The sequence below is a fragment of the Lytechinus variegatus genome, chromosome 11, assembly GCF_018143015.1.
Source record: "Lytechinus variegatus isolate NC3 chromosome 11, Lvar_3.0, whole genome shotgun sequence".
In the NCBI taxonomy this organism is placed as follows: domain Eukaryota; kingdom Metazoa; phylum Echinodermata; class Echinoidea; order Temnopleuroida; family Toxopneustidae; genus Lytechinus; species Lytechinus variegatus.
In genome coordinates this window covers 25,873,025-26,011,976 of record NC_054750.1, presented here as the reverse complement: position 1 = coordinate 26,011,976, position 138,952 = coordinate 25,873,025, and the positions used below count along the sequence as shown (strand labels likewise).

Here is a 138,952-nt window from a genome sequence, read left to right as displayed (position 1 = left end):
ATTGAATTTATTACAAAATATTACTGTCAGGTACAATTACAAGGAATAGTACATCACATACAAACAAAACATTTGGTAATTGGAGCTAACATAATAGCAAGATGCTAATCGAGGTTAGCCCCAAATAATGTCATTATCATAGTTTAAACAATAAATTTAACTAAATCTCAATATTGTACAACAAATTCAATACTAATTCTACTTATTACTGTTGCAGAAAATTTCGATCATTTTCAGTGAACATATTTACACTATTTACAAGAAAAAAAAATCTTAATTATTCACAAAATCTTTACATAGAATTATTTGTTTTCAGGCAGTATTTTACCATATCAAATTAATTATAATCTTCCAGTAGCATTAATTTTAACGATTTGCTAAATGTCTTACGACTGGGGGTGTTTCTAATATTACTTGGCAGGAGATTCCATAAAGTAGGACCAGAAAATGAAATTGATTGTTTTCCCAAATTGGTATTATTTTTCTCAAGATTAACATTTCTCTTTTCTCTATTTCTTGTATTGTAAGGATGATCTATAAATGAAAAATAATAAAGTCAATAAAACTATGTGGCAACCGATTATTAATTAAATCGTGCATAAATACTCCTATCAAATATTGGTAGTGTTTGAAAATATCGAGAATATTTAGATCATAAAATAAAGGAGCAGAGTGGTAAGTATGATGGTTGAACGACATTATTCTAGCTATTCGTTTTTGTAGTAATAATGTAGGGTTCAGGGTTGTTTTGCACGTCCCATCCCATACTTCCAGACCATATGTTATATGTGGTAAAATAAATGAGTTGTATAACATAACTAAGATTCTCTTTGTTACATAATTCCTCAATCTATAAAGTATTCCAATTTTTTTGCTTAGCACATTGCAGACAATATCAACCTGTTTCTTCCATGTAAGGTTTTTGTCGATACATATTCCAAGAAATAATATTGATTCAACACACTCTAATAAAGTTCCTTTCAGTAACAATTGTCCTGATATCAAAATATTTTTTCGTCTATTTTTGAACAACATATATTTATTTAGTTTTCGTAACATTGATTGACAATTTGTTGGCATTGCACCATGCTATTATATTGTTTGAATTGAGACTAATTTCTGATAACTCAGTGTGTTGTTCATCACAATTGAAAGTGTGAAACAGATTTGAGTCATCCGCAAAAAGTCGAAAATTGAAATAATTTGATGAGTTTGCCAAATCGTTTACATACAACAAGAACAAAGTTGGACCCAAAACTGATCCTTGTGGAATACCGCATGAAATCGACCTGTATTCGGAATTTACACCATCATAATTAACAAATTGCTTTCTGTTTCGTAAATAATCATTAAACCATTCTACTGCCTTACCACGAATGCCATAGTGTTCTAGTTTCTTAATGAGAATAGAATGATTAATCGTATCAAAAGCTTTAGCAAAATCGATGAATATTCCTACTGTCACCTTTCCTTCATCAGTATATCTTGTAATTTGATTAATAAGATTTATCAGTGAAAGTTTCGTACTGTATCCATTTCTAAAACCATATTGGTGTTTATGCAATATTTCATGAATTTCATCAATCGTGCATTCACTAGTTTTTCAAATATTTTGCTAATCGCGGGTAAAATTGATATTGGTCTATAATTTCCAGGTAATTCTTTATCTCCCTTTTTGAAAACTGGTATAACTCTTGCAACTTTTAATTTATCTGGAAAAATGCCTGTGGTAAATGATAGATTGAATATATGCGAAAGAGGTTTGCAAATACAATTCATAGCGTATATCAACAGTCGAACTGATATATCATCATAGCCACTTGCTTTAGATTGATCAAGAGTGTATAACATTTCTTTAACTTCTGAACTTGTTATTGGTAGGAAGAAAAATGTTTGACTAATGTATGGACCCATGAACTCTCGGTAATTAACATTTGGCTCCTCAATTTTCTCAGCTAGATTTTTCCCAATAGTAGAGAAATAATTGTTGAGTGAATTTGCTATATCAACAGATGAAGTAATTTCGGAAGGTTCATTTTCTTGGTTAACAACTAATTTGTTAATTTTTGAATTCAGATTCAAACCACTATTTTTATTCAAAAGCTCATTGATATGACTCCAAGTTTTCTTTGAATCTTTTTTGTCTGCTTCAAACTTATGTTCATAATGCATTTGCTTTGCTTTCCTTAAGACGGTTGTTATATATAACAAAAATTCTTCAACAATTCTTTAAATTCTTCAAAGTTACTGTCTGGTTTTCTATAAATTACCCCAAATATGATACTCACATCCTGAATGAGAATTTTCAGCCATAATGATTCAGCATTAATTGTGCAATGACAAATTAGGCATTCGTTTGTAATTAAGTCCTGAATGAATATAGGCACCAACTCCTCCTCCTCTTGTAATATTTCTACATTGTAATTCAAGATTATACCCTGGCATTGAAAACTGATTTATGTCTTTAACATTCCAAACTTCTGATAATGCGACTATATAAAAAAAATGATTTAAATTCATCTTCATATACTTCTTTCAACATTTCAAAATTGCTATTCAAAGATCTCACATTCACGTGCGAAATGGAGAATGACTGAGAAAGAGCTTTTGTCGAGGAAAAATTTTCAGGAGAAAGTGATGCTGTTGTTATTTGAAATGGATCAAGTTCTTCGTTATCATTAAGCGAAATTCTGTTGATAATTGTAGTATCCATTACGTTCATAAGTATTACGTAAAAGATAAAATAAAGACATACAACTTATTTACAGTTATTTTAGCTTCGAAATATCTTCTTTCGAGAGTATGATGACAGGAGCTGATTTCTCGTCCTTCCTGACATATATTTTTCCATTGTAAGTCCACAAGAACTTGTACCCAGCATCTTTTCTAGCTCCATTGGCGAGTCCTAGCAGCTCTCTTGTAGCACCGACGAGGTTCTCGTTGACGAAGATCTTCAAAGTGCTGCGAAGGTTGATTCCAAGATCCGCAGAAGTTGTGCCCCGTAGATGTTTCCTACCGTCATAGACAGCATTCCTTGCTCTTCGATTATGTACACGGTTATATACCCCAGTGTTTTTGGTGTCCCCAAGATTTTGAAATTTCAGGTCATTTTCAGGTCACATTCACAACACACACACTTCCACAAAAAAAACATGAAAATGCATATCTAAATGGGTTCTTGTACCGTTTGTCTCATTCAGTAGATGCTGAATCAGCAATGTTCACAGCTGTGGAAAGAGCAGAACAGTAGAAGTAGGTTTTAGAATCCTCTAATATCAAAATAATGTCTACAACCTAGATGGCACAAAAATGATAAAAGAAGAAGCTTGGATACAAAATACCTTTATTGTTCATGACAAATACGAATTTTGCTTTCAAAGCAGTTTCTTGAAAATTATCTATATTTTTATTTACGGTCTCACCAATTATGTTCTGCCAAGAAAACGTTCTTCAAAATTTTAAGCCCGTCACTCTAGCAACTATTGTTTAAACTTTTTAAACAATAATTGTTTAAACCCCTTGATGTTAGAGTGGCAGGATTAATCAATGTGCTATTTGAAAAAAAAAATTTTACTGCGAAGAGAAGAAGGGGAAACAATGAATAGATATTATGGATAATGAAAGGAGAAAGCAACAGACAGGGATAGGTGTTTAAGGAGAAGAGGTGAAAAAGATCAGAGAAGATGGAGAGAGAGAGAGAAGGAACTAAATAAATAATGCAACAGTTATGTAAAACGCGTGGCCGTGAACTGTCCTGGGCCTTTATCACGAGATAAAAACGCAAAAAAGAAAATGATTAGATAATAATAATCCGCTTTTATATAACGCTTCTATAAGCGCTTTACAGATTATCATTACCCCGGTCATTGGATTCAATCAGATGGTGTGCACATCCTCCACTCCCTGGGGAGTATTCCAGTCAGTCGCCAGTTAGGCGACCCCATTTGACCCCATTATCTCTCTCAACTTATGAAAACATGAATTTCCTGGTTCAGAGTATCAATTATTCTGACAGTTAATGAAATCCCTGTTTAGAGTGTGCAAAATCTGGGATATCTGAACTGGGGGGGGGGGGGGGGGCGGGTGCACTTCCATTCACGAGTGGATACCATGCGCGACCATGGGGTCTCGAAGGCACCCTAAACACGTAATTTCCATATTCTGAAAATGCACCCATTAACAAGTATTGGCGTGTGAAACCCTACCCTTAACAAGTATTTGAAACAAAACGATATTCCCTGAAATGAACCCCTAAACAAGTACAGGAATGGCAAATATTCCCTGAAATGAACCCCAAACAAGTACAGGAATGTTTTATTGTTACGGGTCCTTCGGTCGTCGGCTTTACCTTATTTTGGTTTAGTACGACCCCAGCTTCTACAACTCGAGCAAATCGGACTCAAAACACGAAGTGTTGGGGCAAAAAGGACTTCCTTTATAATACATTTTAATTTTGTTTTATCATCCCCGCAAAGTCGACCCTCAAGTAATTTTCCTAGTGAAATAGATACCCTTTTTCATGATTTTAGTGTTTTTGACATCCTTATCACGTTACGTACGTAACGTGCCCTATCGTGAAAAAGACATCCTTTTTACGTGTTTTTTGGTCGCGCATGGTATCCACTCGTCAATGTAAGTGCCCCTCCCCCCGGGATCTGAACAAAACTCCCTGTTTAGAGTTTGCAATTCTAGGACATCTGCACAAACTCAGGGTTTTCATTAGTGTCAGGCTAGCTGCCTGCCTTGAATCCTTGTTTATAGGGTGCTTTTGTCAGGCTTATTTCGAAAGGGTGGGTGCTGTCGCGTTAGGGTGCGTCAACGCGAACGCGAAGATTCGTCCAAAGCCCCCCGGTTTGGCCGAAAGGGTGCGTTGGGAGCGCCACGTCGCGTCGCGTTCACTGGAACGCGCCCTTTCGTCCAAAGCCCCCCCGGTTTGGACGAAAGGGTGTGTTTAATAATATTGAATAAATAAATACAAATATATATAAGAAAGCTGAACAAACAAAAAAGACGAGTGATATGTGAAATTTGCATAGGAACATAAATCATCATATGGCACAAACATTCTTTTTAAGGTTAAAAAAAAAAACAATGACGGCATGCTGCATGAGGATTTTTCGGTGGAAATGTTTTATGGTGTAATATTGATACATGTAAAAATTATGACTGATTTCAAGGTTCTTTCAAATAAAAAAAAAGTAACTTACCTTCAATTTTATACTTTGCAGGTGTGTATTTATTACAAAGGAAAACATTCGTATACCTGGAGATATTTGGTGTCCCCCAAATTATAAAACTTACGGCAGATGTGTCCTGGAAGGGCAAGGCCAAAATTGATGTCGGGTCAGCATTCACAACGTTTAACTCTTCAGACCCTACCTTACTATATTTTACACTTGAGACCCTGCCTCAGTATATTTTGTGAGATGTATCTGTTGTGTATGTGTGCGTGTTGTGTGTATAATAATAATAATATGTGCGTGTTGTTTGTATAATAATAATAATACTTATAATAATAAAAATAATAACAATAATAATAATACTACTTATAATAATGATAATGATAATAATTTTCACCCCAAAGAGTGAATTTATGGAAATGAATTTGGAATGGAAAATTGGCGCCAAGTGGCTTATTGCAAGGGTGGGTATCTGATTTTATTATCATTATTATTATTATTATCATTATTATTCTTAGTTGAATTTTTCTTTCTTTTCCTCAAATTGTCAATGCTTTAAATGATTGAAAATCCACTATTTTACGTGCAAATTGGCAATGTTTGACAAAACACCTTATATTCAGCTTTCTTATAAATATTTGTATTTATTTATTCATTATTATTAAACACACCCTTTCGTCCAAACCGGGGGGGGGGGGGGGCTTTGGACGAAAGGGCGCGTTCCAGTGAACGCGACGCGACGTGGCGCTCCCAACGCACCCTTTCGGCCAAACCGGGGGGGGGGGGGGGCTTTGGACGAATCTTCGCGTTCGCATTGACGCACCCTAACGCGACAGCACCCACCCTTTCGACATAAGCCCTTTTGTCATGCCAATTTTCGCGCAAGTTTTCCACTCTTCGATTGGCAGTACAAGTGACCCCCCTCCCGGATTTAAAAATTAATAAAGGGGAATGAAACCTTTGGAACAAATAGGCTTGCGGTAGAAACAGATAGATCAAAGAATACGAATAAAGAAAGTTTGAGAAAAATCGGACAAATAATGAGAAAGTTATGAGCATTTAAATATTGCAATCACTAATGCCATGGAGATCCTCCCATTGGCAATGCGACAAGGATGTGTGATGTCACTGATGAACAACTTTCCCTTTGGTGGACTATAAAATACCCTCAAAATGTCTCTTTTTGCTTTTTCTTATGATGATACAAACTCTTTATCCATGATATATTCTTAAAAAATATGTATTACATGCCCTCATGTAGAAAGAACACATGATCTATGGATAGATGTGATAAAAGAGGCAATTCAATTGAAATATATATTAAAGTAATGGGGAGAGTTGTTCACAAGTGACATCACACACCTTTGTCGCATTGCCAATTTGCTATCTCCATAGCATTAGTGATCGCAATATTCAAATGCTCATAACTTTCTCATTATTTGTCCGATTTTTCTCAAACTTTTGTTGATCTGTTTCTTTGATTTTTCTGTTTTCACACAATCTTGTTCCAATGATTTCATTCTCCTTTAAATTATGGCTATAGGTTATACAAAGTATTGGAGGTGACAACCCTGAAAGCACATGCAGCTTGATGCCGCCGGGGCTTGATTTAAGAGAAAAGAACCAAAAATACTATTCAGCAATCTCGTAATGCCTGAAAATGGCACATCGCCCTCTTTCTTCCCGTTGTATGCTATGATGATAAAGAGGCTCCGCGCAGCAGGTGCATCGGCGATCGACTCGAATGATATGCGTTAAGCGAGACGACGAGTGCCCAGAACTGGACCCACACACGGCGCTGGTAGAAAACGTCATCAAATTCGCCCCAAAAGAAAGAATAAGAAGAGTAATTCTGCAGGACACTGGGGACAACATCACTGAATATGACACTGTAGATATCATGTAGACATCTGAATATCCTGAGGAGTAAATTCAACAGATTTTTCGTCAGGAGCGAGGAGGAGAGTGTATACCAGTAGTTACCACCATAGTACCAGCGGCGAGAGCCCACTCTTGACGGGGCGAACATGGCGTCTTTACTGCGCAAGCCTGTGGTATGCACAGCTGTGTTGATGCTGTGGCTGTGTTTGGCTCTCACTGTGTCCACGATCCACGCTGAAAAGGCAAACAAATCCGTCGATGAACAGGACGACGAAGTCGATAATGACGCCAAGGATGATCCTACAAACTCTAAGAAGAAGTTGCCGGAGTTTCCCAATGGAGTTATAAAATTTAACAACCCAGATTTGCTGAAAGGGATAGCTGGCTCTGGTCGCTCAGCGGCGGGGAGCAAACGGGGATATTCCGTAGTGGAGGCCGAGTTTCGTTCTGGAGTAACAACAAGTTTGGTAGATGAATCGAGAACGCTTGCTAAAAAATACAGTCAGATCATGGAAGAAGAGCTTGGATATACTGCTATGCAGGTAAGTCTTTCCCTCATGATGTTCTAAATTTTAATCTGGGTTTGTTTTAGTCTTGAGGACGCAATGATGATGATTTTTTTTTAGATGTCATATATACTTCATCATTGACGTCTTGACACTCTCTCCATAGACTCTTCAGCGAACGACCAAAACAAAGATGGATTCCCCCAAAAAATCCATCTTTTTAAACCGAAATCAAGAAAATTCATTTACTTTTATTAATTCTTACACCTTCCTACGCCTAATGCGTAGGAAGGTTTTAAATATTACTTTCAAAAATGTAAAAAAATGAAGATTTCTTACCTAACTGATGCCGCGTAGACCCCTCGTTCCACATGTAAACAACGGAAATACAATAGCGTCGACCCTTGAACCGCTTATGTATGACGTACTTCCGGAAAGCAATGCCGGCTTAACGAACAATTTAGAGATAAAAAATCTTATTTAACAAATATCAAAATTTATTTTGTGATCATAAATAATTCATATTAATATATATAAATTATTTATGATCACAAAATAAATTTTAATATTTGTTAAATAAGATTTTTATCTCTAAATTGTTCGTTAAGCCGGCATTGCTTTCCGGAAGTACGTCATACATAAGCGGTTCAAGGGTCGACGCTATTGTATTTCCGTTGTTTACATGTGGAACGAGGGGTCTACGCGGCATCAGTTAGGTAAGAAATCTTCATTTTTTTACATTTTTGAAAGTAATATTTAAAACCTTCCTACGCATTAGGCGTAGGAAGGTGTAAGAATTAATAAAAGTAAATGAATTTTCTTGATTTCGGTTTAAAAAGATGGATTTTTTGGGGGAATCCATCTTTGTTTTGGTCGTTCGCTGAAGAGTCTATGGAGAGAGTGTCAAGACGTCAATGATGAAGTATATATGACATCTAAAAAAAAATCATCATCATTGCGTCCTCAAGACTAGGTTTGTTTTGACAATTAGAAACAATTCCATCGACAATATTGGCCAAAAAGTGCGAAGTGGATCAAAGTTGAATTGAGCTGAGGCTCCTCAGCCTACTACATCGAAAGTAGTGGCAAAAATAGTCATTTTCTGACTGGATCCAAAATCAAGACAGAAGAAGCCAGGCCAGCGCCAGGTTACTTAGATCTACAAAACATATTGATGCAGAAAAAGGGTTGATTTTTTATTTAATCATACAGAATTTGTAATTAGACAAGATTTTGTAAGAAAAGCACAGAGAAGAGATGAGCTTATGCATTTATTGTCTTTTTTATTATACATTTATTGAATTGTTTTGTATTTTTGTTTTGTTCACTTATTTGTTTATTTACTGATGATATGGCAGAGAGAGAGAGAGAGAGATAGACGGAGCATGATTTATAAAGGTGTAATGTACTTTACGTGGGTCATCCCATCCCAATTCACCCAATAAAATTGTAATTTTGTATATTCTCAGAATTTATTGGAATTTGATACACATCACACTGGCCAAGTACAAAACAAAAAAATTAATGCGAATGGCCTGTCCATTCTCGTGCTACATCCAAAACTTTTCTCTTGGTACATGTAATTGACAAAAATGGGTGTGACCTTCATTCATTTTTATCACACTGCTTTAAAATTTCTATCAGAAATGATTCTAATTTGAATGAAAAAAAGAAGTTAGAACACACTAACATTTCCTTCTAAAAAGATGAAAGATCGCATTTTAATACACCATTGTGAGTATGTGGGGGGGGGGGGGGGGACAAAGCCACATGGTTAGGATGGTTTTACCTTCATCCTATCAAGAAAATATGGATACATTGAACTTCCCATCAATAATACAACTTTTTGTGATAGTTGATGAACATATAAGTTACCCACATAAAGGAAAAATCGGTCAAAACGCTACTTGAAACTATTTCATGGAACTTCTTTGGAAGTCTATCATGAAATTGGAGCATTATGGCCCAGTGGATTAGTCTCCGCACTCTCCGGACTTTGAATGAGAGGGTCATTGGTTCCAATCCCAGCCACGGCATAATTTCCTTCAGCAAGAAATTCATCCAATGTGTGCTGCACTCGACCCAGGTGATGTAAATGGCTACCGGCAGGAAGTAATTCCTCAAGAAGCTGTGTGCGCCTTAATCAGTTGTCCAGCTAACATGTAGTTCGGGTAATAATAATAGGCATAGCAGGGCCTTTTTATATGCACCATGAGCACTGAAAGGGGACCTGTGCGCTATATAAGTAGCCACCATTATTATTATTATTATTATTAATTTGACATCATGATCTAACCATGTATGTATCAAACTTCCCTTTTTAAAAATGAACAATTTTTTTTCTCTTTATATTAAAACAAAATATTTTGTATCCAAAAAATATCTATTTTTATAATTTAAATGGAAAACAATTCAAATGACATTTCAAAGTTTACTCTGAAAGAAAATTCTGGCACTTTCACAGTAGGTTCAATATATTGTAGGCTATATCTTGCTCCACAAAATATCTTTTGTGTATTCGTGTACAGTGTAACAATTGTTTGTTTATAAACAAAGAACTACAGAACATACACTACATTTACATGCTCTTCTCTTACTAACCAGAAATGCTAATCAAATTTGCAAAGTAAAACTATTCCCTGCACATATATGAGTGAACAAGTACTTTTCAATTAGTTTCATTCAATTAATAGTATTTTCCTTAAATCTACTGAAATGATACATCACGAACTGTCATTGTTTACATACAGTTCATGGTTGGTTTGTCATGGGATTTATTACAATCATTACAAGCTCATCAGATTTACCGCATGATTGGGGGTTAGGGGAGAAGCTATTCACACATTCTAAAATCTAGATTGCCCCCAAATACATGTAGTTGCAGACTACTTTGTACATACATGTGTACATATACATTACACATTGTCATGTTTAAATTTTGGACCAACATATTATACATGTACATGTAAATGAAAATAATGAATATACAGTGTATTAACAAAATAAAGAAAAAGCCTAAATACTACTACAAAGCTTATTGTATTTTTTTAACTTCCATTTTTTTTTTTTTGGGGGGGGGTTATGGTCATTCATGTACATACATGTACTGTACATGTGTTCATTGTGTTGGATATCTGGGGGTGTTTCACAAAGATTTAAGTATGACTTAGGTCGCACTTAAATGTCGGCGCGTACATGATATGCAACGCGCAATCTTATTGATCAATACGCAGTAGTGCGCGTCCTCTTGGCATGATCTGACCAATGCTGTCATGCCTTTTATACTGTGCGCAACTACATGTAGACATTTAAGTGCGACTCTAAGTCATACTTAAATCTTTGTGAAACATCCCCCAGGTTTACTTTAAGCATCACAATGTTAGATTTTGAGCATTGTATATTTTGCTTTTATCTTTGTGAAAGTCATTTCTAAGAGAACTTTTTTTGCACAGTCATATTACAGTACAATCGGGTTGAGTTCAGATCATACATGGATTATGCAGTCCAAGTGTTTGACTAGTCAGTTTGACTATACTTTTCAGCATATTTGCCTTCTTTAACTGCCTTTGTGTTATAGAGAGCTCTCATAAACAACCCCTGTGCTGTTTGCCATGTGGTGAGGTGACTGGGCATCTCTTTCAGTTATCAGGTTAAAGATTACATTGTAAATTATGAAGGAAGAAAATTGTCTTAGAAGTTGAGCCCTAGGGTTCCTGACTTTGTTCATTTTTTTCATCTTTTGGAATGAAGAATGGAGTACCCTTTCACATACATGTACATACATGTAGGTATTAAAGCCAGGTTTGAGATAGGCCTACATGTATAATATAATTTGATTTTTAATCATGATTATGTTTTAAAAGGACAAAGGTCTTTGTAAATCTACAAAATGCTTTGAAAAGGTGTGTTTTCTGACACTATTCAGTGTGGATGTTATGTTACCCAAGGATAATCAACAATACATGTACATGTACATGTAGATGTTCTTCCGATTGACTTCCATGCGGTATAGTGTGATTTGTGTTTTGTGCTACCTCTACATCTAGTTTAATTTCATGTGTTGTGATTCTAATACAGAATGACTATTATTAAAGGCTCCCCATCTTACTGCATAATAAGAGCAGCGTGCATTCACTATTCAGCCACACAACTGTAAATACACGATAAAGATAAAACTGTTTGCATTAAAGATCAGAGACCAAGATAGTCCAAACCTGAACTGATTCTTTCTTCTTTCATGCATCCATGCTGCTGTATTCACAATTTACAATGCTCGCTGCCTCGCATGTGTCATTCTAATGACCGCATTTGCCCAAGTACATGTAGGCCTAAGTTTTATTATGAAGCATACAGAAGCCTCAAGAATTTGGAAATCTTTGTGGTGTTGGGTGCCCATGATAGTCAAACATAAAGCCAGAATAAAGTTGTTATTCTAGTTCGAGTGATAATAGTCTTGTGTAAAGAGTTACTGAGTCATGTTTTTGTGCTGAAGTTGAACTGGTATAATACACTTGTATTTTCAAAGTTAACACAGATTTTAAAGGGCGTATGATCGGAAGTGCTCTGGTGCGACAGCGTTAAAATCTCGAGGCCTATTACAGATTAATGTACCCACATGTATGATGTAGCCTACGTAAGCAGGTTTCTGCATGTTGTAAACTTTTGAATTCTTCAAAATGAATTAAAGGTAAATGCTAGTTTTGGTAACGATATTGAAATGAGTTCGTACAGAATCTAATGAAATGACCACCAAAGTGTCTGTTTGTATAAATAAAATACATGTGCCAAAGGATTCTGGAAGAAATTGCTGAGAAATAAGCAAATAAGCACAGGATTCGGGTAGGGCATCGGGCCCGACGCTCTAAGCAATAATTATACATTGTCCCACGTGCGCTTATCTGTGTTGGAGATCTTCGGTATGAATATTTTAAGCGTAGATTTCAAGATTCACAAAGTTCAGTTAATGTAACTGTACCAGATCTAGATCCTCGATGATATACTGACAATTAAGCCTTGTTTTACAGACTTTCTCATGAAATCAGTGTTTACTGCAACTACTGGAATTTATCTTATATAATTTACCTAAGATGTGTATATCATAGTTTGATATAGTTTTTGGTATTAAAACTGAGTGAAATAAAAGCTTTGTACTGAATACATGTAGATCTGCGTAAAGATGATCAGCTGCGAAATTGATGGCTTCATTAATGTAGAAATTATCTTGTTTACAATATATAGTGTACAGTACACTAAACTTGTACAATGTTTCTGAACATGAAAAGTATACCATAATACATGATAATACATGTAGTATACATGTACAGATCAGGCCTACCACTGGATTTTCCCTTTATCATAAGAAACCATCTTGACCAACAGTACTGTACAGGTATCCACAAACAGGAGGACAATGGCGAGCTGGCAAGGACTGATTTAATGGGGTTAGATTCTCCACCAATGAACGCAAAAATATTCCAATAAAAACTGACAAGGTATTGCCTGCAATTTATTGACATGCCAGTACTAAAAGCAACACAAAATAAGAGAGGGAAAGGTCATTGATTTTATTTTGATAGAATAAGTGATGTTATGTCTGCCAGATCTACTCCCTTTTTGTTATAAATTTATTGAAAGAAGAGGCTTGTGATGTTTTGCTGATTTGACATTGTATTTTTTCTTCATGAAGTTGAAAGTATGACAAAGACATGATGTGAATTTGTATTTGAGGATCATCCTACAACATCTAAATCTTTCTAAAATTTTGTTGAATTTTACTAAATATTTAGCTTCCCCTCAGCTCTGAAATTATTTTGCTTTATTTTTTTGTTATCAAAAGTTAACTTTATATTCATATAGATTTAGTCATCAGAAAAGAAAATATTGTTTGTAAAACCAAGGTTGAGATCCAATCCAATACAATTGATTTAGGCGATTTAAGCTGAAATAAAAATGCATTCACCCCTAAAGTACTTTCTTTTCACTATTATATATTTTATAACTTGTGCATTGTAAGAGTTTAATGTGCTTTTCAGAGTACATTTTCTTCACCCCGGAGGCCCAGAATACCCTTTACCCTGGACTGTCTGTTTTAAACCTATATAGACTAATTAGGACCACTTTTTTTTTGAGGGGGGGGGGGGCTCAGTGTATTCTGTTTTTCTTAACCCCACACTATTTCTTAGCGTCCCATCCAAACAACTTTTCAAATTATTATCCAACATCTTTCTCACATTTATTTCAATATATTGCAAACATTATTTTTCGATGTAGGCCTACTGTGTAGGTCTATTTTGTGTCTGCTCCATGCCTTACCAAGAAATGAAAGCATTGTAAACGTTTGTTGGGGCATCAGTATAAGGCACGCGCTATCAATTTGGCTGTATGCATTGAGGGGATTCTGTAAAGGTAATTTGCAGTATTCCCTACACAAGACAAGAGATAGCCCACAGGATAGGGAGGAGGAGGAGGCTCCCCACTGTAGATGTGATTAGCATAGATGACATTTAGTCTTTTTGCCAGCCTGCTTGACTTAAAAAATCATTGTGTACAGTTTATAAACAATTTCGTTATTCTTCCTGAGAATCCTTTTGCAAATGGCCTTTCCTTTTTAGGATAGATAGTAAATAGTACCAAATTAATTATTCATTTTTTTTAAAAAGAGGGGTTATAACAATTCCCGCTATTCCAGTCTGCCATAAATGGCCCTAATTCAGTCTTTATTGTGGAAATGAGATATAAAAAAACATTTAAAGTAACAGTAACATATGAGTCAATACAAAATTCCTTGGGGGGGGGGTTTAAAGGCAGTGTTAAGAGATAATATTTGCAATCAATTGCAAATTTACAAGTAATAGGTCAATAAGAGTAAGTAAATTTCAGGGAATAATTTTCCTTGTATCACACCGCAATTTGCTCCACATTTTTATAAAGACTGCTACATGTAGATGTAAAGTCTTTTGTATAGCATATTTTTACATAGGACTGTACATAATAGTTAGAGCTTCTCTCTTATAATGAAAAATGCTATTCAAATTTGTAAAGAAAAATTAGCCCCTGCAATTTATACTTGCTGATGCAAGTTGGGAGAAAACATTTGTAATGTAGAGAGAGAGAAGGAAAAAAGTAGCGGGGGGGGGGGGGGGGGGAGGCTGGTCCCTGGGGCAATCAGAGGTAAGGTGAAGAAAATGATAATGTAACACTCTCTTCTCTCTTTTTCTATAAAGAATCATATTCATGTGAAATATATGTTCTTTTTGTAATTTGCTGATTAGGTCTACAATGTTCATTTTTTATTTTGAATATGAATATGGAAATATAACAATATGATCAGATGAGAGTCAGAAACACATTTGAGCTCACCCCCCCAAAAAAAAAACAGGTCGAACTGGTATTCTGATAATGAAGGAGAGGGTTAGAGTTAACAAAAATTTAAGGATTGAGGAAACTACATGTACAATGTAGCTTGAGTGAGAACCGAGAAGGCAGCCTTGTGATTATAACATCTTTAGAGAAAGGGATTTCAGCATAGGGTTGTCCTACAAAAGAATCTCTCAATGCTTTTAATACCGGAGCTCTTTTGCCAACACGGGGGCCAATTGTAGTTCAGTGCATGGAAGGGGACCCTTTGTATTGCGATGGTGGGGTATGTGAATTGGTCTGTGGGTTATTGTTGTGGGGTCTGTCAGTGTATTGTTGTGGGTTCTTTCTGTAATGAATGGTCTGCTTAAGGGCTAGAAATAATTACGGGATGAAAAGGAGTCAGGGACCCCAGAAGATATTGCCCTTTTTGTGTTGTGAGCCAACTATTACTGCATTGCATTCCCGGTGAATGTTTCAGTCAGTTTTAAAGGCCTGTATAATACTCAACTGGTTTTCCTCTTCATCATGCATTTAAACACAAATAGCATTTAATCTGAGTGGGAGGGGGCAGCAGGTAATACATTTGTATCTTTGCCGTAATAAGCTATATGCCTACATGTACATCTGATGTTGTTTTCTTTTTATTGACCAGGATGCGGTGCGGGTTTTTTTCGTATGAAAAACTGCCACCGGACATCCATCGACAAAAAGGAAACGACAAAAGTACGACGGGAGTGCATAGACGTAGTTTTCTGCATATTTCTGACGTTATATACATGGTCAGACTCATAAAGACAAAGGAAAAGGCTACAGCCTTGGCAGTTACACTTATAGGCTAAAGCCTAATTAATGGATTTAATGTTGGTCATAATGTTCTCATAACGATTACATACTGGAACGCTCATGTACCAGATATGCGTGAGACTCGCGCATTTACATGTAGGCCTACAGTAGATTGCTCAGTGCTCATTCCCTCAAATCTCTTTCTCAAGCATACATCACAGCCTATCCCAAATGCCTCAAGGCCTCAAATGCCTCTATCCCAAGGCTACAGCCTTGGCAGTTACACTTATAGGCTAAAGCCTAATTAATAGATTTAATGTTGGTCATAATGTTCTCATAACGATTACAGACTGGAACGTTCATGTACCAGATATGCGTGAGACTCGCGCTTTTACATGTAGGCCTACAGTAGATTGCTCAGTGCTCATTCCCTCAAATCTCTTTCTCAAGCATACATCACAGTCTATCCCAAATGCCTCTGATCTCATGCCAAATCACAGAAAACCTCATACATGTACATATAGCTGGTCTTTCAACTTGGCATCTCTGATGTACATGTACAGTCGTCCTCAAAATTATTCATACCCTTGTTGATATTTGTGATTTTTCATGTTTGTGATGAAATGAATGCATTTTATCAAGTTTCTCTATGATTTATGTGTGACCTACATGTACTAGTGAAAGAATAACAACAATGCACAATTCAAGAAATTTCTCTTTTCAGGGGTATTTTATTCATAGATATTCAAACAATGTCATGTTCAAAATTATTCATACCCTAGGTTTTCTGAGTCCAATGTCTTTCATTAATAGTCAATAGCATAGCCTTTGTTCTTTACGACTGCTTCTAGACGATTCCTGTAAGTGTCCACAAGCTTCCTGCACGTCTCCTGCGGGATGTTAGCCCATTCTTCCTTGGCGTAGGCCTCAAGCTGGGTCAGGTTGGTCGGGTTCCTAGCCATCACTCTGACTTTCAGGTCTCGCCACAAGTTCTCGATCGGATTCAGGTCAGGACTCTGACTTGGCCATTCTAGGACGTTGACATCATGGTCCTTGAACCATTTCTTCACCAGCTTGGCGGTATGCTTTGGGTCATTGTCTTGTTGGTACTTCCAGTTGGGGCCAAGTTGGAGTTTTTCGGCAGATTCCTTCAAGTTCTCATCAAGGATCTGGATGTAATCCTCCTTTTTCATGATTCCTTTGACTCTAACGAGGTTCCCTGTGCCACTGGAAGAGAAACATCCCCATAGCATTATGTGCCCACCACCATGCTTGACGGTTGGCACAGTGTTCTTTGGATTGTATGCTTCCCCTTTCTTCCTCCAGACGTATTCAACATCCATATGGCCAAATAACTCCAACTTCGTCTCATCAGACCACAGGATGGTTGACCAAAAGCTTGGATTTTGCTTCAGATGACCTCTAGCAAAGGCCAGTCGAGCCTTCAGGTGTTTCTTCCTGAGCAACGGTGTCTTCCGAGGCCTGCGTCCATGGAGACCTCCTTTGTGCAAGACTCGCTCGATGGTGGACCGGGACACCTTCGTCCCTGACCGGTCAAGCGTTTCAAGTAGGGCCTTGGTTGTGGTCCGGGGGTTGTTGTTGACCTCTCTGCAGATTTTCCTGGCAAGTTTAGGAGACACCTTGCACCTCCTGCCACGCCCACTAAGGTTCTTCACAGTGTTGTACCTCTTGTGCTTCTTGATTATGCTCTGGACTGTTGCCACAGGGACGTCATACTGCTTTGAAATGGCCTTGTAACCTTTTCCCTCAATGTGGGCATTCACAAGACGTTGCCGTAGGTCCTCACTGAGCTCCTTCTTGGCCATGATTATCAGAGACTGAGAATTACCAGAATGCTTTCCTCTATTTATACCCTTTTAGAAAGATGCTATTTTCCATCATTGTTTAATGGCTTGTTTAACAAAGAGGGTATTTAATTCATTGGAACATCTTGAAATAAATATAGAACAAAGAATAGCACATTCCCAGACAGTGAAAATAATGTGCATTGTCATAAAAGGACATTTTTGTTGAGGTATTGGCAAGGGTATGAATAATTCTGAACAAGTGCAAAAAATAACTTTCGACCCTATCTATTATTATGCTAATGAAGACTTGCCAGCTCATATGTCAAATCATGCATAGCAACAAGCAGACAAAAGATACAAAGAAAGTTACATCATAATAGCTTTTACAAGTAAAGAATCTACCAAAGAATGTTTTTCCACAAGGGGTATGAATAATTTTGAGGACAACTGTACATGTAGGCCCACATACTAGTACCCTTTTCATAAACCCATCCTCCAATTAGCCGCCTAAGAGTAATGCGGATAATAAAAAAAAATTGCGTTCACAAACTCGAAAATAATCCGCACTATTTTTATGAGCGCCCGTCCTGAAAAAGGCGGATAATCGTCATGACAACTGGACACGCCCCCTCCGATGCGATGGTTTTGGAAAAGGGTGACTTTGTGATCGCACCATGGCAATTATCCGCATTATTTGGAAATGCGTTCATAAAGTCACAATCTGGTCCCGAAACTGCTATTATGCAGATATAAATAGCAGCATCAAAATCATGCGGATAACTCTGGTCCTCCTCCGATTTTATGACCAAATTATGCTGCTATTAGCCGCATAATATTGGGTTTATGAAAGGGGTATAAGCCTTCATGTATTGTAGGCTGTAGGTTATGTACATGGAGATCTTGTGGACTGTTGGAAAGGACTATCTCTATAAATTTTATAGGCCAAAAATTGGTAGGGAAATGAGGACTTTTGCTGAAAGTGAAATATTTCACCCTTTCAATCTCCTTGAATCAAAACATTTTTTGAATATACAAGTAGACCTACATGAACATACATGTACATGTATGTAGGCCTAGGCATAAAGATGAAATTGTAGTGCAAGTGTATCGTAGGCCTACTTTCCATTTTCCTTTTAATAGGATCTTGATAAAGAATAAAATTCATTCTTTGAAGAATATAAAGCTGGAGTCCTCTGATACTCTGACAAAGGATGAGGCCCCTGGGTTTAGGATTTGTTCACTTGCATCAAAAGTCTTCTTGAAAATGGTTTGTAGCACCAACATATTGCTATTATCTTTGAACACAAGAAAAAAAAACTCTTTGAGTCTAAGTGTTTAAAATATTAAAATTCAAATTCGCATATACATAGTAGTACATGTAGGCCCATGGTACCACGGCTATTATCCTCCATGTATGCCTTGTGAATGCAGTTTTGGAGATACATGTACAGTACAGTGATTCTTTGTACGACCGACCGAGGCATAACTTTCATTTAATGTGAAACCTGGGATATTATTAGTGAGAAATATTTGTGGTGGTACTGGTAGATTTGTCACAGTTGAAAACCAGCATGCTGGATATATTCTGAAATAATAAATCACAGACCAGCTCTATCTCCCAGACTCCCAAGCTGCTCTGCATCGTCACGCTTGGAAACCAGCATGTGGTTACCAAAAGAGATCGGGCTGTGTTTATATTCCGAAATTTTGGCGCCTGTAATAACGTTTTGAAACGTAATGATAAAGGCTTACCAGGGAAGCTTTTGATACTCTACATTGAAGATGATTTAATGGCTAGCACAGTGTTAAGATTGCCCTTTCCATATGAAAATAAGTCAGAAAAATGTTTAGAAACAGTCATTTGAATGTGTTTAGTTTGGGCAGGGACGGGAGATAAAGGTTGATGTCCCTAATGCAGACACAGGTTCATGTCCCTAATGCAGACTGTATCAAAATGCACATGTATGTTTGCATTTTTAGTTTTGAATCAAATCGCAATAAAATTTTGGTGTCTGTAGTCATGCTTGCAGTTTGTTTATGTACATGTTTATACTACATTTCATTTGAAATATTGTATATGCCACCAGAGATGTCACGAATATGGCACATACAGTATGGGCGATAGACCAAGAGCTTCTCGATAGCATTGAGGACAGACAGCTCCTGTGATCTGCATTGCAATGTTTCTTATTTGAAATATTCTGTTATTCAAATTTGTAATTTAGGATTTTTTAGCTGAATGAAAGGGCTTTAATCGGAGAGAAAGTGTTGTGTGTGAGACGGGGGGGGGGGGGAGTGTGATACAGAGAGGGAGAGACAGACAGACACACAGATAAACTTTGATGTAGATCAGCGGTTCCACCATGGAGAGTTTGAGAGAGTAGCAAAAAACAGGAGAAAGATAGACAGAGAGAGGACGAGATATAAAAGAATAAAGAGGGATAGAGAGAATGATATCAGATACCGAAGTGGAATAAGAGACGAGAAAGTGTTGTGTGCGTGTGTGTCTGTGTGATACAGAGGGAGAGAGGGAGATACTATACAGACATAGATAGGCCTTCATGTTGATCAGTGGTTGGAGAGTTTGAGAGAGTAACATAAACAGAGGGAGAAAGATAGAGATTGAATGACAGAGAGAGGACGAGGTATGAAAGAAGAAAGATGGAACGAGAGAATGATAATAGATACCAGTACATTGTAAGTGGAAAAAGAGAAGAGAAAGTGTTGTGTGCGTGTGTGTGTGTGATACAGAGACGGAGAGAGGGAGATGCTGTACAGACACAGATAGGCCTTCATGTTGATCAGTGGTTCCACCATGGCGAGATTGAGAGAGTAACAAAAACAGAGGGAGAAAGATGAAGATTGAACGACAGAGAGAGGACGAGGTATGAAAGAAGAAAGGGGGATGGAGAGAACAATATTAGATACCGGTACATTGTAAGTGGAATCAGAGAAGTAGGTGCAATATCCTTGGTGCAATTCTTCTCCTTTCTGCATTCTGTCAAAACAGCAGGCATGACCTGCAACTTGAACTTGGAGGATTTAGGAAAGAGGCAGAAAATTAGAGTCCCACCTTAAGAAAACACTGTGCTTCCTGTTGCAGAGTTTTGTTTCAATACTAAAAGGTTCCCCGTCTTGCTTTGATTGAAATTGAACATCAAATTGGTTTCCCTTCACGAAATATTCATATTGAGAATGCATATTGACTTGTAGGTCCATTTGCTGTTTGTATTCGGAATCAATCCTATCTACTTAAGCAGTTGTTCTCTGGTAAAATATTGCTGTGGAGATTTTGTGCAGGAAGACGATATGAAATATGACCATTATTTGCCACATTCACACAGACCCGTAGCAAACTGTTCCGGGGTAAGTCCTTGAACTTACAAGCATGCACACGCATGCAGAACGGTTGTGTCCTCACGCTAAAACCAGTTTAACAAGGGAAAGGGATCTTGAAAACCATATCGTGAGGTGGTTTTCCCGAACTGGTTTGGACGGTCGCTTCCAAGACTGCTTCGACCGTTCTCATTACATGTCAAACTGGTTTCCAGTGAAGTAGTTTTAGGATGGTAATGAGAAGGGGTCATTATGAACCATGTATGCAAGTCAAGACCTTTGTGATGGTTGAGGCAGGAATGAAAGGCAGCAATTCAATAAACTGAGAATGAATGATGATATTGTACAGGAAACCAACGATCAAATGAACAATGCCTCATTCCCCATTCAAGCTGTGACCTGAGAGAACAAGGAATATCTTGCTTTTGACATAAAAGCTCCACCGCTGGGGTACCCCTCATATTCTCCACCAATACCCCCCCCAAAAAAAAAACTTGTTCCATACCAGATCATCAAAAATGTAATTCTTTTTAGGTACACATTGTATTTGTATGCTTGCTATCAAATATTCACTTAAAAATAAAGCCTATCAAAATATATTGAAACCTTTGGTAAAGGTTCAATAATTTGAAATTTGTTTTTTTAACAAATCCTATTAAAATTTGATGAAGACCAAGGAGTGGTTTCACATGTATGTTGGCATACACTGGCTTTAGGCGGCGTTAATGTGACCTCGAGCCAGAATCTTGATTTGAATCATGATTCAAAACACAAACATGAATCATACCACAGAAATTAGATGACCTTCAATTCCAGTACTGTTTCTCCTGGATTCGGGCCGATCCAGTGCGCATCATAATGCGCAGTTTGACAGAGGAAGTATAGGTCAACCTTTTTGCATGTGTTTCGGCTCTCGAAAAATCAGTCTTTTGCTTCCAGAATTCAGTGTATACTACCTAATTTTGTTATTCGTTTTGTCGTGTAGGTTTATCGCAAATGATGGTAGGAAGTGAATTTCAGCGTAGATCCGATTTGATTTTAGGCGGTTTCAGACCGCCTCGAAGTTCGCCAGTTCCAGGTATTCTCTGATCGGGAAATTTACCCCGATCAGAAAATACCAGGTATTTTGGTAATGTGAAAGCAAACTACGCGTAATTTCCCCGAAAGAAAATACCCGCTAAATAGTAGGTACTTGGCGAAATTACGAGAACTTTCGTGGGGATTTTTCCAAGGTCGCAGGTATTTTGGCGATGTGAAAGCAAATTACGGGAACTTTTATCCCAGCGTGTCGTTGGGCGCGGCGGCGTGGGTGGCTGCTGGGCTAGTGATTTTGAATCTCCCGCCTTGCCTGCTTATCAGACCACACTGCGCATGCTCGTAACTTCGGGAACTTATCCCGAAGGATGTGTTTCGGGGCGGTGTGAATGCAGGAATAATTAACGGGTATTTTTTAGCCTTAAAAAGTTCTCGTAATTTAACGGGGATTCTTGTGATCGAGGCAGTTTGAAACCGCCTATTGACACTGGTTAACTCAACTGCATGAGATCATTGTCTTTCCAGTAAGTGCATTTTAACTTGAAGTTGAAGACATGATAAAAAAAAATGAAAAGCAGTGGACGATGCTATGACCAACACAGAACTTGAAGTTAAATGCATGTGACAATAAATGCATAGCACATACATGTACATACACTGAGCATTGCGCGCGCCTTGAGCTTGGCAAGAGTCAACCGAAAGTAGCCCGGAAGTGTGACATCATAGAATCATGATTCAAATCACGATTGCGTTTATACGACCCTTTTCATTCGTGATTCTACAGAAACGTCTTTCCAAACGCCCTTTTTCCATGTTTCATGTTTGTGATTTGAAAGTCGTTTATTTTCACTTTTGACTATAAAACGCAATCATGATTCTGCAGAATCATGATTCAAATCGGTAAAAAAGTGGCGCATATAAAGCCACCCTACCATTCAGGTGTGACCGAGACGGCCCCTTTGCCAGCAAACATGTGTAGGCTTACCTGCATGTACTCAAGATGAGGATAGATTGTATTTCAGATAGGAGAAAGAAAGGGTAGATGTATCGATGATTGAGGGGCTTGTTGAGAAGGGGATCGTTTTCAGCCATAAATCTGCCAGGTCTCACCAATGGTTTTGAACTTTTGGGTTTGAGGTTGCTCTTTGTTTTATGGTTCAAATTTCACCGAAGTAGAAATCTGTTGGTTTTTGTTTTGTTTCATTTTTATGAAATAAAATAGATGAACATTACCATGCATCTTCAGGGATACTGCGGTAGGCCAAACAGTGGTTTAATAGTGGGACTGCCTAATACTAATAGTGGTTATGTAGCACTCCAGTGGCACATGACCGATAATACTAATTATCATACTTGCTTAACCCTTTATCAGAAGTCTCTAACTACATAAAGCGCTCTACAGAAATGCATCATACTTAACGTGGCTTTAGCAGAGCAGCTGTTATGCGCTATGAGTTTCAGGGAATAAATTCCTACCAGGCACCCATTCACTTCACGTAGGTTTAGTGCGGCACAATGTGGGTAATACACCTATCAATTGTAAGACGCACCCCTTGACCCCCGGGGATGGTGCGTCACTTGTCAGATGTGAGTCGGATTTCCATGTACCATGACGCACCTGTGTGTCTCGACTGTGACGGACCTTTTCTTACGATGACTGTGCCTGGACGAAAAAATATGACGCACCAGTGCCAGATTTTGACTGACCATCGACTGTCTCCATGACGCACTCCGTCAAGTAAATCTCCGGCTCCGCGGGCCGGGCGCGGCACCAACGTGCCGCCGCTGTACTGTATACGATACGACATCCGCGTACATCTCTCGCGAAGGAACCTTGCAAAGTACTATGGAATAATAATACCCATTCAGGGGGCGAATGCACGAGAGGGTCTTTGAAAGGACCGTCTTTGGTATCGCCCATTTTATGAGGCGCATTTTAATCATGAACTACCGTATTTGCCGGCGTATAGGCAGCACTATCTTTTGATGAGAAAAAGAAGCAAAGTCGGGGTACGGCCTAAAGCGCGAACGCTGAATACGCGGTCAAAAACAGCACGTATGCGTACGTTTGGGACTACATACAGTGACGCTTCCATTGTAATGGTAGTTAAAACAGCGCAATTATAGGATGAAATAGTAAAAAGCACGACTTAACTAAGAAAACATTTCAGTACCGGTACGTGATAACTTACTTTTCAAATTAAATTCTATTTGGGTCTAAATTTGTTTCCATAGAACGTAACAGAGCTCAGAGACCGTGCAACTCACTGACTCTGTCTGGGGCCGGCATTCCCGGCAATAGCATGTGTAATAAGTACGTTTGCAATATGTTGGTAGACTTTTGTCAACACAACCTATACCTAATTGTAATGAATGTCATTACTTTTTATGAAATTATGTGGAACATTGATTTAACACGTTATCATTTTTATCTTCCTTGCAGGAGCCAGGAAGATTAACAGCACCTCGCTCTAGATTTTTGAATTTATTTTTTACATCATCATCGATCGTAATGGAAAATAAAATGAAAATATTTACCTTTTGATCTTTTCTTTTGTTTTGCATCTCCAAGTCTCATCTCGGCCAATAAATAATAATAAAAACCTACCTTGCGATGTGTGCTGTGGTCTGCTGCGGGAAATGGCGGCAGTGGTGATGATTGGCTGGTTGGTTGTGAATACAAATTATTTTGGATGAATTATGTGATGATAATGGTGACAATAATGATATAAGTACGATTGTGTCAATGAATTGCCATAAAATGATAATTAAAGTTACAACATTGAGATGAGTGATTTAGATTTTTACTTGTTAGGCATTATGGATTATTATGATGGCGACGAGGATGATGATGATAGAGCACGTTTATGTTGACAATAGTAAATGATGATGCACGATTTGCGTGCGACGATAAAGATGACAAGGTGATACACGAAGTTTGCATGAAATTTGATATTCTATTGCAGGTGGAAAAATAGCGTAAGTATTAAAAAGAATCATGCCGCCTTCAATATTTTCCCGCTGAAAGAGACCGAGGGAACATGACAAGGTATGTCAATTAAAATTGCTTTGTGCGTGAATTAATAACGGTCTTTTTCAAGACCACAAACTTCCAAGAAAGATTCAGTGTTCATCTCCGGGGGGGGGGGGGGGGCACTTCCATTCATGAGTGGATACCATGCGCGACCATGGGGTTTCGAAAAGCACCCTAAACACGTAATTTCCATATTCTGAAAATGCACCCCTTAACAAGTATTGGCGTGTGAAACCCTACCCTTAACAAGTATTGGAAAACGATACTCTTGGCAAATATTCCCTTAAACAATTAAGTACAGGAATGTTTTATTGTTACAGGTCCTTTGGTCGTCGGCTTTACCTAATTTGGTTTAGTACGACCCCACCTCCTACACCTCAGATCAGACTCTAAACACGAAGTGTTGGGGCAAAAAGGACATCCTTTACAAAGCATTTTAATTTTGTTTTATCATCCCCGCAAATTCGACCCTAAACACGTAATTTTCCTAGCGAAATAGATACCCTTTTTTCTTATTTTTTGTGTTTTTGACACCCTTGTACGTAACGTGCCCTATCGTGAAAAAGACATCCTTTTTACATGTTTTTTTTTGGTCGCGCATGGTATCTACTCGTCAATGTAAGTGCCCCCCCCCGGGTTCATCTTTATTCATAGGCGGCGGGGGGGGGGGGGGGCAGGTCCCCCCAAAAAATTGAGATGGTGGGACGATCCCGGCCCTAAATTTTTAATTGATAACTTTTTTTATTGCTTGTCAATTTTGTTTCCTGCATCCCCCTCCCCTAAATTCTGGTGGACCCCCTAAAATGTCTCTTGTCCCCCCCCCTAAAATTTAGGTTGATGACCTTTTTTTTTGCTTGTCAAATTATTTTACTTACATTTGTCCATCACTAAGGTAGACACACTCTAATTCTTTGGGCTTCCGCCGCCAATGTCTTTATTTCACTTGGTCTTTACCTCTCTCTCACTCTTTATTTTTTCAATTCAATTCAATTCTGGTTTTATTGTGAAAATGATACATGACAAAAGTCCGAAGAAGCATCATATTTACAAAGTAAAAATGTACATGTATATTATTAAAAGATTACAATATATCACAATTCTAGTGCTTGACAAATAACAAATAAAGCCAGAAAAATTAATTTGGACAATCTCAAAAAAAGATTATTGATTGAAATTATAACATTGTAAAACTATCATCGTCAAAATCACATCAGCAAGGTTGCGAGTATTAAAAACATATATAAATAAACATTTACACTTTTAAAATATCATATTTAAAACAAGAAAAATAGGCATGTATACAAAAAAATTGTAAATAGCAAGACAAATAAAATAATATATAAGTCCTATAAAAATATAAAACAAATCAATGTTGTGAATAATTGCAATTTCAAATTAGTTTGAGCCTTGTATGACAGTCATAAAACTAAAGCGAAATAAATACGATGTTACAAGATTGGTATGAAGTCTGGAATTAACCATGTGATATACTGTAGATAGTACACCACCAGTCACAATCCCAATTGACCACCCGTTTACCTGCCTAAACCAGAGAATAGCAAATTCAGTGCACTGAATCCAATGTTCTCGGCCGAAACAGGCAAATAGGTAGTCAAAGAAATGTGACTGGTACATTATATGCTTTATAGTAAAAAAAATAAATAAACGAACCAAAAAATATTGAAGCCTGTGGGCAGAATTACATATCGAATAGTCGTATTACATGTAGGTGGAACTCAAGTAAGTAAAAAAAGAACATTGGAATAAAAAGGTGACAAACCTAACATAAAATAATAAGATTAAAGATAAACAATAAAGGGGAGTACAAAAAGTGCCCGGGGGGGCCACTTCCATTCACGAGTGGATACCATGCGCGACCATGGGGTCTCGAAAAGCACCCTAAACACGTAAATTCCATTTTCTGAAAATGCACCCCTTAACAAGTATTGGCGTGTGAAAACCTACCCTTAACAAGTATTGGAAACAAGACGGCACTCTTGGCAAATATTCCCTGAAATGAACCCCTAAACAAGTATATGAATGTTTATTGTTACGGGTCCTTCGGTCGTCGGCTTTACCTTATTTCGTTTAGTACGACCCCAACTTCTACACCTCGCTCAAATCGGACTCTAAACACGAAGTTTTGGGGCAAAAAGGACATCCTTTGTAAAACATTTTAATTTTGTTTTATCATCCCACATATTCGACCCTAAACACGTAATTTTCCTAGCGAAATAGATACCCTTTTATCATTATTTATGTGTTTTTGACACCCTTATCACGTTACGTACGTAACGTGCCCTATCGTGAAAAAGACATCCTTTTTACGTGTTTTTTTTGGTCGCGCATGGTATCCACTCTCCAATGTAAGTGGCCCCCCCGGGAAAAAGTGTTACAGTTGCTAAAAAATAAAGCTGCATATAAAATTACATTATATTACAGAGTTCAACAATTGCACAAAGTGGGGGATTAGCGACTGTTGGTATCTTTTTGTTCTAGTCCGAGGAATCTCAAGATGATGTGCATTTCTTAGGGAAAGACCAATTCTAATCCTACGGGTTTCAGGCAAGAAGTGGTGATGTCGTTTCGATTTTAGCAACGAGCGTGCAAATCCTTCAACAAGTTCACTCCGTCTGTCTTTAAGAGATGTCACATTCATACTTTGTAGAAGTTCAATGTATGTCAAGACATTTGGCCAGGCAGTGATACGCAGAGCCCTCTCCTGAACCCACTCAATGCTAGCGGATGTTGGCAGGTAATGCTAAATGCCCAAACAGGCACGGCAAACTCAATCAATGGCCTGATGTACATCTTGTAGATTATTTATCTCATGAGACATCACCGACTTCAATAAAAAAAAAACATTGAAACACTGCCCGTGCTTTTGTATTTATTTAAAGGACAAGTCCACCCAACAAAAACTTGATTTGAATAAAAAAAATTCAACAAGCATAACACTGAAAATTTCATCAAAATCGGATGTAAAATAAGAAAGTTATGGCATTTCAAAGATTCGCTTCATTTCACAAAAAAAGTTATATGAACGAGCCAGCTACATCCAAATGAGAGAGTCGATGATGTTATTCACTCACTATTTCTTTTGTTTTTTTTAGTGTTTGAAATATGAAATATTTTGATTTTCTCGTCATTAATGTGAAATGACGTTTCATTCCTCCCTGAACACGTGGAATTCCATTATTTTAACATTTTGTGCTTCAGGTAAGGAAGTCCTAATCGTCAAATTCGTAAAAATTGAAATATTGTATAATTCAAACAATACAAAAGAAATGGTGCCTGAGTGACATCATCAACTCTCTCATTTGGATGTAAGTGGCTCGTTCATATACATGTAACTGTTTTGTTAAAAATAAGCGAAACTTTGAAATGTCACAACTTTCTTATTTTACATCCAATTTTGATGAAATCTTCAGCATTGTGCTTGTCTGATTTTTCTCTATTGATTAAAATCAACATTTTCTGAGGTGGACTTGACCTTCAACTTTATTTGTACGAAAAGAAGACGTTAATTGAAAGAAATAAAATATATTCGCCGCGATTGTTTACCGTCGCAGCGCTTGTTTATCTCCGCCACTCTTGTTTACCTCCGCAGCGCTTGTTTACCTCCGCAGCTCTTGTTTTCATCCGCAGCGCTTGATTACCTCGATCGGCCGTTTCTTCACGTCGATGGTGGATTATTTTCCTTGCGTCGCCTTGGCGAAAAAGATGAAATAGTAAGAATTACAGCATGTGTGTTTATTATTTCCCATTCCGCGGCGATTGTTGAACAATATTCCAACCAAGATTTTTCCGACTTCGCCGGGAATTCTGTCATGCATTTTTTTTTAAAAGATGATTCGCAAAATGGGGGTGCGGCCTTTACGCCGGCAAATATGGTATTATTAAGCAACGGTTTTTGTTCACCAACAAATGAATAAAATATGTTGGCAGGCATTAAAGAAAACAATGTCCTACGGCGCATCATAAATAAATCCGCAACACGAAAGACGTCCTTTGCAAAGAACACCCCCCCCCCCCATGAGAATCAGTTTTTGATCTGAGAGGAACGACGTACGAGATGCGCGCTGCAAGAAAAACTTGTTTTTCATCTTGAGCCATCGTGCGGGCTTGCGGGCTGGATATATAAAAATGGATCTAAAGAAAAGTGAAATAACTTCTTATGCAAGGTGACAGAAAATTCAAGACAAGATTTTAATCCAAAGATGAGCATGCAGGGTTTAAATATGAACGCCCGACGACGTGAGTAAAGTGCGTGGACAGACCCGTTCGTACCATGCTGAGGCTTTATGACGCACCCCGGTAAAATGACCGACTACGACGCACCTATTCTCCATGCTCTGACTGACCAATTGCCTCCATGACGGTACCCTGAGTCACGAATTTGTTGGTAAATGACCCACCCATGACGCACCATTCCGGGGGTCAAGGGGTGCGTCTTACAATTGATAGGAGGGTAAATTACTTGCTGAAGGAAAACATGCCATTGCCTGGAATTGAACCTACATCCCTCAGATTGAAAGGCGAGAGTAATAACCACTGGACCACGACGTCCCCACAGTGGTTCAGTGGTACGGTAGTAGCGCCAAATATTGGTTCAGTGGCACTGCAGTGGCGCCAGATAGGCGGTTTTTGCAAGCCAAACTTACATGTGAATGATGTGATACCCTATCGAAGGCCGCACTCCTACATGAATGCCTCCATTTCAGTATACAGTAACATTAGTATACAGTATGTCGACTCTCATTTTTTCTTCATATGGAATTCAAATTTTCATTCGTATGACTTATTCAATATTACTATAGATGGAAAAGCTTTCCCACCACATACATGTAGTACGATGAAATAATTCATGCAACGCATGGTACCTTGCATTCCTGAGTCCCGTCTTACAAAGAGTTACGATTGATCCGATCAGCCTCAAGTAGGCCTGTATGGAAATCCATCAATGCTATATTTTTTCTACAGGAAATTTGCACAATCTTAATAGTAATCAAGAGAATCACACTGAATCTCCAAGAGAACAATGAATATGTATATCGTATATGGAAAATATTTTGAACAAATATGCATAATACATGTAGATGCTGACGTTGCTGGCCGTCCATAGTTGCGATTGATCCGATCAATCGCTACTCTTTGTTAGACGGGGCCCAGGTATGCAAGGGCACATGTATCACCCAGCCACTTATGTTATAAATGATCTCTCTCTCTATGCTAGAAATTCAATTTATAAGAATTCCCCAAAGTACATTCCAATTTAGCTGTTATTACTTGACCTCTGCTGCTCCTAGTTTTCATATTTTTACCCCCCCCCTCTGGCAAATCCCCTCATTCCCAAGGCTCTGCCGCCCTGACAGCGATTAGGATTTGAAAAATGATCACAGGTTGGTTGTATTTCTGTTATACTGATAGAAGCAATTTCATTTTTCTCAATATTTAGGTGACATCATCGCAAAATATGAGGATGAAGTTCTTTTAAGTTTTTAAAAGATGATAAGCGTCTTTGGCTTTTTGGCAATTCCTCCGTATTCAGATTACATTATGTTCTGCTTCTTTGGTTGTTTTTTGTATTTTTTGTTGTTGTATTTTTGTCATTCTTAATTGATTCTTGTTTGTATTTTATCATGTTTTTTACATTGTACAATTTTAATTTGAATATGGAAATAAATGAATTGAATTGAATGTTAATAAATAATAATAATAATAACGTTTTATTTACCCAGGGTAGCCACTTCAGTTAGGAAACTGCTCTACCAGTGGGCCCTGCATAACATAACATGTTATCATTACCCTTCTCCAGTCTAAATGCTGAGCGCCTAGCAAGAAGGCAGAAGGTCCCATTTTTATAAGTCTTTGGTATGACTCGGCCGAGGATCGAACCCACGACCTCCCGTTCATGAGGCGGACGCTCTACCGCTGAGCCACCATGCCATGTTGACTCTGGTTGACTGATTGCATGTACAAGTATATATTCAATTTAAACTATATTCCAAAGTTAAAAAAGATAAATATATATGTAGGGGAAGGCGGGGTAAGTTGTGACACTTTTTGCTCTTTGCATGTTAGAATTGATATGATTAATAATCTTGTTGAAATAAGTACCTTGCCTTGAAATTTAATTCTTCTGAAATATCTTCCACCTATATATAACTTTCTATCCCCACACTGAAAGTCATTGTGACCTTTGAAAAAAACGATGTCAAATGGCTCAACTTGCCCCATATATGGGGTAAGTTTGAGCCACCTTCTGGGGTAAGTTGAGCCACAAAAACTATGTACAAAATGTATGAGGGGAGAACCAGCATGTCAATTTTTTGTTTAAAGTCTTTTCACTTGCTAATTCTGTATAAATACTAACATCCTTTAAAAGGAAAAGAGCAGTCATGTAAATTTGCTCCTTTCAGCCAGCATTTCAATCGATTCTTATGGTTTGTTTGTTTTTTACGTAGGACATAGGAATTACCATGGCTCAACTTGCCCCATGCTGTTTGGCTCAACTTACCCCAGTCCGAACTTATTGCGATAATTTTGTATCCACACATTTATTATGCATCCATCATATAAAAGACTATGACAAGAATGAAGATCCATACCTGGACTAATAATGTTGTTATCATGTCTTTATTATATTTAAAAACGTGTGTGTTTATAAAGCACTTATCTATTTCACACTCTTTTTTACATTTTTGGCTGAAATTCATATTTTTCCCTCTAAAAAAGTACTTTTTGTTTCAAAGTTGAAAACAATGTGGTGGGGTTAGGGGTTATGATATGGGTCAACAATACATGACACCACCACAATGTCTGACTCATTCATTATTGGCCTGGGGCTGGTGGCTCAACTTGCCCCTATGCTCAACTTACCCCGCCTTCCCCTATACAAATCATTGACATTGAAAGATATTTCACATGTGGAGGGGTCAAATGAAGCACAACTGCTTGTATAAATTGGCCCCAAAGTGATAACAAAAAAATCATATTAATACATATTAAATTAGCACATGAATAATAACAATATCGGAATTATTAAACACTGTTATTGGATGATGCAATCGAATTTGCTGATGATGATTTTATTCATGTTCATTATTTTCTTATAATATTATATAAAAACTGCCTTTACAGGAAGTAGAGTAGTAGAATAGAAAACTGAAAAGCATATTTTGCACTACAAATATCAAACATACATGCTAATCAAATATTTCCCCCTGATTTATAATAATAATAATAATAACAATGTTGTAATAGGTGCTCAAGGTACTCCTATTATACCCCAGCTAAGCTTTTTGAAGAATAACTTTTTTCTAGTATGCCTACATATGGAAGCTTAAAAGTGCCACCGAGATGTTGAGATAATTATCTCGGGAAGTCGACATCTTGATAGCAAAAGATAAGATGACGAGATCCCAGATCTCATCATGTCGACATCTTTTAGAAGAGATGATGAGATGACAAGATCCCGAATCTCATCATGTCAACATCTTTTAGAAGAGATGATGAGATGACAAGATCCCGGATCTCATCATGTCAACATCTTTAAGAAGAGATGATGAGACGACAAGATCCTGGATCTCATCATGTCAACATCTTTAAGAAGAGATGATGAGATGACAAGATCCCGGATCTCATCATGTTGACATCTTGTAGAAGAGATGATGAGATGACAAGATCCTGGATCTCATCATGTCAACATCTTTAAGAAGAGATGATGAGATGACAAGATCCCGGATCTCATCATGTTGACATCTTGTAGAAGAGATGATTAGATGACATGATCATGGATCGAAGATCTTGTCATCTGACCATTTCTTCTAAAAGATGTCGACATGACGAGATCCGGAATCTTGTCATCTCATCATCTCTTCTAAAAGATGTCAACATGATGATATCCGGGATCTTGTCATCTCATCATCTCTTCTAAAAGATGTTGACATGATGAGATCCTGGATCTTGTCATCTCGTCATCTCTTCTAAAAGATGTAAACATGATGATATCCGGGATCTTGTCATCTCATCATCTCTTCTAAAAGATGTTGACATGATGAGATCCGGGATCTTGTCATCTCATCATCTCTTCCAAAAGATGTTGACATGATGAGATCTGGGATCTTGTCATCTCATCATCTCTTCTACAAGATGTCAACATGATGAGATCTGGGATCTCGTCATCTTATCTTTTGCTATCAAGATGTCGACTTCCCGAGATAATTATCTCAACATCTCGGCACTTTTAAGCTTGCATACCTACATGTACATTACCCACCTCACCTGGGTTGAGTGCAGCACATTTGGGATCAATTTCTTGCTGAATGCTGGGATTCGAACCAACATATATGTATGAACTTATAGTCCAGAGAGTTATCCACTTGGCCACGGTGCTCACAATTATGGGTATTTTTTAAGGGGGGGGGGGGTGAATTAACCTATTGTCTTGAAGACTGGGTTGACGAGTAGAAGCGATTACAGCAATGATGGGTGGTACGGCTCTCTACCTCCTTTAGATGGGGTATGAAAGATGGTGTTTGTCTCTCAGGTGTATCCCATGGGCTGAAAGGAGAGAGGATAGAAATGTGGAGATGATTTAAGAAGGGATTTAGGATGAGGTCCATCCATGGTTGGGGGCACTCATAAGCCTGTATTCTGAATTCGGATTTGATTTAAAAGTCGAACTTGAGTTCAACAGAAACCAATAAAGTGACCACCCAAGTGTCTTTACATATGTGTATGAATATAAAATATACGCCAAGGGATTCTGGAAGGTACTGTAATTGCTGAGAAAATAGCAAAATAAGGATGAAATTCTTGTATTTTTTCAATTAAGAATAATACACTGTCCCACATGTACTTATCTGTGTTGGAGATCTCCTGTGTGGTTGGTTTTCATGAATAGATTGCATGATTTCATAAAGTTCAGTTAAGATTTAGATCTATGATGATAATAGTGACGATCATCCTTGGTTTTTACAGACTTTCTCATAAAATCAGTGTTAACTGCATTGTCTGCATAGAGCTACATGTAAATGTACGTTCATGGTCCTGTTCACGGATAGGGTCCACTTTAGACTTTTTCCATTTGGAGGCCCCATGCCAAAAAATAAATGAGTTGGAGAATAACTATCATTGTCATTAGTTACATACCAATAGGTCCTACCTCCACTAGCTTAACAGGATTCATTCTCTGTTTCCTTTGGGTGGAAAAATATTCAAATGTGACCAAAGTGATCACTTATGGTGTCAACCTCAAAAATGGAATTTTATGTTTAAAGCTGCCAAATTAACACTGATTAGTCCATCAGTTCCAGTTGGTTCTTTTTGTTGAGAATATTAGTTGTCCTTGAATATCATATATATTTCATATAAACAGGAACCTCTGAAATAAGAATTTTAGGCCAATGAAATTTAGTGGCAGGACGTGACATTTTCCGTTCACATTTGAGTGTTATCAATTCCCTGACCTATATAAAAAAAATGAAATTGAAATGTTTCATTAACCATGCAAAAATGTTACATAGAACATAGAGATTTAATGTACCAAAAATCATTGTCCAATGATTAACATTGACAAAGCTGTGCAGGAGTTGATCTTTGTTCACAGTTTCCTGTTCACAATTTTGTCACGTCCTGCCATTTTTGCTCGGAGCCTGTTCGTGATAATTCTCGAAAATGGATCCATCTGTTATTATTCATGATAAGCACAATTCCTAAGTCTACACAGTTAGGTGTAACTTTATAGGAAATATGCTTGAATGCATTCACAGTACTAGATCTAATTTTTCTGTTCACACGTGTCACGTCCTGTCACATCTCATGTCCATTCCCATCTTATGCCTGTATCTACTAGAAAAATATCAGTCTATCATTGCAATTTTAGTATGTTTGCAGTTACTGCATTGGTAAAATGATGGAATATGTACTTTTAACTTTGTGTTCATTACTTCTGTGAAATATGGAAATAACTGTATTTGAAGTGGCAGGACGTGACAAAACAAATGTGAACAGAAATTTATCCACGTTTTGATATGCTTCTCTTTATGTTTATATTTTTTCCTGATTATTTGCAAACATTCTTTGTTTTAATGTTGGTCTTCTGTTTTAGATACATTTTCAATAAATGCAATTGCTCTATTTTATTACCTTTAACATAACTTATTGTGCTTATACAGTGCCTATGGGGCTTGTGAACAAAAGTTAATTTGAACACTACTTGTTGTGTAGATATATTTATTTTGTCGTTTTTATTAAATAATGAACAAGGAACTATATACAGAACATTACACTGCCAAATAAATAATAAAAAAGTGGCCCTGATAGATTGAAATATAAATTTTTCAGGCAGGAAGTGACATAATTGATGTGAACGTAAAATCTTGAAATTCGCAATGTCCCCAGTCAGCAGTGTCAAATAAATGCCACAAGGCAAAATATCAGCATGCTTATTTACGATACACATACATGTACACCCAAACACACACATACTCACAGGTGCAACCACACACACACCCACACACACATATACTAACCACTGCAAAATTATCCAATTCTTTTGACATGCACTTACAACTGAATCCAAAATTTTAGCTCTATTAGATTTCACCAAGTTGTAAAGTGACAAGTTTGTTGTGCCAAATCATTTGTCATAAAGCTAATTAATGATTGTGTCAACATAATGTATGACATATATTCAAGGAGAGGGGATGATGGAAGTGATGCGGACAGATACATGATATCTTCTTGTTGATAATTAAATCGGGTATAATTTTTCTGATTATAGATTATCCAATAGTTACAGATCGGCACAGATTAATCCAGGGTGGTATATCCCTGGAGAATGGAGTTGATAGGTACTGGCAGTAGAAGATATTACCTTGACAGCAGAAGGAGCTAATACATGTACATGTATCTATTAGCCAGTAGGCATATTTCTCAAGCAAACGACAAGTAGGAAGAGGTCAAATGCCCGAAAGCTTCTTACATACATTCACCAAATAAACTCTCTGACTTGAAAAAGAACCCAGAAGAAACCACATGTACCATGGACCTATAGGCATATCACCAGATAGAAGGGCATCAGGTGACATAGCCTGGATGGCTTTAAACACTAAATCATGAGATGAAAGGCAAGAATCAGGAGAAAGGACTCATGCAAGGTGAAAAACTGATCACCCTGAAAGAGTACTTTCACCTTCACCAGGTACCACACAAGCTCCCACACCAGGCAAGAGACCTCTCTTCTCTAATAGATGGAAGGAAGAGAAGGGGCTGAGAAGAAAAGCTTAACTTTACCAGTGGTGGCAGTCTGACTCTGATTCCTGACTAAGAAGCCCTGGAAAGAGGTGAACACCAATATTTCAAGTCAGTCCATGGGTGAATGACAGGGCTTTAATAGAGAAAACAATGACCAGAAGCAGTTGCTACCAGAAGAACACTTTGTGTTAAAGTAGTAAAGTGGTAAAGGTTAGGTGTAGTTTCGAAGACCCTTTTTCCCCGATTACTCCAGAAGGACTCCAAGAGAAACTAGCTTAAGATAGGCTAGTCATATCAAGAAGATCATCCCAGTACATCAGAAAGCAGTTGGGAGTTGGATAGCCCCGAAAAAGTCAGTGACATCTTTTGGTATATGTAGCAAAAGCTGAGCAATAGCGCAGAATTGAGTTGATAAGTGTGACGAGGAAAGTGAGAGACATCCTGTTCACTGCATCAGATTGCAAAGACCTCAAATCTGCAGCTGTTAGGAGACCTAGTAGACACCATTTGGTCCTGAGCAATTAACTTATAAGTGCATGCTGAAAAATCTGAAGGGTTAATTTGCTCCTCTGCATCCAAGCAATCAAGAGAAGTCTCGTCGGAGATGAAGGGTCCCTAAAAGAAGCAGAGGTATAATGTGCAACCTCAGAGAAGAGGTTTAGGCTTCCTGTCCAAAAATTGGAGAGGCTACATGTATGCTCTTGCCTTCATCAATCACCCTCACATGCATGCACGAGGATGACCCTAGTTTTAAAAAGAACAAGGACTAGGAACAAGATCAGATTGGCTACAAAAGAGAAGAGATGATGGGCAGAGACCTAGTGCAGTGTCATTACCCTGGGTCAGGATGGGCTGGAAGCAACTGGAGGTTTGTGACAGGGAAATAACTGGGAGCAAGAACGCTACATTACCAAGCTTCAGAGAAGATGGCCAATGACTCCCATCACCGACAAATGAAAAGAGGAAGGAGTAAAAAGAATATGGGGGTCCTTTATTCTCATCTCCCCCTTTTTCATACTGTACAGTCACGAACAACTCCCAATCCACTCTGATAATGGGAGTGCATGGGAGTGTGGGACTGAACCAAAATATTTTTCACCAAGAGTGTTGGGGCCAAATGGCACAGACAAAATGTTGAGCTTTGCATGGCCAAGGTTCTGACAGTAAGGGCGCAATTAAGAAGACAGGTCCTTCTAGAGAGTAGGTAAGCATGCTGCCTGTACAAAAAGTGAACAGAAAATTAGGTTGTCAGAGCATCAGGGTCAGGATTGTCAGAAAAGGTGGGGTCATGATGAGAAAATACCTAGAAGTAACAATCCTTAAAAAAGAAATAGTGAATAAAGTGCATTATGTAAACTGTCCCTAAAAGTTAAAGATACATGTAGGTTTTTGAAAATGATTCCAAAAAGTACTCAGCTTCTGGCTGCATCTGACAGCTAGAGGGGAAGAAAAATGTGAATATAATGTTTCTCACTGTCAATATTGTGATTGATGAAGGTACAAATACATGCATATGCAAAAAATTGAAGTATTTGTATTCAGTTTAATAGGCAAATTTTGAATTAACAAAACTACTAGAAGGTGCATACACTGATTATCTAATCATGGATGTACATAAAGATGTATGGAAAAGAAACTGGAAAAAGGAAAATTATGTGACATTTCCGTTCACATGTAACGTCCTGCGTGTATATCTGTTCACATGTAACGTCCTGCCAAATACCAAATGCAAAGCCAGACCCTTATTAGGGCAACATAAACATTGAAAATTATACAAATAAAGACTATATAAAACATCTATCAATCTACATGTAATATGTGATTCTTGTGCAACATTTTACTTTGTTTTGCATACTCCAGTACATACATGTACATGTATAGTCCCTCATTAAAAAAAAGAATGTCAGGTATGGTAATGTTATTTGTGGAGATGGGGCGTTTTTCGCTTGTCCAATTATAAAATCAGCTAAATAACCCTGTCAAGTTTGTTTTAAAATTTCTTACTAGCTCAGATTTCTGTTCACAATAGTCCGTCACGTCCTGCCAATAAAAACATCAAATCTGTGGTTTCACAAACAGTAAAAGAATCAAGCCGATTTCCATTGTGGGTTATCACTGTGGGAAGGGTAATTCACCAATGACATATTATAGTCTTTTCTTCTGGTCTTGAATGTATAAAAAAAACTTTTGCAACTCACATTCACATTTTTTACTGAAATCCTGCCAAAAAGCATTACATAATTGGTAAATCTTAAGGAAGAACATTCATATTTGAATCTTGGGCAGCAAAAATAATGTGCTTTAATCACTCAGAGAAGAATTAGCATGAGTTCATTCCTTCCGTTGAAAAATGTAATAGAATAAGTACCACTTTTTGGAAAAATATTGCTGTAAGTTCAGGAGATTGGGTTTAGTATGAGGTATAGCAGATGGAATTAAGGTCCAGAATTCATTTTTCATAAAAAATTATAATCCAAACTTTTAAGAAAAACAACAGTTATAATGTTTATTTGGGTTTGAAAATTTGACCCCTAGGTTGACATAAAGTGGACCCTATCCGTGAACAGGACCTCATTTATATCTTTTAACTCTGGTTTAATGTTGTGGTTTATGGATAGCCAATGAAATTATTTATAATTGTCCAGGAATAGGTACAGTAATTAGTAAAATAGTTGTCTTTACCATTTACATGTACATGTAGGCATAAGGAGCAAGCATGACGGTCAACATAAGAAACCTTCAGTGTTGTTGATATTTTTGACATTTAAAAAAAAATATTAATAGTCAATTGTGTGTACATCTCATGCTGTTATCTTCTACCCAAAGTTATTAATCTTCATTTCAGTGCGTGACCTATCATTAGCAAAATTAACATTGACTTATAATTGGGGCACTTATTGACTTTCTAGCGCTTAATGGCATGACTCTAATGATTAACCCTGCAATTCTGCTACACAAACACCTCCAAGTCAATAAATGGTTTTAGTTGGAGCAAGAAAGGCATTAAGTCATATTTGTTGATAGAAATGTTGCAACCTTCTAGCGTTAAATAGTCAATATCATCAAGGTGATTATGAAGCATATGTAGTGTTCACGTTGCAAGCTCTGTGTCAAGGACCATTTTATATTGCTGGAAGGTAAATCTAACTACACTGTATGCACTTGATATGAAAAGTGTTATGGAAGGAGTCCTGTTTATATTCATCAATTTCGTCTATCATTTGGTCTTCCATCAGTTCATCCACATTTCGTCCACTCACTATTTCTTCAAATAACCAGTTGATCCAATAGCCATTTAGTCCATAAAGGCCTACCATTTGGTCTAATTGGACTAAGTCTACTGCCCTTTTTACACAGGATTTTCTTAACCCCGGACTAACGCTAACCCCGTACTATCCTTAACCCCGTACTATTTTTTTTTCTTTTCACACATGCCAAATTGTTATTGCTAACCCCGGATGAGGAATGCTTGCTTTTCACACACGAAACTCGCTAACCCCGGACTAGTGGTTTTTGTCGATCATTCGTAGTACAAGTACTTCACTCGTACACTTTTTACACACGCTACAATTTCCTTAACCCCGTACTATATGTGGGGCCAAATTGCCATTTAGCCCCACCTATAGTACGGGGTTAAGCTTAGCCCACTTTCGTTTTACACATGCGATCTTAACCCCGTACTATTGCTCTTAGCACCGCAATTGGTGGGATAACCCTGCTTTTTTGCAGGGCCAAGTAATCCCGTACTATAGGTGGGGTTAGCCCACTTTGCAAAAATGCTGTGTAAAAAGAAAGTGGGCTAAGCTTAACCCCGTACTATAGGTGGGGCTAAATTGCCATTTAGCCCCACCTATAGTACGGGGTTAAGGAAATTTTAGCCTGTGTAAAAAGGTATACATGTACAGTACATGTAAGTGTTGATTGGGCGAAATGCATGAGCTACATGTATTTTGTAATACACATTTGTTGTTGAGATGCACATTTACATATTTGCGCTTTTTGTAATAGTTTACAACATGAATACGCCTGTAGATGGCAGAGGTGACCTTGGTTCCATGCATGTTAAAAGCTACTGAAATACTGCACTTTGATTGGTCAAGAGCACACGTATGCAGAATTTTAGCATTTCTTAGTGATGGCAATTTTCATAAAACATCATCATGGAAAAGGACGTTCCCGTGAAATGAACTATTTCACTACGTAATTTGGTGTTATTGTGCATAGTCAATGTGCATTACCAAATGTTCAATAGCTCCACTTCACATGTATCTTGTATGCATAACCTTGTATGGATTCATACTTTTACGTTTCATTTGTTATTTTATCCTGATAAAGCAGTCTCTCTACATGTAGCTTGTTACACGCTAGAAGGCCATGCGACTGAATAAAATGACACAAATTGAAATGGCCTTTCCTCCATATTACCTACATCGATCCTACAGAATTACTACCAGTTCCCACTGCATTTCCACTTAATACATCTCTCAATGTTAAAAAAAAAAATTGTGTACATTTTTATGCATGCACTTGTTGAAGGACAGCGTTAAATCCTAGAAGTGTACTGCATTACAGTATGATTACAGAAAAATACACTTTATTAAAATGTGATTAATGAGGGGGTGGGGAAGGAATAATGTAGAAAATTTAAATACAAATCAAATATCATTCAAGGGCGAAGATCTGAGATGAGAGAAATAAAGCCACCAATGAAATTTTAATACATCATGGACACCTTGAACATTACATGGCCCCCAAGGTTGAGTCATATGAACCCTTCCTCCCCCCCCAAAAAAGAAAAGTCCATTAAATTGAACAATTTTGTTATTTTGAAATACAGAATAAGATAGGCCTACATGTACAATACTAGATGATACCATTTCTAAGTGTGCTTTATATCCTTGTTTGAAATTACACTGTGTCCCAAAGTATGATCAGAGAATAGTGCATAGTGTGTTTACTGTGGCCCGTATTCTGAACTATGGTTTAAATTAAAGCCTGGTTAAAAGTTTCGGTTTAAGTATGGAGAGCCAATGGGGCACAAATCCATAACAGTACATATCCAATTTAACTCATATGTCATTCAAATTGTTCATAATTGTCTGGGAATGATTACTGAATAGTTTTGAAGTATATTTCCTCATTATTAAAGTAAAAGAATCAATATAGTAGAAGAAGAAATATACAATATAAACAATTAAAAAAATTGTTTTGCTCCCCATAATCTTAGCACAGAGTTACATGTAGACCGTGGTCTAAGTTATACCCAACTGCAGAATATGGGTCAGTGTGTTTACTATGTTAATTATGGAACAAAACATGCACTCATCACTATTAAAAAATAATACTGTATCACAAATTCCTAGGCCCATATTCTGAAGTCTGGTTTAACTTGGACCATATTCTAACCATAAACTCTGCGCTGAAATTATACAATGTAGGAACCAACAATTCAAAATTTCTGTTTATATTGTATTATGTTTAGTATTTTTGTTCCTTTTGCTTTCATAAAAAACACTTCAGTCAAAGAACTTCAGTTATCATTCCCAGACAATTGTGAACAATTTGAGTGTCAAATGAATGTATAAATTGGATGTGTATTGTTAGGAATTGGTGCCCCAATTGGCTCTCCATAGTCAACCACAATTTTAAACCTGAGTTTAAGTGAAACCCGACTTCAGAATACGGGCCAAAGAGTCCACTATACGTTGTATGAGCGCACTGAACATTCACACTAAAGTTATCCACAGTGTAAAATTATCTTCATGTACATGTAGTTGAATTTGATCGTTAAACCATTGTAAACCACATCATCACATAGTCCACAGTGAGCACACTTTTTTACACTATTCTATCAAGAAGGAAAATTCTCGAGGTATATCTCAGCAACTTCAGGTGCTGAAACTAAGAGAAATCAAAAGAAGTTCTTTTGTACTTCATGTATTTTACAATATGATAGTGCAAAGCAAATATTAGCTTGTTTTGATTTCAAGAGCAATTAATCAATAACAAAGACACAGACAAACAAAATCAGGGACAGTCGCTGAATAAATAACAAGACACTGCGGCTTTAGTTGTGACACCCTCCTATGTGTACTTATCGTTATTAAATTCTCATTATTGATTCAGTATGACATTTGTGAATCCCGGGCTCTCGCGTGATTGATTTCGATTAGAGAGCGAGCTTTCCAAACGTGACTTCTCCCTATCTCAATATTTATTTCATTTGGGTACATGCATGCATGCATCTCAGTAGGTTGTTCTGATATTCAAGTAATGCAATGAAGAGGAACGAGTAGTCATGAATTATTCTTCAAAACTTTCTTGGTATATTTCCAGAGAAAGGCATCATAATGTTCATTTTGAGAAATCAAAGCAAAATGGAGGTTTTACACTAAAAAAGGATTTTTATATAAAAGGAAAAAGTGAAATTACGAAAAAATTAAAAAAAGTGTTAAATCGAAAAGTAAGATTTAAAGATCAAATCTTAATCCGGAGTTTGACAGGATTGTGTTGAATCCATAGAATTTATAGTTTTAAGATAAATTCCAGTTTTGGTAACGATCTCAAAATGACTTTTGACAGAATCTAATATAATGACCACCCAAGTGTCTGTTTGTATGAATAAAAAATATGTGCCAAAGGATTCTGGGAGAAATTGTGTAATTGCTGAGAAATAAGCAAAATAAGCGCGGATTCGGTCACTTCCGTCGGGTCTTTATTCCAGCAATAATAATACACTGTCCCACGTGTGCCTATCTGTATTGGTGATCTTCAGTGTGAACGTTTTTCAGCGTAGATTTCAAGATTTCACAAAGTTCAGTTTATGTAACTGTACCAGATCTAGATCCTCGATGATATTCTGACAATTAAGCCTGGTTTTACAGACTTTCTCATGAAATCAGCGTTTACTGTAACTACTGGAATTTCTCTTTAATGCAATGTAGCAAGATTTATACATCTGATTTTATTTTCTCTTGTGTAAATATCGTCATGACATTACCTGCAGTGTTGTGCACACAATGGATGTTTACAAAGAAACAAATATCACTGTCATATTAGAGGCAATATTACTGTCATCTTCACTTGGTTTATCTAGATATTGACATTACCTGGGATTCTGGGGGTGTTTCATGAAACATCTTTTCATTGATTTTCACTTACTAATTTGCTCTGAGCCAATCAGATGCAAGGATTTCAGTAGCTTATATCAGTTTTCAATAAAAGATCACAGACTATATTTTCATGAAATTCTCCCCTGTTGGGGACCATTCTTGATCTGTAATACAAGGAGGATTTTTTTAGGTAAATACAGTATTCATCTTCTGCAGTGCATTTCTTGCCTATTGGATACTAGGAAATCTTGTTCATTCTGTTTTTTTGTTATCCAGTGACCAAGACTAATAAAGGATTGATTCAGAAACAAGTTGCACTTTGAATTACCCAATTGCCACCCTACATGTATGTATAAAGCTGCTTGTCAGAAGACTGTTCATTATTAAACTTCATTGGATTAAAAATTAGCCAATTACTGCTCATTAGTTGGGTGAAAGCATATTAAAGCAAATGTTATTGTAAGGTTCTCCTCAACTTCAGTAGTACATGTAGCTATTCTATTTTGGTGAAGAAGTTGTGTCACAGATATAAAGCTGCCTTATACAGGCATTTGGCACAAAGGGTTTTACTTGTTCAAACAGTTAACCATTGCTGTAAAGTACTTTCAAAGACTAGATTTGTTGATTTCAATATCCAGTTGATTTGATAGTTGATACCATAATCTTCCCTGAATTGCAACCATCCATCACCACAACACGGATTCTACAAATTGAAATTGTCTGAATGCTTTGCTGGAAAGGAAAGAAAATGTATTATTCATCTTTTGATCCTCTGAGGTGATAGAAGCATGTGAGATTCATCATCATCATCATGATCATCGTTCATAGGTTGGCAAAAGGATACTTCGAGAGTCATTCTGAATACTCCTCATCATATGTAATTATGTTCACATTCCACATCAGGGAAAAAACTTACAAAGGGGGCTAGGGGTGGTATAGCACTGGAGTTCTGGGCCCCGTATTAGAAGAGTTACAATTGATCCAATCAATCGTAACTATGGAAATCCATCAGTGTCATAATTTTTCTACAGAAAATTTGCAAAATGTCCTTTGTAAATGAAGGAGAACACACCGAACTGTCAAGAAATCAATGAATTTATGGATAAACATTCATATCTTGAAAAATTTTTGAGCAAACATACATTTTATATTTTGACTTTGCTGGCTTTCCATAGTTGCGATTGATTGGATCAATCGCAAGTCTTTGTAAGTCTTAAAAAGGGAGTCTCAGAAATGCCCATTCACTGCAATGTGTAATAAAGCTTATCTAATGTTGAAGTTTTAGGCAGTAAGATGTGAAATGTAGCCCCTGAAAATTTGTTAAACAATGTTGCCTGTTCTTCCACATGCATGAGTTTTGAAATTAATAATGAGTTGAATGCTGTCTTCAAAGACTACGACCATATGAGGGCATTTCATTAAAGCTTTGATAGCTCTGCTGGGGATAGTTTATTTGTCAGATGATCACATCTTATCCGGCCGAGGCTTAGCTCATCTTCACACCTCCGGGGTGACAGCAACCAACCATTCCATCAAGCCATTTCCCATTCGCTGCTGTTATAAGCTACTGAAATCCTTGCATCTGATTGGCTGATGGGAGATTTGTCGGTGACAAGGTGGTTCATGAAAGACTCTCCTGAAATCTTTTCTTCAGGGTTTAGACTGATGACGGTGGAGCCTCTGTTTCTCACACCTTCTAAAAACCATATTTATGATTGGAAAATCAAAGTAATGCCCGACAAGGGAAAAGATATAGTTAACCCAAACGTGACTGCTTTGCGAATGAAGATATTCTGGTCAAGGATCGTCGTCCAATGGTTTATTTATTAATCATTTTGATGATAGCTATGTAAATAAAGTGTTTATTTATTTTGGATTTCTTTTTCCATATCATGTGGATGAAACCCGTTTTTCAAATTTCATATTTTATTGTACGTGTAGGTTCTTATGTTTATATTCCAAAATGGCCAATGTCAATAATGGACTTCAAATCCCTCACTCTGCATTTGAAATTAAAAAACGCTATGTACCCAAATGTTTGTCATATACTAAAATGTGGATATATTTATTGAATATTCTCAAAACTGTAATGGGGGTGTTTGCTTTATCTTTAAATGTAATGAAATCATAATCATATACATCATATACATGTAGTTTATGCTGTCATACTGTCAAACATGACTTGGATAGCATTAATAAATGTATTTTGTGTAAATTATATGAATACATGTAATTTATATATGTAAATATATATAATGTGTATATATATGTATATATATATTTTTTTTTTTGGGGGGGGGGAGGATTTTCAGCTTTTGATATTCACCTCATTTTCAGCTCCTTAATTTTGGTCAGTCAAATTAATCAGATTTTCACAGAAAAGGTTATTTTCCTATATAGGAAGATGAAACTTTAAAGCACAACATGACTTCCAGGTATTATATAAGTGAATGAATGCATGATAAGATTCTGATCGTAAAGTGGTTAATTTCCTATTTCAAAGCGAAATCAGGAAATGTTTTTGTACACCTCTATGCAAAATATATGTAAGAAGAATACATGTTTGAGAATGGTCTCATTGGAGAGATGAACATTAAAGATAAATTCCAGTTTTGGTAACCATCTCAAAATGACTTTTTACAGAATCTAATATAATGACCACCCAAGTGTCTGTTTGTATGAATAAAAAATATGTGCCAAAGGATTCTGGGAGAAACTGTGTAATTGCTGAGAAATAAGCAAAATAAGCGTGGATTCGGTCACTTCCGTCGGGTCTTTATTCCAGCAATAATAATACACTGTCCCACGTGTGCCTATCTGTGTTGGTGATCTTCAGTGCGAACATTTTTCAGCATAGATTTCAAGATTTCACAAAGTTCAGTTTATGTAACTGTACCAGATCTAGATCCTCGATGATATACTGACAGTTAAGTCTTGTTTTACAGACGTTCTCATGAAATCAGTGTTTACTGGAACTACTAGCATTTCTCTTTAATAGCAATTTAGCTCCAGGAAAACAAGGAAAAAAGAGGGACGGAGGAGGAGTTAGTCACATGTCGGAAGGAAGGGAGGGAGAGAGAGGAAGATTGCCGTAATGCAGGACCGTGCTATACCACGGATGGGGAATAGTAAATTACTATCGCATGGTGCAGTGCTGTCAGCGGTAGATAGTAAGATATATTCTGATGATGTAGCCAGGGGATGTGTCTTCATGGGTTGCATCTGGGAATGAGGGGAAGATAAATTGGATGATGCTGACAGAAAAGAATACAGGGTTTTAATAACACTCAGCTTTAGATCCCCCAGAACCCGTCACTGTCGTGAAGAACGAACGTGAATGCTTCTTTGAGAGTCGATCCTCTGATTAAGAGAACATTAATAATTCGCACACATCATGTAACATATAATGCTTTACCTTGTTGTTTAATTTCCATGTTACAACGAAATGTCTGATATATACATCTGCACAGTGCATAACCAATCATGCATGTTTAAAGGGAACTGAAAACTATGTATTAAACAATATTTTCATATTGTTTGGCTTAATTACAATTTAATTGACTTTCACTGATTTGCGTCATGTTCCATAGTTTCAGATACATGTATGCCTTTTGGGTGGCCTTATGGAAAATCTTCATTTTGTTGTTTTGTCTGATGTGCGTTGCAATATTTTGTTTTAGTAGTTTCAGGTATGAATGTTGAAGTCCATGTATTTTTGTTAGTATATTAATTATTATACTCCCTGTATATATTTTTGTTTTCATTTCATTGGATCATGGGTTGAGTGCCATTTATGTATTTAATTGTGTTCATCAAAACTTTTATCCACTGGTTCAAAAATGCATCACATATACCTTGTTCAATTTCAAAGATTGAATAAGTCAGGAAAACCAAACAATTTATGTGAAGGAGATTAGATATAAATTGTTTACAATTTGTTTTGTCTCATTTTTATTTCTTCAAACAGAAATTGTTGGACTCTCAAAATTACCAACAAGCTGAGCAGACATCTAGTGATGATTATCAAGTTCAAAGGGTAAGTTGATATGAGTAGTCATTTATCAAATTATTCCTTCTATCTTCCTTCGTCTGTGATGGAGAGAGAGAAAAAAAAGAACAAAAGGATTGCATGGCACATTTACTTTATGTCTGAGGAATAGTAGTAGTAGTAGTGTTAGTAGAAGAAGAAGTATTAGTAGTAGTAGTCGTCATCGTTGTGGTCGTTGTCGTAGTAGTAGGTGTATAGTAGCAGTAGCAGCAGCAGCAGCAGTAGTAGTAGTAGTAGTAGTAGTAGTAGAAGTAGTAGTATGTAGTAGTAGTATTAGTAGTAGTAGTATATGTAGTAGGAGTAGTAGTAGTACATGTAGTAGTAGTAGTCGTCGTCGTCGTCGTCGTAGTAGTAGTAGTAGTAGTAGTAGTAGCAGTAGCAGCAGCAGTAGCAGTAGCAGTAGTAGTAGTAGTAGTAGTAGAATTAGAAGTAGGGGAGTAGTAATAAATAAAGAAGTTGTGGGAGAAGTAGAAAGAAGAACATTAAAGGAAGATGAGATTGTCTGATGATTTGAAAGTAATGATATAGGGAACAGGATGATAATCAGGAGGTCCTTGTAGTAGTGTAGTAAAAAGGACATTAATCGCATGTGCCCTCATCCTGGCTATCACCCTTACGCCCTTCTGTCTCTCAGATAGACCTGTTATGTCAATGACTTGGTGAGTGTATGATGTCAATAGGATGCATTAGATGATAGACAGAAGATGGTAGAGATGAGAGGATAGACTATTAGCGAGGAGGCTTGAATGCTTCCGAGGGTTATTAGGCTCGCATGTCAGAATAGATATCTACTTTATGGTGATAGTCGTTTCCCACTAATAACATTGTGCAGGGGCCCCGGTTTCATGAAGGACTTGCAACTGTTGTAACTTTGCCATAATGGCAACTACCAAGGTAACAGGGGTCAGCAGCCAATCAGAATCAAGGTTACCATGGTAGTTGCCATAATGGCAATGTTACAACAGTTGCAAGTCCTTTATGAAACGGGGGCCCCTGATCTTGGAGATTTAGGCCTGTCTGTTGAGATTGTACATACTATTGCATGTCTTCTGAGATCTGTTTGCTATAATGCACTTAGTTAATGGCATTACAAGGTTTGATTCATTCTGCGGTAGGAAGGAAAGACATCGTTATGAGGACAGAGGACATATGATTCTCTGACAGTTACAATCAGATGTGGGAAGTAGTCCTGAAGTAATCAGTGTCGTCATATTAACATTCTGAAAATCAAGTGCTCTTAACAAAAGTACAAGAAAAACCAGTGTTGCAAAATTACTCCTAAGACATAATAATAAGTGGATTACCTTTTAGGGGGAAGATTCTGGTACACAATAAAACTAATTCTGGATTTTTTTTTGTTCTGTATTTCTTCTCAATTGTAATTAATGTCAAATAGGTTGTGCCATGTTCTTCTGGTCACAGCTTCTCTGTACCTTTAAAGCAAGAATTTCCACATTATTTGTAATTGATGATAATTATAATGATGATGATGATGATGATGGTAATGATGATGATGATGATGATGATGGTGATGATGATGATAATGATGATGAGGATGATGATGATGAGGATGATGATGAATGATGATAGTAATGATAATGATGATGAAAGTGATAATAATGATGATAGTGGTGATGGTGGTAGTGGTAATAATGATGAGATGATGATGATAGTGATGATGATAATGAGAAATTATGATAACCATGATAGTATCATGTTCATGTATATAAGACCTCTTAATTATTCTCAACCCCACTGTTATTCCAAGTTCTACATTATTTGTTCTTTTTTATCTTTCTCTTCCTAGATATCAATGAAGATCAGATTAAAATTTAGGAAATTTCAGAATGTCCTCAATACAAATCGTCGCACCATAGAATCCTTGTACAGACAGCACAGGACATCTTCTATTTCATCCAGTGTAGATTGCTGTACGCTGTCAAAGTCTAAGCAAAGGTAAGCAGTTGGTGAAGACATTCTGTTTACAGCTTTAAAGTCAAAACGTTTAAATGGCGTTCAAACAAACTGTTATTAAGCATTAACATATTCCTATTTTGACAACTGTATGACCATTTGAAAAAACTTCCTCAAAAGTTGTTGATACTTCACATTTCACATCTTTACATCCATGAAATGGCCATTTACTTTCCATATTTCTTTGGCGTTGTTTTGATTTGGCTGGAAACTATCAAGAAAATTTTGAATATTCCCTGCTTTTTCAGTTGATGTCATGCCAGATCTACTTACATGAAAGTCTGGATGTGGGACATCAATTATGTAGTCCCACATGTTTTACTATCTTATTTTCTGTATCTTGATGCGTCATTGTATTTTTCATCAAATCAAATTCGAATCCTTGATCGTTGATTGTTGCTTGTCAGTAATGTCTCATACTATCCAATTGGAGGGGAACATTGTATTTATTAGTTTATCTGACAGTTTTCTGGTAACAGTCAAATTTCTGTGCTTCTCCACTAATCAGAATGAAGAAAAGTGATCAGGGGTCCGTAACACAAAGCTTAGCAATGATCATAGATTTTTTTCAACAATTGATTTATACATTGACTAAAATGTACAATCGATCGTGAAAATCAAGCATACAATTAATCGCTAACCATTATGTTACGGGACCCAGATCAGAAAACTTATGTTGATGAAATGCTTGCAAGTTTTGTATTATGATTGTTGAAATTTGATTGTGACTTCTTTCAGGTACAACTCAAATTTTGGTGCGAATATCTCCCGAGATACTGCCTGTGAAATCTCCTGTCTATCGACTCCCCCCGGGGCTTTCATACCTACAAAGAACCTAACACAAGGTAATTATCTCATCGTATTACATATATTATGTACTCCATGTAGCGTGATCATCAAGGTCTTTCAAGGATATATGCAGTAGGCACCATCCCACTCCCTGGGGAATATTGCAAGGGGAAAATTACAGATATCATGCGCTGTCCCTGAGGGGAATATTACAGATGTAATGTTGTCTAATTATCAGTCTTTCAAGCATGTATGAAGTATGCACCATCCCACACCCTAGGGAATATTAAATAAATCATGTAGTATGTACCATTTCACTCCCTGGGGAAAACAATAGATACCATAAAGTCTGATCAGTAGAGTCTGTCAAGTATGCATGAAGTGTTGAACATCCCACTCCCTGGGGAATATTACAGACACATGTATGTAGTCTGATCATCAGTCATGCAACCATACATGAAGTGTGCACTGTTTCACTCCCTGAGGAATATTTATACAGATATGTAGTTATATTCATACAGATATTTAGTCTGATCATCAGTCATTCAAGCACACATAAGTATGCACCATCCCCAACATTAGGGAAATACTACATACATGTATATCACGTATCATGTTCACCATAGTCTTTAAAGTATATATGAAGTATGCACCTTCCCACGCCCTGGGGAATATTTTATTTACCATATATTTCACATTCAGATATTTCTGCTATGATTAGGAAATTTTGCACGGATTCAATAATAGCATATCTATAAAATTTAAGGGCATTATCTATGCATTTCACATTTTGTTGATTTGATAAAATTCTACTTGTTTTATTTCTACATCCTATAACATACAAAGTTTAACTCTGTACTAGGTCAACATTTTGCTGGAAATATGAGTGAATACGAAATAACAACTTTCCCTGTGCGACGCATTTGTTGGTTTTCCAAACATCAAATGGTGCATATTTCGTGCATGCTTGACTGACTAGTATAATTCAAAATAATGATCATGGTTCTGTCTCTTTAACTTTCAATCTGTTTTTGCTAGAAACTATCACAACATACACTCTAGCAAGATACAACATCCGAACACACCACAAGATACAATATCCTTGCACACATTTGCCACCATGAAGTAATCTTGTCATGAAAAGCTGTCCGCCATATTGTGTCTGAGGGTAATAAATGTTACCTCATTGGGTGGAGGCCCATTCATTTTGATTTCCAAAATGACAAACAGAAAGGAACTCACTCCCTTGCCTGCAGTCTGGATGAATGGCTTTGAAAAACCACAAAGACTTTTATGTTCCTGTTTATCCCTCAACCATTCAAAATTGTTACTTTTATATTTTGGTTTTATCTCAATTTTCTCGTAACCACGTAAAGTGCATTAATCAAATAAACAGTGTGTAATCACCTAGAATTAAGGGGATATTTGATGGTGATTTTCATATTTGTGGAATTAAAATTTCATTTTACAGGCCTATTATCTTACTTTTTGTTAGCGAATATCATTCAGACAAATCCAATGAATAAACTCCACTCTAACTTGCTTTGAAAAATAATCCAGATAGGCTATGGGTAGTGAATTGGTCAAACTGTAGATTCAGATTTGAATGTTTAAGATTTGAATTCATATTATTTGAAAAACTCTAAATCCTCAGATTGACTGGTCACTATCGACAGCAGATTTTGATTGATTTAAAATCAATTTTAGAGTGTTTTACCAAGGGGTGATGAGTCACAAGACAAGTCTAGTTTCTTTGAAAATTATATATCCTGGGCCGATTTTGTTTTCTTACATGTAGGCATACGCTCTTGGAAAGATAAAGATTTTATTTTTGAAAATGCAGCAATACGAGATGAATGGATTCCCACGCCATGAAAATCAAGAATTAAAGGGGAAGTTCATGCTGACGATAAGTTGGTTGAATAAAAGCAAAAAAAAATGAAGAAAAATATTGGTTGAAAGATGGATGAAAATCCATCAAAGAATAGAGATTTAATATGGATTTTTAGTTTTCAATTTGTGACATCATATGCAAGGAGCTACCCCTTATATCATGAAATATAAACTTAATTTTTTTGTGTAGAACGTGATGATTAGAAAATATTTTCTCAAAGAATGGCTATGAAATGGTGTTACTGATGTTATATCCCCCACACAAATAAAATTTCTTTCAATTATTTTTGGAAAATATGGCATTTTGGGGGAATTTATACCACAAAACAGTGGAGGTGTTGCCCGTCTGTGATGCCACATAATCAAAATTTAAGCAATTCATAATGGTAAATTGCCAATTCGTCTACTGCCAACTCGTCCATTCACCACATGGTCTGTTTTCATATAGTTTAATCAAAATCTAAAGGGGAATGAAACCTTTGGAACAAATAGGCTTGTGTAGAAACAGAAAAATGAAAGAATAAGAATAAAGAAAGTTTGAGAGAAATCAGACAAATAGTGAGAAAGTTATGGGCATTTGAATATTTCAATCACTAATGCTATGGAGATCCTCACATTGGCAATGCGACAAGGATGTGTGATGTCACTGATGAACAACTTTCCCTTTGATGGACTATAAAATACCCTCAAAATGTCTTTTTTTGCCTTTTCTTATGATGATACAAACTCTTTATCCATGATGTATTCTTAAAAAATATGTATTACATACCCTCATGTAGAAAGAACAGTATGATTTATGGATCGATGTGATAAAAGAGGCAATTCAAGTGAAATATATACTAAAGTAATGGGGAGAGTTGTTCACAAGTGACATCACACATCTTTGTCGCATTGCCAATTTGCTATCTCCATAGCATTAGTGATCGCAATATTCAAATGCTCATAACTTTCTCATTATTTGTCCGATTTTTCTCAAACTTTCGTTGATCTGTTTCTTTGATTTTTCTGTTTTCACACAAGCTATCTTGTTCCAATGGTTTCATTCTCCAAATTTAAGCAATTCATAATGGTAAATTGCCAATTCGTCTACTGCCAACTCGTCCACTCACCACATGGTCTGCTTTTCATATAGTTTAGTGCCATTCCATCAACATTTCGTCTAACAACCATTTGGTCCAATAAACATTTGGTCCAATAACCATTTGGTCCAATCATCATTTTGTCTAATCACCATTTCGTCTCATAACCAGTTGGTCTAATATCTATTTCATTTTCATTCATTCATTTTGCACAATCAACACTTACCTAGTCCAATTAGACAAAATGATGTATGGACTAAACAGCTATTGGACCAACTGGTTATTAACCAAAATGATGAGTGGATGGATTGGCAATTAGATGACGTGGATAGTGGACGAACCGATGGCAGACCAAATGATAGTAGACGAGTTGGCAATTGGACGAATTGGCAATAGACAAATTTGAAATAAAGCTTCATAACTACATTATTCTATAATAGATTTTCATAAAAAATCTTCACCAGTATCTTGTTTTCTGCCTTTTTTAAAACCAACGTTAATTATCAGGTTTAACTTCTCCTTTAAAGCCGATCAAATCTGCCCTTTATCTAATTCTTCCTGAATTGCTTTTTAAGAAGCTGTGTTGAAGAAGCTAGGTTAAAGAAGTGGACTTGGCAGTATACATGTAGTTCAAGAGATAGGAAGAAGGGTATACTCTTGTAGTATAAAGGGGAAGCTTTATTTATCTTGCCGAAAGGGAAAGGACGTTCATTCTTGACATCTTACTCCCAGTATTGGTTATTCATGAGAGGCCTTTACAGCGATAGGGGGGTCGCTGTATCTAGGCAGTTGAGATGAAATCTTCTTCATTGACGGAGGTATCTATAGGTCGATATCTTGTTCTGTAGGCCCCTCTTCATCAACCCAAGTTCGCAAACTAGCACCATGTTTTTTTGTTGTTGCACAAACAGATTCTTTAAATGGAGTTACCAACTTGAACTGATTTTCAGTATTTAGTACGGGAAAATTCGAAGAATACTAACAGTTTCATGCAAAAATACTAATTTCTAAAGTTTCAGTGCTATGTGTTCTGCAATATTTCTTTGATAATACTAATTTTAAATTTTAAACATACTGAAATGCTCTTGTTAATCAGGGAATAAATTTCCTGGTACTGTATCGCAATTTGCTCCACATTTTTGAAAGACTGCTATGCATAAAATCTTTTGTATTTTACATAGGACTGTACATTACTTAGTTGAGAGCTTTCCTCTTTTGACCAAAAATGCTATTCAAATTTGTAAAGCAAAATTATTCACTTTTGAGTTTGGCAGCCATGTTTAAATACCAAAGAGCTTCATATACTATTTATTACTCAAAGAATATTCCTTGTCAGTATGTAATTCTGATGTTAAAAAAAGCCATTTCTCAAGCAACAAAGTATGCAAGAGGTTTGCCAACAAAATTGATGTAATTTCTAGTACATTACCATTTTTTTTGTTGTGTAGAAAAGGAAACAAAAAGAACATCCATACATGTAGATTGACAAATGCACTGTATTTCCAGAATAAACGACACTTAGTTTAACTTGTAGAAAACACATAACAATCAGCCATCATTTTTATCAAATTTTATCCATTCAATAAATATCACTCATGTATTGGTGGATTGCTCTCTATTGAATGTGATGTGTGGATAGATTTGTGCTATTCAAGCGTAATTAATTGAAATGGCATGAGAGTAATGATTTTAAGATAAGTGAGGTCTTGTATTTGTATTGTGTAAAGGCAGCGATCAATATGATTTGAGAATGCAGATATGAACAGAAAAATCAATTAATTCAATAATCCTCTTATTGACAACATATATTGCTCACTCCAAAGTGACATATATGTATATATATTGTCTCCTTTTCATTTTGTACATGTTTCAGAAGTATTGGCGTACTATTTGCCTTTGAAGTAGCAGATAGGATCCATTCAATGTGTATGTGAATAATGAAATGCTAAAGACATGTTTTTTAAAGTGGAATATTGTTGAAGAAAGTGTCAATGATTGTTATGTATTTCATAAACAACATCTCTGAAAAACCGCCATTGGCTGATCAAGGGTCCTTTTATACATGTACCAAGATTGAATGAAATTAATCAAATCAAATCAATGATTTTGATTAAGTACATGTAAATCAAATTAAATGTTGTCATGACAAATCACTGGCAGATCCTGTTAAAACAGAAATGTCCCCCCCTTTTGATATTGAAGATCTTTTTTTTCGGGGGGGGGGGGGCTTGTCCAATTTTTCCTCCGAAAAATGTGCCCCCCCCCCTTTTGGAAAATGTGGGATCCGCCCCAGTGACAAATTAATGTAAACCATTTACATCCATCCAATATACTCTTGTATGTTTGCTGATAGATACATTTTGTTTGCAAGTATTTGTAGTTTGTAAATATTTAACCATGAATGATAAAATAATAGTCAAATCTCCTATTCAAACAACATTCCATTTTTATTGCACTGCTAATCTTCACTTTAAAATACAACCCTTCACCCAATTATGGACCCTCTTTGTATACCAAATACCCACAATCCTCGGCTGGGGTGTGAAAATATTGGTTTGTTTGAAAGGCAGCAGGATGATTGATGCATAGACACAGAGTAACAGTGACCATGTGATATACAGCATGTCAGTGTAAATAAACATATATCTCATACATCATGTTTAAATTGGGTGATACAGTCTTCATGCTTCGGGTATTACTGTCATTGTTTTTAGTTTTGAACCACATATTGTACAGGGTATGATGGTAACATTGACTTGGTAAACTTATCAATGTGAAGTTTTCATATAATTGATCGAAGTTCAAATTAATCATCCCTTTACAGTCCATGTAAGACCATATTAAAAGTCAACTGGTTCCAAACAATATGATACAGTGGTGTTCAAATGTTAGTGCACCCAAACAGAAAATGAACATATTTCAAGTGTTCAAGTTCTTCCATGTTTAAGATATTTAAGTGTGAAGTTAGGTGATACAATATTACATTCAATGAAGTTTGTTTCTCTGGGCTCGCCGAACATTGAAATGTTGTTGTCTACATTCAACACTCAGCATGAAAGAGTGCATGTGGTGAAGTTCACTATTAAACATTTGAGCACAATTGTAGCTAAACGATTATTAATTCACATTTTTTTAGCATTACATAGATAAATACAATAACTGGTGATAATCAAGGGGGAACAGTGGGATGCGTCCACTCCCCCTTTTAATTTTTGCATTTTGTACAGTCTGGAGCCTATGGGAGAGGGTTGTTTTGCCCCCTTTGAATCGATCCCAAATCTCACAAAATCACTGCCTACATGTATGATTACAATATTTTCCTATTGACTTGAATTTGTTTTATAAAGAGTGTAATGTATGTTACGGAAAATCTCAACAGAAACCACAACATATTTCTTGATCCTAGGATCTTAATCTTATTTTCATTAATTCCTATTATTATGTTCAGTGTGGAGAACATACATGTAAGAAAATTGCTTGCATTTCGTGCAATGACCTTTGATATCATATTTAATTTTGTTTTTTGACAAAAGATATATATCTTATTATTAATTTAAGTGAAGCCATTTTTCGTCAAGTTGGTAACGTTCATCTTCATCACAATTATTTAGCCTGTTTTCTGTTGGTTTGTATTCTGTTTTGAAGAAGTCTAGATACTAGTAAGTGTGTGAATGTGCTATTGACCCTTTGTTTTTGTATGATTTATCCACTCCAAAGCCTTCAAGCGTCAGCTGCTCAGCAACCCGACCCTCAAATGGCAGTATTTCAGTTCGGAGGCCGGCATCCACGCCATCTTCCCCGCTACACCGTACCTGGAAACGCACAAGTACGCCGATCAGTGCACGGTAGATGTCCGCAGCAAGTAAGTGACATGTAACGCGAGAATGGGGGTATCCTGGAGGGTGGAGGGCATCAAGATGGACAGGATACTCTTAACTTTGAAGAGGAACGGGGTGGAAGATGAGGATAGCGAGAGATTGGGGGGCAAGAGAGGGGAAGAAGGGAGGCAAAGAGAAATAATCTGTTTTGGAGAGAAGGGGAGAGGGAGAAAGGGGATGGTGAAAATAGAAAACATATATGTGAAAAACTTCTCATTATTTTTGTCAGGAACATTAAAAAAAGTTATTTACATTTTTCTTTTCATTTGAGAATTCTCAAAAGGGGTTGAGGAGTTGAGAATAAGATAAAGCAAGTTGAAAGATGGTTAGATGGTTGGATGGATGGATATATAGCTAGTTACATGTAGCTGTGTAGAAAGAAAGAGGGAATAGAAAGTTATCATGTGGAGAAAGAGATACAGACAGACCGACAAGCATTTAAAGTGAGAAAAAAAATAAATCAGGGAAATTGCTAAATGACAGACTGAGAGAATAGTTGATAAATGATAACAGGACAGACTTGTATAAACAAATAAAAAAGAGAAGGGAAAGCTTTTGTAGGAAGGAGCGAGACAGAGTGATATAAGGTGACAGTAATGGATGTATAGGTGTATTCCTATCTCGGTTAGATATGAAAACACTAGTCTAAACTTTTGTTAGGAACATTGAAATAAAGAAAAAAAATCTTTGATTTTTCATTTACATTTTTCAGTCAATTACTCGTTTAATGTGAGAATCCCCAAGGGAGGGGGAGGGGGTGGGGCGTAATTGAGAAAGATCAATCAAAGAAAATTGATACAGTGTGACCACTTTGAAACTTCTTGAAAATCGAAAATAATTAAAAGTCCTACCAACAAATTATTGAAACAATTGATGTTTAAATCTCCCATGAGCCTCAAATCAAAGTGGTACACTCTCACCAGTCTCTGTACAATGCATGCTCATTAAATATTCATCACAGGTGTATCGCACCTCCGCCCCCGTACATGTCACCATCGCCGCCGTACCGGTGATAGAAAGGTTTGCTAGGTACAAGAAAAGCCCTGTTTACGCTTGAGGAGCAGCATTCCTGATGTAGTATCCTGTCGTACCTGATGGTTTTTCCAGGCCCCCTGACGTTTTTTGCTAATTTGAGGATCATTCGCTCTGTGCCCTGCCAGAGCTCTTGATGCAGGGCTTAGAGTAACGTTCCCACTGCCGACAGTATAGTTGGTTCTTGTTTTTAAGAGTGTGAATGATGTCTCATATTGAGATGCTGTCTTTTTTTTGTATGATTACATTTAAAAGGTGGGTTTAATCATTTTGCAGAAATGGCTTGCAGTTGGTTTTAGGATTATGGATTACTTAATCAGCGATCAAAAATAGCTTCTAAATCATTCGAAAATAAAAAAGACCTATAGGCTATAGTTGGTTTGTGGATCAAAAATGAATCTGCAATTGATTTGAGGGCCTGGAATGACTTAAATTCATTTGGGGATTTAAGAAATGAGTTGCAAATGATTTAAGAATGAAAAATATCAACTATAATTGATTTGGGGATAAAAAAATACCTGCAATAGATTTGAGTGAAAAAAAAGACCTATTGATTTGAGGATCAGAAATGACCTGCATTACATGTAGATTTGAATCTATAAGAATAATAACAATTGTGGTAAAAAACAACCTGCAATTGATTTGAGTTAATGCAAGACTTAATTAATTTTGGGTCCAGAAATTATTTGCAATTGATTTGGGGATAAAAATGACTTATTATTGATTTGGGAATGTAAAAAAAAAAAGCAATTCATTTGAGGACAAGAATAACATGCAATTGATTTGTGGGATCAGAAATGACTTGCATGTGATTCAGATATCAAAACTGACCTGCGAATGATTTGAGAATCAGAAATGACTTGCAATCAATGCAATCAATTGAAAGTGTGTTTTGCTGCCCCCCTAGAGTCCTGTCAGTGTGAAGTGAGTCTGATGTTGAGCTAATCAAGCTGAGTAGCAGCAGACTGTGTTTCACATCACCCACTCACACGCAAACAAGAAATGGGACAGGGTAATATAGGATACATGGCTGATAGGCTTAGAGACGTGTATCAGTACTTAGTTTGAGAGATGAAGGCAAAGCCTCGTATTCTGAAGTCAGGTTTAACTTAGACTATGATCTGCGCTACATGTAAATTATTGGGAGCCAAAAACTCAAAATTCTGCTTATATTTTGTATTTTTGATATTTACTGTTTTGTTTCCCTTTGCTTTCACAATGAAGAAAATATTTCAGTTATCACTCTGTGACACTTATCAATGATATGATTGTCATAATAGTTAATAAATTGATCATGTGCTAATAGAGATTTGTGACCCGATTGGCCCCCATAGTTACTACAACTTTAAACCAGGGTTTAATTGAGTTCAGAATATGGGCCTTTGAGTAGCTTAGAGATACAAGGCAGATATACTACTACTACTACTACTACTACTACTAATGTGACTTGTAAAGCACCAAATCCTCTCTGTAGACTGCTCAGGGCTCATAAAGAAATTAAGAAGTAAAGAAAGAAAGGTTTTAACTAAGAACATTTTTCAAAGACTCAACAGAGATACAATTTTTGATGTCTTCAGAAAGTCTGTTCCATAGTATGGGGCATGCATGAGTAAAGGATCCCCCCTCCTAGATAGATGGCTCAAAGGATCAACTACTTTTTTCAATACACTTGTAAAAACACGTGAAAATTACCATTTTGATTGTATTTTCCTATTAATGCTTGCAAATCCAAAGAAATGGAGAAATTTACTTTCTGCAAATCCAAAGAAATAGAGAAATTTTACTTTCAAGTACGTACATGTACCAATTTCCGGCAAATAAGTATTTGCTTACTATTTTTTTCACTTCATTATTTCAGATATGATTTATATTGAAAATAAATAAATGATCCTTTTAAAAAAGAATAATCACATCACTGAGCACTATTAGTCAATCCTTTTTTTTAATTACATAATGCAAGACATTTTGCATGGATTGTGCGAGAAAATAGAATATAAATACAGACACACTAAAAATGAAATCAGTAAATGCAAAAACAGACTGAAGAGGGAAGGTGATTTATTTTGAAACTTCTTCTTAATTTGATGTATTCGATTCATTTGATAATTTATTTAATTATCATTTCTTGCAGGAACCTGTATGCGTCAACTGTTAGACCAGAGTCTATTAATGTCGTAATCATCTTAGATCACGGTTCATCTATCAGTCCTGTATCGCTTGACATAGCACAGAAAGCTGCCAAGACTGCCCTTGGAGCACTCTCACGGAAAGATAAGGTAAGAATTTTTCTCCAAGTCAGTTCATTTCCAGTTTATTTATGAAAGACAAGGTAAAATAGTCTGGAGACTGACACGTAGTTTCCAGAGGACAGAAAAATCCACGAAATAGATAAATACTTGCAAATTAATAAAATAAAATCATATAAGAGCAATAAAAATTATGAAAAAAAAATATTGCCCGTCAAGTTTATATACCAAAATTCACCCCAAAAATAAAGTTATCCATTTAACATCTGGGTGGAGAGTGGCAAAGTTTGGACTGACGCCTTGCCAGAGGGTACTAGTTCATGGTGGGATTCGAACACAAGACCAACTGATATGAAGTTGGTTAAAGAAGATGTTTGCTGTCGGTATTGATAATATCATCTTTCTCTCATAAAGGTTGGTGTCCTGAGCATGGGCTCTGAAGTTACAATCAGCCAACCGGGGAGTTGCTATGACGACATACTGGCTCCGGCCTCGGCGGAAGTCAAAGAGCATCTGATCAAGTTTATTAATGGCATCAAGGCTATAAATGGTAAGTGGTTTATGCTTTGCTTCGTTGGCTTTTCCCCAGTCTACCAACACTTCTGTATGACTTGTGTATTTCATTTCCACTTTCATATTCTTTCCTAAGGTGAGGGGCTTAGACTGTTTTCCCTAAGAGAGGATTTGGCTCATAAACTTGATTGATTTTTACTCATATCGAAATTTGGTGTGCCCTATTTCATTTATTTTGCCCCTCTTTTGTTAAACATACCCTTGTCTTTTTGAGTTTCTGTAGAAGATTAGTGTATCTAATTTTGCTTGCCACTGTACATGGTCATGTGCATGTTTGAATTTAGTTGAATTGATAAAGGTATAAAACGAAGTGGCTGTATAACTGTTTTGTATTATATTTATATTTTCATGCTCTCTTTTTCTTCCTCTTTTTGGGGTGTTATTCCCCATCAATATATATTTCTCTTTCCCAAATTTTGTAGGTGTCATCTTTGCATCTTTCTACATCATTTTCTCATTTTCTTTCATGCTGTCTTTTTATTCAATACACTGTTTGTAATGTTCACATACACTTGCGTTGTATGATGGCAAATATTTGCCTTCTGTTATTTTCTTGTTTGCAGAAATGGTGATACATTGTGTTCCAAATCGCCTTTGAAATGTTGAAACTTTTTATCTTATTTGCTAGGGATTTGTAGGGTACTGCATTTCCATTCACGCACACAGTTCTGTGCATTATCTGTATAATCGGTATTATCTATTCATCAATTGTGATTTTTTTTTTTGCAAATGAACTTGCTCTAAGTGTTTTACATGAGTATAATTTCTGAGTGTTTCATTTTGAAAATTAAATTTTTGACTTCTTCTATATCAAATGGAAGGAAATGAATGATTCTCATCTTATATGGAAATTTCTTTGGCATATTCTTAGTAACTCATTTTATCAAACTTTTCTCTACATATGAATAAAACAATTGCAATAGTTTATAACACATTTGTATCTTAATAATGGTGGCAGTTTTCCTGTGAGGCCCTGAAATAGTAAAAACCCTTTTGCATCAAAACATCTCAATTTATTCTGGACAACCCTCAATAAAAAATGTCTGCATCATGACCATGTTTTATTTAACTGCATGTTGAACATTTCCTTTTGGCTCATGTCATTTCCTTAAATTGGCCAGGCTCCTTGTTTCTCAGCCTCTATTTATACAGAACTCACATACAACTCGAGGTTATTTTGAGAGTGAATTTGTTTCATTTCGCGAAAATGAGCACAGCGCAAGAATATGGCAAGATCCCTTCATTTGGATCTAACCAGTGAATTATATTCCTCGAACCATATAGGCATATGAAACAGTAGAAGATACAGTGATTTTGTTTTTAATTTGCTTTAAGTATGTAGAATATTGCATAGTATGCTAACAAACAAAGCAATATTAAAAGATTATGAATCACTTAGATTCAACTAGTTTCTCCCAATATCTTCCCATCTCATTCTAAAAATGTACATATAGCCCTGCTCCTTGCTTGTCTATCCTCTCATCCTCTCTCTCCACCCTTTTTCGTTCCCTGCTTCGAACCCAATTTCCTCCCAAGCCCTCTCTTCCCTGGTTTAATATAGGAATTAATCAGTACATGTATAGTATTTGATAAAAAATGGGCCAAGATTTCTAAAGTATACATCAATTTAAAAAGATTAAAGTTTAAACTCAAACTTCAATAAATCAATTTATAGCCTTATGGGCTTGCCTCATGCTGTTTGTATTCAACTGAATTTGATACTCCTTTCATAAACCTATCCTCCAATTAGCCGCCTAAGAGTAATGCGGATAATTCAATAAAAATTGCGTTCACAAACTCCGAAAATAAGCCGCATTATTTTTACGAGTGCCCGTCCTGAAAAAGGCGGATAATCGTCATGACAACTGGACACGCCTCCTCCGATGCTGTTGTGTTGGAAAAGGGTGACCTTGTGACCGCACCATGGCAATTATCCGCATTATTTGGAAATGCGTTCATAAACTCAAAATCTTGTCCCGATGCTGCTATTATGCGGATAATAGCAGCATCAAAATAATGAGGATAACTCTTGTCCTCCTCCAATTTTACGACCAAATTATGCTGCTATTAGCCGCATAATTGGGTTTATGAAAGGGGTATTAAACATAGCTTTTAAAAGAAGCCTTACCTGAATTGAAAGATTCTGTAATTCCCTCAAGCATCTTATAATCTCTGACCATGACATGCCCACAAAGGCTGTACATATCAGTATTTCATTTTGAGTAAGTTTTCTATCTTTTTAATTGATATTTGATTTAATATTCATTAGAAATGTTGAAGGTATGTTTTATTTAGATTCTTTCACATGATAATATAACCTTTGAAATATTCAACTCCTTGATATGTTCACTCGTGGGTGATTTTGGTATGACGCATCATTTGAAATCAATGTCATGAGGCCTTCTCCATCTACTGAACCATGTGAGCTAATCACTTAGAGTTACCGGGAGGGGGGAGGAACATAACTATCATGAGGGTTGTCTTTTAAATAATGCAACTCATTTTTAATATAGATGCCTTTCCCATTTTGTTTTTATGTATCCTTGAAGTTATTAAAAATGGTAGAAAGAAAATAGTGATCTTTTGGCGTATTGTTATTATTTTTTGTGGAGCTCTAAGAATCCAATCATCCAATTAATGTGATATTTATATGTCACAATTGGCTTTCCATAGTTAAACCACCACTTTAGACCAGAGTTTAATTCAAACCCAACTTAAGAATACAGACCATAGATCTATATCATCGAAGTAAATAAATGTTTCTGCTCCAGTTATTCAGCATTTTGGATTTATACATATGCGAATGTATTATTTCAATTTTATTTATTTATTTACCACTTCTGGGATGGAACACCCTATCAGCAAATGCTGTTTTTCGTAGGGGTCCATACACAAATACAAAAAGGTACAATATACACACATGGTAATAACAAAGGCACTAAATCATGTGACATAAATCATAAAAACATACAATACTGGTAAAAGAAACAAAACACAATATGATAATAAAAGCAAAATATGATTAAGTTGTGATTTAAGTTATGATTTGTCTTTCTATTTTTTTTGTCTCTCTTTAGGTCCTTCCAATCACACCTCAGCTCTTAGGATAGCATTTGATCTGATACAAAGAACAACATCTCCTGTACCGGTCAATGAATCTAAACCAGGTTAGTTAACCCATAATCTCAGTCACTGGTTATAGATGGGGGGACGGGGTCATGGTTCCCCCTGCCCCCCCCAAAAAAAAAAAAGAAAGAACGATACATGATAGTAATTATGATAATATATTAATAGTCCGTTTTATATAATGTTGAGTGCATGTACAATGAAACCTAAAGTGCTTTACAGATATGTAATCACCCCAGTCATAAATTTTTTTAAATAACTGGGTCTGGAGTAAAGTCTGCACGTTATACCCATGTTTATTTCAGGGTTGCAGCTTTGAACAAAATCAACAAAATATCCCTTCAATTTTTTAATACGTGTGGGAAAAGTCATTAATTAGTGATAAATTTTGTACATAAAGGGTATTTGCGATAGGGTTTTGCCTGAGGAAATGAGATTAATAACATTTTCTGTGATATATATATACTGTGTTATTCCGAAAAGAATCTGCATCCAACCCCTTTACATGGGACCTTCAGAAAATAATTTGTTTCTGTTTCCTAATTAAAATGAAAAAATTGTAATGCTCTCAATTTATTATGGCTTGAGCATTTCATGAAGTGAAGTAAGAATGGAGAAAATAGGTGTCTGGTATACAAGTAGCGTAATCAGTTCATGTAGGCTCAGTGGTAGAGAGCCTGCCTCGTGAACAGGAGGTCATGGGTTCAATACTCGGCCGAACCATATACCAAAGATTTCAGAAAATTGAACCTTTTGCCTTCTTGATAGGTGCTCAGCATTTAGATTGGAGAAAGGTAATAATGATATGTTATGCAAGGCCCACAGGTAGAGCAGATTCCTAACTGAAATGGCTACCTAGGGTAAATAAAAAGTTATTTTTTATTGTTATTATTACTTGATAATTGATGAATTTTCTTATTTCTCTCTTTCCTTTCTTATCATAGACTCAGTAATCCTGTACATTAGTACTGGCCATGCTAGCAATCAGGAGGAGGTGAAAACAGCCATTAATATCGCCATCTCAGAGAACAGGAGACTCAATAACAGAGTGGCCATCATGACATATGCCTTGGTAGAAGGTAAGAATCATTCCAGGGGTGGTTTCATAAAAGCGATTTATATGTTATGCATGATTTTCTGGATGACTGGTGATGCTTTTGTGTTCTAAATGAGATACAGTGTAGTCCAGTTTTTCTGGTTTTAATCAAACTTTGACAAACATCATAATCTTTGCATCTGTGCTTGTGAAAGGAGAAGTCAACCCCAACAAAAATTTGATTTGAATAAAAAAGGGAAACCAATCCAATACGACACTGAAAATTCTCTAATAATTTGATAAAAATAATAACATTTTTGAAGTTTGCTTGTTTTTCACAAAGCTGTTAATGCACAATACAATGATATGCAAATTTCTTTCTTGCACAGAGGGTCGAACTGGTTTGGAAGAGCTAGCCTTCTTACGTGACCTAGCTGAGCAAGACAACGGAACCTACAGAGCTGTGTCTAGTGACTCTGATCTCCCACCTGTTCAGGTAAGCAAACTAGGGAATCATTGGGTTTACTGAGGGGATTCTATGACATTTGTTTCAGCGACAATTGCTCCGCTCTAAATTCCACGCATTAATAAAATGACCAACATCAACAACCCTGGATCTAAGCCTGTACCCTACCCTAAACGTAGCATATGTATATTGCAACTCTAACCCTATATCGTACACAAAATAAAGCCTTTGACTTGTGATGAGTGTAACTATCATAGTTTGTAAGATCAGTCTGGATCTACTTTTGTACTAACATTTATTTGAATGATTCTTACATTTCAGATTGGTATGATGACGGTCCTGAACCAGCTGAGCCACCTAGCGTCTACTGTCGGTAGATTCTATACAGTATTACCTGAGGAAGCTTCTCAAGCGCCGGTATCATTCTCTCTACCTTATATGGATTCCACAGGAACAGGTGAGGCCATCTCTCAACACATCTAACTCATAAATATCATGATCTTGTGAAAAATGCAAGGATTCATCATTTACAAGACGAGTGTATCGTAAAAATATTAAGATGAATAGGGAAATTTTAAGGTGAGAAGGGTCAAATTAAGATTTTTCCCTAAAAAATTAGGCTAGTTTAGAGGCTTAGGTTAGATCTTTGAATAGTGGCATGGTGGTGCTGAGGAAATTTATGTACATGTAGGCCATCTTCAAAAGACTTCAATCATTATTTTCATCACCTTTAACAACTACATGTGGAGCGTTGTGGCCCATTGGATTAGTCTCCAGACTCTGAAACAGAGGGTCGTGGGTTCGAATCCCAACCATGGCGTAATTTCCTTCAGCAAGAAATTGATCCACAATGTGCTGCACTCAACCCAGGTGAGGTAAATGGGTACCTGGCAGGAATTTACTCCTTGAAACGCAGCGCGCGTAACAGCTGCACTGCTAAAGCCAGGGTAATTATGCTGCATACTGTAGAGCGCTTAGAGACTTCTGACAAAGTAAGTATTAAGCGCTATGTAAGCAAGTATAATTATTATTATTATTACATTCCAGCTTGCAAAAATAGTTCATGGTTGTGTGATATATTGTACCACATGAACTTCATCAATTAGATAATGCATTTCTTTTTGAGAGCTTATAACCCTCAATTTTATCCCTTGAATATCATTCCATTGTCCTAGCTTATACTGATTTCTTATTTTCTTCTCTATTACATTTCAATCTCATTTAGATTTGTGATATATTTTCTTCTGTTTTCATTTAGGATTGATAATGAGTCTGACCAGACCATGTTATGCCAATGATCAGGTACTGGGTATTGTTGGTCTGGATATCAACATGGCAGACGTCCTAGAAGATGTGACATACTTTGAAGAGGGAGATCGCTCTTATGCCTTCCTGATAGACCATAATGGTAAGATTCGATCATATGCATTCCTTATAGACTTTAACGGTAAGATTCAATCATATGCATTCCTTATAGACCATAATGGTAAGAATCGATCCTATGTAATCCTTATGGACCGTAACGGTAAGATTCGATCATATGCATTCCTTATATTCCATAATGGTAAGAATGGATCTTATACAATCCTCATGGACCATATCGGTGACAATCAATCACATTTATTCCTTTGTAGACTATAATGACATGGATTGCTCTTATGTATTCCTTTGTAGACCAAAATGATACAAATCACTCTTATGTAGAACATAACGGTAAGAATTAATCATGCATTCCTTATAGACCATAATGGTAAAGATCACTAAAACACCTTTCAGTTGTTTCTGATCAAAATTTTCCAGAAAACAAAGTGGAATATATGTCATAAGTTGCAAATTACAAGGCTTGTGGTTTTAGAGGGGGAGAGAGAAAACTAGCCCTTTATGTCAGCAAGTTTTCAAAAAAACATATTTGTGATTTTGCCAAATTTAGAAATATGCTTTTCATAATTTATATCACGAGATGTTGATTATAATATCTGTAAAATGGCCATGCATTTGTATGTTTATACAGGAATTTAGAATGTTAACACTTTGTTTCCCTTTTTCTTGCAGGTCTTGCCGTCATGCATCCGTCACTACCAAAGCCCTCTCTTGTCACGGAACAACCAATCTTTACCAGCATCAAACATTTTGAACAGTCCGTTGGGTTTGACAAGCTCCAAGAAGTCATGCTCAGGTGAGAAGCTCCTCTTAATTGTCATTTATACATTGAAAATTTACCAAAATCTTGCATGTTACATGTATATACTTTATATTCATTCATGTACCAGTGCAGTATGAATGACAAAATGGATGATTATGAGCATAAATGTCATCATTATTGAGATAAGGATGAGAGGTGTTGATTATACCAACTGATGATGATAATGGTGGTGATATTTTCTATGAGTAGATGAAAATAGTTGAATATTGTACAACACCTACTTAGCTTGTTTTCTTTTTCTTGTCTCTTTCTTTCACCATCACACTTATACCTATTCACTATTTGTATATTTTTGTAAAATTCTATTTATCACATTAAAATACATTTGCGAACATTCTGATACAAGACACAATATGATAATTCATGAATTGGGAAACAGCTAAGAGCGGTAAAAGATAAGATGGGAAGTGTGTGATAATTTACATCTTTATGTCATCAATTACTTCATTTTTCATTGCCATATAATTTCTTCATATTTTCTATTTTCACAGGGAGGAAACAGGAAGTGCCGTCCTTCCCATCTCAGAGAACTGCACAACACAAGCCAAGTACTCCTGGAAACATGTAAGTGCATCATAGATGAAGTGTTAAAAGAGGATGGGTTTTTTTTTAGTGTGATATAATTGTGATTATTTCAACTGACGTTTCTCATAGCAGCCCATGTCTTTCATATGCAATTAATAGACTTATTCCAAAGAATATGTAAAAATATATAATGTAAATTTTATTTGTTTATAATAATAATAATAATAATTAAGCTAGATACATATACAGCTCATTACATTCTGTTTCTAAGTGCTTTAAATTGTAATTATCATGACTCTGGTCATAGGATCCGGGCATGCCTGTACGTAATGTATGCACTTCCTCCACTCCCTGGGGAGCATTCCATCAAGAGTTCTAACACTTGTTTTTCTAGTAGATAATTATGCTTACTGATTTTTGTATTATTGTATTATGATATGAAAAATTATGTTAATAGTAATACTTGTTGTTTTTGTTTAGATACATTGATCCATTCATTACCAAAATATTCAGGTATATTTCCACTGTAATGCATACTGCATCTATGACAACATAGTAAATTTTGTATTATAGTAATCCTATCTTCTTTGTAAACACATCAGTCTCTGTTTTAAATCCAAATTGATCATTTCTTATTGTTTTTTTCCCCCGTACAGATTGAAGGAACTCCATTTACAGTGTGTACTGTGATCTTATCACAGTACAAAGATATACTCAACCTCAGGCATACAAATGGTAAGAAATAAATCCAAAATAGTTTTTTTTTTTTTTTTTTTATTTGAATGATTTCCTATGATAGGGTAATCAATGTTATGAGAAGTTGGTGTGACAGTGACAATACAGATGATAGATGGTATATTTAGTTTCTATTGGTAAATGATGAGAACTGTTTTACAATGTCGTGAAAATTATTGTGATTGAGTAGATGACCTTTTCAGGTTGATGAATTATTCTGATAATAATTGGATTTAAATAGCGCCTTTTCCACAATACATTATGTCAATTAAAGAGAAATTCCAGTAGTTGCAGTTAACACTGATTTCATGAGAAAGTCTGTAAAACAAGGCTCAATTGCCAGTATATCATCGAGGATCTAGATCTGGTACAGTTACATTAACTGGACTTTGTGAAATCTTGAAATCTACGCTGAAAAATGTTCACACCGAAAATCCCCAACACAGATAAGCGCACGTGGGACAATGTATAATTATTGCTTAGGGCGTCGCGCCCGACGCCCTACCCGAATCCCGTGCTTATTTGCTGATTTCTCAGCAATTACACAATTTCTTCCAGAATCCTTTGGCACATGCGTTTTATTTATACAAACAGACACTTTAGTGGTCATTTCATTGGATTCTGTACGAACTTATTTTGATATCGTTACCAAAACTAGCATTTACCTTTAACATCAACAAATACCATGGAGAGAATTCCCACTGAGAAGCAATGACAAGGTAAATGTTATCAAGCAGAGTAGTGTTGATAAAAAGAATTAGCAGTGAAATCGCTCTGGATACAAACCATACTCACAAAATAGTTTGATCCTTTGTTTCCTGTTTTACAATGCCTCGATTGAACATGACTTTAATACACACATTCCTAATGATCTTCCTTATTTTTCTAACATTAATAAAGTGGGTAACATTGTTACATGTATATATTGTTCTGCAATGATATGGTGCATTGTAAATATATTTTTCATTAATTATTTTGGAACAGTGCCCTCTGGAGACAGTCTGATGTATCATCGTTTAGATCTGCTGCCCTCTTCCAATATGTGTATGCATCTCAAGCAACTTGCTACTATGGGTAAGTCTTACCAGTCATATTTCTTTGTATTTTTTTTTTGTATAGGCCTCGGTGTATACAGCATGTTCCTCCTTATTGAGGCCAGAGCTTTCTTACTGTAGTATGTTTCTTATGATATAGAGTAGGTTCCTTTATGAAATGTTATTTGCAGAGTAATTTTCAAAGAATGGCTTGTTAATGTTGAAATATCAGGAAACTACCATAATTGAATTAAAACATAAATGCACATTAAAAGAACACAGGGTGACTTGGGTAATGTATGCTGTACATTATTTGTTTTATCTTGAACATGTACTTCTGTGGCCAGATCCGACCCAATGAAATCTTAGAGATGGATGAATGTGTCATTATATTGGGTATTATCTTGATTTTGATGTCTTCGCTTCTACAAATGATATTCAAGGAATTTGATGATCTGTCTGTCCATGTTTTCTAGATGGTACAAGTCTGTTGCTATCAGCCGGCAGCTTTGCCTCTCCGTATGAACACTTGAGTCAAGAGGAAACCAAGCTAGTAGTCCAGGCCTATGTGGCCTACCTCAGTGATAACACCATGAACTCTTATTGTTTATTCTTGTTTTCTAGATGGTACAAGTCTATTGCTATCAGCCGGCAGCTTTGCCTCTCCGTATGAACACTTGAGTCAAGAGGAAACCAAGCTAGTAGTCCAGGCCTATGTGGCCTACCTCAGTGATAACACTAGGCTCATCGCTAATCCTGGTCTAAAGGTAAGAATAATCCATTTCTTGTGATTTTTTCCCCCATTCTTTTGTCTCATCAAGATTTTTCTATCCCTGAGAAGATTTAGATAGTTAAAAATGGAAGTTAGATGAAGAGAACTTCCTCCTAACTCTTTCTGACACTTATAGTTACTGCATTTAACTCTTTGTTTATGAAACAATCATTCAGTCCTGACATATATAAATCATATCATGATTGAATTGTTGATGGAACAAAAAAAGTTTTTGTATTTTCATTGCAAAGAAAAATCACCATGCACCACATTGCCATACATCGCATTGCTGGGAAATGCACTTGAGCAAAGTATGAATGCCTGGAGCTAATAATGTAATTGTTTTGACACAACGAATTAAAGTGTGGTGTGATTGCGCATTCTTGCACTGGTACAGTGAACTGCAAATCTATTCCTGCTTGTAATGGGGGATTCAAGGTAATACCAGGAAAAGAGAGAAAAATACGTACCCTAGTGTATTACCCGGTAGGATTTTAGGGATTTTATGATTTTTGATTTTAGGATTTAGGGTTAATGAGTTATGATGGGCGTTCTCACTTCTTTAGGATACTATATGTTAGTACACTACACTACATTACAAATCAGATGCATCTGGTAATGAATCAACAATAATACGCCAGGCTTCGCGAGCTGACATGAGTTGGTAAATCACGTTACAAATTATTTGTATCAGTACAAATGTAATCAACAATATGTTAGAACACGAGGATCATTCTGTATTGAAATGATACATGTAGCTGCTGTGTGTTCATACAAAACATTGACGTTTCTTTTGTGATCTTCTTATTACAGCCAACAATAAAGAATGATGTGGCAGCGACCAGAGCCATAGAGAAGACCTGGCTGAAACAGATACTTAAGAGTGACATCAATGAATACATTATAAGAAGGTATGATAACATCTGACGGATATATCCTGCTCCCCCCACCCTTTCTGTTTTTCTTGATCCCTTCAAGATAGCGATATATCCTACTGAAATGTGTTCCGGGAAAAAATTACAAGGGGCTCAGGGTGAATTCACCCCCTGAAAAGCCCCAAAGAGCCGTGGAAAAATAAAAAAGAAATGACCCTGAAATTGCCATAGGGTGTAATATAAACTAAAATACAATGTAGCAAATTGGCTGGTGAGCTTAAAAACAAGCCCCAGTAACACACAACAACAACAAAATTCCTTGATATCTTCATAATGTGGCAAATCAAGGAGTTCTTGTTAAGAATTCATCCTTTTTCATGTGTATGTAAGATATTATAACTATGGATTATTCAGTTATGCTTAGTTAATAATATTAATTGTAAGCATAATACATGTATATACAGCTGTTAATACGGTTTTAGTAAGCGGTGCATGCTATTACCTTGGCTTTAGCACAGCTACATGTACACTGATTGGGCGCCGATATATCCTGATACGTTGTTCCCAAAGCTTTTGATTCTAAATATATCTTGATCTTAGTATCTCCTCTTTAAATATTTTCACTGACGCCTAGGTATGTTGCTACTACTAGTGGTGCTGTCTGGATATATCCTGGTACATTGATGCCTAAGACCTTTGACCCTGCTCGAAGACCTTGGTGAGTTAGTCTTTCTACAAGGTTTCCAATCATTTTATCTTTATTTAAATTACTATTTTAGGTGAAATTTTTGTGTTTATGTTTTGTTGTTCAAGTGTTGAGAGCTGGCCATTGTGTCATGCTGTAATCAACCCATGCTCGTGTATAATGATAAGTATATATTTTGAAATCATTTTTAAAGTCTGTATGCTAGATTCAGGTTTGTACTTGTGAGATGTTTCATCGAAGCATGATTTGAAATGCTGTGTAATTGACTTTCAAACAATTGACTCATATATTCAAAATGAAGTGTATTTATTCAGGAATACAAGAATTAGAATATATTCAACTGCTATAATCCTGTTCATTTTACTAGGTATAAGAGAGCCCTTGAGAACCCAGGTCGAATCACACTATCCTCACCATACCTTGACAATGGGGGCGCTGGTTACATCGTCACACTCAGTCGAGTCATCTTTGAAGGGAGGTCAGTGATAACTTAGAATTTGTTTTGTCTGGTTGTTAGAAGTCGTAATAACCAACATGCTCATGTGTGTGGAGAAATATTACAACGTATTGGTGACTTAATATTTTGCATTTTGGATCAAATTACTACTTCAGGCATAGATAAAGACATACCTGTATCCCGTTGCATAAAACTTTTTACCTGAGAAAACTCTGGTTGTCTTTACCTGAGTGTTTGCCCTGTGTTAAAGTCGAAGGCAGAAATCAGACTAACCTTAGTTTTCAGCTTTTACCAGAGTTTTCTCTGGTAATTTTTTTTTATGCAACAGGCCCCTGGAGTATTTTCAGTATTGTGGCTCAAGTAGTATGATTTTTTTTTATTTTACCATTAATCTTGTCGAGTGATAGACACCTCTCATATTTGTGAATATTAATAACAATATTTATGAATACAGGTGTATGGATTTTGTCGACATATGTTTTTGAGCATATCAAAAGTTTAGTCTGAATGTATACATAAAAAATCTTATTTTATTGTGATGATATTAGTTTATTTTGGTTTATTCAAATCATATCAGACACATGGCAAAAAGAAGCTGCTGAAAACTGCTTATCTAAAAAAAGAGCCAATGGAGTAAATAAGAGAGTCAAAAGGGGCCTAAGCTTTCGATCCTAGCAGAATCTTCTTTGGAGGCAAAATGACAATTTTGCCTCCGAAGAAGATTCTGCTAGGATCAAAAGCTTAGGCCCTTTTTGACTCTCATATCAGACACAATAATGGTCACGACACTATAACAAATAACTAAGAATGATAGGTTTGAGACCCCAGTGAAGCACAGCTTGTTTACTGGGTCCATTTACACAGAGGTATATATAGCAAAGAGTATTTACGAAGAATATTACTTCTGTACAAATGATGTAACATGATAAATGCAAACAAGCATATTTCCCACCCATTCGTGAAATGCCTTTCATTTGGCCTGTTTTGCGTAATGATAGGCATAGTCTTACACCTGTTTCCTCATGATCTGGGTATGTTTGTTCTTCATTCAGGTCCAGCGGATACCACACTGAGAGTGATCATGTTGTAGCCGTCATGGGTATAGATATCACCTTGCCGTATTTCTATCAGCTTCTACTGGATACACTACCCGTTTGTGAAGAGGAACATATCAGGTAATGATTGCAACCACTAAGTAATGATGACCTATTTATCTCACGTAGTCCAAATCTAAGGTTTTCGTGTTCTGTTCTTCGAAATGAGATGATTTGCCATGAATTATCATGTACTCTGGCTCCTGAATTGTAGAAATAAGTTATTTGCACTATTTTCTCAATTTAGTAGTATTACAAAGATCTTGTAAATTCTGTTAAATTGATTTCATTTTGTGTTCTAATTTATTCATTTTTTTTTAATTATTGAGTGGCGGGCCGGGGGGGGGGGGGAGGGGTGTAGTCTACACTTACACTACAAATCAATATTTGTGCATAAACATATCATAGCATGGTATTTTCATCTATATTACGATTTGATTTTCAAATATGCCTTCTCTGTATGATATTTCATGTAATGACATTTTTATATGATTTGATTGCATAAGATTATTTGAAAAAATATGGGAAAATATTACATAGAAAAATGTTAATATCAGATTAAATTGGAAATCAAACTACCTTGAACGTATGAACAAAGCATCTCAATCTGTTCTCTGAATTAAAATTAATGCATTATTTGTTTTATTGTCAGATGTTTTGTGATGGATGAGAGGGGATACCTAGTTGCCCATCCTTACTTTGTTGAACCTCTAGGAAGAGGGCCTATGGAGAAACAACACATTACACATCAGGTAGGAATGGTTGGATGGAAACTTAAGATTAAAGCAAATACAAACCAGGAGGCTTGTATAGCATCACCAAAGTCCTCAATTAATCAAATCTGGCCAGGCTCGTAGCCCATAATGCACCATTCTCAGCAGTGTAATATTGGATCTTGATAATTTTCTCAATCTTAAAGGGGGAGTGAACTGGGTGTGGTCTCTCATTGACTGTGTGTTATGAATACATGTACATAGTTTTAAAATATACATAATCATATATCTACTATTACTACAGAGAATTAATTGACCTATAATTGTATTTGTATAGAGAAACTAAAATGTTCTGAAAGGAAAAGTAATTGTTTTGCTACTTGGTAATATAAATGTAATTATTGCGGTATAAATGTATTGAGTAGTTAATTAGCATGTTTCCATTCAAGTGGGTCTATATTACTAGACTATTCTAGCATTATGGGTCACTCCAGGAAACTGGCCAGGTATGAGTAGTTGAGGACTCGAGATGGTGCTATTCGTTCGTATCTGCTTTAATAATTTGATATACAATCGCCTGGTGTGGCTATCCCATACCTCTCAGGCAGCAAATGCATGAAAGATGGAAGTATAATTTATTTGTGTCTTTTTCTTGGAATTTATGGTATTCACTACAAGGACATGTTCATTTTCTTGTATGTGTTAAAAGGAGCAAAAACATTAATGTCCTTCTTTGAAATCCACGTGAAGAAGTAGAATTATTGTTGACCATGCAATTCATGTGTGGAGCGTCGTGGCCCAGTGGATTAGTCTCCGGACTTTGAAACGGAGGGTTTTGGGTTCAAATCCCAGCCATGGCATAGTTTCTTTCAGCAAGGAGTTCATCCACAGGGTGCTGCACTCGATGGAACTGAAATGGCTCCCCTGGGTAAATATACCATTATCATTATTTATTATTCTCTTTTCCTCGCCCAAACAGGAGATCCTGATATCCAACGATGTCCTCTACCACACCGACTTTGTCCAGAAGCTACGTTGCAACCGCTTCGGCAACCGCACCGTCCAGCGCTACTACTCCTTCAACACCAGCTACCAGGACGGTGTGGTGGCCAATAAGTTCCACTCAGAGCATTGCATCCAGTATAAGATGACCCCTATACCTTTCAGCAACACATTTGTGGGCGTGGTCAACGAGACATGTGACTTTGTGACTGCATTCTGCCCTTGTAGCATGGTGAGAATATATTTTAGATGTCAATTAGTCCCTGAAATCCAATGTATCATTCAATCTTTCAGTTAAAGTGATTTTGATGTAGTTATAGTAATGAAAATAGCTGTATGTATATGGCACTCTTTTCAGTGGACGTTTTATATTTAAAAATCTGTAGTTGGACTTTCAAGGAACATTTGGTCTGAATTGGGAGATGAGCTCATTCTATTACATTGCCTTCTGTGTTATTTCATAAATGATAAATTAAATAGAATTGTTTTACTATTATTTGATTTGTCAGTGATTTTTCACTGACATATTTCTTCATGAAATGCTAAACCCATGTATTTACTCCCTTGCTATCATGAAGGTATTTATGGGTTCTTACAAAATACATTGAGAGCAAATAATAATTGTGAACAACCAGTGATTTTTTTGTCCATTTCCTTTTAAAAACTATATATATTTTGTGCTCAAATTATAACAATGACATTGCTCTGTTAATGGTATGTTGCTTAGCGTGTGCTTATAGTATGATATATTTTTACTTTTCTTTCAGACCGATAGGCTTTGTCTAAACTGTCATCGAATGGAGCAAGAGGAATGTGAATGTCCGTGTGAATGTGCACTAGATCTGGATGCGTGCACTGGAGATATACTGAACAAAGAAGATGATAGGTAAGATGGGCTACATGCTTTCACCTTGGTAGTATTAATAATGATAAGAGTGATTGAATAAGGGATGGTGTGATTGTGCGCTAGACCTGGATGCTTGCACTGGAGATATACTGAACAAAGAAGATGATAGGTAAGATGGGCTACATGTTTTCAATTTGGTAGTACTAATAATGATGAGAGTGATCGTGTGAATGTGCATTCGATCTGGATGCATGCACTGGAGATATATTGAACAAAGAAGATGATAGGTAAGATGGGCTACATCATTTCACTTTGGTGGTACTAGTGATAAATGATTTATTCTAAATAAACTTATACTTTAATATGGTGCAGCTGCATAGATATCACAGACATGGAGTTAAATAACACTCCCCTTCACGCCCGGTAGTCAGTGTTTTCAACGAGGAAGTTCAACCCCTTCTCTTTACTTATCTTCTTGTTTTTCTCTCTTTTTCATGCTTTTGAAAAAAATAGGGGTTTAGTATTTCTAAAATGATTGAATGAAAATGAATTATGATTAGTTTCTAACAGGTTGGGTGAAAATCAGGAAGGTCATTAAAAAACTGATCTTCCATCCAGTTATACCTCATTTCTTATTCTTTGTGTTTCAGTAACCCAAGTTGTCCAGGAATGGAAGAGAACTCAGGATTACCAGAACTAGATGAAGACATGACCAAAGACCTTCCTCAGTGCTTGGACTTCCAGTGTGGTCAGAGAACTACCTTAGGGTAAGTTGGTTTTCTCATCATGAATGCATCCCATGAAAACTAAGACTGTCAATTGAAGTCATTCTCAGGTTTTGGGCGTTTGAAAGCCCTGTGATCTCTTGAGGACTATTCCCCAAGACAGGATTTCTCCCCAGAGTATGGGGTGTCTTGAGAGAACAGCTACTATGACATCAAACTCTATCCTGGAGGAATTCTTTCCTGAATGATAAGTTTGCTTGCCCCAGGGGGAGTTGTCCTTGGAGAGTTGTGCATGAATCGGTTCACGGTTTACAAATAGGATCATTAATTTTTGTTTTTTTGAAATTTGTTGTTTAAAACAGACATGAATATTCAGTAGAGAAGCTAAACGGTACACTATGTATTCTTTTGTGGACATAAATTTGCTCCTGAAAAGGACCACCCAGACTTGACGTTTCAACATGTATGTTCTTGTCATCTTCAGGAGAAGACTGATATAATAATGATAATACCAACGTGCTTACATAGTGCATATCACTGCCAAATAACATCCCTATGCACTTCATTGGATATTATCATGGCTTTAGCCCTGCATCCTTTTACAGCGCGGTGGCATTTCAAGGAATAAAATTCCTGCCAGGTACCAATTTACCTCACCTGGGTCTAGTGCAGCACAATTTGGATAAATTTCTTGCTGAAGGAAATTGCGCCATGGCTGGGATTCGAACCCACAACCCTGTGTTTCAAAGTCAAAAGACCAATCCAATGGGCCACAAAGCTCCATGTATGCCTAAATTTGTGTGTTGTGAAGTATATTGAGTTTGCAGATTACATTTTCACTACTTTATGTTCAGGTAGAAAGAAAATGAAGAAAAAATAAGGCAGATCTTAACACTATCAGTCTTTAATAGGAACAAAGTTTCCTTTATGAAGTCTATATTATCTTGTTTGTTTTGATTACTAACAGGACATGCCGTGGAGTGTTAGATTGCGAATGGTGCGAGTACGGTCAAGATGGGAGTTCACTTCTCAAAGATCCATACTGCGCTACTCAAAGAGAGTGCTTCGGTGGGGTGCTAGGTGCTCCTACACCGTATGGTGATCAGATTGGTAAGTGTTAGTCTAGGAGTACAATACGGTGGCGTAACAAATATAGAAAAGAAGCAAGTTCATTCCAGTTATTGTATTTTATCAAATAAATAACATCTCTCTAAATTGTTGATATCAGTGTTCAGTCGGATATCTAAAATAAAGCTTGAGAAGAGATATAGTTTTTAGAAGGAGGCTGGGAAAGCCATGGATCTAAAACTAGAAGGCACACAGCCTTATGTAAAATAGTTGCCCACTCAAGAAAGACGACACCCCCCCCCCCCCTTTTAACATTAACCAATTAGCATAATTTATATCAAAGAAAAAGAGGCGAAGCTTAGGACCTCGAAAGAATGTTGGAGGTCCCTGGTGAATTGCAGATGCATAGTTCAGGACATTCTGGTGTACATTACCATAATTAGAGTGTGTTTTGGTGGAGTGTTAGGTGTTTCTTCCCCCCTTGGGTGATCAGGGGCCTGTCTTACAAAGAGTTGCAATTGATCTTATCAATCGCAACTATGGAAAGCCAGCAAAGTCAACATATAAAATGCATGTTTGTTCAAAATAAAAATCTAGATATGAATTTATATCCATAAATTCATTGATTTCTTTACAATTTTGTGTGTTCTTTGTTTACATTACAGGACATTGTGCAAATTTCCATTAGAAAAAATTATGACACTGATGGATTTCCATAGAGTCACGATTAATTGAATCAATCGTGATTCTTTGTAAGACGGGGCCCAGATGTGCAAGTGTTAGGTTGTTTGTTCGGAATGTTGTAAATTATTCTTGTGGAATTCTAACCACCACTATGATTTTGATTCTGATCTCTATTCAGTTGTCGCACGTCGTTCCTACACCTTCGAGACCAACGCCAATGCCCATGTGGGTCCCGTCGCAGGAGCCCTCCTGGCTGTCATCCTGTCCTTGGCCCTTGTCATCTACATCTACCGTCATCACGTTCACAATCAGGAGAGAAGGAGACGTGAGATGGCCCAGCAAGGATCCGATACCTCCGTCAGGATGACGCAGGGGGATGGAGATGGAGCCGATGGGGTGGAGCCGGATGCAGGAGCTGGAGGGAGCAATCCGCCCGATAACCAGCCTCCCCCTGGAGCATGTGAGTTGCCATTCCATTCTACATTGTACCTCTGGTTTTTGTTTTTGATAAACCAAAGATTATTGGCATTATAAGAAATATTTGTGTCATGAGTTTCATAATCTTAATGGTTGTCCAGACGGATTGGGAAGTGTTTCATTTGATTGATGGTTATGAGGATTAGTCCTTGAGGATCCCTGATTGGAACTCAATTTTCCATGTTGGGTTTTTTTTTTAAGATGGAATGAATTGATTTCTGTGTGTGACATCCAAATCGAAATCTACCTAGGCACTTATCAGAGGAAGAAGTATTAATAATAGGAACGTTAAAGAAATGCTGTTAACAAATTTATTAAGCATCTTGTTCTAAAAATTTCATTCAGATCTCTCCAGAAATGAGTTAGTGCCATGAAGAAATTATGCATAACTAATCAATTGATATCATTATTATTTTTACCCTATTTTCAGATGGCCAGGGTAATATCATACTGGCTGCCTTGCATCACCCAAGCCCGTACCATCAGCGCATTCGCCATGGCATCCGTATCTGGCGCCGACAAGGTCAAGCACCGAGTGAAAGTGACCACGGGTACAGCACCATGACGCCGCACGAGGACAGTGAATACCAGTACGTGGAACCGGATCCCGTGGTGGCATCGCCGGAAAGAAACATTGTGGATCCTCCCCCGGGAATGTTGCATGTGGACAGGTCGTCCGAACTTCCCAGTGTCACTTGTAGAACTGCGCTTCTAGAGCGGGATTGCAGCCCGCCCTCTTGTGACAACCCCTTGTCGCAATCAATAGTGCCAAAGATCGAACCTCCCCCTCAAACAGTATTACCGCGGAGATCTCATCACATGCGCACAAGAGCTCAGGTCCATTCTGTCGATACGACCTGTTAGCGATGACTCCGAAAGCATTGACTTCTCGAAGACTTGTAAAATCTAGAAGAGTATAAGCGTTATTGTATATTTATCTTGTATTTTGTAAATACAAACCCACCCCGTGTAAGGAGGAGGTGATTGCCAAAGTATTATCTCGTGAGAAACTTGGAAGGACCATAAATACTGGATTAGACCATTGTTGGATCATTGTTATAGCGTCGTAGCTTGCTGACGTAGTATCACATGTTGAGACGGCTCGAGAAGCAGCAGTGTGTTGACAGTGACTTCAGTAGCATTGACGTGAATCCTGAAAGTTTATAAATAATAGGAACTGTGGAGTTTATATTTATGCAGTCTTACTGGTGCTTGCTAGACCTACGTAATTTTAGTACGCAGCATGGGCGAAATCAACAGGACATTGTGACTTAATGCTTTTTGGATTGTTTGTCATTTGTTTGATGCCATGTTTTTTTCTATTTCTGCCATACAAATGCTTTGTTTCATCATTTTTGTTATTGTCAATCCCTTTGTCGTCATCATCATCCTCGCCATTGCCATAATAATCATCATCGTTGTCATCATTATCATCATCATCGTCACCATCATTGTCATCACCATCATCATCAACATCATCATCATGAACCTCATCATCATCATCATTGCCATTGACATCGCCATTGTCTAATTGGAATGTTCCTTTGAAAATATCTTGATGCTCTTGGTTGTAGAACACCTTGCTAATTAGAAAAGAATAACCTACAACCAAAGTAGATTATAAAATTTGGAGTCCTTTTTAAAACTAGAGGCAACATCAATTTGAAAATAAAGGTACTTCATATTTATGTATTCATTCATATTTCTTAATTCAGCCATGAAATGATATCAAAATATTTAATGAATTTTTTGTAAATTCTAATTTATACCGTAAGTTTGGGATGTTGGTGATTGGTGGATGTGTTCCAAACTTGGGTAAATTTGGAATGAGATATAGCCATTCAATATCCACCTTTACTTGCAGTATATTACAGACGAACAATGAAAGCACACTTGAAATTTAGTTTAGCCTCAACTTTTCCTTGAATGGAAATGACCAAACGATCCATCTCATGTCATAATAGCTGTGTATTATCAGTGTATGTGGAGGTATTTGCCAAAAAGGACCAAATCTTTTAATTCATTGTTTATATTTTGATCTTCAAATTGCCAACTGTGAATTGCATAAAGGGCAGGAGATGCACATGTATTAAATGAAAGAAATTAAGTGGGGTGTGTCGGGTTCTTGTGCATGAAATCCTGCCATTAGAATACTACCATGTCATACCTCATAAGCATAATCTATTTGATCATAAAGCTAGTTGAATTTGGTTTAGATATTCTTGGTTTAACACCAATTTTGACTTGTATTTATTGAAAGAACATCAGAATTAGATTGCTTATCATCAATAAACGGCATATTAGGATCGTTTTCACCGATTTGATCTATATCGTTTTTAGTGGGAAGAAAGAAATTATCCAGGCTTCCAAAAGCAAATACTTAGTGAGGTGATAAGAACTTAAATTTCATTAAGAAAAGAGGGGTTTTCCAATTGAATAGGTAATTTGTCAGGTTATGTCCTGTTATATTTTGAAATCCTGGCCGTTTAGATCCAAGTAGAAGCCATTTTTTACACATTTTATGGAAGATGATCTCATTTGTTGTAAGAGAACTTATGTTGAGATTCAAGATCTTAGTACCTCAGTTTCACAGAAAAGGTACTTGGTTTTCTTCTTGTGAAATATAATTCTAAGTTAAAACTTGTTCATGATAACATAGATGATTTGAAATATGTGATCTCATGTATCTCCATTCTTCCATATTGCTATGCATTTTTTGTTTGCAATATTCGTTTTCACTCACTCTCAAAACAGTCATCAAACCTGCCAAAATAAGCAGTTATTCTTTTTTGCTATTTTTGTACAGTTTATTTAATACATGTCTATATTTTGTATATTTTTTTTTGTATTTGGTCATTTGGAAAAGCGCATGCTGTTGAACAGTACCGTGATTTTTCAGTCACTCCAAGTACTATCTACCTAATACAATGCTATGTACGTGCTAGATCATAGAAACTTATTTTGCCAAATTTGTGTCATGTTTTTGTATGTTAAATTATGGTTGTACATAATATTTGTAAAAAAAAGGGAGATAGAAAATAGAAATTTCTCATAGTTTTGTAATCCCACCGTGACATGAGTAGTAAAGTTTGTAATTCTATTGATTATACTTTGCCAAATACTTGTACTGTTTATGGAATGTTACCGACATTGACATGTGATATATACAAACTAATCATAACTAAGAAATATAAATATAGTTTCAAACTGCAGTTTAAATTTCTTTATATTGATTTTTCTCTTGTCATGTACCCAGTCAAGATATGTCCTCGTTCTAGTATTTTGTCGTCATGATGAGTGTACATCTAACAAAAAATCCCAGCAAACAATAAGTCCATTCAAAATATGAAAAATGGTGGTTAAATCCAAAACAAATTCCAACAGAAACTATTTTTTCAGCATTGATCTATTGAAGTTACTGTAAAAGTCGTTTGTGTTGCAATTTGTTTTGGGTTATGTCATATTTTTACTGGACTTATATAGGGTTCATACAATACTTGGAAAGCCCAGTCTTTGTAAAGATAGCTAAAAACCTCTAGTAGTATTTAATTGAACAAATTGAAAAAAATATGAATGTAGTCCCATGTACTCAACTTGATGATGCAACCAATAAAGGTTATTTCAATCTCTCTTTTAAACCTGAACATATGTATAATCATTAATGCGAGAATTCTAATACATGTTTTTTAGTATTCAAAAAAATGAAATAGAAAATGTCCAGCTTACTACCTTGAATTGAGAACTAATTGTACTCTTTTTGAAATAAATATACTTCTGCCATATTTTTCATTAAGAAATCCTGTATTCAAAATATCTAAGTGCTTGATGCTAGGCAGAATAGTTGGTCTCAATGTTCTGAGATTTTTAAAAATTGTATTTTACTCTGCAAGACAGTACTACTTTTGTCCAATTTCACAGAACTACGATTGAAATTAGTTACTAACTCGTTGCATCAATTGTATTTTAATGAAATGTACCACATACTGTTGTGATAATGTGCATTCTTACTCATTTTGGAACAATTTGTCACATTGACCCGACTTTATATTCTCATTCATTTTGATTATGATTTCTTGTTGAATTTGCTAAACATATCAAATGAAAATGAATTTGAAGGTGATGAACAAAAGAGAACAAACGATTTTATGAGAAATTCATGTTCTTTCATTGTTGATTTGAAATATCTTTTAGTGCCAACAAGTACCAAGCAAAATGAAGAGCTTTGTACATTTGTGTGAGAAATTTTTCGCAGAATATGAACAGGATAGTTAGAAATCTTGAAGAATCATCAGCAGTAAATAATGAGGTACATAATTCCGAAAGAAAAGTAATCCACTAGGAGGTTCACATATTACATTGAATGGATTTGGATTTTGAAATTAGACATATTATTACAATTATCCATTAACAAAGAAGTTTTTTAAATGTTATGGTACCTTAGAATAATGCTGGTTAATCTCAATGAATATGCATGGATTCAATGAAAACTGTTACAAGCCACTGAAATCCTAGTATCTGATTTGTTGAAAGCAAAAATATATCAGTAAAAAGAAGTAATCGCTTGCAAAGTATTTCATTAAACGCTCGCCAAATGGCACAAGGACAAATATAATCTCATTACATCCAGTTATAACAGCTGAAGATTTGAAGTTGTGTTTTATGGACATCTCAAATTACGGTATTCATACCAGAGATAATAACTTGTCACATATCCTCTCTCAAAACCCTCACAGTCGATCAAAAATAAGGCTTTCAGTGGCTTACTACAATTCATATACCATTATGATTGACAAGTTTTGTGAAACATGACCCATGCTTGTGACCAGTGATCTTTGTTCCGCATGGAAGATGTTCATATATTGTTTGTATTCAATCAGATGGGGGGGGGGGTGAAGATGCCTGATATTGGTCAACGCCTACCGTTAGATTTAGAGTGACATTAATTGTCAGTTCATATTATTGTATACAAGAATAATGAATAAATGCAACAGCTATTTCATGATTGGATGAGATGTTCTTTAAGTGTTTGGTTTCAATGGCAGTGATGCCGTGTCAAAGTGTGGTTCCCGGCGCATACTAGTCTGCTGTGCAAACCCTTCACTCAAGTTAAGGGTCTGAATGTGCAGCCCACTCATGCCTTGTGAACTGAAGGCCCTCTCACTTAGTCTGCTGTGCAAACCCTTCACTCGAGTTAAGGGTCTGAATGTGCAGCCCACTCATGCCTTGTGTACTGAAGGCCCTCTCACTTAGTCTGCTGTGCAAACCCTTCACTCGAGTTAAGGGTCTGAATGTGCAGCCCACTCATGCCTTGTGTACTGAAGGCCCTCTCACTTAGTCTGCTGTGCAAACCCTTCACTCAAGTTAAGGGTCTGAATGTGCAGCCTACTCATGCCTTGTGTACTGAAGGCCCTCTCAACAGCAAGTTTTGTATGTGCTAGATTTCGCATGGAGGCACACTTGTTGATCAAAGTTCCAATCAAGGTCTGTGCCTGCAGACTAGCGCATACTACATGATCCGTTGCAACACAATTTTCAAAGAATTTGTGAGCATTCTAATCTATTAAATCTTAACAATTAAAGTTCAAAATAGTTTTATGAATAAAGCAATTGTACTTCTAGGAACTTACAAATTTAATGCGATTCGTTGCTTTGTATCGGAACGTGTCGTCCAGAGGGCTTAAGGGGTTATGTTGTATATGAGAATTCTGTTACCCATTCACAATACACACATTACATGCTCTCTAAGTCTGAAGTAGAAAAATTTGGGGAAAATGGATTGTAATATAAAAATATAATTTATTTCAAATCAATGTACACAAAGCTTCATATACATTTCACAAAATAAAAAAAATCAACATGATTCATTTCCAGGCAAGCTCATCATTACTCCATGAACAACACATATTGCTGCAAAAGGGATTTACAGGTAAAAGGGAAAGGGCATTTTAGAAAGTTTCAAAGCATAACAAGTCAATATGTACTGCATTCAAGCATTTCCTGCTGAATTTATCAGACACATTTAAGTCATTGAATGTCAAATGAACAGATGTAAAAAAAAAACCCACTTGTTTCGACATTTCATGTCATGTCCATTATGCTCATTCTTCTTGGAACTATTCAAAGAAATTTTGAGAAATTGCGCTTGCCTGATAATCTCAACATGAAATGCATGAATGCCAGAGACAAATAAGTGTGCTTTGAACCTGTCTGAAGGTTCATGGAATCGCCAAAGGCAGAGAAGGTGGACCTACAACCAAAGATTGAAGAAAGACCAAAATGAAGAAACAATGAGGGGAGAGAAGAGAAGAAATGGACTTAGGGGAGTATAAGTTTAGTGTATGAATCAAGTGACCACCCTTTCCCTATTCCAAAGGATGAATTCTTTCTCCATCCTGGCCAAGTGTAATATTGTCTCAGACAATCTTTATTATCAATTTTCTTAATTATCACTATGAAACATGAACCACTCCAGATGAGTTCCCTAATCCAGTCTTGGATGGATTGAATAAGTCTGCTCCAAATTAGTTCACACCATCATTATCTTGTTATTACTAACGGTATTCTGAAATGGCAGAGATATGCTTAATAAGGAGCCAGCAAATAGTTGGAAAAGATGGGGTAAAAAAGATGATTGGTCGAAAGGGTCTTTATCATTGGCTGGCTAAAATGGTTAAAATTTTACCTAGCTGTTAAGTCTACAGTAACTCTCCAATCGTCACAGTGCCGCCTTTGGCATTAAAGATAAGGCAAAACTCTACATGTACCTAGATTTAAGCCTCTTTTCTCTTCAAGAATGCCAACAAAGCCCTGCTCACATTACGCAGTATTCTCTAGAGAGTAACTCCAGAGCCATTTCAGGACCTCCAATATCCTTCTCGATATGGTAAAACTCTTTGAGATTTGAACGTCTTTCCTCGTCAAACACAACTTTGCTCATATTTAAGTCTCTCGTAACCCCCGGGCCCCGTTGCATAAAAGTTACTATAATGTAACTTTGCAATCCAATTCTAACTTCCATGGAATACGTCATATTGATTGGCTGTTGATCATACTTACCATGATAGTTATCATTGGAAGGCAAAGATACCATGTAGTAACTTTTATGCGATGGGGCCTAGGGGCTATGTCGGGGCTGCCATCAGCTTTGCAGATTACCAAGATCTGTGCATTTCCTCTCCCAGAACATCATTATCTCGCTCATACAACAGAGTAAGTCTCTAGTAACTCCAGAGCCGATCCAGTGCTGCAATTAGCAATGAAGATGACGTCCCTAGAACAGAGCCCTTCCTGTTCCAGATGGTCAACATAATCTAGTTCATACATCACAGAGCAATGTCATCGCTGCCATTATCTTTGTCAGTAAGGTCAAACTCTACTGAGATGTGAGTTTTTTTCCTCATCGAGACAAAAACATGACCTTGCTCATCATGTAACACAGTAAGTCTCTAGTAGTTCCAGTTCCAGGGCCATTTCAGTGTTCCCATCGGTCTTGTGGACGGCGTCATCAGATTCTGAGCTTTTTTCCTCATAAAGAGCATTGACATGACCTTGCTCATGTAACAAAGTAGGTCTGCTGTAACTTCAGAGCCATTATAAAGCTGCCATCATCCTTGTTGATATGGTCAATCTCTGAGATCTGAGCCTCTTTCCTCTTCAAGAAACTTGCTCATATGACACAGTAAGTCTGGAGTAGTTCCAGGGCCATTTCCGTGTTTCCATTGGCCCTGTAGATGAGGGAGAGGTTGAAGGCTATCTGAGGTCGAAGGTCAAATCTATCATCGTAAGGAATGATAGGAGGCAGACCAAGAGCCTTGTGGTAGTAGTGCACCGCAAGGTGATCGATAGCTGAAAGAAAATAAGACATGATGATGAAGAACAATTAAATACTTAGGATAACTTGACAGATAACCTTCAAACTTGACTCGCATATATAGTGGTGCCAATGAAGAAGAGCAATCATCAATGAGCCAATTGAAAATATGAAAACAATATCTCTATTTAAGGAGCAAAATTACAAACATATGGTAGGCAATGCTATGAAATATATTATAATAACGCGACTTAGAAAGTGCCTAATCCACTCTGTAGATTGCTCAAGGTGCATTAAGAGCTAAGAGTCCAATAAAAGAGTTTTTAGAAGATTTTAAAAAGTCTCGACAGAGGTACATTTTTCGATGTCTTCTGGGGGGTGTTTTATGAAAGGACTTGTCGGACGTTTTATCCGACAAGTCCCATTTTATCCGACAGTTACCATAGGAATAGTGCCTCTCAACCAATCAAAATCATGGAAAGATGTCAGATCTGACAACTTCTTGGATGAAAATATTGATGAAACGCTCCCCAGGAAGGCTATTCCACAAAATGGGGCATGCATAAGCAAATGATCCTCAAGTTTTTGAAACTTTTGGAATAACAATGTAGCCAGAAATGGATGAGCACAAAGACCTACTTGGTCTGTAGTAACTGATAAAGGAAATACTGTATTGGGTGCTGATCCATAAGCTATGAAAAGCAAGCAACAAATCTGATTGCATCCAAACCCCTTTATGTGGCACCTATCTAAAATTATTTCTCTAAATTTTGTACTCACATTGTCATTGCTTCAGTACATGTATTTCATAAAGTGAAATAAGAGAGGAGAAAAATAAGGGACAGACGTACTGAAAGGCTGATGATTTCATGGAAATTGTCATGTTAATGTGCAATTTATCATTATACACAGCTGCCAACCTGAAAAGAAACATTTCAGTACTTTTGAAGCTGAAAATCAGTATTTCGGTGAGGAAATCAGTATTTTTAAAAAATACCATAGGACCACGCATACAAATGAAACTTTAGAAATCAGTATTTTACATGAAACTATCAGTATTCTTCTCACTTTTCTGTACTAAATACTGAAAATCAGTACTACTTGGCAGCTCTGATTATAGAGGTGATTTTTCAAGTTATTTTTTCTTAAACATACAAACAGTTTGGTTGTCATAATGCTGGATTCTGTTTTTTCCCCCAATGCCAATTTCTTTTTAAACATGATTTTTTTTTCTTTTATTTTTATTCTATATTGGCATCACTATACTCACCGACTTGTTGCAGTGCTCTTCCGATATTGTAATTGGTTTCTTGTGTGTCTCCCCTCAGCTTCTGGTATGACCGAAAGCATGCATACCCCTGAGTGAAAGATACATTATCACAGAAATAAATACATGGTGTAGATTTACTACTCAAAGGTCTATGGAATGAATATGACCGAAGGCATGCATATCCCTGAGTGAAAGATACAATATCAAAGACATAAATACAAGGTGTAGATTTACTACTCAAAGGTCTATGGAATGATTATGAACAAAAGGCATGCATACCCCCGCATAAAAATGAAATAATACAGCAATAATATAAATAAAAGGTGTTAATTTAATTTTCAAGCTCTATGGAATGATCTCTCCTGGGTATAAATAATTTAAATAATTCTGTTGATTAAAGTCAACGTTACCAGTAAATACACCTATACATGTATAATGCTTTTCATTTCTGATTACTGATGCCATTGCTTTTTGTACTGGATTAGAATAAAAGAATTCTGTTGTCAATGTGTTATCCAAAGCTCCTATTACCCATTTTACAATAGAGTCTTAATTGACTGTGAATCTCTGTGCAGCCAATGCAAACAAATTCACTCATATACATAGCAGAAAAAATGGATTAGAATGAAAGGATTCGGTAGTCAGTGAGTTAACCAAAGCTCTTCTTACCTGTGTTATGATAGAGTCTTTATTAACTGTGAATCTCTGTGCAGCCAATGCAAATAAACTCACACCAATACAAAGGGGTAGGAAAGGGTTTGACGGATCGTGATGGTATGCCCTCACATACTCTCCTAAGAATAGAAACATTCAAAAAAAAAGTTAATATTACTTACGATAAAAAAAAAATTGCAGGCAAAAGAGGAAGGGGACGTAAAAGAAAAAGCTGGCTTGGAAATATTGAAGAGATGACAGACAGAAAGATATTAAACGAATGCTGCAGGATAGCACTGAATAGAGACATATGGAAAACCATGACATCCATGGAACCTCTTCAAAGAGAAGGAGTGTTCCTTGTGTTTTCAAAGAAGCAAGAAACTTGCCATCAATCATAGATTAATTTTAGGTCCCAAAATCAATAATAAATCTTGCAATTAATTGTAAATATGCAATTGATCAATTATGAAAATACTTACCTGATTTTCTTATTTACGAGATAACTCATACATCTACTTGATTTGCTAGTTCAGCCCTCTGGACTGCCATACCCGAATAGAACTCCCAAGGATTTAAAAAGCGCGAGCGCGCCCTCTCCCGTTCAGGCTTACTACCCATGATCACCGCGCAACTAGCGTCCATCTTCCTCACCTTTCGCAAGCCCATACGTTGAAACATGTTGCTACGCAAGGCGGAGGGTCGGTGGGAGGGTATCAAGTAGATGTATGAGTTATCTCGTAAATAAGAAAATCAGGTAAGTATTTTCATAATTTACTTCAATAACTCCATACATCTACTTGATTTGCTAGACCAGCACGGACTCAAACCGTAGGGAGGCATGTTTTCAATTGTAAGCCTAAGAAAATTTAAAAGAAAAAACAAAAACAACGAAATTTAGGGAGAGGGGGAAAAAGCCGCAGCTGCTTTAAGCGCCGAAGCAGCAAATCTCGCCTCGCTGGACGGAATGTCCTTCAAGTAGAAAGAAGTGAAGGAGTTAGTTGAGCGCCAAAAGGCGGCCCTCAAAAATGTCCTCGAGAGGAATGCCCTGTATACTCAGGAATACTAAGTATCATGGGCCCTCGGCCTAGTGTCAGGAGAACAACATCACCTGCTGACTAGAGCGTAAGAATCGAAATTTGTTGAAAATTTCAACAAGAATCGTGATCGGAAAACTGAAGCTTTTAAGGCTCAGTAAGTGATCAATCGACCAACCTGAGAAGGCGAGATATCTCAGAACCCCTACCGAAATTTAAGCGTGCCGCTTGCTAGTAACTAGCATGCGACTAGCAGGGCACTCGCTTAATAAGCGAGTGCATGCTAGCGAACAGTCCCTGCTCGCTAAAAGATCGCTTAACTATTACTCTGCACGCATATCACACGCTTATTAAGCTAACCGCATGCTAGTTACTAGCATGCCGCAAGCTTGCGCAAGCTAGTCGCACGCTTCCCGCAAGCTTGGAAATTTCTGTAGGGGAAGCCTCCGCGTGGGAGAAAACGCCCAGAATTCGATATCTGTCTCAAATGCGTGAGGGCAGAAATCTGCAGAATTCTGATAGAGAGCTGTGGTAAAAAGTTACTAGCGGTCCGAAGGGGACCAGGAACGACGGAGAGTAGGGATTTAGGAAGAAAACCACTCGTAAGGCAGACAAGGGTCGAGAAAGCGACTGAGTGCCATCCTGTTAATAAGGAATGCCGCGGACATGTTGCCTATGTAGAATAGAGCAGTCTGGTCAAAACAGCTCAACCGGGCGTGTCAGGGATACAGCGCGGTACACATCACGACAAAAGTGTGTTAGACCGAGTGATCGAGAGAGAACTCAGGATCCCCTTTCTCCCATACTGATTGAAGCACCCATCTGAGGGTGCAGTGCCCGCGGTGGAAGAGGTGGCTTGGCTCAAGCCACCATCGCCGAGAGAGCCCGTGAGGCTAGGCTGCGATGGCTGTCCGCTGGGCGGGGGAATCCCTAGCAGCAGCAAGTGTACACCAGAGGGAGCTGGCGAAAAAAAATCTGTCACGATATTACGTGTAAACGACCATCAAGAGATGCTCTAAACGAACAGACATCGCCAGATATGATACCTCAACCGTTACATTCCCAACGGAATCGAATGAGGTAGCAACGGCCCTGTCCTATCAAGTTAGGGACGGAAACTGGCTAAGAGTGTCGAAGTCCTCGCTTGAAGAAACAAGCGAAGGAGACTTGAGGAAGTAATCACAAAATTTCCATCAGTCTGCGGTGAGAACCAGTTGTTTATGAAAACAGTCACAAGGCCTGTTTCTCAGGTGATCGTAAGAGCGAGCACCGCCGGCGCCGGTTGCGGCAGCGTGGAACAGTCCGATATCGGTAAGATAAGGAGCTCCAAAAAGCTGCGGGGGGGGGGGGGGGGGCGGCAAAAATGACGCCCTAAGCAGCGGGGGATGAGAATCTAAATTTCTAAAAGAAGAACTCCAGTGAAGTAAATCACTTACATGGAGAGGCTCATCCACAGTCGGCCCGAGAGAAGGCGGGTCGTAGTGATCGTGGTTAGGAAGGCATAAGCATACATCCATCCACTGTTACATCATCCTCGGTCGTGCGGTGACCCTGGCCACATGCCTTGCATGGAAGGAGGATGAAAGCAGCATGCGGGGCGACTCGAGTGTGCCGTGAAAAAATTTCTAAGAAAGAAGCCGATTCGACTAACGGGCACGGTAAAGACATCCACCGTAGACCACTCCGCACAAGGAGGGAGCGGCGGAGACGCCCGCAAGATTGACCCACATAGAGGGCAGTCTATAAGATAGACAGTTAGAGCTCGACCGATGGTCTGGCGGTGTACAGTTTGGTGTGAACTCGCCGACCCGGTACGGTGGGTGTGCCCAGAAAGTAGGCATAGAATGCCGACAGAGAATCCTGGGGCTTTAAACAAGTTTGAACGCACGTACATAGCCAACAATCTCATGAGATGTACGGCGGTTACTTTCCTCCGAGATGATGTTTACCCAACCGGGAAAGACTCGGGGAACAGCTGTGAATGTCAACAGGAGGGATATCTAGCATATGATAAGCTGATTCCTTCCACGTATTCGGTGCGGGTGCTGCCGGCGGTGTCCGGGGGGACGACCGGTGATGGCAGCTCGGGCAGGGTTCGTACGAGCCGCCCGAATACGAGACAAATAGGTTAACATAACCATAATGCATCGGGTGGTGAAGGCATAGCGATTATTAAGCACAGGAGAACTTTTAATCGCCGTGACATTCAGATCCGATATACATACTCATAAGCTCGGAGAGCTATGAGATAGTGAGACATACCGCTGAGCGGTGATGGTGCTCATATCAGAGTCGCCCTCTCTTCAGCGGCGATCGCTGGAGAACGGGTGTCTGTACTATAGCCCTGACTCTGGCGTTGCAAGGGTAGGAGCTAAGTAAGACAGGGCACCCTTACTTTCGAATAGAAAGTGAGGTTCAGGCCAGAAAAGCGACGGTCCCGTCGCCTGGGCGGACGGTCCGCGGACGTGATAGGTTGTCCTCTCAAAGCAGCCAAACATTCTCACGAGAGAAGTGCGGCATGCGGTATGTAAGAGATTCATACCTCCAATCTACGGGCCCGCTTAGGGGGAAGAATGGAGAGGGTTACCGCTGAAGGAGTCGTCGCCGTATGTGAGCTTGACGTAGAGGGCGAATTCGGGAGTACCTGCATAATAATCGCCCCCCCCCCCTGCCTCTGCCTTCTCGCTAGCCTCGAGAGGCTTGAAAATTTCGAGACGGCGGCGCCGGAGCCTGGCGCTTCCGGGCAGCAGCAGAGCGGGGGTGGGTTTACACCCACGGAGCTGGCGGCTTCCTCGTCGTAGGAGCCGCCTCGTCTAGAGCGACCCCGTCACTCTCCGAGACCCCCAATTCGGCCGATTGAGCTCGGAGCGCCTGAAGAGGCGGGGCGAGAAAATATGGACTCCCTTGCTTCATCAATACCCCCGCTCGGAAGGTAGATGTGAGGTAGATACTTGTCAAGCAGCGCCTGAGCGCTTACTGAAAAGTCGCCCGCGGGATAGGGGTTGTCCTCGTAAAGGGAGTCTCGCTCTATGGACTGAACCGGGAGGTTGTCCAGTAAGCGCCGGGGTGGCCCCGCGTGTCGGCTGGGACACGTGCTCTGAGATCGACGAAAATGCTGGAAAGCACACGCGATCTTGGGGCACCCGGTTAGTCGGTGCACTGGCTGGCGATTTAACAGAATCGCTCGAGGATTTCCCGGGTGTCTGGTGGTTATTGCCCACTTGTCTCGCTTGATGCTCAGGGGCATCAGCGGGGTGAGTAGACGTCGAGGGTGGGGTGAACCCGCACTACTCGAAAGCAGAATGTAGCAGCATGAATAGCTGTGACATCTGACCACCGACACAAGGGTCTGAAGGAGGGACGCCCATGGCAACAGGGCTGGCCGACCTCACCTTCGACCTCTTCTTCTTCGCGGCCTCCGCCGGTGTGGCCGGGGCAGACGAAGAAACAAGAGGCACGGGTGATTTCTTACGATTTGCCGCCCCTGGCAGGGCGGCCGTCAACAACGAAACTTCACCCGAATCTGACGGGGTCAGATTGTGGTCACAGTCTGATGTGTGACGCCTCTCGCGGTAGCAGAATGTAGCAGCATGAATAGCTGTAACATCTGACCACCGACACAAGGGTCTGAAGGAGGAACGCCCATGGCAGCAGGGCTGGCCAACCTCTCCTTCGACCTCTTCTTCTTCTTCTCTTTCTGCGGGCTCCGCCGGCGTGGCCGGGGCAGAAGAAGGCATGAGAGGCACGGGTGATTTCTTACGATTTGCCGCCCCTGGCAGGGCGGCCGCCGACAATGAAACTTCACCCGAATCTGACGGGGTCAGATTGTGGTCACAGCCCGATGTGTGACGCCTCTCGCGGTAGCAGAATATAGCAGCATAACATGTATGACTGTAATATCTGGCCACCGATAAGAGGGTCTGAAGGAGGAATGCCCATGGCAACAGGGCTGGCCGACCTCTCCTTCGACCTCTTCTTCTTCTTCTTATTTTGCGGGCTCCGCCGGCGTGGCCGGAGCAGAAGAAGGCACAAGAGGCACGGGTGATCTCTTACGATTTGCCGCCCCTGGCAGGGCGGCCGCCAACAACGAAACTTCACCCGAATCTGACGGGGTCAGATTGTGGTCACGATCAGATTGTGGTTACAGTCTGTGTGACGCCTCTCGCGGTCAGGGGCTGGGCGATCTCTCCCGATGCTGTCAACGGAGGACGACTTATACGGCAGAGATCCTGACCTGTGCCGGGGGGAGAGAACCGCACTCTCCCTCCGGACTTCTGGTGACCCGGTAGCCGGTGGGTCGCATAGCCCTATGGGTGCTGCGGCGGCAGGACCTAGTTTAGGCTTGGAAGCCTTGGCTACCACTTTTTCCTTTGTCCGAGACCGTGGCACCACAGTCTTGGCCTTCCTTCTCTTAGCATCCGACCGCAAATTCGGAATGCTGATCGACGCACCCTCATACTCACCGCCGCTGGGCGCTCACCGCGGCGTCCCTCCTGCTCGCCTGGAGGCGGCCGACTTCTGTAACTTGCAATCGGGACGGTCCCCGTGGAGGGCACCAGGTCCTCTGGGGCTGTGTTAGTCCCATTCAAAGATACCTCTCTCTACCCTGAAAAAGGAAAAACAAGAATTTTTCTTTTTCTTTTTTTTTTTTACAAAGATCTCGCTTAGATTAAAAGTGGAGACCGGAGTGGTCTTTCCCTCCTCCTAAAAGGAGTTTGTTTGAGCAAACAGAACAAAACAAGAGGGGAGGGGTAGGGAGGAAGAAGAACCTAAGAATAGTTTAGGTATCTGCCTGTAAGAAAATAAAAAGGAGGTCGGAGACTTTGAAAAAAGAACTCCTACAAGGTTCCCCTACTATATTCTCTTTTTTGTTTGTGCCCGAAGGAAAAATTCGAAACAAAAATTCAAAAATGAATGCAAGTTCAGAAGAGAAAGAAGTTTCCACCTGCGAAGAAACACAAAAACAAGCATTTCAGAGCAGGAAGAAAAGGGATTGAGAGACAAATAATTCCTAGATAAGAGAAATTTTACGATAATTTCCAAGAGGAAAAAAAAAAAAGTAACCTCCTGTGGAAAGGTAAAGAAATTCAGAACAGGAGGAAGGAGGAACGTCTCTAGTAACGATTCCAAGAGGAAGAACGACACAGTAAATCCTCAAAGGGAATCGTAGAGCCCGCCTGTCGAAATAAAAAAATATATAAGACTAGGAGGGAAGAGGGAATTGAACGAAGAAAACAATTCCGGGACAGGTCAAAAAAATTTCTAACAGGAAGGAGACCCCACCTGTAAAGAACAAAAAAAATTTTTTTTTTTTTTAGGGGGGATTGAATAACCAAACAATCATCAGGTATAATTGCGTAAGCCGAATTAAACAATCCCCGAAGCGTCTGTGAATAAAATATTAATCAAGAATTTTATTCAGAACAGAAAGGAAAAGGAATTGAGCTTTAGGATCCGCCTGTGAATAAAATATCAATCAAGAAATTTATTCAGAACAGAAGGAAAAGGAATTGAGCTTTAAGATCTGCCTGTGAATAAAATATCAATCAAGAAATTTATTCAGAACAGAAGGAAAAAGGAATTGAGCTTTAAGATCCGCCTGTGAATAAAATATCAATTAAGAAATTTATTCAGAACAGAAAGGAAAGAGAATTGAAGAATTAATCAATCAATAATCAATCGAAAATCTTAATAAATCAATTCCAGAAAGCAAGGAAGGAACAGAGTTGAAGATCCCAACCTGCAAAAAGAAATAACAATAACACCCTCGACAACAAAGTGTAGAGGCTGTCTAGAATTTAATTCAAAAACGGCACCAAAAGCCACCACGCTTTGAACGTGAAGAACAATAACCATGACAGGTGGTGAAGGCTTGCTGCCACGTAGGCAGGCCAAGCCCGGTGCCTCGCGAACGCGCTAGCGATGCGGCGCGACGAGAACTCAAACGTTAGAAAACAATTTAAGTGTCACCAAAAACACGTCTAAAAAGTCACGCCAAGTGTAAATTCTGAACACAATCTTACACACAAATGGAAAGATTGAAATTAAAAGGGAGAATGCACCACAGATAAGCGAAAATAATATACCAAAGCTCAAAAAGATTTGAGCTCTTAGGAGACTTATCTGAGCACGTCTTGACAGGTGGCTTGCCGAAAGCAAAAGAGGAAGATGGACGCTAGTTGCGCGGTGATCATGGGTAGTAAGCCTGAACGGGAGAGGGCGCGCTCGCGCTTTTTAAATCCTTGGGAGTTCTATTCGGGTATGGCAGTCCAGAGGGCTGAACTAGCAAATCAAGTAGATGTATGGAGTTATTGAAGTAAATAGTCTGCTTCTTGTATCAACAACTATAACTGATTTGCTTCAGTTAAAATCGTTCTATCACTTGTAAATTTGCGCGTGAAATTTTCCATTCATTGCAAATATATTTTCTTTGGCTCCCCTTCCACGTAGAGGGAAGGTTCATATTTTTGCGACATTAAGAATTATAACACTGATGAATTTCCATAGTTGATCTTGATCAGAACAATCACAAGATTATTCAAATTCAAATTCAATTCGGTTTTATCAAAAAATACTCATCAAAAAGTCTGAGGACCAACAATGTGAGTTTACATTTTAAAAAATACATAACAAAAAAATAAATAAATACATAACATGCAGTGACCATTAAAGAAAAAACATTATGCTTAAAATGCAATAATAGTATAAAAAGAAATAGAATGAGGAGTTGCATGTAATAAGACAGATTTAATTTGTGTATATATATATATATAAATAAAAAAAAACAGGTGAGGAGCAAGAATGGCAAGAGTGAGCATGTGAAAAGGTGAGAATAGAGGGGGTGTAGCAAAAGATAAAGAGGGAAAAAAGTAATAAAGGAGAATAAGAAAGACCCACAAGTAAACAATAAATTGCAGATTAGAAATATAAGAATTATGTGAAAAGAAAAAAAATTATGTACACGTAAGTTGGGGCCTACTATGAAGAGAATAATAAGGAATCAAATAATTTTCAAGACATCCTTACCTATTGCATGTTTATAGCTGCTTGTCTGTAAAGCATTGTGGCCGTTGATGATAGATAGTGCAGTGCTATCAGGATAAAACTGTGAAGAAAGATGCAAACGATTCACTTCAATTTGATTTGCTTAAAGTTCAATAGTTGAACATAATTCACTTCAATCCATTTTGATTTTCTTCAATTCAACTGAATTCACTTGGTTAAATAAAATGAAATTCAATTCAGCTCACTTCAATTTAAATCGCTTTTACTTGGCTAATTCAATTCACTTTGAGTTTAATTCAGTTCAATACATTTTGGTTCAATTCAATGAAATTTACTTTGATTTTGTTCTTTTCAATTTACTTAAATTTAAGTTGAATTTCTATTCAATTTGATTTGGTTCAATTCAAGTCAATTCAACTAATCAATTCAATTCAGTTCCTTTTGATTTGGTTCAATTCAAGTCAATTCAACTAATCAATTCAATTCAGTTCCTTTTGATTTGGTTCAATTCAAGTCAATTCAACTAATCAATTCAATTCAGTTCCTTTTGATTTGGTTCAATTCAAGTCAATTCAACTAATCAATTCAATTCAGTTCCTTTTGATTTGGTTCAATTCAAGTCAATTCAACTAATCAATTCAATTCCTTTTGATTTGGTTCAATTCAAGTCAATTCAACTTATCAATTCAATTCAGTTCCTTTTGATTTGGTTCAATTCAAGTCAATTCAACTAATCAATTCAATTCAGTTCCTTTTGATTTGGTTCAATTCAAGTCAATTCAACTAATCAATTCAATTCCTTTTGATTTGGTTCAATTCAAGTCAATTCAACTAATCAATTCAATTCAGTTCCTTTTGATTTGGTTCAATTCAAGTCAATTCAACTAATCAATTCAATTCCTTTTGATTTGGTTCACTTCAATTCAATTGACTTTAAATTTCAATTCAATTCAATTTATTTATTCAACCATCATCAGGTACAGATAATTACATACATGTAAATACATACCAATATCAATAATTATGCACATGCTAAATATAACAATAGAATGATGGTTTGGTGACCCTGGAGAAAGCAGAGCTTATAACAATAGAAGGATGGTTTGGTGACCCCGGAGAAAGCAGAGCTTATAAAAAAGGGGCCACCAAGTTAAAATGTTCATTGAAAATATACAATCAATAATGATGATTATAATCACTTTGATATGTTTCAATTCAATTCAATCGATTACTACGAATGTGAGGGGAATCTGTTCATCCCTATCAAACAGGGACAAAATTAGATTTAAAGGTAAATGCCAGTTGTGGTAACGATATCAAAATGAGTTCGTACAGAATCCAATGAAATGACCACCAAAGTGTCTGTTTGTATACAAAAAAATATGTGCCAAAGGATTCTGGAAGAAATTGTGTAATTGCTGACAAATTAGCAAATAAGCACAGGATTCGGGTCAAGCGTCGGGCCGACGTTCAAGGCAATATAATACACTGTCCCACGTGCGCTTATCTGTGTGGGTGATCTTCAGTGTGAACATTTTTCAGCGTAGATTTCAAGATTTCACAAAGTTCAGTTTATGTAACTGTACCAGATCTAGATCCGCGATGATAAACTGACAATTAAGCCTGGTTTTCCAGACTTTCTCATGAAATCAGTGTTTACTGCAACTACTGGCATTTCTCTTTAAGGGTCTGTGGAATAACACCTGACTGACTGAAATTTATTTTCTAAACATAGTACGATGATATACTTTAAAGAGAGATGTTACCGTAAAACTTGAGAAGAACACACTTAGAGGTAACTGACCTTTATAGTAAGTCTCATGCAGTATTTATGATGTCTTGATCCCAAAGTGTTGTTTACTATCAAGCTAAATAGGTTCATCAGATTAATCTTCTCTCCCCACTGACAAGAAATTGAAAAAAAAATTAAATTAATCTGGGGAACAATGCACTATTAAACAAATAGGCCCGAATTCTGAAATCACGTTTAACTTAAACTCAGGTTGAAAGTTGTGGTTTAAGTATGGATAGCCAATTCTTGCATAAATCACTAATAGTAGAGAAATCATATTTCATCTCATTTGGCTCTCATATCATTCATAATTGTCTAGGAAGTATAAATAGATGATTGTCTTCACCATTGAAGAATCAGGAAAGAGCACTGTAAATATAAGAAACATATAACTTAATAAAAATTTTGACACTTTTGGCTTTCCATAATTTTAGCACAGAATCAGACCATGGTCTAAGTTAAACCTAATTTCAGAATACAAGTCGTAGGGGGTGTTGCAAGAAAATATTTGCAATCAGTTGCAACTATTCTGTTAATTTTACAATCAATAAATCAATATTAACTGTAGCAAATCAGATGACATTCCTTGTTGCATGAAACAGTTCAGTAGTCAATCACAAATTTACACTTGATTACAAGAGATATGAATGATTTAGGCACCAAAATAGACTTGCAATTGATCACAAGTTTCTTGCAATGCCTCATAAGACATTAAATTTCATGGACTATCATTAAAGGATACTGTAAATCCTTGTATCTAAGCAGCTGAGAGCAAATTAGTTCTATGGAATTTTATGTATTAAAAGCATTTTTTTCATACAAGCTCCCCAGGTAACCAAACACACTATGAGCCTTTTATATTAATAGAGTTATATGATATATTACATAATTGGACAATGGTTGCAAAACTAGCAGAAATCTAAAATATGCACATGGTTATCACATATCATTTTACATATCATTTTGATATGAAACGACATTCATAATACTTCAAGAATTAAAACATTTCAAATTATATACTCCATCATGCTTAGATATGAAATCATATATATTTCTATTTAAAACAAATCCTGGAAACTGAAGAATTTAGAATTAATCCTAGAAACTGATGAATTCAAAATCAATCCTAGAAAATGAGAATTCAAAATAAATCCAAGTAAACTTTGAGAATTTAAAATCAATCCTAGAAAATGTGAAAAATTAAAAATCGATTGAATCCTAGAAAATGGGATGAATTTAAAATCAATCCTAGAAACTGAACAATCTTTAAATCAATTCTAGAAACTGCGAACAATCTTTAAATCAATCCTAGAAACTGTGAACAATCTTTAAATCAATCCTAGAAACTGCGAACAATCTTTAAATCAATCCTAGAAACTGCGAACAATCTTTAAATCAATCCTAGAAACTGTGAACAATCTTTAAATCAATTCTAGAAACTGCGAAAAATCTTTAGATTGTTCGCAGTTTCTAAACTGCGAACAATCTGTGAAAAATCTTTAAATCAATTCTAGAAACTGCGAACAATCTTTAAATCAATCCTAGAAAATGTGAACAATCTTTAAATCAATCCTAGAAACTGTGAACAATCTTTAAATCAATCCTAGAAACTGCGAACAATCTTTAAATCAATCCTAGAAACTGTGAACAATCTTTAAATCAATTCTAGAAACTGCGAACAATCTATAAATCAATCCTAGAAACTTTATATCAATTCTAGAAACTGCGAACAATCTTTAAATCAATCCTAGAAACTGCGAACAATCTTTAAATCAATCCTAGAAACTGTGAACAATCTGAAATCAATCCTAGAAACTGTGAACAATCTTTAAATCAATCCTAGAAACTGCGAACAATCTTTAAATCAATCCTAGAAACTGCGAACAATCTATAAATCAATCCTAGAAACTGCGAACAATCTTTAAATCAATCCTAGAAACTGTGAACAATCTTTAAATCAATCCTAGAAACTGCGAACAATCTTTAAATCAATCCTAGAAACTGCGAAAAATCTTTAAATCAATCCTAGAAACTGTGAACAATCTGAAATCAATCCTAGAAACTGTGAACAATCTTTAAATCAATCCTAGAAACTGCGAACAATCTTTAAATCAATTCTAGAAACTGCGAACAATCTATAAATCAATCCTAGAAACTGCGAACAATCTTTAAATCAATCCTAGAAACTGCGAAAAATCTTAAAATCAATCCTAGAAAATGTGAACAATCTGAAATCAATCCTAGAAACTGCGAACAATCTTTAAATCAATCCTAGAAACTGCGAACAATCTTTAAATCAATCCTAGAAACTGTGAACAATCTTTAAATCAATCCTAGAAACTGCGAACAATCTTTAAATCAATCCTAGAAACTGCGAACAATCTTTAAATCAATCCTAGAAACTGCGAACAATCTTTAAATCAATCCTAGAAACTGCGAACAATCTTTAAATCAATCCTAGAAACTGTGAACAATCTTTAAATCAATCCTAGAAACTGCAAACAATCTTTAAACAATCCTAGAAACTGTGAACAATCTTTAAATCAATCCTAGAAACTGTGAACAATCTTTAAATCAATCCTAGAAACTGCGAACAATCTTTAAATCAATCCTAGAAACTGCGAACAATCTTTAAATCAATCCTAGAAACTGCGAACAATCTTTAAATCAATCCTAGAAACTGCGAACAATCTTTAAAACAATCCTAGAAACTGTGAACAATCTTTAAATCAATCCTAGAAACTGCGAACAATCTTTAAATCAATCCTAGAAACTGTGAACAATCTTTAAATCAATTCTAGAAACTGCAGACAATCTGAAATCAATCCTAGAAACTGCGAACAATCTTTAAATCAATTCTAGAAACTGCGAACAATCTTTAAATCAATCCTAGAAACTGCGAACAATCTTTAAATCAATCCTAGAAACTGTGAACAATCTTTAAATCAATTCTAGAAACTGCGAACAATCTTTAAATCAATCCTAGAAACTGCGAACAATCTTTAAATCAATCCTAGAAACTGTGAACAATCTTTAAATCAATTCTAGAAACTGCGAACAATCTTTAAATCAATCCTAGAAACTGTGAACAATCTTTAAATCAATTCTAGAAACTGCGAACAATCTTTAAATCAATCCTAGAAACTGTGAACAATCTTTAAATCAATTCTAGAAACTGCGAACAATCTTTAAATCAATCCTAGAAACTGTGAACAATCTTTAAATCAATTCTAGAAACTGCGAAAAATCTTAAAATCAATCCTAGAAACTGTGAACAATCTTTAAATCAATCCTAGAAACTGCGAACAATGTTTAAATCAATCCTAGAAACTGTGAACAATCTTAAAATCAATCCTAGAAACTGTGAACAATCTTAAAATCAATCCTAGAAACTGTGAACAATCTTTAAATAAATCCTAGAAACTGTGAACAATAATAATAATAATACATAACATAACGCGCTTACTACTGTTGTTTCTAAGCGCACTGTGTTCTGTTTATGGTATGTACTTGGGTTTAAAAAAAAAAAAAAAAGTGGCAGGGGATAATGAAACAGGTAATACAACTATTGTAATAATCAAAACTCAAAACTGGTGTGCACCTCAATTGACCGACCCACAACTGTGAATTATCTGTTAAACAGGTAGGTTTTGAGTAGGGTTTTGAACTGATTCACAGACTTGGCATTATGAATGTAAGATGGTAGCTTATTCCAAAGGGAAGGGGCAATTGAAGAAAAAGCGCGGTCACCGTATTTTGTAGAGGTTCGAGGTCCAGGAGTTAACTGCATTGTAGACGATGAACGAAGAGGTCTTGAGGAGGTATTAGAAAGTAAGGAAATGAGATCTGTAAGATATTTTGGGGCTTGGCCATTGACAATTTTGTAGGTGAGAAGGAGAACTTTGAAAGAGATACGGTGATGTATGGGGAGCCAATGAAGAGAACGCAGAATTGGAGTTATGTGCTCGGATTTCCTACTGAGAGAGACTAATCTAGCAGCAGAGTTTTGAACCCGTTGTAGTGGAACAAGGTATGTATGAGGGAGGTTAGAAAATATTGAGTTACAGTAATCTAGGTGACAGGAAACAAATGCATGTGTTAGTTTAGCAGTTGTGGGTCGGTCAAGTAATTTCCTGATCCTTCCAATTTTAAAAATACCATATGACGCAGACCTGCAAATTTGCTTGATATGATCTTGAAGTGTAAGATTGTTGTCAATCATTACACCAAGGTCGCGTACACACTCACTACCCTTCAGGGAAACATCAGTAGATAAGTCCGGGAATGGAGTAGTGTTTCTGAATTTTGAGGATATGTGTATGATCTCGGATTTTCGTTCATTAAGGCAGAGTTTGTTATTCAGAGACCATATCTTAATGTCTTCAAGGCAGCTATGGAGCTTTTGCGCTGCTTCAGCCTTCGCATTGGGTTTGAGAGTAACATAAATTTGTGTGTCATCAGCGTACATTACGTGCTGAACACCTTGGTGAGAATCTATGAGCTTGGACAGTGGACTGGTATAAAGAATAAAAAGTAGTGGACCGACTACGGAACCCTGCAGAACGCTACAAATTAAGGGGAATGGTTCAGAAACCGTATCATTAATAATTACTTGTTGGGACCGACCATGAAGATATGAGCGGATCCATTCCAAGACAGTTCCCGTGATGGGGAATTCCTTCTCAAGGCGATTTAATAGCAGACTGTGGTCAATAGTGTCAAAAGCGGCTGTGTAATCAAGAAGGACCAATGCTATTTCGTCGCCCTTGTCCACAGCCAGCAGAAAGTCGTTGAAAAGTTTGACCAACGCAGTCTCTGTTGAGTGATGGTTCCTGTAAGAAGACTGAGGCACAGGAAACATGCCGAATCCCTCAAGATGAACTCTGAGCTGTGATGATACAATTCTCTCAAGGACCTTACCGAGGAAAGGAAGGTTTGCGATCGGACGGTAGTTATTTAGCGAATTTGGGTCGAGTGTAGGCTTCTTGAGGAGAGGAAGGAGTAGAGATGACTTGAATGGTTCGGGGAAGAGACCGGAGGACAAAGAAATGTTGAACAGCTTAGTGATGAGAGGCAGGATATCGTGAAGAGTGTCTTTCAATAACCAGGTCAGAATAGGGTCCAATTTGCAGTGCTTTGATGGCAGTGATATGATGAGTTTCCTGACTTCCTGATCAGAGACAGGACGAAATTCCGAAAATTTGCACTGAGGACCGACTGGAAGAGTGGATGCTGGTAATAAAGATGGGTCAGAGAAAGCTGATACCACATTGGATATCTTCTTGACAAAGAACTTAGCAAAGCTATTGGCCAGTTCACAGTCAGATGAGTGATCAGGAAGAATCGGCGAGTGATGCGGTGAGGAGAGTGACTTCACAAGACCGAAGAGCATCTTGGTATCGGCATCGGCGATAAGATTCTTAAGGTAGGTTGACTTAGCCTTGAAGATACATTCATAGTAGGATTCATACTCTATACGATAAAGTTCCTTGTCTGAAGAAAGTCCCGACTTCATCATACGACGTTCTGCTCGGCGTCTTCGTTTCTTTGCCTCCTGTATCTCATCGATGAACCATGGTGATTTAGGTCGAATTGTGATGGTTCGCGTCTGGAGGGGAGCGTGCCTATCTAATAAAGAACTGAGGAAGGTATTGTAATGACCAGCAACCACAGAGGGACAACTATGGTCGAGAAGTGAACCAATTGATAGTATAATGTCATTACACAGGGAATCCATGTCAATACTGCGATACTGTCTATAGCTGACTTTCTTCTTGGGGTTCTGCGGCTTGGTGAGGTTAGCTCTGGCAACAAGGGCAGAATGATCCGAAGGCATCGAAGACAGCACGTTGACATGGTGGATGTCATTGGAGTCTGAGTCTCTAGTGAAAAGTAGGTCCAGGGTGTGGCCGGCACGGTGTGTGGCTCCTTGAACATGCTGCTTAAACCCTAGAGAATCTACACCATCCAAGAATGACTTTACAAAATTATCATTGGGGTTATCTATGTGTACATTAAAATCCCCAAGTAATATAGGAACGACGTCATTAACAGTTACAGTTTCTAGGAGAGTTAAAAACTCTTCCAAGAAGATCCTATTGGATGAGTTGTTACTCGTGGAAGGAGGGGGGCGATAAACACAGTATAACCTAACAACAGAGGATGCAGTGAGATTTAGAGTTAAATCTAATAACTCAAAGGAGGAAAAGTTGTGATTTGGATTAACAGTACACCATATTGTTGATTTGTAAAGAACAAAAATACCACCACCCCTAGAGGATACACGGGGTTGGTTTGTGTAGTCATAATTTGGCAAAGAGGATTTCAGATCTGCAATCCTAGAAACTGTGAACAATCTTTAAATAAATCCTAGAAACTGAACAATCTTTAAATTAATCCTAGAAACTGTTAAGAGTGTTAAAGTCAATACAAGAAACCATGAAAATACTTACCTGATTTTCTTATTTACGAGATAACTCATACATCTACTTGATTTGCTAGTTCAGCCTTCTGGACTGCCATACCCGAATAGAACTCCCAAGGATTTAAAAAGCGCGCGCGCGCCCTCTCCCGTTCAGGCTTACTACCCATGAACACCGCGCAATTAGCGTCCATCTTCCTCAACTTTTGCAAGCCCATACGTTGAAACATGTTGCTACGCAAGGCGGAGGGTCGGTGGGAGGGTATCAAGTAGATGTATGAGTTATCTCGTAAATAAGAAAATCAGGTAAGTATTTTCATGATTTACTTCAATAACTCCATACATCTACTTGATTTGCTAGACCAGCACGGACTCAACCCGTAGGGAGGCATGTTTTCAAATGTAAGCCCGAAAAATTAAACACCAAAGGAAACACGAAAATTAGGGAGAGGGGGAAAAAGCCGCAGCTGCTTTAAGCGCCGAAGCAGCAAATCTCGCCTCACTGGACGGAATGTCCTTCAAGTAGAATGAAGTGAAGGAGTTAGATGAGCGCCAAAAGGCGGCTCTCGAGATGTCCTCGAGGGGAATGCCCTGGAAAAGGGCCCATGACGAACTAATGCCCCTAGTGTCATGGGCTTTAGGCCTGGTTGTATCCGATAACAAAGCACCCGCGCCCGCTGAGTTGATGGCCTCAACAATCCATCTAGAGATGGTGTCGCGGGATGCCGCTGAGAAGGGTTCACGTGAAATTACGAATAATTGATCTGAACTCCTAGACGATTTGGTGCGATCCAAGTACCACTTCAACGCCCTCACGGGACACCACAATCTATCCTCTGAAATAGATGAAAAACTAGACAGAGGGGCCAGGAAGATTTCAACTGAACCAGACGACATAGTTTGATTCTTTGCGATGAACGAGGGGGTCGGAATTAACCTAACACCCCGTCTCTCCCAGCGAATGTGTCCCGGGGAAACACACAGGGCATGGAGAGAACTTCGCCTTTGGCCCGAAGCGATAGCCATTAAAAACGCTGTTTTGATGGCTAAGTTATGGAGAGAAGCCTCCGCTAGGGGCTCAAAGGGCGGTTTTGCAAGGGCCCTAAGGACTGCAGGCAAACTCCACGACGGGGCTAAAGATTTGACTGGTGGCCGCTTCACAAAAAAGGATTTTAATAAATCCGTAATGACTGACGAGTTAGATACAGAAGAACCATCCGCGAAACCGCGGTGCGTCGCTGCAATCGCGGACCGATAGCCCCTGATAGTTGCGATCGCTTTGCCTTTATCAAAAAGGTCAACCAGAAAATCTGCGATCGACGCAATCGAAGCAGAGCGAGGATCGAGTGAGCGTTGATTGCACCACTCTGAAAAGATGCCAAGTCTGGAGTTGTATAAGCCCAACGTGGAAGCACGCCTGCTTTCCGAGACAAACTTGGCTGCCCGAGCCGACAGACCTAGGGCCCGGGCATCCTCCCCGAGAGCGGCCATGCAGTCAAGTGTAGTGACTCCGGCCGCGGATGCCTGATTCCCGAGAGGGGCTGGGAAACTAGCTGACTTGTCGGAGGTAGAGTGAGAGGATCCCCCACTAATAATTCCAGTAGTTGGGGGAACCACGCCCTTCCCGGCCAGTTGGGTGCTATGAGAAGTACCCACGCCCTGTCCGCCTTCACCTTCCGGAGGACCTGCGGGATCAGGGAGAAAGGCGGGAAGGCATAGCACCTCTGACGTCCCCAGTTCATTGAGAAAGCATCGAGATGTGACGCTTCCATCTCGTTTACTCGAGAGCAGAAGACTGGGAGCTTCCGATTCAGTGCTGTTGCGAACAGGTCGATGTCCAGCGGTCCCCAGCGGTGGAGAATCGACCTGAAGATCTCTGGGTTTAGTGCCCACTCGGAGGGGAGGCACCGCCCCCGAGAGAGGAAGTCGGCTATGAGATTGTCCCTGCCCGGTATGTACGAGGCGATCGGGACAATCTCCGTTGCACGACACCACTTCCAGAGACCCGCAGCCAACGCGTCGAGAGAATTCGACCGTGTGCCCCCTTGTCTGTTTATGTAGGCTGCCACAGACCTGTTGTCCGTGCGGACCAGCACTGTCCGCCCGATTAGCTTGTGCTGAAAGTGGCGAAGAGCGTTGGACACCGCTTGCATTTCCAACACATTGATGTGAGGGAGGGCGCCTGGATAAGCCCAATCTCCGGACACCATCTCCCCCTCGCAGTGGCCTCCCCAACCGGAGAGCGAGGCGTCGGTGGTCAATGAGGCTGACGGGAGGGGAGTCTGTAGTGGCTTTCCCTGAGCCACGAACGCTGGGCGAGTCCAGGGCGCTAAACTGCGACGGATAGCCAGTGGTAAGGGAATCCGAGAATGCAGTGAGTCTACTCCGGGGCTGTAGTAGCGGAGAAGGTGTCTTTGGAAGGGCCTCATATAGAGACGACAATCTTGCATTATGTCTACTAAGCTGGCCATATAGCCTAGTAACTGAAGCCAGACGCGGGCTCTCACGTGACTGCGCCCCCTTAGGGAGCGGGCGAGAGACGTGATCGACCGCACCCTCTCTGGGCTGGGCCGTGCGAGCTGGTTTGGTATATCTATCCTCGCGCCCAAATACGTGGGGACGCGGGAAGGAGTGAGCTCCGATTTCTCCCAGTTGATTATGAACCCGAGGTTCTGAGACACCCGTAGTAGCAAGGAGAGGTGAGCTTGTAACTTTACCTCTGAGTCTGCGACAAGAAGCCAGTCGTCTAGATAGACGAAGAGTCGCAGGCCTTGGTTTCTCAAATAGGCTGCCACGGTGGTGACTATGCGTGTAAACACTCGGGGCGCCGGTCTTAGCCCGAACGGGAGGGCCCGGAATCGGTAAGTCACGCCGTCGAATTGAAAACCCAGCAGGTCTCGTGAGGCTGGGTGGATGGGAATGTGGAAGTACGCGTCGCGTAAATCCAGGGACACTGCCAAGTCCGCCGCCTCCAGTGAGGGGAGGATCGTGGCTAACGTTTCCATCCGGAAATGTTCGGTCGGAATGAATGTATTGATTCTCTTCATGTTGAGAATCATTCTTAATTTGCCCGAGCGCTTGGGGATGACGAAGATCGGGGATAGACAAAGATTGGGGTTGTCTGTCACCCTCTCTATTGCGTCCTTCTCCACCAGTGCGGCGATTTCGGCCGCAATGTACTGATGGTGGAGGGTGGAGGAAGGCGGTGAGGCGATGCGAATCGCGCCGTGCGGGAAGGCTTCTGTTTCTATAAAGAAGCCGTCTCGCACGACGGATAAGATATATGCGTCTTCCGTGATTTCCTCCCAAGCCGGGAGGAAATGGCGGAGACGCCCGCCTACCTTGCCCAGCGCTCGGGGCAGCATGTCAAACCGACTGCTTCGGTTTGGGCGGCGCCTTCGAATTGGGTCGCCCCCCTCTTCCCCTGCCCCTGCCTCTGGCTTCTCGCTGGTCTCGAGAGACTTGGAAGTTACGAGGCGGCGGTGCTGGAGCCCGGCGTCTCCGGGCAGCAGCAGAGCGGGGGTGGGCTTGCGCCCTCGGAGCTGGAGGCTTCCTTGTCGTGGGAGCCGCCGGGCGCTTGGGTCTGAGCTCTTTAATAAGCTCTGACGCCTGCTTGCGACCGTCGACCTCCTCCTTGAGGAGGGAGGCCGCTGCGCCCCCGAAGAGGAACTTGTTGCTTTGGGGGATGCCTGGGAGGAAGTTAGCGATTTCCTTGGGCGGGATGCCGAGTTTGCTGAGCGCCTTCTCCCGCCGAGCATTGGTTACGAGGGACGCAGAAAAGGATAATTGCATCCATAAGTCGCCAATCAGAGAAAGTAACGCTTCATCTAAGGCGACCGCGTCATCGTCCGACACTCCCAACTCAGGCGATTGGGCTCTGAGAGCCATTAGGGCCCCGAGGTACGCCGTCAGGCGAAGGGCCGAGCGGGTTTGACGCTCATATGCTACCTCCTGTTTTTCCGACGAGTTGTGCTGGTTGGCGGAAAAACGGGTCCCCAATCTCGCCCCGATACGATCGAGTTCTGGTGAGAATGATTTGGGCAAGAAAAATGCTTCTTGGTCCTCCTGGACAAAGGTAAACTGTCTTCCATAAGACTTCTGCCCTTTGTTCTTAACCAGTGGGGAGCTGGCTAGAGCGGCAGCATTCTCAAAGGCCGACTTGAAGTCCTTAGTTAATCTAATGCCTTTCGACGCCTGAAGCGGCGGGGCAAAAAATAAGGACTCCCCTTCTTCATCGATACCCCCGCTCGGAGGGTAGATGTGGGGCAGATACTTCTCCAGTAGCGCCTGGGCGCTTACTGCGGAGTCGGCCGTGGGAGGGTTATCCTCGCCTTCGAGAGACTCCTCGTAAGGGGAGTCTCGCTCGTTCTGATCGGGGAGGATGTCATGACAAGTTTCCTCCCCTGGAGGGGCTCCTAAAGCCGCGGGGGCCATATGGCCTCTCGGTCGGTTCTCCGGGAGGCAAGGGCGTCCCGTATGCGTCGGGGTAGTGGACTCGAGAGATTCAACCGAATCGCTCGAGGATTCCCCGGGTGTCTGGTGGTTATCTCTCACTTGTCTCGCATGATGCTCGGAGGCACCAGCGGAATGAGTAGAGGTCGAGGGTGGGGCGAACCCGCACCGCTCGAAGGCAGAATACAGCAGCGTGAATAGCTGTGACATCTGACCACCGACACAAGGGTCTGAAGGAGGAATGCCCCTGGCAGCAGGGCTGGCCGACCTCTCCTTAGACCTCTTCTTCTTCTTCTTTCTTGCGGGCTCCGCCGGCGTGGCCGGAGCAGAAGAAGGCACAAGAGGCGCGGGTGATCTCTTACGATTTGCCGCCCCTGGCAGGGCGGCCGCCAACAACGCAAAATCACCCGAATCTGACGGGGTCAGATTGTGGTCACAGTCTGATGTGTGACGCCTCTCGCGGTCAGGGGCTGGGCGATCTCTCCCGATGCTGTCAACGGAGGACGACTTATACGACAGAGATCCTGACCTGTGCCGGGGGGAGAGAACCGCACTCTCCCCCCGGACTTCTGGTGACCCGGTAGCCGGTGGGTCGCATAGCCCTTTGGGTGCTGCGGCGGCAGGACCTAGTTTAGGCTTGGAAGCCTTGGCTACCACTTTTTTCTTTGTCCGAGACCGTGGCGCCACAGTCTCGGCCTTCCTACTCTTAGCATCCGACCGCAAGTTCGGAATGCTGAACGACGCACCCTCATACTCACCGCCGCCGGTGGAGGCGGTCGAATTCTGAACACTTGCAAGCGGGGCGATCCCCGTGGGGGACACCGGGTCCTCTGGGGCTGTGTTAGTCCCGCTCATCGGTGCCTCTCTCTACCCTGAAAAAAGAAAAGAACAAGAGTTTTTTTTTTTTTTTTTTTTTTTTTTTTTTTTTTTTTTTTTTTTTACCAAGATCTCGCTTGTGAGACCGGAGTGGTCTTACTCTCCTCCTATAAGAAGTTTGTTTGGGTAAACAGAACAATTCAAAAGGGGAAGGGTAGGGAGGTAGAAGAACCTAATAATAGTTTAGATATCTACCTGTAAGGTTCTTAGAACACCTGTATAGAATCGGATAAAAGGGATTGAGAACTTTTACGATAATTTCCAAGAGAAAAAACGTAACCTCCTGTGGAAAGGTAAAGAAAACAGAACAGGAGGAAGGGGGGAACGTCTCTAATAACGATTTCAAGAGGAGGAACGACACAGAAAAAGAACCTCAAAGAAGAATCGTAGAGCCCGCCTGTCGAAATAAAAACTATAAGACTAGGAGGGGAGAGGGAATTGAAGGAAGAAACAATTCCGGGAGAGGTCAGAAACAAAAAGAATTTCTAACAAGAAGAAGACCCCACCTGCAAAAAAAAATTTTTTTTTTTTTTGGGGGGGGGGGGGGGGGTTGAGAAGTCAATCAACCCAGACGAAATCGCTTAAGTCTAATTAAAAACTCCCTGTAGAGGAAAAGAGGGGGTTTTAAGTTCCGTCTGTGAATAAAATCTTAATCAAGAGAAATTATTCAGAGAAGAAAGGAACAAGAAAAGAACTTGAGGATCCGGCTGTGAATAAAAAATCAATCAAGAAATTTATTCAGAACAGGAAGGAAAGAATTGAGTTTAAGATCCGTCTGTGAAAAAATTATCAAACAAGAAATTTAATCCAAACAGAAAGGAAAAAGGAATTGAGTTAAGATCCACCTGTGAATAAAATATCGATCAAGAAATTTATTCAGAACAGAAGGAAAAGGGAATTGAAGAATTAATCAATCAATAATCAATTGAAATTCTTAATAATCAATTCCGGAAGAAAGGGAAAAAAACAGAGTCGTAAATCTCAACCTGTAAAGGGAATAACAAGAACACTCACTGCAACAAGTGTAGAGGTTGTCTAGAAAATAATTCAAGAGAACGGCACTAAAAACTACCACACTATGAACATGAAGAACAAGACCGTGGCAGGAGAAGGTTTGCTGCCACGTAGGCAGATTAAACCCGGTGCCTCGCGAACGCGCTAGCGAAGCGGCGCGACGAGGGGGGGGGGTACGAAGGACCCACCGCCGAGGAACGTGTTTCAGCGTGAAGAACCCAAACGTTAGGAAAACAAAATAAGTGTCACAAAAAAACACGCTAAAAAGTCGCGCCGGGTGTAAATCCTGAACACAATCTAACACACAAATGGGGAGATTGAAATAAAAAGGGAGAATGCACAAAGATAAGCAAAAAGAGTAAACCAAAAATCAAAAAAGATTTGAAATTTGGGAGACTTATCTGAGCACGTCTGATCCGTAGGCTTGCCGAAAGCAAAAGAGGAAGATGGACGCTAATTGCGCGGTGTTCATGGGTAGTAAGCCTGAACGGGAGAGGGCGCGCGCGCGCTTTTTAAATCCTTGGGAGTTCTATTCGGGTATGGCAGTCCAGAAGGCTGAACTAGCAAATCAAGTAGATGTATGGAGTTATTGAAGTAAATATAAGAATTTAAAAGCAATCCTAAAAAAGATGTGAAGAATGAATACCTGATTGACAAACTCCCTGATAGATGAAAAAGCATCGTCATAATTCTCATGATGATAAGAGGCGCAGACCAACATGAATCTCAGCTTCTGTATCTATACAACAAACGGTAAATAACAATGTAACATCATGAATGTTTCCATAAAGATTTGCTTTGGCACCACAAAGCAGCTCAAAGTACATACTGTGTCATCAGGAATCAACACTGGGTATATTTTCAGCTTACCAAACAGGCAATTTCAGTGACAATTTCTGCCATAATCATCTTTTCAAAAATCTTGAGACATCAGAATTCGCACAGTCAAACATGCCAAGTTTCAGCTCTATTTATGAGAGTGAGATGGGGCTGAATCAGCCCCCCATCTTATTCGGGTTTAAAAGCACTTAATGGGGAAGTTCACCCTGAAGAAAGTGTGGTGTAAAAAAAAGCAGAAAAAATAATAGAAAATATTGATCAAGGTTTGAGAAAAATCCATTATTAAAGATTTGAAAAGTTATCAGAAATTGAAGTTTTGGATTTGTGATGTCATTAACGAGCAGATGTCACATATTTTATGTAATAGATAATGCATTAATTTCAATTTCTAATGGTTCATGATTATTTATTTTTGTTTTCTTTTTAGGAATGGGTGTGAAATGATTTGTCTATTGATAAACTAAAGGTACAGAAAAAAAAACATTTTCAATTTTCTAAGAAAATGACATTTATTTTTACAATACGATACGTAGGAAAACTGCTCGCACATCACATCAGGTACGGAAATGAAGGACTTCTCCTGTAGATTTTCCGATCTTTACTTCTAGTAATTGACGGCCTAAACAGTTTAAACTTGTGGAACTTTACGTGCGTTGAGAAATGGAGGTTTTAAATCTTTCCCCCCACCAAAATTTATCCAACAGATTTTTAAACATTTCCACTGATTTTGCTTCCACGACTTCTGTAGGCAGTTTGTTCCAGTCAGAAATTACTCTTTGACTAAAAAATTTGCTCCTTAGTTCCAACCGAGATCGTCCTGTGAAGAGCTTGAACTTGTGACCTCTAGTTGCTGAATGGATTGCAGGTGTGAAAAATGTGTCACTCGAGATCCCAAACTTTCCATTTAACAGTTTATACACAGTAATCATATCTCCTCTTCGTCTTCTGTAAAACAGTGAGTGAAGGTTTAGTCTCTCTAAACGTAGTTCATACGGTAAGCTCTGGAGACCAGGAATCATGCGAGTAGCTCTCCTTTGCACTTTCTCTACTTTGTCTGCATCCATTTTGAATCTCACGTGCCATAAAATGTTCCCATATTCCAGATGAGGTCGAACCAGAGATACAAACAAAATTGGTAATATTTCAGGGGTTATTTGAGAAAAAGTCCTGTGTATTCAAGTACTAGTATTTGGTTAGCTTTCAAAACAGCTGCTGAGACATGTTGGTGAAAATTGAGCTCTTCATCCATGATAACACCAAGATCTTTCTCCTGCTTACATGGTTCTAATTCGTCTCCATTCATAGTATAAACACTTTTTGAATTGTTCTTCCCAATATGTAGAACCTTGCATTTCTTAGTATTAAATTTAAGTTGCCAGGTTTCACTCCATTCGACAGCATGAGTAAGATCAGCTTGAAGAGTCTTTTGTTTAACATCAGAGCTAACATCGCCGATGATTTTGGTATCGTCGGCAAAAATATACACAGAATTGTCCAAAATATTAGGTAGATCATTTATAAAGATGACAAAGAGAATGGGTCCTAACACGCTCCCTTGCGGAATTCCACTGCTTACTTGACTCCAATCAGAACTCTCACCATTAATAGTCACTCTCTGTTCCCTTCCTGTTACAAAGGCTCTTATCCAAGCATGTAATTTTCCAACTATACCATATGACATTAATTTCTTGAGAAGTCTCTCATGAGGAACAGAGTCAAATGCTTTACAAAAGTCTAAATAAATGACATCAATAGGAATTCCAGCATCAAGTTTGCCTGTTATTTCTTCCATTGCACATAAAAGTTGTGTCATACAGGACCGATTGGGAGTAAATCCATGTTGACAGTTTGAAAGTAAACAATGATCCATCAGATGTTGCATCACTATATCCCGAATTAGACTTTCCATCAGTTTTCCAACCACTGAAGTTAAACTTATTGGTCTATAGTTTTCAATGTTCTTCTTGCTTCCCTTTTTGTGAAGCGGAGTTATGTTTCCGACTTTCCAATCAACGGGAAGCATGCCTTCTTCAAATGACTTCTCAAAGATAATTTGTAGTGGAACAGAAATAGAACGTGCAGTTTCCTTCAACAGTCTTGGATGCATTTCGTCTGGACCTGGAGATTTGCTTCCATTCAGTTTGAGAACTTTCTTTTCTATCTTTTCTCTAGTAATAATTACATCTGATAGTGGTGGACCAGAGTAAAGCCAATTTACATCCAGCATACAGTACAAATTTTCATTCACAAAAACGCTTGAAAAGAAGTCATTAAGAAGTTTTGCCTTCTCTAAGTCTGAACGTATGACTTTTCCCTCAGAGTCTACTAGATCACTTATTCCAGGCCTTGATTTTATCTTCCTGTTGGCATACTTCCAAAATCTCTTTGGGTTTGAGGCTACCTCCTTAGCTAGTGATCCTTCATACTCAATACAGTCCTGTCTGGTAACTTGTCTCAAATGATTACGTATCCTTTTGTATTTAGCATGATCAATAATACTTTCAGTGTTTAAATATATCTTCCATGCTTTTTTCTTCTTGCTGGATAATCTCAATGCTTCTTTCGATATATATGGGCTCCTACGTTGCTTCGAGTCTCTTATGGAAGGGAGGCACACATTCTCGAACAAAAGTAAGGAATATATCTTTAAAGAGTTTCCAGGCATCGCAGCATGTCCTGTCTACTAAAAGTTCACTCCACTTAATATCACTGAGAAGGTAATTGAGTTTCTCGTAATCTCCTTTGTCTAATTTCAACTTTAATGACTTTGTTCTGGCTCTTTTTTCTCCAGAAACTTTTAAGTTCACAACAATACAACAATGGTCACTTTTTCCTAATGGAGGCAGCATATCCAAGTTTTTAATCATTTCTTCTGTGATTGTAATAACAAGGTCTAAAACACTAGGATTTTGCCCTTGCCTAAATCTTGTATATTCAGATACATGTTGAAATAAATACGAGTCTTGAAGAGCATCTAAAAAATGTTTAGCCTGGCCATCACCTGACCCTCCAACGTACCATAAATTCCAGTCTATTTCAGGAAAATTAAAGTCACCAACAATAAATATAGCTGTGTCTTTGTTTTCAGATAGTTGTCTAAGGTGATTATTCAACAATATATTATTTTCTATAGCACTTGATGGGCTTCGATATATACATCCTACAAGAAGCTTTGAATTTCCTTGTAGAGTTATCATACACCATGATGATTCAATAAAGTCATTAAACATATCCACTTCAATCACCTTGAGCGTAGTCCTTGTGTATATCAAAACTCCACGAGAATTGCACTTGCCCTTTTCAAGGTTTCCAAATATATTAAATCCATGTATATTAAATGAAGTCAGAGTTGATTCTGTTACAGAAGATTTAGGTTTTGCTTCAGTCACCAAAATAATATCAATATTCAAGTTATTCACAATAATCTCCAACTCAATCATTTTGTTAGATAAAGAGTCTGCATTTGTATACAGAATTTTCAAATCATTTCCGGTTTCAAATGCCACTGGATTGTCATCAACTGAACATTTACTCTCCTGTAGTCAACACTCACCGAGGTCAACTCCTCCTATTGCTCCTTCTAACCTTGACTCATCTGTTGGAGCTTGTCCATCTTTAGGTTGAGTGCTGGGTCGCACTTCTTGTATGTCTTCTGACTGTTGGAAGCTAGACTGAACATTCTCTTTCATCTGCTTGTCCTTCGTCTGCCGAGAGGAGGAATGTGCCACATTCTCTGTACGCTTCTGCTTGAGTTTCACATCAACATTGTAGGTGACTAATCTTCCTCTGCGAATCGTCAAATTTTCTTCACCCTCCTCGCGTCTCCTCTTGAGCTCTTCCCTCAGAGCTTTACGCTCTAAACGCTGTTGTTTAGTCATGTCTGGTGCAACGAATACATTCATCCATTTCTCTACTTTTCTCAAGTTTTTTGCTGACTTCAAGATTTCACTTCTGTGTGTAGCATCTTCAAGTTGTACCAACAGAACCCTAGGCTTGGCGTTCTGATTTTGGATCCTCCCACCCAGTCGTATGACTTTCATAATCCTAACTCCCTCTACGTGACATCCTGCTGAGAAGATAGTTTCAGCCTCTTTTGCATCCTCACACTGCCGCTCCTGAAAACTATCACCTGTTGACTCTGGTACATTAAACAAAACTAAGTTTAGTTTTCTTCTTTCTCTATCAACTATTTCATCAACAATTGCTATGTTAATGAATGCAGATTGTTCATGCAGTTGCACATGACTAGCCTGTGAATCTGAATTGTAGTTCAGGCTTTGGCTAATGCCAGTGTTGTCAGATTCAATAACCCTACTACTGCTTTTACTTCTAGGCATACTCTCCACTCTTTCTTGTTGTTTAGTCACACGTACGTATGATTTATTTCTATTGTCATTTATCTCCGAAGACTCTAGCATCGACTTAATTCCTTTCATTTCTTGCATAATTTCACACATTTGATGAGTAAATTGATCCAACTGATTGAAGGGAATATCCGCACTTTGGCTATTGTCTTGATCTCTGTTGGCAGCATAGCCAGAATTGATTTGAATGTTTGCAGTTTTCTGCTCATTCAATTCAACTGATTTGATAGCTTGTATAGCTCGTATAACGTCACAAATCAAATAATTGAAATTCTAAAAACTTTTTTAATTCTTTGGATTTTTCTCAAACCTTCGTCGATATATTTCATTATTTTTTTCTGCTATTCTTACAATAAACTCTTTATCAGGGTGAAATTCCCCTTTAAGCATGCATTTTGATTGGATAAACCATCCCATTCATGATTTTCTTTGTAAAGAGCAGCAGCATGCAAAGGTATAAAAAAAAAATAATTTGTCCGACTGAACCAACTTTCTGATTTTAAGCTCATCAGAGCAACAGGCAACATAACAACTTTTTGAGGCCTAACTAGTGGAACGAATAAACCTAATACGTACCCATGGTTTATCGTTGTCTCTGTCATATATATTGTAATTAAGAGCGTCTTTGATGAGATTGCACGCCTGACCGTATCGCTTCATCTTCCCATATGATACGCACATTTTCTGAATCAAACTCAACCATTCCCCTTTGGTAATTACGTTGTAATCTGCGTGATCTGTAGAAAAAAAGAAAATATCATCAACTTTATGGCCCGAATTCACAAAGGTGGTTTAGAAAACCAACGGTTGAGTCCATGGTTTATGCAGATTTCCTGTATAAATTACGCTTATTTTACCTCATATATTAAAAAATGTCCAATGCTGATGCGCTTTTGTCACAGTGCGTCAAATTGACACCGTTCTGTGGTTATCCACACAATTTTATTTATAAGTCCACTATTTTGAATTAATGAGTCCACTCTTGAAACAGTGGACTCTTGAATAAAAGTGCATCTAACCGTGGTAACAGTCTTCAATTTGGTGCACTGTGACAAAAGTGTGCATCAGCATTGGACATTTTTTATACATGTGCCCGATACGCGCCAAAATAAGCATAATTTATACCGGAAATCTGCATTAGCCTTGCATTCAACCGTGGGTTTTCAAAATCACCTTTGTGAATTCGGACCTACATGTTTCCTTTTCAATGGAATGGAAGAAGACACAACAGTTAATTTACTCAATTGATTTATCTATGCGCAATGCCATCAAATATGTACTGTGGAGTGTTGTGGTCTCGTGGTTCTGACTCTTGCCTTTGAAACAGAGAGTCGTTGGTTTGAATCCCAGTCATGGAATACTTTTCTTCAGCACAAACCAGGTTGGCCAAGCAAATAACTAAATAACAATTAAATTCTTTTAGACTTAAAAAAATACATTTTAGGCTAATGAATAGGCCATTACCAAGTCCACCTAGAAAAATGTTGATTTGAATAAATAGAGAAAATAAAGAAAGTTATGACATTTTAATGTTTTGCATATTTTTCTCAAAACAGTTATTTGCACAACTCAGTGATATGCAAAGGCGAGAGTCTATAATGTCCTTCACTCACTATTTCTTTTGTTTTTTATTGTTTGAATTATACAATATTTCAATTTATACAGAATTGACAATAATGTAAAACTTGACTGAACTGCATAATGTTAAACAATGTTAATTCCACAAGTTCAGGGAGGAATAAAGCTCTATTTCAAATGACACGGGTGAGAAAATCAGAACATTTCATATTTCAGATAATAAAATTTCAGAATAAAATACAAAAGAAATAGTGAGTGCGTGATGTCATCAGTCCCCTCATTTGCATACTGGCCACGATGTGCATATATCTGTTGTGTGAAATTAAATTAAATTTAAAGTTTATTAAACAAAACTTTAAAATGTCATAACTTTTTTATTTTACATCCGATCTTGATGAAATTTTCAGTGTTATGATTGTTGGATTTTTATCTTTTCATTCAAATCAACTTTTTTGAGGGTGGACTTGACCTATAATAAGTTATTCATATTATATGCCTTTGGGGCTTCTTTTCTTAACTTGAAAGAAAATTCATCACCTTCAATAAAGATGAAGGATGTCATAAGGCAGGTCAACAAACTTTTGCTTTCCCATAATACACTACAAATCCATCTTGAATGAGATACAATTCATGATTACATGAATGCCCATATTCCTTTGCTGATATTGTTTTTACCTTCATTATCCTTATGGATGAATTTTGAGAGGAGATAGTTTCCTTTCTCCAAGAACTCATCAAAGTGGCCTTGGGTGTACATCAATATGCCCTGTCTGTAGAGAATCTGAATGTCTTGCTTGGATAGAATATAATCGCCATCATCGTCATCATCTAATGGATCTATTGGATAATTCAGAAACGATAACTTTCATTGGTTTGCGTGATCATCATCACAATCACCATTATCATTATCATTATAACTATTATCATTAATATCATTTTTATTGGTATTACCATTATCACTGTCGACATCATCATTATCAAAATAGTCATCACCACATCGTCATCTTTATCATCATTATTATTATAACTATTATAAATAATATCATCATTATCAACATCATTAATATCAGTACTATTATTATTGTCAATGTTATCATCATCGTCATCGCCGCCATCATCATTGCCCTCCTCCTTCATCATCACCATAATCATTATCATCACAATCATCAGCAGCAGCAGCATCATCATGTTATCATCAACACCAACATTATTATCATCATTATCATCATCACCACCATCACTATCATAATTTTATTATCATCATTACCACCACCACCACCATCATTATCATCATAATTTTATTATCATCACTATCATTATCATCATCATCATTCAACATAATAATAATAATAATGATCACCATCACCATCATCACCACCACGACCACCATCATCATCATCACCATTATCATTGACACCATCATCATCGTCACCATGATCATCATCATCATTACCATCATCATCATCATCATTTTGCTTACCGAGAGAAAGTGTCTGTAGTGCTGATTCGGCCCTTCCTAGCTGCTGTTCAATGGCTGCTAGGGCTAGTCTTGCATCAAGATGTCTAGGAGCTTGTTTGAGCACCTCGCTGTATGCTTTGCTGGATGCTGCTAGCTCACCCAATGAGCTCAAACATTCTGCATACCTCAGCCACACTGCGGGCTGGAAATACAAAGAGAATTTTCAAAGTAGAAAAAAAATGTTCACAAACACCATGGCGTGTATTCTGAAGTCAGGTTTAGCACCGAGTTAGACCATGGTCTAACTCGGTGCTAAAATTATGGAAAGCCAAAGTGTCAAAATTTTTATTAAGTTGTATGTTTCTTATGTTTACTGTGCTCTTTCCCAATTCATTGACGGTGAAGACAATTATCTATTTATACTTCCTAGACAATGATGAATGATTTGAGAGCCAAATGAGCTGAAATATTTGTTAGTGATTTATGTAACAATTGGCTATCCATACTTAAACCACAACTTTAAACCCGAGTTAAAGTTAAACCCGACTTCAGAATATGGGCCTATGTCATCATGTTTAAGTTGTAGTTTGGCACTATAAAGAAGAATTCAATGTTAGTAACCTTTTACTCTAAAAAAAACCCTCCTAAAATCTTGGCCGCTGCCTGCGCTATCGTGACAAAAATGGACATGCATGACACCCACAACGTAATGTACCAAATTTATCGAAGTTTATTATTTTTTCTTTTTATTAGTTAAGTTAAACCAAAAAAAAAAATGATTATTTGAATGAAAATTTCAACAAGTGGAATGCCTCTGGCAGTCTCACCAGCAATACGCGGTTCAATATAGCAGCAGTGCTGACTTTGAAAACTACTCTAACTCGCACAAGATGTTCAGTGATACATGGTTACTCTTATGTCCACTTTTAATGAACTAGACCAATAAACTTAAAGATATGATGGTTATTCAACAAAAAAACCCAACATGGCCAAAGTTCATTGGCCTTACATGACCTTTGACATTGATCATGTGACTTGAAACTCGCACAGGATGTTCAGTGATACTTGATTACTCTTATGTCGAAGATTCATGAATCAGATCCATAAACATTCAAAGTTATGATGGTAATTCAACAGTTACACCCAATTCAGCCAAAGTTTGACCTTTGACCTTGGTCATGTGACCTGAAATGTGCACAGGATGTTCAGTGATACTTGATTACTCTAATGTCCAAGTTTAACGAACTAGACCAATAAATTTTCAAAGTTATGATGGTAATTCAACAGATACCCCCAAATCGGCCAAAGTTCATTGACCCTAAATGACCTTTGACCTTAATCATGAGACCTGAAACTTGCACAAAATGTTCAGTGATGCTTGACTACTATTATGTCCATGTTTCATGAATCAGATTCATAAACTTTCAAAGTTCTGATGGGAATTCAACAGATACCCCCAATTCGGCCAAAGTTCATTGACCCTAAATGACCTTTGACCTTGGTCATGTGACATAAAACTCACGCAGGATGTTAAGTGATAATTGATTAACCTTATGTCTAAGTTTCATGAACTAGGTCCATATATTTTATAAGTTATGATGACATTTCAAAAACTTAACCTCAGGTTAAGATTTCGATGTTGATTCCTCCAATACAGTGTTTATCAAAAAAAACGGGACAGATTTGAAAAGTCTATAAAATTTTTGTTTCAAATAATGATGTCTATATTTTTGTGTTAATAGATGCTCGTCTTATCTTTGAAATGCAATTTAAAAAAATAAATTTTATTCATGCTTGAGCGAACACGGGACATTTTTGTTGGGGGTTCAAAAAGAGGCTTGCGCCAGAATTGCAGAATGTGTGTAATACAATGATCAGACTTCTTGCTAATCAGGAGACTTCCTCTTGACCTTTTCATTATCTGTGCCACAATTTTCGAATTATGCTCTCAAATTTCATTTACAAAGTTATTTATTTAATTGAATTATTTCGTTTTTTTCATTTAATCTTCTCTTACCTTTTAATTTTCCTTCATAAGTAACTGAGAAAAGAAGATTTTTTTTCGTCAACCCAAGCAAGAAGATTTGAATGATTAATTGGGAAAACTTGTGATTATTAAAATCGTTTTATTATGTGAAACAAATAATGTTATGTACCTTTTAAAGACATGAATCTATTTTTCAATGGGTCATTAATTCCTTGACCAAGTTAATTGCTTGACAGGAAACACAGGAAGAGATTCATGTCTTTCAATGACAATGGTGTATTGCGTCGATTTTGAAGGAGCTAGATATGGCAGATCGGGTAAAATGTATTAAAAAGTTGTGAGCGAGCAAAGTGAGCATGCAAATATTCCCACTTTTTTATTACAATATCAAATATTGTGATAGATTTTAACATAATATTCAGAAAATAATAATATCATATTTTACTTTCTATCTGTCCTTTTATTTCCTGTCCACTTTTTTTTGGTCATGATTTTTTTAATTGGGGGGGGGGAGCATCCTGAGCGCCCACCCATCTGTGTGGCTTTGTTCAAAAGGCACCATAATCTATGTAGCACATAATGAAAGGATTTGAATAAAAAAATCCATGCTCTCCCATAATTCGGTTGAAAAAAAATAACTTTAGCTTGAAGAAGGAATATTCAAAGCTAACAGAGAGCATATCAAAAAGAAATAACAGAATAATTCAAGCAAATAAATAGATCTGAAAATGAATTTTGACTGCATGATTTGAAAATTATAGCAAAGATAATGAAAAGGTTAAGAGGAAGTCTGCTAATAAGCAAGAAGTCTGATCATCATATTACTCATATTCTGCAATTCTGGCGCAAGCCTCTTTTTGAACCCCCAACAAAAACGTCCCGTATTCGCTCAAGCATGAACGAAACTAATTTTTTTTAATAGCATTTGAAAGACCAGACCTTAGAGCACCTATTAACACCAAAATATAGAAATAATAATTTGAAACTAAAATTTTATAGACTTTTCAAATCTGTCCCGATTTTTTTGATACGTACTGTATAGTCTCACTCTGCTACGCAGGTGAGACAAAAATGAAGCTCCAACACTATTAAATTTTGGTCTAGACACTCTTTTAATGGTCCTTATTGAATTCAAATTTAAAAATAATTAAAGTTTTTGAACTAAAGCACTACTCCAACCAAAAAGGAAAATAAATTATACCCTCATATTGATCTCCTACTTTACCATGATGGATTCTCTAAATCAGCATTTGACTGCAATTCGGTAAACAATAGTAGAAAGTAAAATCATAAACTATTATTCAAATCATCATCGTAATGTAATACAATCCGTACCAGATTATAGTTCTTAGCTTTAAGAAGAGCTGCTAATATCGGCTTTGCTGACTGGTGATCATCTGAAAAGAAACAAGAAAATCAATTCAATTCAAAGTTTATTTCAATCAATCACTAAATCAATGAATGAATGAATGAATCAATCAATGAATCAATCAATGAATCAATCAATCAATCAAAATAAAAATATATCAATCAATCAATCAATGAATCAATCAATCAAAATATATAAAAATTTTGATAAAAACATGGGATTGGTAGCCCCTGGAACTTACACACACAACAAATTATGGGTGGGGCACCACCATGATACAATAAATACATATGAATATAAACATACAGAATAAAGTAAACAACAAATAATAACAATGAAATACAGTACAAAGACATTGGATAAAAGAAACAAACAATCAAACAAACAAGAAATAATAATTTGATTCATAGGAAACTACAGTGCGCTAATCATTACCTAATTTTGAGAACATTTAATTCATCTTTCAGAAGTTTTTTTTTAATTCATTAAGAGTTTGGCTTTGTTTAATATCCTTATTCAAATCATTCCATAGCTTTATTTCTCTACAATGTAGAGCGTTTTGGATAATTTCAGTTTTAGGAAGACATTGGTGAAGATCTGCTGAATGACGCATGAAGTAGTAGTGGTAAGAGGCATTTTGTGTTGAAAAGATTAAAAATATTTGGAAAGAGATTCGAATGGTAATTGTACATAAATATATAAGTATACTTTGGAAATCAAACACAAAATCTCTATTCTGAAACTGGCTTTTATTTAAAGGTAAATGCTAGTTTTGGTAACGATATCAAAATGAGTTCGTACAGAATCCAATAAAATGACCACTAAAGTGTCTGTTTGTATAAATAAAACGCATGTGCCAAAGGATTCTGGAAGAAATCGTGTAATTGCTGAGAAATCAGCAAATAAGCACGGGATTCGGGTAGGGCGTCGGGCCCGACGCCCTAAGCAATAATTATACATTGTCCCACGTGCGCTTATCTGTGTTGGGGATTTTCGGTGTGAACATTTTTCAGCGTAGATTTCAAGATTTCACAAAGTCCAGTTAATGTAACTGTACCAGATCTAGATCCTCGATGATATACTGGCAATTAACAAACTTTCTCATGAAATCAGTGTTAACTGCAACTACTGGAATTGGCTTTTATTTAAAGTCAGGTGTAAAGTTGTGGTTAAAACAATGAAAGCCAATAGTGACATAAATATCTAACTAGACAGAATCAATTTATTACATGTAGCTCATCTGTTAATCAGATCATTCATAACTCTGGGAATAATAACTGAATTAGTTTTTCATCGCCATTATAGCAAGATGAAAGAGCACAGTGAACACAACAAAGATACAATGTGAACAAAATTTTAAATCATTTTTGGCTTCCCATAATTTTAGCAGAATTACACCATGTCCTAAATTAAAATTATAATAGACTTTAGAATACAGGGCCATTTGTGAAATGCCTAAGTATATCTATCCTTTGACTCCAACTCTATATAATCCATGCACTTACTGATATCTATGTATGCTTCCGCTACGTCGAGGTAGAGGTCACCAAAGTCTTCTGGGTCCTCGGAGAAGAGTGGTTTGGTTACCATGGAAACAGGAGTGAGATGTTTGGAATGGATGAGGCAGATAGCTAGCTTGACCCTCAGGTCAATAGGAAGTCCGTCGGGAATGACGACATTCACTGCTTCTAAATCTCCTCTGACGAAATAAGATAGAAATATAAAACATAGAGCAGAATTAAGAACTGTCATATGAATGATTTATTTCACAAGAAAGTCTTTGAAATCCAAGGTAATTTGCCAACATATTATCATAGGTTTAGATCTGGTATAATGGAATAAACTTATTTTTGAGAAATCATGAAATTTTAGCTCAAAACCGAAAACCGATAATTCTGATGGACTCTAACATGAAAAGGGATATGTGGAACCGTGTAGCAATACTGCTTAAAAAATATCCAACATTTTATGGAATTCTGTGCTTATTTTGCTCATTTCTCAGTAATAACACATTTGGGTGGTCATTTAGTTGGATTCTATTTTAATTCATTTTGAGATCATTACCACGAATGGCATTTATGTTTAAGGAACATTAAAACATGATAACCTCAGTACTGTTAGCAACTGAGTAAAAAGTAGCCAGAGCAAATGAGCTCATGAAAACGATGTTTGCCCTTCACATCAAATCCACAAATTCAAATGTTTACCTAAATGATTAAATGATATAAAATACAGTTTGATCATATCAAATGAATTAGTTGGATGTTCACAATGATGGTTCAATGATAAAAAATATTAATCAAGAAATCAGGGATTTCTTAACCTAAATATAATTCAACTGGGCTCTGTCTTACAAAGAGTTACAATTGATCCGATCAATCACAACTATGGATGGCTAACGACGTCAACATCTAAAATGCAAATTTGTTCCAAATATTTTCTAGATATGATGCATATTCATACATTCATTGTTCTCTTGAAGATTCAATGTGATTCTCTTTGTTTACTAAGGAGAATATGCATCTTTCCTGTAGAATAGTTGATATTGATTGGATCAATTATAACTCTTAGTAAAATGGGGCCCAGGAGCCCATCTTACAAAGAGTTGCGATTGATCCAATCAATCGCAACTATGGAAAGCCAGCAACATCAGCATCTCAAATTACATGTTTGTTCAAAATATTTTTTTAGAAATGACATATTTTCATACATTCACTGTTTTCTTGACAATTCAGTATGTTTCTTTTTGTTTTCAAAGGACATAGAGCAAATTTCCAAAAGAAAAAATTATGACATCGATGGATTTCCATATACTTGAGATTGATTGGATCAATCATAACTCATTATAAGATGGAGCCCTGGGGCCCGTTGCAGAGAGTTGCAATCAATCGCAACTCTAAAAATCATGCACAACTTGATTTTCAACCAATCAACAGCGCGCATTTTGGACTTGCAATTGATTTTTTGACTTGCATTTAAACGCAACTCTTTCTGCAACAGACCCCTGATGTTTTTAATTACAACTTTAATCAAAGCAGGATCAGTCAAAGTAATTCCTACCCTTGAAACGTTGAAAGGTCCATCTCATTGTATTCCACTATCACTCCACAATGACGAGACATCACCTGTATAGCCTTCTCGTACTGTAAACTGGAGATGTACAACTCAGCAAGGTTATTCACCTCTGAACAATGAAAGTAGAAATAAAAGATATGTAACAGATAAATAGTATTGAGATACATTACTTAGCTAAGTTATTCATCTCTGAACAAATGAAGTAGAAATAAAAGATACATAACAGATAAACAGTTTTGAGATCCGTACTGACCACTCGAGATGTAATTACTCAGCTTATTCTCAACGGAGCAAAGGAAGTATAGATAAACGATGCATAACACTTAAACAGTATTGAGATGTAGCTCATTTATACTGACAGCTCGAAATGTATTACTCGGCTAAGTTATTCATAACTGAGCACAGGAAGTAGAAATAGAAGATATGTAACAGCTAAAAGTATTGAAATATAGCTTGTTTGTAATGGTCACTTGAGATGTAAATCAGTCAAGTTATTCACCTCTAAGCAAAGGAAGTAGAAACAGAAGGTGCATTGTTGAGATGTAGCTTGCTTGTGCTGGCTACTTGAGAAAAACACAATACACACAAACAACAATGTTGTGCATTACCATAATGATTCCTCATTCAAATTGTAAAGCTTTATATACAATGCACAATGGCTTCAACATGGCAAAGAATTTCATGATTATTCTCAAACCATGATAATATTCCAAGCGCCTCAAAATCAGTAAGAGTTTCTACCTATTATTATAAACATCTGTTCATGAAAAGCCCTTCAATAAAATCCAGGCACTTTGAATAAAGACATTTGCCCTGATTTTGTTATGTCAGGGATTCTACTTCGTTCGCCTAATTGTTCAGAATCATGTATGGATTGCACACCTGCTACTAATCAAAACACCACAAATTCAGAGCAACAAAATCATGCAAATAACACAACCATGAGATTCACCACGCTAATTCACCAATGTACTTCTGTGTGCAGATCGACGCCAAGCTTTACGATGTCGAACCTCTCTCAGGAACTTTCTAAATTGCTCAATGGGCCCTGTCCTTTGCTGAATACGGAGCCATCTGCTGCTCAACCACAGCAAGTAGTCAAGGACTGCAGCAAGAAGTCTTGCGGATGGTCACCAAGCCGCCCCCAGACACTGCCCCGACAGGTGCCAGGGAAGCAGAAAAAGATGCCAACAATACGCCTAGCATTATGCAGCTAGCCGACGAGGTCTCAACGTTACAGTGGATCGTGCTTTCCCTATACCCAGCAGGAAGGAAATGTGGATGATGACGATGCGAGGATCATCTCCAAGCAGTCATCAATATAAGACCCTGGCCCCAGTGTCTTCAGGGGAATTCTCTTTAGTTGGTGGAGAAGGCAAATGGGGTTGTCGCTGCTCTCGTGTCTTGAGAAGCTAACCAAAGAGGTCAACAAATTGATGCATACAGGCCTGAAGGAGGACACACTAAAAGGAAAGCTAGAGGCATTCTCCCAGCCTGAAAAACTGCAAGAATTGGTGTTGTATATTTGCCCCAAAAACTAAAAATTAATATCTGTGCGATGTAAAATACATCTTCTGGCACCCAGTGATCTGAAATAGACATGAACAAACGAGTGGTCTTGATTGTGGGAGAATTCAAGTATAACATTTCATGTGACAGTGATTAATCCAAAATACATGACCTGTGTTGCGAACATCAGCACTCACAAATGGTAAATTCACACACCAGTCCCTGGTGGATAAAGCACTTGTATATATTGTATTGGATTCCTGTCCAGAATGTGTAATATCAGTTGTCATTTCTTATGGTGTCATTGATCATTTTAGGGTATTCTTGAATAGGTAAATGTAAGATTAGAATGGCAAGGATGATCCTGGGGGACCATCCCTTGAACCATTTCTGTGACTTATTTTCAGCACTAAAACGGAAACATCTCTTTCCGATGGCATTTTGACAAGAAGAATGTTTTTTGGATTGCTCCCTCTTATTCAAGTTACAGATTTGTTCAATTCTAACATTGTAAGGACAGGATCAATGTCCACTACCTTGCTGCGATTAAGCAGAGCTCCTCTTTGTAATGATAGTATTTTCTTGATATAATGAAATATATATATACGTATAACTAATATACTAATATGTTATAATCCACCTCGATCATCCTACTTCATCTAATTCAATGAACTCAAGTCACGCTCCATGACACTAGATCACACAAGACACCTAACACACGGCACAGAATACACAGACCGGCTGGGAAGACATAGGTGTTATTATATCTGTGTAGGCACATCTGTAGTTCCCTTTTATATTATTCATATGCTTTATGTTATTTTGTTTATAAAGAACCCATGAAGAAGGCTTGAAGCCAACAGTTGGAATAAATTGTGGTCTATGATTATCAGCAACATAGAATCTTCGTTGATTTTCGTCTATGTCCACGTATTTGGTACAAGACACAGAGTCATGTTAAGGAGTACATGTAGATGCCTGTTTACATTTATAAATAAAATATATTTTAAATGGAATGGAATCTTAATTTATTCATATTTTGCCTTATCATTAAAAAAATTGATCTTAACAAATTTTTGTTGATAATTGAACAATGTACAGTTTCTTGTTATCCTTTGTCTTTTAATACATTGCAATTTTTCTGGTTAATATCTTATTTCTTAGTTTTTAATTGCATCAACCCTTGACTTCTTGTTGTATATCAACATACATTTTTTGTTTCTTTTGTCAAGGGAATGTATTAAGGGGACAGTATTTATATTTAAAGTATAACGACTTTTCTTGTGATTCTTCTTTCTTCATGGAACCTATGGTTGTATTTTTACATTTATCACATTAGTCTGTGTTTTAATACCTACATGTATATATTAATACATACGTACCATTTTAATTGATTGTTTAATTTTTTTTAATCTCAAGGACTCAAGGTCAACAGTTTGTAAAACTGATGAGATCGACCTGATTTGAATCAATATTTTGCAAATATAAATGAAAAATAGTGCATGTCAGCTGGCTATTCCATATTGTGATCTGTTTCAGAGGTCTTTATATGAATCCAAGTCTCCCACCAGCTGGAAGTTGGCTATTGTGATGACTGTACCAAAAACGAACCTTGTATCTCAGCTTAATGATTACAGGCCAGTCACGCATACTGCTCGATCATCATGAAATGGTTTGAAAGACTTGTGATCAAATACCTCCTCCCATTAGTACCAGTCTTCTTTATGTCTTAATGTATATAGTTTTATATAAACACAATAAATTTTCAGTGTTATGGTGGCAGAAGGATCAGTTTCAGTAGTTTAAGTAATTAGTGAAGTAGAGGACAGCAAGGTCATCAGACAACTCTCGCGGGAACTGCACTCGACACTAGCATAAAGACGTTACCTTCCTGATACTAAGATTCTTTACACAACCTCTGGTGGTGGTGGACATGTGCAAGTGAGTAAGAGCTGCAGCTGGTAACCAGTACAAGTGTTTCAGGTATGGTATATTTGAAGATGCGTACACATATGACTGTGTGCAAGTGTACGATTGAATCGGTCTCTCCACAATAGTGTAAACAACTTTCCAATGCCCTTGTAAAAAGTGTCAGTTTTTTTAAGCACGTGAAATGATATATTCTTAATGTATTTTTATTGACCAAGCTGCATTTTCATGCCATTATAGATGGATAAATAAAGCAATTGAATTGAAGTTTGCTCAGGAATCCAACAATGTTTTTTTTTATCATTGAATTTAATGCATAGACATATATATTTTTTTTATAGTTTCTGATGCTGTATTTGCCATTTTTCATCTGTGACTCATTCAACACAATTCAACTGGATGGAAAAAGGAGAGAGAGTTCACTTTATTTCTTTTTACTTACCTTCTGAGCTGATGTGTTCAGGATACCTCTTAACTAACGTTTCCATTGCTTCAATAGCAAGATTCACTTCTCCCAGCTTATGACACCTCTGATGGGAAAACAAATCGAACAAGAAATTTGATATCATTCAGTGGGTGATTTTAAAGACAGAGAGGTATGTTATTCAGTCACCTCAAACGGTAACACAATTTTTTGACTGCCTTTGATTGAATATTGAATTGGATTGAAATAGAGAATTTGCAGACAAGAGAATTTTATATAAACAAGAAAAATGAATTACACTGAATTTAGTAGGTGAAGGTCATGAGGCCATTCAACTAGACTAGTTCTCTAGCTAGCTGATGACCTTGGTGCAATGTATCTTGGAAATAGATGTTTGATGATAGTATGATAGGGTTTAGAAGGTGAAGGTCATGAGAAGGTTACTCACCTGGACATTGAGACCACTCATCTTGAGGTAGATGCTTGATGATAGTACGATAGGATTAACCCTAATACTCCCGGGGGGGGGGGCCATAATGGCCCCCCCCTCAACAATTTTCGCGATATATCTGCTGCGCGAAATTTTTTCACCTCGCAGCTCACTGACTTTTTACATTCAAGTCTCGCGCAAATTTTGAGACCAAAGTTGTGAAGCCCGGGTACGCGGTTACGACATTACGCAACATTATGCAAGTGCATGTCAGACCCAAAATTGCTCATAAACGTGATTTCATGTACAAATCCAATGCAAATTGCGTATTTAGCCAAAATTCATAAATGTATCATTATTTCTACTTTTACTGATTAAACTTAATTAATTTTGCCTTGTTTATGATCAGAATTATGTCTGGAACAATTTCCATTGAAAAAACAATAAAAAACAAAAAGTAAAAAAACAAAGAAATACATAAGAAATTCATAAAACAATAAAATACATAAGAAATTTATTTCCAAACCAAAGTTTTTTTGAATTACGATTGATAAGAATGCTACAAAGAAAATTTTTACCAAAAATTAGCATTCTAGGAGCTTTATTTAGTGAATTAGAGCAAAAAGTATGATTTATGCATAAATTAGCATAATTAATTCATATAAAATAAAATCTCATTATTTTGGAAAATTTTACCATACAGCCTTGTAGATTACATCGCACACTACAAGCATGCAAATTTTTGCGTCGCTCGCGCGATCGGCGGCCGAGATCTTAAGGGGGGGCCATAATGGCCCCCCCCCCCGGAATGACAAGAATCAAAATACCCCGGGAGATTTAGGGTTAAGAAGGTGAAGGTCATAAGAAGGTTACTCACCTGGACAAGTTCTCTAGCAAGAAGACGGCCTTGAGACCACTCCTCTTCAGGTAGACAATTTCTCTAGCAAGAAGACCTCGAGATTTACCTTGAGGTAGATGCTTGATGATAATATGTTGGGGTTTAAAAGGTGAAGGTCATGAGAAGGTTACTCACCTGGACAAGTTCTCTAGCAAGAAGACCTTGAGACCATTTACCTTGAGGTAGATGCTTGATGATAGTATGAACAGTTTTAGTAGGTGAAGGTCATCAGAAGGTTATTCACCTGGACAATTTCTCTAGCAAGAACACCTCGAGATTTACCTTGAGGTAGATGCTTGATGATAATATGATGGAGTTTAGAAGGTTAAGGTCATGAGGTTACTCACCTGGACAAGAAAGCTGAAGACCTAGAGACCATTCACCTTGAGGTAGATGCTTGATGATAGTATGATAGGGTTTAGAAGGCGAAGGTCATGAGAAGGTTACTCACCTGGACAAGTTCTCTAGCAAGAAGAAGACCTTGAAACCACTTATCTTGGGGTAGATGCTTGATGAAAGTACAATAGGATTAAGAAGGTGAAGGTCATAAGAAGGTTACTCACCTGGACAAGTTCTCTTGCAAATGCAAGACATTGATGCCATTCATCTTGGAAGCAGATGCTTGATGATAGTATGGTAGGGTTTAGAATGTGAAGGTCATGAGAAGTTTACTCACCAGGACAAGTTCTCTAGCAAGAAGAAGACATTGACGCCACTCATCTTGAGGTAGATGCTTGATGATAGCATGAAAGGGTTTAGTAGGTGAAGGACATGAGAAGGTTACTCACCTGGACAAGTTCTCTAGCAAGAAGACCTTGAGACCATTTACCTTGAGGTAGATGCTTGATGATAGTATGAACAGTTTTAGTAGGTGAAGGTCATCAGAAGGTTACTCACCTGGACAAGTTCTCTAGCAAGAAGAAGACCTTGGGACCATTCATCTTGAGGTAGATGCTTGATGATAGAACAATAATACGCATTTATATAGCACCAGCTACCTAGAAATATTATATTCCAAGTATGAAAAGTTATAGAAGGTGAAGGTCATCAGAAGGTTACTCACCTGGACAAGTTCTCTAGCAAGAAGAAGACCTTGGGACCATTCCTCTTGAGGTAGATGCTTGATGATGGTATGGTAGGATTCCATTGCCTTCTTGTTCTCCCCGAGTCTGATGTAAAGACGAGCACGTGCATGGAGGGTTGGTATGTGATGGCTATTGGTCCTCAGAACTGTAAAGGGTATTACACAAACACACACCATGTATATTCATCACATGAAAGCTCATCTCATTAAGTAAACAATGATTTCATGAGAAAGTCTCTAACACTGTAACACCATGCATGTAGATCAGGTGGATGTTTCATAAAGGTGTTCAAGAGTTGCAAGCGGCTTTACAAACGACTACTGGTGGCCCTTTGATAAATAATATTCACCAGATTTTCATGGGTGTAGTTCCTAAGAAAGGATCAACAGTCGTTCGTTAAAATCACTCGCAACTTATAAACGACTTTAAGGATATGAATGGAGGTATCTTTCTCCTTTTATTTTATATTTTGTATAAATTTCACCCATCAGCAGTAAGGTCCTTCTTTTCATGCAGTTGAAATATGCTACACATATGATAATTAAGTTTGTCTTCAGGCATTTCTGTATTAAAATAAACACTTCACAATATCAGAGTTATCTTGAAGCAATCACCTTTGCTATAGCAATAGATGGCCTTCTCCAAGTCATTTCTCTCCAAGCACACCTCAGCAAGCTGGTGCCATTGCTCTGTATCCCTCGGAGAAAGATGAGCTGCTATCAGTTGAAACTAACAAGAACAAAACAAAAAGATACATCATCAAATGAGATATCTACATGGATGCCACTTAGAGTTTGATAAAAAGCCTGAAAATCACCTAAAACTAATTGTCTCCTTCATGAAAAAAGTGCTTTCTATGGCCAAAAGTCTTAACTCAGACTTAGGTCTGAAGAGTATCTAAAATGATGCTTCAGTGAAACAATGATTTTTCTAATGAAACTCACTTACTTGAATCATGTAAACTAAAAGAACCATGCAATAGAGTTAATTTCTTCCCAACATTTCTTTTTCCAGTTATGTTGGAACAAGCATGTAAAGATTATATGAAAGAAATCAAAGATCTACTTCATTAAAATATAAAACGCATCACTTTGCCTTGGCATTAAAATCATTACCCATCCAAATGACATTGGCTATGCCTCAGTCATGTAAAACTGTTCCAATGGTACTTCATGCCTATAATTTTTACTATTGCCAGCAATCATGGACTACTGGGCCTTGTCTTACAAAGAGTTACAATTGATCCAATCAACTGTAACTCTAGGGGAATCCATCAGTGTAATAATTTTCTACAGGAAATTTGCAAAAAGTCCTTTGTAAACAAAGGAGAACATACCACATTGTCAAGAAATCAATGAATTTATAGATATGCATTCATATCTAGAATTTTTTTGAACAAACATGCATTTTATAATAGCTGGCTTTCCATTGTTGCGATTGATTGGATCAATCGCAACTCTGTGTAAGACGGGCCCCTGTTCTCACCTGCATAGATTTCTCCATATCACCTAGGTCCTCATAGATCATACCAAGTAACTGAAAGGGCTCTACACCCTTCGGAGCTTGGCGAATGATCTCCATACACATCTTTGTGGCTTGATCATGTTCCTTACGGGCAAAGCAGAGATGGGCTTGACCCATTAACCCTCGTAGGCTCTTCGGAACCCTGTTACGACGGCGACGACGGCTGCGGACCTCAGGCGGAGGGACGGGACCTCTCGGTCTACCACGCTTACGTTTAACCTGCATCTCGATATTCAAAGCACTATCTTCTGTATGGAAATTAAGCAGTACATGTAGGTTAAGAATAGTCAACATCATTCATTACTAAAATGGTGATATGGAGAATTGTTTATCTAGGTCACTTTTACAGTCAAATTTTTTAAGTTCGATAGAACATCAACTTCCAATTTGGGAAGGTTAAGACCAAACACAGAAGGTAGACACTTGCATTGCCTTTAGTCGAGATATCAAGTTTACATCATGCTGAACAAAGATTCATTATAAATGCTAGCAATTAATTTCCTAAGGAAATGCAATAGAGAAAGAAAGCTAGCATTTTTAATAGTCATATAACAGCACAAAGTATATTGTTCTTCTTGTCACTTAGGATATCAATAATGAAAGAATCTTGTTGAAATGCAAGGAATACTGGAAGTTGGCATTTCCATGAAATATTTCATCACTTCTTCTGGTGCTAAAGAATGAAAAGGTTTGTGAATTCTGATCAATTGCAAATAGGAAAAAAAAAACTTAATTGAAAGGTTCTTGTCTGTCCTTTTAAAAAAAATGCCATAACGATGTTTACTTTCATGGGTATTGATTGCAGGCATTTATATAACAAGATACTTACCTGCTGAGTTTTGTAAATCTTCATCTCCAGCAATGCTCTCTATCTCCATTTCATGGATTGGAGAATAACCTTGACCTAAAAAAAAAAATTATCAAAAGCACATATAGCAAATCATGGACTTTTAATTGGAATAAGTCTAATCAATTCAGTAGTCACCAAGGTATCAGAAGAGGTTGTGTTTGAACACAAATCAAGAAATAATATCACAGTCCAAAACATCTACCTCAGATCGATTGAAAGAGACAGAAAAGGGTTTTGGTTTGCGTTTGATTGACAACTTTCTTCAATTGGCCAAAGATGTTATGAAGTAATTCATTTGTACAATTTACAAGGCAATCGGACAAAGTATCTCTGATAAAAATCAGATGGGTAATTTGTTCCTATTTTATTGTGACCAAGCCATGGACCAGTAATGATCTGATGTTCATGTTGCTGCCTAACAAGCAGAAGATGAATGATTCAAATGACGCTACTTCCCAGATTTTTTTTTCTTCTAAAATACATATATTATTTTAAAATTTCAAATATTTAGTCTAATTCACGTGGATAACAGTGAGAAATGTCTTAACATTTGTTTTTCTACTATTCATAAAAAGTGTTGATGTTGGTATTTAAAATGTTTAAAAATACTTCTGAACTAAATATCACTTAGGAAGAATATACAGTAAAAGATAAATACCTGAGTACGTGCTAGGTCCCGCTTCTTCTTCTCCTTTGTCTCCTTCATCCTCCTCCTCATCATCGTCATCATCTTCGTCTTCATCATCCTGCCTCTCTTGTGGTTGAGATGGTAGGGGCAAATCAGTGTTCAAAGCAAACTGGTGCTTTTGCTCATATATCTGGAAAAAAATAATACACATCAAATTCATGTTTCTTCTTGTTCTATGAAAGCGCATCCTTAAAAGGAGATCACTCTGAGCAAGATCTCTTTGCAGTTTACTGCTACATTAAGTACAACTTTCAGGTGCGAGAAACATAGCCTCCCCCCATTTCATATTGCATTGAGGAAGCTCTGTCTATCCGGAATACGGAAATGCTCCTGCTATTTGTAAAGCATGATCCAGAGAGTATGTCCAGACTCAATTTATCATAAATTAAATAGCATTGATTATAAAGTCTATTCAAGATAAGGGCAAGACCCACTTCCCACATAGGGCACATTAATTCTGTAGTGTCAAAAAAGGTTCACACTTTCAATGAAGCATATTAACTTTGCCAGAACTTGTCTTGTCTTGGGTTAAGTCGGCATATGCAGACTTGCTGTACTCCACCAACTTTATTGATGTGTGTGAGATCACCAAGTAAGCAGGTCACTTGCTAGGTTTTTGATTGAGTTTGGATTTGAAAGAGTCCAATGAGGTTATTAATGTTGTGTCGATGTTTAACTCATTCCAGTCTTTGGTAGTTCGAGGGAAGGTGTATTTATGAGTGTCCCTTTTGACTAGCAGACGCTGGAGCTTAATACTATCTCCTCTAGTCTGCCGGGTGGTTTGCTGGATGAAGTTTTGGGGGTTGTCGTTGATGGCAACAAGACCTTTGATTATTTGGAACATTAGGCTCAGTTCGAACTTAAACTTTGTCTTGTCCTTTTTTTGTGAGTAATCTTTTGCTTTCTACATTGATCAAGAACAGTGAAGATGCTGAAAAATGGGCCGAGGAAATATGAGAGTGAGTCATCTTGGAGAAAAAGCTAAAGTTATAGCTGAATGTAATACAGAGGCATATGTTCAGAATCTTATCCAACTTAAAACTTGGGCATCTTCCATGAATTTATGGTGGTGTGACCTTAATTTGCAGGGATGACTTTGGACACAACAGAGAGGGGTGTTGTTTTGTCTAATAGCAATGGTGGTGATAGTTACATTTATATAGAAGTTCATGTTGGTTTAGCGCTAGGCCTATATCACAACCACATAAACAAAACAGCACCCCTCTCTGTTGTGTCCAAAGTCACCCGAATTTAAGGTACCTAATTTTGAGCACGGTCGAATATCTCTAGGCCTAGATCTAATACTAATTAATAGCTTGAAAACCTGATATCACCAACAGAAAAAGTGACCCAAGATTACTCAGAATGGTATTTTTTTTTAAGGTAAAGTATGAATTTGTGAAAATATCGGCAAAACATCGATCGGCAAATTTTGTTACCTTTTGTGTCCACTTCGAGAAAAATCGTATCTTCTTGACTCGAGTCTTCTCGACAGACCAAGGCAAGAAAAGTAATCGCCTGTCTGCATATAGCTGCAAGCAGAGGTCTCCAAATAAATAAGTAAAATGGGATACCAACCAAATTTATGGCATTTCAACCTCCATCTGATAGAATTATCTTACCTTCATGACCTTAATTTGTCTACTTGATTTTGTTTCTAAGTAAAGGTTTAAGCTTTATGGTCAAATTTTTTTATTTTATTGAACGTTAATTTTTCACATTTTTAAAAATATTTTTTGTCATAGGCCTAGGCCTAGTGGCTGCTACTCAAAGGGGATAGCGCTGAGCCAGAGTCAGACGAAATCTCGGCGGAGCATATCCTAGATCCTTGACAGTGAAATAAATAAACCTATTTTTCGGTCTACATCGGCGCTAACGTGCTAGTGCACTATTGTGGTCGCCAATATTGTGGTGGGGCCGAATTAATTAAAGGTATATAGTAACATAGATAAACTAAGGCACGCACACACATACAATAGCACTTTCGCACCACCACCAATGTTCCACCACCCGCTCGCCGGTGAGGCTAACGCTGGGCAGGGCAGGCTGCGCCGGAACCAGTTGAGCAAATTACACTGAGCATGGCACGGCTGCAAAAGCGCACTAGCACTGAAAATATCTCAATTTCCTTCCTCACCTGTTGGCCCTGAACCCACTGCTCAAATGGAATTTCTCCACGAAGATACCGAAGTAACTGTTCTTTTTCTATCTCTTCTTGATTCATTTTTCGAAGTTAAGAATTGAGATGAAAAAAGATCAAACCCTGCTCCTTGTCTTCAGACTTCACCACAGAAAATGATCAACCGGATAACCGGAACCCATTCTGATATCACGATCGACTGGTTGCACGTCGGGAATCCGGTGAGAGGGGAAGGGGGGGGGGGGGGAGGGGGAACAGATACCGTCTACTCAAAAATCCTCGACCAAAAAATATCGCTTCCTTGCAAAGCTACATATCGAGTGGGGAAATGAAATTAAATGATTTTTTTATAACTCATGGGGTGTTGCGCTTTTGCATTTATTCATCCCAGAATGAGCTGCCAAAGTGACATCAAGTATCAATATCAAGTTGCAATCAATACATAATTGCGATCGATTGCAAGTCAATACTGGGCCCGGTACTGGGCTCCAAAATCGAATGAAAGTCATTGCAATATTACAACTGATTTATGGTCTGCTTCTTATCGCATCAATGAATATAATGATCTATCATATCATATCACTTGTAAATTTGTAATAGATCGCAAATATTTTCTTGCAACTCCCCCAAGTTTAGTGTTTAAACTTCTCATTACGGTTCTCTATTTGGAGAATCATAAACATTTTTAAATACTTTTATTATTATTACACACTCACAGACGGCGAGCTATCTTCACGATCAGTGACTATTTCGCACATAGTAGCTGTGAGGAACTTGATTATTGCCCTCAAAACGGGCGGCCGGCGGGGGGGGGGGCGTGGCAGGGCGTGTATACTGACTTTCTCAGGCAACCGTTAAACCACCAGCGATAGCAGGAGCTATCCTGGGGCCGGGGCACAGTGCCCCCGCCACTTTTGAAGCACTGAAAATTGCCCACAATGAAAGCAAGAAAAATGCCCCCACACGTACGAACGTGTACTGTGCCCCTTTCATCGGAAAAGGATCCGTTTTATGTGTTAGCAATATCTCAAATCATGCAGTGCCCCTTAATTTACCCAAGAAAAGTACCCCGTGTACGAACATGTCCTGTGCCCCTTTCACCTGAGAAGGATCCGTTTT

At 37.8% G+C, this 138,952-nt stretch overlaps 3 protein-coding genes across 4 annotated transcripts; 1 reads left to right on the top strand and 2 right to left on the bottom strand.

Moving 5' to 3' along the window:
• Positions 1-47,230: 47,230 nt before the first annotated feature.
• LOC121424370 (VWFA and cache domain-containing protein 1-like) lies at positions 47,231-84,360 on the top strand. Its single transcript, XM_041620031.1, has 28 exons — positions 47,231-47,332; positions 49,152-49,300; positions 50,057-50,163; positions 56,797-56,941; positions 60,121-60,265; positions 60,650-60,785; positions 63,886-63,975; positions 64,879-65,013; positions 65,360-65,466; positions 65,758-65,893; positions 66,695-66,844; positions 67,489-67,612; positions 68,131-68,203; positions 68,821-68,899; positions 69,884-69,973; positions 70,410-70,524; positions 70,673-70,700; positions 71,519-71,616; positions 72,215-72,298; positions 72,654-72,764; positions 73,796-73,918; positions 74,490-74,589; positions 75,530-75,784; positions 76,320-76,438; positions 77,050-77,166; positions 78,092-78,234; positions 79,055-79,336; positions 79,784-84,360. The coding sequence occupies exons 2-28, from the start codon at positions 49,158-49,160 to the stop codon at positions 80,215-80,217; spliced, it is 3,669 nt and encodes a 1,222-aa protein (XP_041475965.1). The 5' UTR covers positions 47,231-47,332; positions 49,152-49,157; the 3' UTR covers positions 80,218-84,360.
• A 2,448-nt stretch (positions 84,361-86,808) lies between these two features.
• On the bottom strand, positions 86,809-98,136 carry LOC121423500 (general transcription factor 3C polypeptide 3-like). The gene is made up of 5 exons (XM_041618849.1): positions 98,125-98,136; positions 97,151-97,229; positions 89,103-89,227; positions 88,434-88,521; positions 86,809-87,198 (listed from the first exon to the last, which is right to left on the bottom strand). The coding sequence occupies exons 1-5, from the start codon at positions 98,134-98,136 to the stop codon at positions 87,020-87,022; spliced, it is 483 nt and encodes a 160-aa protein (XP_041474783.1). The 3' UTR covers positions 86,809-87,019.
• A 643-nt stretch (positions 98,137-98,779) lies between these two features.
• LOC121423418 (general transcription factor 3C polypeptide 3-like) lies at positions 98,780-138,048 on the bottom strand. Of its 2 annotated transcripts, none has more exons than XM_041618751.1 (15): positions 137,831-138,048; positions 135,664-135,823; positions 134,985-135,059; positions 134,117-134,400; positions 133,246-133,360; positions 132,610-132,776; positions 130,237-130,324; positions 126,342-126,465; positions 124,787-124,980; positions 123,248-123,309; positions 119,947-120,127; positions 119,142-119,303; positions 117,465-117,625; positions 112,331-112,423; positions 98,780-99,032 (listed from the first exon to the last, which is right to left on the bottom strand). In XM_041618751.1, exons 1-15 carry the CDS (start codon positions 137,915-137,917, stop codon positions 98,919-98,921), a joined length of 2,067 nt encoding a protein of 688 aa, XP_041474685.1. In that variant the 5' UTR covers positions 137,918-138,048; the 3' UTR covers positions 98,780-98,918. The 2 variants fall into 2 exon arrangements, with proteins under 2 accessions (XP_041474685.1, XP_041474684.1); XM_041618750.1 differs by having other exon boundaries at positions 98,781-99,032; positions 134,117-134,403.
• Between the last annotated feature and the right edge of the window lie 904 nt (positions 138,049-138,952).

Bases quoted from the DNA above. Each gene is read 5' to 3' on its own strand.
- LOC121424370 (XM_041620031.1), top strand. From the start codon at position 49,158: ATGAAGATCAGATTAAAATTTAGGAAATTTCAGAATGTCCTCAATACA. The intron at 49,301-50,056 runs GTAAGCAGTTGG...GACTTCTTTCAG, and splicing joins CTGTCAAAGTCTAAGCAAAG to GTACAACTCAAATTTTGGTG. The intron at 68,204-68,820 runs GTAAGTGCATCA...TCCCCCGTACAG, and splicing joins CCAAGTACTCCTGGAAACAT to ATTGAAGGAACTCCATTTAC.
- LOC121423500 (XM_041618849.1), bottom strand. The intron at 89,228-97,150 runs GTAAGGATGTCT...TTCTATTCTTAG, and splicing joins CAGCTATAAACATGCAATAG to GAGAGTATGTGAGGGCATAC. The intron at 87,199-88,433 runs GTGAGTATAGTG...ATTTTCTTTCAG, and splicing joins AAGAGCACTGCAACAAGTCG to CTATCGATCACCTTGCGGTG.
- LOC121423418 (XM_041618750.1), bottom strand. From the start codon at position 137,917: ATGAATCAAGAAGAGATAGAAAAAGAACAGTTACTTCGGTATCTTCGT. The intron at 135,824-137,830 runs GTGAGGAAGGAA...ATTTTTTTCCAG, and splicing joins AGTGGGTTCAGGGCCAACAG to ATATATGAGCAAAAGCACCA. The intron at 133,361-134,116 runs GTGAGAACAGGG...TGTTCTTGTTAG, and splicing joins ATATGGAGAAATCTATGCAG to TTTCAACTGATAGCAGCTCA.